The sequence below is a fragment of the Mizuhopecten yessoensis genome, unplaced genomic scaffold, assembly GCF_002113885.1.
Source record: "Mizuhopecten yessoensis strain PY_sf001 unplaced genomic scaffold, ASM211388v2 scaffold4999.3, whole genome shotgun sequence".
Classification (NCBI taxonomy): Eukaryota; Metazoa; Mollusca; class Bivalvia; order Pectinida; family Pectinidae; genus Mizuhopecten; species Mizuhopecten yessoensis.
Window position 1 is genome coordinate 190373 of NW_018405829.1, and position 144179 is coordinate 334551.

At 35.9% G+C, this 144179-nt stretch overlaps 5 protein-coding genes across 6 annotated transcripts in view; 2 read left to right on the forward strand and 3 right to left on the reverse strand.

Moving 5' to 3' along the window:
• The window catches only part of LOC110450120, an 11908-nt gene extending 537 nt beyond the window's left edge, over nt 1–11371 (reverse strand). The window contains exons 1-3 of one of the 2 annotated variants that reach the window (XM_021497387.1): nt 11189–11371; nt 6900–7724; nt 1–976 (exon numbers count right to left, since the gene is read on the reverse strand). The exon at nt 1–976 is cut by the window's left edge and continues 537 nt beyond it. In XM_021497387.1, coding sequence (XP_021353062.1) covers nt 518–976; nt 6900–7718 — 1278 coding nt within the window. In that variant the 5' untranslated portion in view covers nt 7719–7724; nt 11189–11371 and the 3' untranslated portion in view covers nt 1–517. Of the gene's footprint in view, nt 977–6899; nt 7725–10852; nt 11060–11188 lie in introns of those variants that run through there. The other variant, XM_021497388.1, reaches the window with a different exon arrangement.
• Nucleotides 11372–19552: 8181 nt separating this feature from the next.
• Nucleotides 19553–34158, forward strand: LOC110450121 (Parkinson disease 7 domain-containing protein 1-like). Its single transcript, XM_021497390.1, has 8 exons — nt 19553–19617; nt 19976–20052; nt 20998–21103; nt 23145–23252; nt 23703–23800; nt 24182–24275; nt 25182–25293; nt 31920–34158. The coding sequence occupies exons 1-8, from the start codon at nt 19566–19568 to the stop codon at nt 31945–31947; spliced, it is 675 nt and encodes a 224-aa protein (XP_021353065.1). The 5' UTR covers nt 19553–19565; the 3' UTR covers nt 31948–34158.
• A 2298-nt stretch (nt 34159–36456) lies between these two features.
• Nucleotides 36457–41632, forward strand: LOC110450159. The gene is made up of 6 exons (XM_021497444.1): nt 36457–36757; nt 37558–37749; nt 38714–38890; nt 39283–39503; nt 39997–40214; nt 40818–41632. The coding sequence occupies exons 1-6, from the start codon at nt 36647–36649 to the stop codon at nt 40904–40906; spliced, it is 1008 nt and encodes a 335-aa protein (XP_021353119.1). The 5' UTR covers nt 36457–36646; the 3' UTR covers nt 40907–41632.
• A 3645-nt stretch (nt 41633–45277) lies between these two features.
• On the reverse strand, nt 45278–46820 carry LOC110450116 (protein piccolo-like). The gene is made up of 2 exons (XM_021497381.1): nt 46746–46820; nt 45278–46089 (listed from the first exon to the last, which is right to left on the reverse strand). The coding sequence occupies exons 1-2, from the start codon at nt 46777–46779 to the stop codon at nt 45458–45460; spliced, it is 666 nt and encodes a 221-aa protein (XP_021353056.1). The 5' UTR covers nt 46780–46820; the 3' UTR covers nt 45278–45457.
• A 1639-nt stretch (nt 46821–48459) lies between these two features.
• LOC110450149 (multiple epidermal growth factor-like domains protein 11) lies at nt 48460–82984 on the reverse strand. The gene is made up of 18 exons (XM_021497433.1): nt 82860–82984; nt 82148–82233; nt 80828–80986; nt 80394–80408; nt 79581–79697; nt 73329–73346; nt 71397–71510; nt 71008–71031; nt 65872–65976; nt 63594–63686; nt 62619–62762; nt 56423–56557; nt 53233–53367; nt 52470–52604; nt 51955–52089; nt 49794–49928; nt 49137–49271; nt 48460–48590 (listed from the first exon to the last, which is right to left on the reverse strand). Exons 1-18 carry the CDS (start codon nt 82946–82948, stop codon nt 48460–48462), a joined length of 1905 nt encoding a protein of 634 aa, XP_021353108.1. The 5' UTR covers nt 82949–82984.
• Between the last annotated feature and the right edge of the window lie 61195 nt (nt 82985–144179).

Genomic DNA, 144179 nt, shown 5'->3' on the forward strand with positions numbered 1-144179 from the left:
ACCTATAGTCATCGTGCTTCGTCCGTCGTCGTCCGCCGTCCGTAAACTTTCAACATTTTAAACTTCTTCTCAAGTTCCATCATTTTTCAGCCCCGTCAAAACATGGCAGCCATGGTGGCCATTTTGTAACATGATTGCGCAATCATGGTTTTCCTAAAGAACACCTATTTTAAACTTCTTCCCAAGTTCCGCCAGTGGGATTGAGCTGAAACTTGCCTGAAATGATCCTGATATGGTCCTGACCAAGTGTTGTTATTTTTCGGGTCGGTTCAAAATCCAAGATGGCCGCCATGTATACAAGTCAGTGGTGATTAATAACATATTGGTTAGAGAAAACGGAATGTTGGAACACACTTATATGTTACTTGGTAGGTCTCGCAAGAAATGGGATTAAAGTATTATGTTTGTTGAGTCAGGATTAATGGAACCACTGTACAAGTAAAGTCAGAGTTTAACGTATAATCGGTTTTTTTCGTTCAAACACGTGCATTTTTCAATTCGGTTTTTCCACAATCGTTTAGTCATTCTGTGTATGTCGAAGATCCTGCAGCAACTGAGTGACATTGCGTCGTTCCTCACAGTGATAGAGCTGATCCGATAGTGCCTGCGCGTGTTCAGCCTGAGTGAGGGCACATCTGTTGTTTCCCTCCGACATCTGCAGTCTCGCCTGTGCAACGTGGTACATCATCTTCCACTTTTTGTCCATTTTATCCCAGTCACTGAATACTCGCTGAAGGGCATCTTTTGCTGATGCTAAATCGCTCCTGGGTACAAGACCAGAAATAAGTCTTCCACAAGATGTCATATTTAGGCATAGAAGTGCCTTTACCACAAGGCTTCTTCTTATGAACCCTAATCGAAATCGCTTCTCAGCTTCATTAGCACTAGTCACGTTGACAAACCTGTCCATGATTTGGTCGAGAGAACTACATATCTTGTCCTTGAGTTCATGCTTCGCAGTCAGTTCATACGACATGTATGGCAAGCTAAGTTGTCATTTATTCATGGAGCAATGTTGATCCAGTACTTAACCAAATTATATAAGATATCTCATATATTATATAAGATATCTTATATATTATATAAGATATCTTATAAACATATGAGATATCTTATAAACATATAAGATATCTTATATTAAGTTTATGAGATATCTTATATCTTTTATAAGATATCTTATATACTTTATAAGATATCTTGTAAAAGATATAAGATATCTTATAAAAGATATAAGATATCTCATAAACTTTTCTTTATAAGATATCTTATATCTTTTATAAGATATCTTATATAATATATAAGATATCTTATATCTTTTATAAGATATCTCAATTAATTTTCTTTATAAGATATCTTATATATTATATAAGATATCTCATAAAAGATATAAGATATCTTATAAAGAAAAGTTTATGAGATATCTTATAAAGAACGAGACTCTCGCGAGACCGACAAAGAAGAAATGTTTGAAAATGACTGCTCCCGTTGTACTTAGATCACGAGTCCGATAAACGGGAGCTGTGTAAAACTAGCTTATTTTTCAACAGGAAGTATAACTAACACCAATATAGAATTTTAGTTGATATATTCAAATATTAATTATTATATTTACGCATACATTTTAAAATATTAGTGTTAGGAATCACACATTAATATATTCTAAAATGGCTGGAATAATCCAGAGTTATAAACTTTTCCGAAAGAAACTCGAGTGTTCTAAAGAGCCATTGAGAACTTAGAAAATGTCTGTGAAGTTGCTACATGTTTATTTATTCAAATGACAATTTAGTTTCGTTGGCCTAAAATCCAAAGGTTTAGATATAGTTCTTATTAGTGAGAATCACTGTCATTTATTAATCTGTTGTACGTCATTTTCAACCAGAATGAGACAAATGAAAGTAGTTTGCTGAGGATTTATATTGTGAAGGTGTAATGATGCCAAACTCGGTAAGAGCGCAGAAATATTGTCATAATCAGTCACCACATACTCAAATATAAAGTGAGATTTTAAAATTCATCTTGATTTATGTTATTTTTCGTACACAGCCTCGTTGAAGAATTCTAGTTTGGTTTGATTTGGGGAGGGGGGAGGGGTTTGGTTTATATTATTAATGAGGTCTTGTCTTATAGTTGATGTCAGAAAGCTAAGCTGAGTTAGTTGATTCAACATTTATCATTCACATCACTTGTCTTCTTTGTTGTAAGCAAAATTTATTGATTTCTGCTGATTTTCCTGTGTTATAAATTCATGGTTTAAAGTTTGTGTTCATGTATTTTGTGAGTTAACAGGTAAAGGACATGTACATCTGTTCAGTGTTCTTCCAAACCAATCAAATTAGTTAACCTACCCTCAGTGAGTCGCCCACCCCAAGTAGCTTGTTTAGATTTTGTCCCATTTTTCAAAGACTGTCCTATATGTTAATTTAGACCTGGTGGTATAGAATCTTGCAATCTACCAGATATAAGCAAATCTAAAATACACGAAGAATATTTATAATGAAATACAATTTATTATACCCAGGACATTAACTGCTTATTTTTACATTTGATCTAACTTGACCTCTCTAGGTTAATTTTAAGTCCAAGAAAAAATTCATAATAAAATATATTTATACTATATATGTGTACATATCACTATAGCAAGGTTATTTTATTATATTAAATTAATCTCATCATCTTTATTTATGAAAAGTGACTGGCACTAGATCATAAACTTAGGGAACTTAGATATAATTTCAAAAATGAAGAATGTCTTGTATTTCAGTTCCTTTTCCAAATTAATTTTATCACTCAGGGGAGCATATGGTACAAATAGGACTTTTCCCCCAAAGTTTGAAGCAGATTCCAAGAGAAATATTCAGTTTACTGATACATGTGCTTAACATTTGGGTTCAAGACTCAAAAACTTGTGGATAAGTATTGTATAACTCTTTTTAATAATAACATCTAGGATAGATATTTCAGCCCAAAAACATTTTTTTTTTTGATACAGAACAAATTCTGTTTGAGAATCAACTGTTTTGAACAGTTTTTTTTTTAAATATATAGCACCGACACTCAATCCATATTGATATGAAATATTTGAAATTTGAATATTTCTATAGTGCATAATTCCATAACCTTAAGTCTATAGGGACATGTCAAATACTACCAGGTACTCGTTTATATATACAATGGAAGATATTATATATAATGAATGGGCATCACAGTATATATATATATTTTGCAGCACACTTAATAAGCATGTGACATGTCCCTGTAACCCACATCTAATTATAGGTAAGTAGTGGGATTATTAGTGGAAGCCAATATCAACACATCCAACTAATACAGTACTTTAAAACAAGAGCCCCATGGGCCTAACAGGTCACCTGAGTTGTAATGCAATTGTTATTTGTTGTTGTGATATGTCAAAAATAAAAATTACATATATATATATGTATAGCAGGGAATTTTGCCCCTCACCAGGGAGGAATTAGTACCCAAGGGGTTGTGAAATTCACATTTTGATTAAGCACATCAGGATATTTCCATCCATGAGAAGGTTTTTTAACATATCTGGATCTGGAAGTAGACAATTATTGTTTGAGCTATTTTGGCCCCTTTTGGCTCCGCCCCTCAGGCCCTTAGCGTCCACATGATCACATCATGTAAATGTATCCCCTCCCCAAGAGTAAAAGGGCGACAATTGATAAAAAAAACCTTAAGATATACACCTCATATACATCAGATATACACCTTCTAAACATCAGGTATATACCTTCTATACATCATGTATACACCTCCTATAGGTCAGGTATACACCTTCCATGCATCAGGTATATATACCTTCTATACATCATGTATACACCTCCTATAGGTCAGGTATACACCTTCCATGCATCAGGTATATATACCTTCTATACATCAGGTATACACCTCCTATAGGTCAGGTATATATATACACCTTCCATGCATCAGGTATATATATACCTTCTATACATCAGATTACACCTATACATCAAGTACATCTTGTATGCATGCACATATACATGAGGTATATGTAAGGTCCATATTCTCTGTAGGTAAGGTACCTCATCTTTATAATAGTTGTCTGATATTGGTTCATATTGATTGCATGCACAGGAAATATAACATGTTTGCTTGTGCTGGAGTTTCCCATTTATGTTCCCTTATTGTGGCCTCTCAAGAACAAGAAGCACAGGCACATTATTAATAGCTCACCTGGAATAATATTTTTCATTAAAAGTTGTTGATTACCTCTTACCATACAGGAAATATCAGCTTGGGGATCTCAACAATTTCCATGTTATGACTGAAGGAGTAAGTCCTCAGGGATGGGGTGGGCTCCATTAGGGACTATCTTGGTATCATGAGTGTTTTTCCTCTGCATGCCCAGCAGCATTTGGATGGGATCTTTACTGATTTCATGTAAAATTTGGGGACTATAAGCCCCTTGTGGCAGGGCAGGACCCTGGCGCCAATCATGTAAGCATGGATGTATTCAGATGGTTACATGGTGGGGGATCTTAATTATCTTTACACCCAAACTTCCTCTATTGGCACCCAAATGCTCTGGCCCAGTGACTGATTTGCCTCTGTTTTTTTCAGACCTGAGATATGCTACAATTACAGGTTTTTGAAGATGAAATGTCTTATTTTCCTCTTTACCGGAAATATACCATGTATATACTTTGTATCATGTACATTGTATCTTCTGGAAAATGAGTCAATACACTATATATAATAGAGATGATAAATACAGGTACCTTATGCAATGAGGCTGTATTATAGAGGATACCCTTACTAAATAAATAAGGACTTTTTATGTACCCTGTATACCACTCTCTATATACCATTCTTTATATACTCTGTAAACCACTTCTTATTTACCCTGTTTACTAGTTTGTATAATCTGTATACAAATCATTATATAACCTTCTCAATATTTCTTTATAAAGATATCTTTGTTGTGTTTTATAATAAACAAGAGGCACTGAGTTAGGACAAGTCTTTCTAACAAAAGTGTATCCAAGTTTTGATGCTCAGCAATATATTATATATATATATATTACTACATCCAGGTATAACACATGTAGTTACTACTACTGACAGGTATTACACATGTATATATTATCACAGATAGGTATTACACATGTAGTTACTACTACAGACAGGTATTACACATGTATATATTATCACAGATAGGTATTACACATGTAATTACAACTACAGACAGGTACTACACATGCATATACTATCACAGATAGGTATTACACATAAATACTACTACAGACAGGTATTAAACATGTACTACTACATACATGTATTACACATGAATATACTATCACAGACAGGTATTGCACATGTATTTACTACCACAGACAGATCATACACATGCATTTACTATCACAGACAGGTATTACACATGTATATACTATCACAGACAGGTAATACACATGTAATTACTACTATAGACAGTTATTACACATGCATATATTATCACAGACAGGTATTACACATGTATATACTATCACAGACAGGTATTACACATGTAATTACTACTACAGACATGCTGTAAGTGTTACCATGTATCTGGCTTGTGTGAAATGCCTTTTAGGTCACAAAATACAATTGTATCTCTACAAAATATATCTTATAAGTGATCAATATCTCAAAGACTTTAAAGAACATGCACCTGATGATGAAATATCACTTATCTGTATACATATGTATCAAATAATGAAATATTACTTCTTGTCTGTAATAGTATAAGTAAATACAAGTTTATAACCAGTTTGAAACAATGAATTAATGTTCCTTACATTACAGTATATTGATAGAACATAGAATTACAAATACATAAGTATGTTCTTTAATGTCTGTGATAGTTAAAACAATTTTATCTGAAACAATATAATTAAAGATACATAGCCTGTCTGTGATAATAAATACAGGTGTATGACCAGTCTGAAACAGTAAATAAAAAAAAATGTCCCCATGTCTATCTATATGTTATACTCCACAGAGACCAAAATGGCTTTAATGCGGTCTGTGATAAGCAGCCGAAACAATTAATAAATGTTCCTAATATGTTTAATGTCAATTACCTGTCTGTGAATTTGTACGGGTAATATTACAATTTTATCAAATTTCTTTAAAAACATTTAGAGGAAATCCGTGAAGAAAATCAAGATAAAACATTTTAATGAATAAATTGTAAGTAATACATGCAGTAGGATCGTTTTCCTTCAGTTATGAAATACATAGGAACATCCATTTCTCCACCACTTACCCCCCATCTACTTTATAAAGCTTAACCTTTTAAAATAATGTTAATACCGCTATAACCAGACCTATTTGGTGGCATTAAACTCCTACTTTCACTTTCACATACTTCATTTCCGGTTAAGAGATACGTACGAAACTAAGGCTTTCGATTTAATGCTTTACCGAGCGCTGTGGAGGAGGGTTTATTATCTCAAATTCAAATCTCGTTCTTTATAAGATATCTTATAACCGAATTATATAAGATATCTCATTTAATTTTGTTTATAAGATATCTTATATATTATATAAGATATCTTCTAAAAGATATAAGATATCTCATTTAATTTTCTTTATAAGATATCTTATATCTTTTATGAGATATCTTATATAATATATAAGATATCTTATATCTTTTATGAGATATCTTATAAAGAAAGGTATATAAGATATCTTATAAAATATATAAGATATCTCATTTATTATATAAGATATCTTATAAAGTATATAAGATATCTCATAAAGTATATAAGATATCTTATATAATTAAATAAGATATCTTATATAATTTGGTTAAGTACTGGATCAACATTGCTCCATGCATAAATGACAACTTGGCTTGCCATAGACATGCAATCAATGAAAAATTCTGCGACGTATACATTCACCAAATGTATCGCATTCAATGGTAAAGATGCTGACAGGAGTTTGATGCCATTGTATTTGTCTAGGGTGTCTTCCATGTATCCCTTGGGGTATACCAGTAACTGTGTCTGAACAGCCAAAATCATGACCGTTGATAATATTGGGTTCACGGTATGAATGATAAAACTTCCTATATCGTGAACATGTGCAAGCACATCGCATGGTCTGCCTGCCTCAATCAGGAAACGAAACCAGGCCAACTTGGCCTCGATGGCAAGTTGTGCAATACAAGACTTCTCTGCGGATGGCTGCCTGGCTTTGTAATCAGACTCCCACTTCCATACTATACTGCTCACTCGTCTTTCAAGTGTATCAATATCGCCATTGTCCCTATATGATCTGAGTTCTTCGTACACATATACATATTCCTCGTTTTGGATAGAAAGACCGTTTTGCTGCGCAAGGTCACTTGATTTTCGAGTATCTATTTGTTGGGTTGTATTTTGTGAAGAATTTCTTTCCAGTATTATCGGTTGATACGCTTTCAGCAGTTTCTGAGCTACAAACCTATGTTTCGTGTATCTCAGAGAGTTTATGAGCACATGGAACGGACACGTATCTACGACTTCCATAAAGAATACTTCCGCTCTGTGTATCCGCCCTTCATCATTGTGAATACGTTGCATCAACTGTCGTGACATTCCCTTCCGTCTGAAGATATCCGCAATGATATGTCGGGGATCCACATGGTCAACAAGAAAAGAGAAATTCCTCTGGATAACGTCCTTTTGGTGTCTGTCCATCATGAATCCCTGCAAAATATAGAGTACCTATTATAAACGAAACTGTATTCCGATCTCACAACCGAAGTTACTACAACAAGATATGAGCAAAAAAAAAGACCAGGCGTTCCTGAATAGTAAGCGTCTTGTACTTCATCAATGACGTCCATAATCTAAAAAACAAATATGTCATACGAAAGTAATATCACATTCTCAAAGAAAACTCTGGGGTAGTGACCATGAAATCACAAGGTGCGCCAGTGAATGTAATAAGAATATGTCTTTTAAATGTCGCATAAGAAAGTATAGCGATTCCCAAAGAGATCACAATACCGACCATTAAATACCTTGGACACACAAGCCATTCTTGTTTCGTGGACACGCCATTTGTTATTTGAGAGGGTTCTAATAGCTTGCATCTATTAACACTATGAAGCTGTTCGGATAACAGTGAGGATTACACACAAGGATAATTTTACTCATCCACATTAGTATTAGTACTCCTTTAAAAAGTGCATAAGGGGTTTAAATAGTAAATAATTCTTCTTTTATTCAAGGAACTAAAATTTTAAATTTTAAATAAACGCTAATGACCACAATAATTATTTTTGTGTTACTGTATTACTCTATATTTTCTCTATTGGTCAGTTATTTCGGTGTTATTAGATAGCGATCATTTTGATATTATAAAATGGTAATGACGATGATATTTCTTATTTTTGCGTTATTTTACAAGTGTCGTGATATTCCCTTCCGTCTGAAGATATCCGCAATGATATATCAGGGATCCATGTTTATACATGGCGCTTACAATCTCCGACAAAAAAGGTGTAACAGGCTATAGTATAAATACATTTAAATGTGAAAAAAGATATCTTGGCACTTCCCACCTACCATCGTACCATGTTCATTTATTCTTTATTGGTTCTATGTAATATTAATCTTTTCTATTTTGTTCTCTGATCTGTTTGATTGAGTTATATAAACAGTAAATGCACATTTGGATACATGTAACTTTTTTTATCAAACATCATACTGACGTTGTTGGGAATTGTATTCATCAGCTTGGTATGAATAATAAATGAAAAGTTTGTTTTGGATACAAATAGTAATTCAAAAGTTCAACACAAAAGTTGCATTTAATACTGACATTGTTCTTTCAAAGTTACGTTGTCGTGCAAATTACCAAGGTGATCCTAAATTCGAAATTTGAGTAAGATCTTAACGGGAAACTGTGATAACAAGTTTTAACTGTCGAAATCCAAGATGGCTGGCCGGCGGCCATTTTGTTTTTCTGATCAGCTTCGGAATGATAAATCCCCAACCAAAGACCATTTGATATCAATATATGAAAAATGATGAAGATTTGTACATTAATACGTTTTCCTGGATAACGAAACAACCATGGATTTTTCCCTTTCCTATTACATATAATACGTTTTCAAAATATTGGCGATGTCTCTTAGCAACACCATCCCTGATTAGGTCTTTTCTTTATGCTCCCATGAATTGGGGTGGGTTTCAAACATTAACCTCAATTTCCCTTTTGGGCCCGCCACTCTCGCCCCCTAAAAGCAACCCTCCATTTATACAAAAACAGTCCCATTTGCCCAAGGTTACTCTTCACACAATTTAGTTAAAATCCCTCAAATTATACTAAAGGATCGGATGGATTTTGATAATGTATTACTACGCCCCGTACGTGGCCTCATTCTCTGCCCCAGGAGGTCAACATTATCCCTTTAAACAAAATTGGGTTCCACTTGCCAAAGGATGCTCTGGGCCAAATTTGGTTGTAACGCCTCCAATAATACAGAAGCAGCGGAAGGATTTGAAATATTAAAACCTCACATTTCCCTATTGGGCCCCGCCCATCTGTCTCAAAGGGGACACACCCTCCGTTTATACAAAATTAAGTCTACTTGCCAAGGTTGCTCAAGGCCAAATTTGTTTTAATAACTACAATGGCTCAGAAGTAGACCTTCAAAAAAAAAAAAGAAACTCAAATTCCCCATTTTGGCCCCGCCTCTTTTCATCCTGAGAGGCCCCACCCTCCATTTATGTAAAATTGACTCCCCTTGGCCCAGGGATGTTCTAGGCCAAATTTGAATAAAATCCATTGAATGGTACAGAAGAAGAAGGATTTCAAAGATTGAAACCTTAAATTCCCCTATTAGGCCCCGTCACTCTGCACCAAGAGTAGTCACGCCTTCCATTTATACACAGTTGAGTCCCCTATGCCCAATGATGCTCCAGGCCGAATACAATCCGTCCAATGATAAATAAGAAGACCATTTTAAGGTTTAAACCTCAAATTCCCATTTTGGGCCCATCCTCTGCACCAAAAGGGGCCACAACCTCCGTTTATAACAAACTTGAGATCCTTTGCTCGAGAATGATCCAGGTCAAATTTGGATAAAATTTCCCCAATGGTACTGAATACGAAGGTTTTTAAAGATTTAAACCTCAAATTTCCCTATTGGATCCTGTCCTTCTGCACAAAGAGGGGCCACGACCTGTGTTTATGTAAACTTGGGTCCCTTTTGTCCAAGAATGATCCAAGCCAAATTTGGATGAAATCCATTCAATTATACAGAAGAAGAAGGATTTTAAAGATTTAAACTTCAATTTCCCCTAATGGGCCTCGCCCCTCTGCGCCCAAAGGGCCCACAACCTCCTTTTATACAAAATGACTCCCCATTGCTCAAGGTTGCTTCTGGCTAAATTAAGATAAAATCCTTCAAATGGTACAGAAGAATTAAGCAGGATTTTAAATATTTAAACTCAAAATTCCCCATATCGGCCCCGCCCCTCTGCACCGTTTATACAAACTTTAGTCTCCTTTGCCTAAGCATGCTCCAGACTAAATTTAGTCTAAATCCAGCAAGCTATTCAGGACTAGTAGCGTTTGAAAGGAAACGTCGACAGATGGACAACGGACGCCGCGGTACGGCATTAGCTCGCCATATGGTCCTTCGGACCAGGTAAGCTTGAAATAGTGTTCATAATCTTTCATTCTCATATTTCAAGATGGCAACCCGTCGGTGACCAAGGCCAGTACATCCCGAGGAATAGCGCTAGCAAATTCTAACTCTCAAAACTAAAGCAGTCTGTCTGCCATCTATGTTTCTCGATCAGTCCCAAAATCCCTCCAGTACCTTTTGAGAAATAACAAAGGGCGACTTGAATAGCCCATCTGATGTTTAAATGTTGTTCAATCCCCTAATTCAACGCAAAGTATTATATGTTCTTCTCAAGTCTCAAGAGAGCATTCCAATTTCCCACTTGATACCAATTCACTAAGAGTGGCATTTGACAGTGTTGAACTGCTTACACACACCAGGACATGTCCATGTATGTTGATATCAATTTTGTATTCAATTGTTCATGTCCCTGTTCATTGATGCGAAAAGGAATGTTGGTGAAGACTGCGCGGTGAACCTTCAATGTATAGTGAGAATACGTATACCTCTTACCGCGGGATGTTGTCTTACCTGAAGAATGGATGACCTCAAATCACAGCTTGCACATGTACAACGGCCATGGCAACACCATACTCATTATTCAAGTCTATTTGATATTACGTGTACCTTGATCGAGGTAGACCAGGAAGATTAACGTATGCTTCCTCATAACATACATAACACAATTTCCATTAGCTGAAAACTGTTCGTTCATGCGTGAATGAATTTCCCTAAACAAGCATGACTCAAGAGATATATATAGAGTAAACTCGACGTAAAATCATGTAATGTAAGTAGAACAAGTTTTTAACTACGTACATACCGTCATCCTCTGTCATACTCGCCAGCGCACGTCACTTTCAACATTAAGCTCATCGGGTCAATAGTAGGAGTTAATTGATCCCACATTATGTATGTAAAGTGCAATTCAATTATTGGATACCATTATTTCTCAAATAAACAACAAATACCATCAAAATTGTAATTGCCTACTGATATAACACGTGAAATCGAAACTAAGAATTATGATTTTATTGTAACCGTAATTTTTAGAGTGACATTGTTTTTTATTCTATTTCTGTGTTTATAATATTAGATGTTGACCCCAAGAAGAAGCCTGCTGTCTAATCCATTTGTTCAATTGTTTTTGTCCAATAATATTTGTTGAAATGAAATGAAATGTCGACTCCTAAACACGTTGTGTTGTGACGTGACTGCAATTGAGTTAAAAAGCAAGGGATTTGCACCCAAGGGTGCAGTGATATGGTGACCTTGACAAGATCTAAGATAACAACCTGTGACCACAATGGTGTTTACGAAAGTGTTGAAGCAAGTCAGAGCAACACAGACAGTAGGAACGGAGAAAAAAACACAAGGCAAACTAACCAGTGGCTTAATTTGGGAGGAAACCGGAGTACCTGGAGCAAACTCACGTACATGGTCGGGCAGGTGACTCAATACCATTTTATGGCCGATCGGAGCATGGAAACTCGACCAACTAAGTAAAAGGCGAGTGCGTTACGCCACCCGGCCACCCAAAGAACATACATTTGGTGGGGCATATAGCAGAAATATATACTATAGTTTAAAGCATGGGAGTACCATGAAGGTTGGAAAGTCCTCGCTTATCAGGATTTTAAAGGATTTTACCATGACACGGAGCGATGTTTTTGAGCACTAGTAAGGCCTAGTCGGATATATCATCACATAAAGTAATGGACTAGGCTATAACAGGAGATGTAGGAGCAGTAGCCATAAGACGACGGCCCGAAAAGAAATTCAATCATGAGGAGATAGGTAACAGAAAACCAAAATAAGGTTAATTTGGTTTAAAGGGGGATAAAATAGATGGGGGACTGGCCAGACAAACATCTGAACGTACCACCAATTTCTTGTTCGGTACCTTCTCTAACTAGCACGGATGAGTCCTCGCAGAGATATCTGATTGTGGGAATAAAATAACTTTAAGACACTTCATATCCTCATATCATGGCGGTTCAATCATGGCAAGGTACATTGTACTACAGAAACAATCGATAGGCAAATGAAGAACAAACCAAAACGACCGACGCAGAAGTCACCACAAATTGAATTCATGATGGAGGGCGCGAGATCCTACTCCAAACACTGAATCTGAAGCTTACAGTGGACATAAACTAGAAACTGACAGTACCAGTAGGAGATAGTACCTACCAATGTCTGGCAAGTCATGGTACTGTGCTCATTTTTTTATAAACCTTATTTATTTTACAACAATTATGAAACAAGTTATATCAACTTGTATCAACCACCCTTGCTGGTCCCGATGTTAGCGGCCGGGGTATTAATGTGGGAGGAAACCGGAGTACCCAGAGAAAATTCCACATGGTCAGGTACATTTGCAGGTGACGACTCCATAACCTTTTCACGGCCGATCAGGGAATCGAACCCCTGTCGTCTTGGTGAAATTCGAGTGCGCTATTAACTGCACCACCCAATAACCATGTTCGACAGGAACGATTAGTTTGGTTTAGTATTGTTTAACGTCCTATCAACAGTTATATGGTCATTTAAGGACGGCTGACAGGAACCAAGGATGTGTAGTGGACACATCCCTGCACGAACGAAGAAAATTATACTTAACAAGAGGCCCAGAAGGGCATGTATCGCTCATCTGTTTGTTTTGATACACGGAGTTGTTGGCCAAATATTGTGAAGTTCGGTTGATTGGATATTCAGAAGCGTTGGAAGGTTTACAGTTATTTGACCTCTGTGGCCTTGAAAGTATACGTAAGGTCGAATACGATGGAATTCTTGTAGATTGCAGAGATAGTGGTTCAAACATGGAGCTTTCTAGTGAAGATTGGCTGCAGAAGTATTCATGTATATTGATGAAGCTACCAAACAAGACATTTTCTGCACATCTGAAAGAAAGTTGCAGTGTGTTGTAGTATGAGTACCATGTAGAAATGTTCACTACTCAGCTTTGTTGTTTGGTCCTCTTTCTCGACGAGAACTTTAGGTTTGATATATATATGTGCGTGTCAAGTTGCCATATGAGTTCTAATGATGAATACATTGAGTCCAAATTTGTTTTTGTTTTCATTATGAAAATATTTTACAAACAAGTTGATTTTTATAAGTGTGAATTGAAAAAATAAATAAATTATTTCCCAAATAGATATATGTCAAAAAAATATCAGATTTAACCGAGGCCTAGCTAATTACAGTGGCTTATCCATCAGGATTCCAATTGATTTCAGGACGTAAAAAATCTCGAAGCATATTGAGTTTCTTTAAACAAGAGGTCTTATGGGCCTGCGTCGCTCACCTGTTATTAATCTTACAGTTGTAACCTTAAAAGTGATCTAAAATAAAGCTACAGGCAAATTATCAGTATTTATGACTATAAATAATTTAAAACAACCCGTTGAACGATTTTAAAACATTTGTTCTCTGTGACCTTGAAAGTCGAACAAGGTCATTATGTTGAACAAACTTATAGCCCTTCATCTCAGCATATGCAACTTGCCAAATAACACCACCCTAGACCTTTTGTTTAATGAGATTAGGTAATTTAAAGGTTTATCCATATCTGATCAAATGTGACCTTGAAAGTGGGTCAAGGTCATTCAAATGACTTGATAGCCCTTGATCCAATTATCAACATTCTAGGCCTCATGGTTATTCAACCCCTGTGTCCTTGAATATGAGTGAAGGTCATTAATTTTTACAAACTTTGTAGCCCTTCGTCCCAGCATGCAACTGGCCAAATATCAGAACCCTAGGCATTTTGATTATTCAGAAGAATTCGTTTAAAGTTTTTAACATATTTGACCCCTGTGACCTTCAATATGGGTGAAGGTCATTTATTTGAACAAACTTGGTAGCACTTTATCCCAGTTTGCTTCTGGCCAAAATTAAGAAGAAGTTGTTTAAAAGTAAAATAGTAACGCCGGATGGACGGAAGGACGACGCTGCCGCACCACGGCATAAGCTCCCTTGGTCCTTCGGGCCTATGCAATTGTAAGCTATGTTAGATATATAACACTATAAAATCACTTGATGATGTAGAATGTTTTTTATTATAAATTCATACAATAACAGATATACAATTTACTAAAATAATACAAGTCCCTCTTTCTTACACTCATGTTTTGTATGCAGCATGCGTCTACCTTTCTTTATACAAACTAGCACTTGATCTCAGACTTCATATAAAGTAATATCTGCTGTTACATGTATGACATACTTTATAAATTAAGAATAAAACACTTTAGGATCCCTGTAATACTGCAGGCAAAACACTAGAGAGTTCCACTGTGGATTTCCGCATATACATTAACCGCTCCTTCATTTCTGTTTGTAACTGTAGTGCGATTGGGCTAGGAGTCTTCTGTTGAATAGGTAGTTCAGTTAGAGTGACAGTAAAACAATTTCAAGTCCATGTTTTTTTTAAAATGCAAAACACTCATTAATTCTGAATTTTACACTCCAAACACTAAGTTATTCTTTTGCAATCCCAATACAGTTTACATCAGAATTAGAAGGCATCCTGATGAAGACATATACTTCATCATGAAGCCTTCTAATTCCAATTTGAACTTGAAAATTAAAAAATGTTTAAAAATGGCTTCATAGAATATACTTGATCATTCTTACTAGAACATCCAGTACTTCCAGTATCCAATAAAGGTTCTCAATATTAAATTGAAATTGATATTTGTCACATGACTACTGTATCCTTCAGTGATAAAACCAGGTCATATATTTTGAATGCACTGATGTAATATGACAGAAATGAGGTCACCTGACCCATGAAATGGCAAATGAAATGTTATGTACATGTATGTACCTCCATATTATACTGTGACATCACAATGTAGACAATAAATAAAAGAATCATGAAGGCGGTATTCTGGACATCAGAAATTACCTTAAAATGTGTTTTACACAATAATTGCAAAAATACTGATCATGTGATAAAAAAATTCTCAGATGAGCTTTCATTTCTTTTCACATTTATGAAACGTAATGCCATTGTTTCAATTTGGCTCAACAGAGACTGGCTTACAAAGTGAAAAACTCTTATACATTATAATATATCTCATAAGAAATGACAAATTATCTGAATTCCTGTATATATTAGTTATAAATCTTAAACAATTTATGCTAATATGTTTTAGTAAAACTCTATTTTTTTCAAAACAATATAATCTATTCTTTTATCATCGATCAAACAAAATTCTGCATGGTGTTTTAATTTCTAATACAATTTCTTGTATATGTCCAAATTTTAAACAAACTCTGGTAAACATTTTTTTTTTCACTTCAAGAACTTAACACACATATACATCAATACTAGAAATGCTAGATTTTATCAAAACATTCAATCATATTTTATATTAAATATTGGTGTGTACAGTTTTAATTCAGACAATGTGGTTTTCTATCTACATCATCATAACAGAGTCTTAGAGTATAAAACACCTTAATTATTTGACTAGATCCACCTCTGTATCATCACCATTCACGCACAGTATCTATCATCTGTATATGTACCAATTTTCAGGCAATTTAGCTGTCATTTAATTATCATAAACCAGTCACAGATACAGTTTTACACATTTTTGCTTTGTACTTTCACAGACTCGTCCTGATTCCATCTATAGCAAAGTTAAAGTGGATAAGATAGTCATCTTCTTTCTCTTCCTCACTCATACTTAGTTGTAGTCCCAGCTATCAAACGTTTTAGTCCTAATGATGTGGTCGCTTGACGGTCTAAGTCAGAAACAGCACACTGACTGCCATCCCAATACAGCAGAATGCCACGTACGGACTCAGTCTTTCACCTGTTAACAGGTCAATAAAGACAGTTGCTCGCCAGATTTACAAAAAAATAAAAAACACAAAAACAATCAAACAATGAATTAAACTTGTTGTTAATATATTCTGTACATACCTATTCTTGCGCACTTCCAGAAGGTTCCTAAAAGTCTGGGGAAAAAACAGAGAAAAAACGTCATTGTAACTTAGCAACACATCTGACAAGGAATATATATATATATATATATATACATTTTGTATATTGTGTAACCAATGATTTTCACAACACTTTTACTTTTAAACCTCTAAAACTGTTTTTTTTTTTTATCATTAGTATGTTAAGAAAGGATTGTTATAAAAAAACTTCTGTTAAAATGTCAATCTAGGTAATATATATTATATGAAAGTATTTTTCATATTTTCATTAATGAAAATAATCTTTTTATTAACATAATTGATAATTACCTGACAAGTGAAATCTAGACTGACATTGGATTTTTTTCTTACCCCAAAAAGACTACAAGACAAATCCTTCCCCATTATTGTATTACTCTCCCTATCAACACATCAACATTATCTTGTCTATCTTATTTACCCAAATTGTTTATCCAATGCTTCTTGTGTAGAGAAATATACAGTGGCTTATAGAGAAATGTATTTCACACTCACCCTGTTTTGTTTCTGTCTATAAAACTAGGAAATATGGATCGAATATAGGCACAGGTACAGATCAGCAATAAAACTACAGTCAGCAGGCTTTGGAAATTAAATAGTGCCGACTGAAAATCAAAAATGGAGAAAACATTTGCAATTATAGATCTAGACCAAAACATACATGTGTCGTATAAATTAGTGTAAGTGGGTTAACTCTGTAGTTTATGAAAGTAAATTGTCTCCCCTAGAACAATTATTTTTTGTGTTATATATATATATATAATAGTAATAACAATCTGAATCTGCATATTTTGATATTTGTTACAATAAAGTTACTCATATATAAAGATACCAAATTTATGACAAAATTGAATAGTGTTGATGGGCATCTAGTATACACCATCAGATCCTCATCATGTAGAGATGTATATAGCTATACATGTACATATTTTTTCACTACAATGTAGATATGTATACTTGCAATCTTAGATTGTCATTAAAATATATAAAAAATATATCATAATCTTATCTTTATTAATCATTATGGCAGCTTGTACATATTACTTCAAACTTCATACAAGTTTAAAATTGATAAACTGAATATTTTTTTAATTTACACTTATTGCATCTGCGTGTATATATGATATATTATAAATATGTAAAAGAAAATGACATTGCCATTTATAGCAACAATTATTTAAAGACATATGCTCATATATGTGCTGTGCAGATATCTTCCAAACTCTATTCTTCATCTATAAGCAGTTATATGTAAACATTAATAATATATGTTGATAATTTGCCTCAGGAGTATATATCAGCACTTCACATAAGTACATGTAGCATTGATTGGTTGAGTGTTGATCGGACATTGTTAAACAAATAGAATGATATTAATATAAACATCAACTTTATTTGTTTAACAACTCATAATAATCACTCTTGTTGACCCGGATGTTAGCACCCGGGGGAGTCTTATTGTGGGAGGAAACCAAAGTACCCAGAGAAAACCCACTTGGTCGGGAAGGTGCCCCCAACCTTTTCACGTCCGATCTGGGAATCAAACCCTGGTCACCTTGGTGAAAGGCAAGTGCACTATCCACTGCACCACCCGATGATATTAATGTCACTAAACAGAATGTATATATGTGCATATGCTACAATCGTAAGTTTATTATTATGAATAGAACCAAACTTAAAGGGATGGTGGCCATAGAACAATTCTCTGTTTATTCTTTGTATGCATTTCTCAAAACTGGATATAACTACCCTAATTATTAAAATGGCTGGCCTGCATCCTCTTATGTTACAGAACATATTGCTCCCTCGAAGATGTAGCACTTTTTTGTTTCCTTTTAAGTATAGAGTCTTTGCCCAGTTTGGGCACATAAGTTTATAATGTTGCATTTAGGTAACAATTTCAATGGAGAACAAAGTCAGTGATATGGTTTGTCATATCACAAAAAGTTAGACATCAGAATTGATATTTTTTTTGTATACAAATGTACTTCATTGTGTTATCTTTTTCATTCTCAACTTCAGTAATAAAATTGTTTCTCCCATTGGTATAACTACCGTACGTGTTACCCAAATGCAGGATTATTACCCTTATGCGCCGTGGTGCCCAACCTGTTGTAAAGCGCCTCTCATATTGTTGGAGTACTCTCATATATTGTCACTAACTTATACATGAATAGAATCGAGAGACTGTTTGGTGTCGAACCGGATTCGGTGCCAGAGGCCAGTATCAATTAAGACAGTACCAGCGGACGGACGTGTGCTGGATACACTAATAGTAATATGATGTGTATATGCTAGCATATGTCCGGGACCTGTGATCATGTGTGTACGTAAATACTAAAGTAAAGTCAGTTACGTTACTGCAACCCCGCGCCGTGGTGCAAAGAAGTAGAAGGGCTATATTGTGTGTATCAGCTATACTAGCAGTAAGTGACACAACACTTGATTTGTATATATTGATGATAAAGTGACACAATCCTGTTCAATTGTCTCATTGGATACATTGTTTGTCATTTTCAACGGGAACACAAAATTATACCTACCATGTTGACGTGTAGTCCAGACTGATGACGTATCAAGCAACTTGATTGGTTGAGTGGATAACAGATGTCTAATCAAATGCACTCTCTTATTTCTGCAAGCGGTAGCCTACCCTTAGGAGTGGCATGGGTGTATATTACGTTCAGTGATGTCTGTGGATTGTTGTCTTATAATATCAAAAGATGATTTTATGTTGACTACATACATTAATTCCAGATACACTTTATTATCACTTTATTTCTACTTCTTTTAAACCGTTTTAATCGCAACTACTGGTTTCACTGGACATTTGCAACAGAAATAAATTAGGACAACCTGCAAATTGTAAGCAATCAACACAAGAAAAGGTAACTCTAATGATAAAAAACCCAGACATTTTCCAATAAAGATGGCTGCGCCCAGACCAAATTGCCTTCTTGTACTAAGTGCAGGAAATGAAGGTACATTTACACCAGATTCATACTTATTACAAACACCATCTACTTGAATGTGAAAACAGTAGATCTAAATACTATTATTTTTATTTTACATACACAATAGAGGGATAGTTATTACTTTAAAAGATGGAGGGGGCGTGTCAGTTGTTACAGTAAATTAAAATTGTACAGTTTGAAAGTGAACAGTAGATTCTAGGGAGCAGGAAAACATTGAGATGTGTTACTGTGTTGACAAACATCTCTGTTAACATGGTAAATAACTAAATGTAAATGTACATGATGTGTCTGTGCTGGCATGCGTTTCCTGTTCTGTTTGTTTACATACATGTACGTGTGTTTATTTGTTTTCCTATGTTGACAGGTGTTTCTGCACAATCGTTTATACAGGCATACAATCTAGCGAGCTCCAACTTCAACATCCAATTGGCGTCGCCAGGGGTAGGTGAAAACGGGGTACAGTCGTTTCGGTACCCGGTCGTTTCGGTACTTCATGAAAACTGCCCTACACTTAAATCAATGTGCAACTTAACTATTTGAGCATGATACATACACTGTATATGCACATGTAGCCTGAATTACACATGTACCCATTTCTGTATAGTGAATCAATTGATACAACAAGACGCATGACAACACTTAAAAAAAACCTGCAAGTGTATTTATTCATGCAGTAACACACACACATTCTATACATAGGCATAAAGTGAAAGTATAGATAATGTGACAACAAGAATGACATGGCTATCAAATTCAAATTTGAAATAAGCTTAGGATAAGGTCAAATCTATAAAACAAAGTGAATGTGTAAGTTCTCAAGTATTAAGCATTTATAATTAAAAAACAAGGGTTAGTACATTTGTACAGAGACAATTTTTGCATTTTAAAGAATCTGATAATTTCCTCAAAAATAAATACAAAAATAAGAAAGAAAAAAAATCAAATACCTGGTACACTGTATTTCAATAGACGATCTATTTTTTTCAATTTTCAAAATGCCAATGTAAATCACAGGTAAACCATTTGAGTGATTCAAAGCTTCAAACACTTCACCTGTTCTTTGCAATCGTGTAAGTGTCAGCGGTGACTTACAATCATTTAGCTGCTATTTGTAACTTAAAAATATTGGCAGCATAGCATGTTCTACATATATGTAAAACTGTAGCCATGCCTGTGCACACAAGTTTACAAAACAGATTTGCAGTTATATACCGTAAAAACCCATGTAATTTGCGCAGGTACTTTTTGAGGCTGAAAATCGGTATATATATTGATACTCTCATAAATAAATCTCTTCATTGAATAAAAAGAGAAGAGTATTGCCACAAATGAAAGTATGAATGAATAAAATAATGTAATTATGAATGATTTGATTTTGTGTGATAGGGTCGGAATGTGGAGTACACACAACAGGATGAGAGTAACCGGCGTTGGTTCAATGAGTTCCGAAGCAAGGCCTCCTCTACACCTATTGCCTTGGACACAGTTGATGGTAACACTTCTATATTGCAATCAGATGTGACTTAAATGTTTATTTTGTTGCTTGCAATATTGTTTGTATAAGAGACTGCAAAGCAACTGGATATATATTCAGTTCTAAAATCTTATACAGTTATGTGTTTCTACATGTATATGTCTTTGCTTTCATCTATGTACTATTTGTTTTGTTGTGCAAATTTATTGATTTTTATACGACTGTCACATTTGACGGAAGTATTATGGTATGGGGTTGTCTGTCCGTCCGGTATAAACTTTTGGTTGTCCGGCAATCTCCTCCTACATTTTTCGACCGATCTCTTTGAAACTTGGTATACATCATATATAATCATGATATGAAGTTGTGTCTCTCTTAAATGAATTTGATTCGACAATTTTTTCCAAAAGTTATTGCCCTTCGTTCATTTCAGTATTTTATTTTTTGTCCGGAGATCTCCTCCTACATTTTTTGACGGATTTCTTTGAAACTTAGTAGGCTAACTAATCATGATATGTTGTTTTGTTTTTTTCTTGAAAAGAATTTTGATTCAACAATTTTTGTAAAAGTAATTGCCCTTTGTTTATTTCAGTATTTGATTTTTGTCCAGCAATCTCCTCCTACATTTTTCAACGGATCTCTTTGAAACTTGTTATACATTATAATCATGATCTGAAGTTGTGTCTCCTTTAAAAGAATTTTGATTCGACAAGTTTTGCAAAAGTTATTGCCTTTTGTTCATTCCAGTATTTGATTTTTTGTCCAGAGATTTTCTCCTACATTTTTTACAGCATGTCAGCTAACCACTCTTAGAATGATGCAGAGATATCTTATTTCAATGTAAGAAAGTATATAACATTATATGGCATTCGACGGGCGTAATCGAGGTTCTCTTGTTGTAAGTTAAACTTTCAAATTTTTTATAAATCATTAAATTAAACAAATTGAAAAAAGGAAATAGGGCAGCTAGGCAATTCTCTTGGAATCAGCCTTCCTTAAATATAAAATATTACATAATTATTCATGACATCACAAAAGTGATAGTATCAAGTTACAATCAAAGTGGTTCAAATCAACACCTTTCCAAACATTTCAGATAATATACCCGGTATTATGAAAAGTTCTTTTTACACAACCAATAACAGTTTCTATGTGACATTCACGTTTGATGCTCTATGTGACTGTCACCTTCACTGATGAAGGTGACAGTGTACATACCGTACTAGTCATCGAAACTTCACATAGAAACACTTATTGGTTGTGTAAAAAGAACTTTTCATAATCCATACTTACCAACCTGAAGAAAATGTTTAGAAATATACCCGGTTCATGTGAACAACCCAATACATTTATGACTACATGATCAAAACCATTTAATTTGTTACAACAATTATTTTTATACCAAACTTACCTTTTGATTGAAAATTACAAGAAGCATTTTTAAAACATTTAAAGAAATAATTAAGTAGAGCAGAATATAGGATTTAGAATCACAGCTGTAGCAAATGGTCAAAGTTTACTACACATGGATGGTAACAGATTCTGAACGAAGCCTAATAACTTCCCTGGCCACTACTCGATATCAGAATGATAGCAGAACCTTTAAAAACACTAAAAATAGCCATATTAGACACTTTTTTTTATGTTAATCAGTAACTTATAGTAAAAAGACATTTGGACCAGAAAATGGTAGGTGTGCTTGTTAGGAATGGGGGTAATGTTCAAACCTCATTAAAAAAACATCAAGTACCAAATACAAATATTTCATTTTTTCACTTTAAAATATATTGAAAATATTCAGAATTAAACCTGCTTGCACAAGGATCTGTCTTTACACATAAATGATGAAAATAGTAGTAGGTTTTCAGAATTCTTTCCAAACAAAAACCATTTTGAAAACTTGTGTTGATGACTTGTTTAACCTAATCTTGCTTTGAATATCCCTGTGTATTATATATTCATTTAGTTATCATCATAAAATCATTTGATCAAAATATTTTTTCAGAAACAATTTAATGGAATTTTTGTATACTGTATGTTGTCATTATGAATGTTTAAGCTGCGCGGTACAGTGCCCTATTATTGCCCTCTGCCCCCGGAGCTCTACAAGACCTGGCCACTGATAAACACCTAGGACAGATTCTCTCACATTTTGTCAATGAGAAAAGTAAGTTAGATAACCTAACACAGTAACAAATCAATACTAACCTAGGTTATATACATATTACATGTAACATCACAGTGGTTTCCCCAGCAATTGTTAATCATTGAGGAAAGTTCCTTATGAGCATATATATATCTCCAAATAGGTAGGTTATTTTTGTCAAATTGCACCTATCAGTAGCATTTATCAACTCTAGAACACTGCAATTATTTCAATTTGTAAGACAAAATAAAGCATGTCATTCTGTCTTTTTATCAATATCTCAATGTCAGTAGGTCTAGAATTAGAATTTGATAGAACAACCATTCTCAAACAAAAAAATAACTGAATGGTTATATAAATGGAGTATTGTATTACATAATGATAAATGAAGAGTGAGAATACTGAATTTATATATTTATGTAACATGCTAGTTTACTTTACATTTATCAAGTTATTGTATTGGTCATACAGAAGGCATCTGTGCTGTTGGACTTGGTGTAGCGGGCCTCTGTGCTGCGCGGAAAGGTGATGGACGTACTTGGTGTTTTGACAGCTACAGTCTTACAGGTGTAAGTTGAGGACACCTAAATGCTACATTTTGTATGTGATGTTTATCCCCTCCCTCAACCCAACCCAGCCCTGCATCCCCTCATCAAGTTTAAAGATGGTTATAGTTAAAGTCAAACTTTGTAAATCAGTCTGGTATCTTGTGCATGTAGACCAAAAATACATGGGATTGCATTTGAGCTCACATAATCAAAGGTCAAGGTCACTCATAAATAAACTTTCAGTTTCAAAACTATGATTTGAATTTACTCAAGTCAAAGAGTCCTTAACCTTCCGTTCATGCCCTACTGTAACATTATGTACCACACAGAACAATAGTAAATGCTTTGGTTTAGTGAGATATTTGATTTCACAAATTCAGATGTTTTTCATATCATTTGTAGCCCTCAGTGTTTGAGCTCGCTAGATCTGCAGACTTCCCTTCCCTTTCCATCATCATAGAGGATTTCATCAAAGATAATGGTGGAAATTATAATTGTGAGTAATAACAGAAATTAAACTGAATCTGCAGACTGTAGATGTTGAAACAACTTTTATATGAAATTTTCACAAGTGGCATGTTGCAAATCATGCAACAGAATGAGGAATAAAGAGGAGTTGACAATTTTATTGGTTGTAGACTACAAAATAAATGCCTAAATTCTATAGCTTTTAAGGGACGTGCAGTAATCATTCAAACACAAACATTCTACCCCAAAATTTAACATATTAACATATTGCAGATATATGCATATACTTTTCTATTTAATTGAAACTAAACAGGTTTCATTTGTTGCAATGTCATTTTCATGATTGCTTTAAATTGAAGTTCAAATCATGTGCAGTTTTTGCTTTCGGTTTCAATCTTGTAGGGAGAGTAAGTGTTTGCTAATATTTATTGAAGTATCAGAATCATTAGACCAGAAATGCTAGAATTTTACACATGGATTAATTCATGTGCTAATGCTTGAAATTGAAAAGCCATATTATAAATATTATATTTTATCGTGGTATGTATTATTTTGATATTGTAAGATTTTGTAGATAAGATATAACCTAGACTGTGAAATACACTTCCTTTATTGTAATGACAGACTACATTGTTTATGCGGAAACTTTTTTTGAAGCACCAGACGGGATATTTAAATTTTGTAGACTACAGTGAAATTGAACAGTTTTCCTAATTTAAAGGCATGAGAAAAAGTCAATGACCTGTATCTGAGCAAGGTCAGTTTATCTCTAAATTCTGTAACTTTCTAAACTCGGCTTTTGGCTTGGTTGGGATTATGTTACAGAATTTTAGCTCTCGACTAAATTATAAGATAGCCCAATCTCGCTCTGTAACAGGAAATACATTTTTTTAAATTGTCTCAACTAATGAATTGTCTTTTTTATCTTATACAGCCAGTGAACCTGACGCTGTTCATATCATCATTGACCGCCACTTGATCACTGGTCAGAATGTCCAGTCAACACTGACCGCAGTACAGAATCTAACCCTCATGTGTGCCCCAAAGTAGGTTTACCAGAGAACCTTTAATTAGCCGCATGTGTATTACATAAGTGTGTAACACCCAATGTACTGTAGACTCACTGCCATATACTGTAGATTCCATGCCCTTTGCTGTAGATTTTAAGGCGTATACGTACTGTTGATAACAGGCCCTATACTGTAGATTCCATGCCCTTTGCTGTAGATTTCATGCACTATACTTTAGATTCCATTCCCTATACTGTAGATTCCATTCCCTATACTGTAGATTCCATGCCCTATACTATTGATTCCATGCCCTTTGCTGTAGATTTCATGCCGTATACGTACTGTTGATAACAGGCACTATACTGTATATTCCATTACCTTTGCTGTACATTCCATGCACTATACTGTATATTCCATTCCCTATACTGTAGATTTTATGCCCTTTGCTGTAGATTTCATGCTGTATACGTACTGTTGATAACAGGCCCTATACTGTAGATTCTATTGCCTATACTGTAGATTCCATTCCCTTTACTGTAGATTCCATGCCCTTTGCTGCACATTCCATGCACTATACTGTAATATTCCATTCCCTATACTGTAGATTCAACAACCTATACTGTTGATTCCATACCCTATACTGTAGATTCCATGCCCTTTGCTGTAGATTTCATGCCGTATACGTACTGTTGATAACAGGCACTATACTGTATATTCCATTACCTTTGCTGTACATTCCATGCCCTTTGCTGTAGATTTCCTGCCCTATACTGTAGATTCCATGCCTGTAGATTTCATGCTGTATACGTACTGTTGATAACAGGCCCTATACTGTAGATTCCAATCCCTATGCTGTAGATTCCACGCCCTTTGCTGTAGATTTCATGCACTATACTGTAGATTCAACACCCTATTCTGTAGAAACCATGCCCTTTGCTGTAGATTCCATTCACTATACTGTAACAACCTATACTGTTGATTCCATACCCTATACGGTAGATTCCATGCCCTATACTATAAATTTCCTGCCCTTTGCTGTAGATTTCATGCCATATACGTACTGTTGATTCCATACCCTATACGGTAGATTCCATGCCCTATACTATAAATTTCCTGCCCTTTGCTGTACATTCCATGCACTATACTGTAGATTCCATTCCCTATACTGTAGATTACATTCCCTATACTGTAGATTCCATTCCCTATACTGTTGATTCCATTCCCTATACTGTAGATTCCATGCCCTATACTATTGATTCCATGCCCTTTGCTGTAGATTTCATGCCGTATACGTACTGTTGATAACAGGCACTATACTGTATATTCCATTACCTTTGCTGTACATTCCATGCCCTTTGCTGTAGATTTCCTGCCCTTTGCTGTAGATTCCATGCCCTTTGCTGTAGATTCCATGCCCTTTGCTGTAGATGCCATGCCCTTTGCTGTAGATTTCATGCCCTAAACTGTAGATTTCCTGCCCTTTTGCTATAGATTCCATGTGCACTATACTGTAATATTCCATTCCCTATACTGTAGAGCCCTTTGCTGTAGATTTCATGCTGTATACGTACTGTTGATAACAGGCCCTATACTGTAGATTCCAATCCCTATGCTGTAGATTCCACGCCCTTTGCTGTAGATTTCATGCACTATACTGTAGATTCAACACCCTATACTGTAGAAACCATGCCCTTTATTCCATGCACTATACTGTATATTCCATTCCCTATACTGTAGATTCCATGCCCTATACTATTGATTCCATGCCCTTTGCTGTAGATTTCATGCCGTATACGTACTGTTGATAACAGGCACTATACTGTATATTCCATTACCTTTGCTGTACATTCCATGCCCTTTGCTGTAGATTTCCTGCCCTATACTGTAGATTCCATGCCTGTAGATTTCATGCTGTATACGTACTGTTGATAACAGGCCCTATACTGTAGATTCCATGCCCTATACTGTAGATTCCATGCCCTTTCCTGCAGATTCCATGCCCTTTTCTGCAGATTCCATGCCCTTTGCTGTAGATGCCATGCCCTTTGCTGTAGATTTCATGCCCTAAACTGTAGATTTCCTGCCCTTTTGCTATAGATTCCATGTGCACTATACTGTAATATTCCATTCCCTATACTGTAGATTGAACAACCTATACTGTTGATTCCATACCCTATACGGTAGATTCCATGCCCTATACTATAAATTTCCTGCCCTTTGCTGTAGATTTCATGCCATATACGTACTGTTGATTCAATACCCTATACTGTAGATTCCATGCCCTTTCCTGCAGATTCCATGCCCTTTTCTGCAGATTCCATGCCCTTTGCTGTACATTCCATGCACTATACTGTATATTCCATTACCTTTGCTGTACATTCCATGCACTATACTGTATATTCCATTCCCTATACTGTAGATTCCATGCCCTATACTATTGATTCCATGCCCTTTGCTGTAGATTTAATGCCGTATACGTACTGTTGATAACAGGCCCTATACTGTAGATTCTATTGCCTATACTGTAGATTCCATTCCCTATACTGTAGATTCCATTCCCTATACTGTTGATTCCATTCCCTATACTGTAGATTCCATGCCCTATACTGTAGATTCCATGCCCTATACTATACATTTCCTGCCCTTTGCTGTGGATTCCATGACCTATACTGCTTATTCCATGCCATTTGCTGTAGATGCCATGCCTTTTGCTGTAGATTCCATGCACTATACTGTAGATTCAATTCCCTATACTGTAGATTCAACACCCTATACTGTTGATTCCATTCCCCATACTGTAGATTCCATGCCCTATCCTGTAGATTCCATGCCCTATACTATTGAGTCCATGCCCTTTGCTGTAGATGCACTGCCATTTGCTGTAGATTTCATGCCCTAACTGGAGATTTCCTGCCCTTTTGCTATAGATTCCACGTCCTTTGCTGTAGATGCCATTCCCTTTTCTGTAGATTTTATTCACTATACTGTAGATGCCATGCCCTTTTCTGTACATTTTATTCACTATACTGTAGATGCCATGCCTTTTGCTGTAGATTCCATGCACTATACTATAAATTTCCTGCCCTTTGCTGTTGATTCCATGGCCTTTGCTGTAGATACCATGCCCTTTGATGTAGATTCCATGCCCTTTCCTGCAGATTCCATGCCCTTTGCTGAAGATTTTCTGCCCTTCGCTGTAGATTTCCGTGCATATTGTGTTTTCTTGACTACAAGCTTATCTTGTAGATTCCATTCCCTATGCTGAAGATACCACGCCCTTTGCTGTAGATTTCCTGCCCTATACTGTAGATTTTGTAGATTTCATGCCGTATACGTGCTGTTGATAACAGGCCCTATACTGTAGATTCCCTGCCCTTTGCTGTAGATTTTATTCTCTTTGCTGTAGATTCAATGCCCTTTTCTGTAGATTTTATTCACTATCCTGTAGATGCAATGCCTTTTGCTGTAAATGCAATGCCCTTCGCTGTAGATTCCATGCCCTTTCCTGTAGATGCCATGCCCTTTTCTGTACATTTTATTCACTATACTGTAGATGCCATGCCCTTTTCTGTACATTTTATTCACTATACTGTAGATGCCATGCCTTTTGCTGTAGATTTCATGCTCTTTGCTGTAGATTTCATGCCCTAACTGGAGATTTCCTGCCCTTTTGCTATAGATTCCCTGTCCTTTGCTGTAGATGCCATTCCCTTTTCTGTAGATTTTATTCACTATACTGTAGATGCCATGCCTTTTGCTGTACATTCCATGCCCTTTGCTTTTGAGTAGATTCTATTGCCTATACTGTAGTTTCCATTCCCTATTCTGTAGATTCCATTCCCTACACTGTAGATTCCATTCCCTATGCTGTAGATTCCACGCCCTTTGCTGTACATTTCATGCACTATACTGTAGATTCAACACCCTATACTGGAAAAACCATGCCCTTTGCTGTAGATGCCGTGCCCTTTTCTGTAGATTTCCTTCCCTTTGCTGTAGATTCCATGCCCTTTGCTGTAGATGCCATGCCCTTTTCTGTAGATTTTATTCACTATACTGTAGATGCAATGCCTTTTGCTGTAAATGCAATGCCCTTCGCTGTAGATTCCATGCCCTTTGCTGTTGATTCCATGGCCTTTGCTGTAGATACCATGCTCTTTGCTGTAGATTTCATGTCATTTGCTGTAGATACCATGCCCTTTGATGAAGATTCCATGCCCTTTGCTGTAGCTTCCATGCCCTTTGCTGTAGATTGCATGCCCTATACTGTAGATGCCATGCCCTTTGCTCTAGATTGCATGCACTTTGCTGTAGATTCCATGCCCTATACTATACATTTCCTGCCCTTTGCTGTATATTCCATGCACTATACTGTATATTCCATTACCTTTGCTGTAGATTCCATGCCCTTTGCTGTAGATTTCCTGCCCTTCGCTGTAGATTTCCTGCCCTTTGCTGTAGATTTTCTGCCCTTTTCTGTAGATTTCCCGCCCTTTGCTGTAGATGCCATGCCCTTTGCTGTAGATTTCATGCACATTACTGTAGATGCCATGCCTTTTGCTGTAGATTCCATGCCCTTTGCTGTTGATTCCATGCCCTTTGCTGTTGATTCCATGCTCTTTGCTGTAGTTTTCCTGCCCCTTGCTGTAGATTCCATGCCCTTTGCTGTTGATTCCATGCCTTTTACTGAAGATTTCCTGCCCTTTGCTGTTGATTCCATACCCTTTGCTGTTGATTCCATGGCCTTTGCTGTAAATACCATGCCCTTTACTGTAGATTCCATGTCCTTGAATGTAGATCCCATGCCCTTTGCTGTAGAAACCATGCCCTTTGATGTAGATTCCGTGCCCTTTGCCCTAGATTCCATGCCCTTCGCTGTAGCTTACATGCCCTATACTGTAGATTTCCTGCCCTTTGCTGTAGATTCCATGACCTATACTGTTTATTCCATGCCATTTGCTGTATATTCCACGGCCTAACTATGGAGCTCATTTTCTGTACTGAAGATTTCCTTTTTCAAGTCACCTGAGTCACTCTGTTGACCTGTTGTGATTGCCTTTTGTCCGTCGTCGTATCTCGACCGTTATCCTTCATGTGTAAACAATCACAATTTCAACTTCTCAGAAACAATCAAATAGATTTTGATGAAACTTAAAGTTAAAGTTACACACCCCTTTGAGGTGATATTGGGAATCTCTACCCTGAGGGGAAAGATTTTGAAGTTGCCAAACATACAGCAAAATGAGGCTGTTCATGACCTCCTAGAAGCTGAGAGGTCGGGCCATAAGGGGTCACAGAGTGCAAAACCTTCACAAACTTCTGTGGAACTTACAAGTGGATTTTCACCAAAGTCACATGTACATATAATAATAAATAATGAGGTTCAGAATTTATACTCAAGGAGAGTCAAGAAGGGGTCCATAGGGGGTCACTTATTGCATAACCAGAAACAATCATATTTCTGACTTCTCCTCAGACACTACATGCACGTTATGTATCTCTCAGATTTTGATGAAACTTGGTTGTAATCAACCTGATATCGGGATCAGAATTAATACTCAATATGGGTTTGATCCTCCAGGTACCTGAATAGCAGTGTCAAAAGGGGTCAAATTGGCTAAACCTTCAACAATCTTCTTCCGGAGACCCACATATGCTAGAATAAATTCCTTTTTATATGCCCGTCGAATGATTGGACGTATTATGTTTTCACTCGTTCGGGCGGGCACATATTAGTTTCCGCTCAATACCTTGGGTAATTTTGAATGGATTCATTTCAAACTAGGTAGGAAGGTTCATTGCCATGAAAGCTGAGACAAGTTCGATAACCAATATTATTTGCCCCTTGTTTACGGAATAATGGCCCTTTGTAGAATTGCCGAAACAGTTTCCGCTCAATAGTTTCAGTAATTTTTAATAGATTAATTTCAAACTTCATTGGAAGGTTTATTTTTGTGGAAGCTTGCACAAGTTTGATAACCATTATCCGCCTGTTATTAAGGGAGTTATGGCCCTTTATAGAATTGACTTAACAGTTTCCGCTCAATAACTTGAACAATTTTGAATGGATTCATTTCAAACTTCAGTAATTTACGGACTTACGACCTTATGTAGAATTGTCGGAACACAATTTCTACGCAATGGCTCTTTCTGGCAAACTGCTCATTCGACATCTGACGGGCGTATCATGTACCGCTTCGCGGAACTCTTGTTTTGGATGGAAAGGTGCAAAACGTGCTTTGTCAAAATTGTTAATTTCATTACCCTCAGGTCACCCATTCTTCCCCCTTTCCCCTTGGGCAAGGTGTATTGTTAGCTATGGCTTATATAGGGAATATTTTCCTATCATATGATTGCAGGTTATCTCATTCCCTTTTATTGGGCACTTCATTGCAGTATGATTTTATCATTTAACTGATATATACTAGCTAGCTCTATATAAATGTTGTTAAAAACCAATCCAGTGTCTCAAGAACGACTTTGGTCATATGTACTTTTATTCTTTGTCACATCACAAGTAACAATTGTATTCATACTCATTTGACAGTTAAGGCCATTGGGCCTCTTGTTTACATTGTACGTGCCATCCTTATTACTACATGTATATGATATATGTTTAATTCAGCTTTCAAAGTAAGTTAGTCATTTTGCTTTTTTAATAGGCATGCCAAGGTGATGAGTCCACGATGAACTACCCAGTCGGTGTTGAAGGAGACAGATTGGTCAGTTTTTCCGGCCAGTGTTTCTGGGGATAGATTGGCCAACTATCTAGCCATTTGTCCAGGGGACTAATGGGTCCACTTTCTAGCCAATTAGTATGATTAAGAGGAAAGAAAGGCAATTTTTCTAAACAACATCATCACAGTTACCAGTACTATTCACTCTACAGGCACTTTTGCTGGGAACAAAGGTGGCTGACTAAGTTACATAGTAATTGATTATCTACAGGGTACAAAGGTGACTTGGTTATCTACTGGAACAAAGCTGTTCAATTGTCTACTGTGAACAAACGTGATTTGATAGTCTGCTTCGAAAAAAATGTGACAAAGGATTATCTACTGAAAACGAAGGTGTCTGAATTATCTTTTTAAAATTAAGTGGCTGCATCATCTACTGTGAATGAAGGTGGTTTCATTATCTACTTGAAACAAAAAAAGGTTGCATAATGATCTACTTAAAAATTAAAGTGGATAATTATCATCTGGAAATGAAGGTGTCTGCATTATCCACTGAGAACAAAGGTGGTTAAGATTGAGGTTCTACTTTACCCAATATTCCACCAACACTGTTTCCAAAATTTCATCTCTTGAGTATGACAGCATTTGAAATATATTTTGTGATGTTGTACCTTCCAGTAGGCTGTCGTAAGTTATATTATTAGTTTGCTCAGATAGCATTTTAAATTGTACATGAAGATTTATTTTTAATTTTATTTTGTTTCATACGTTCAGCCTCGTATGAAAACAAAAACAAGTTGGCAAGCTAAGGTGCAAAGCATGTTCCCATAGGAATGCTTAAAGACTGCTGGGAAATCTCGCCACTGATGATGAACTCACCAAAAATATTGTCAACAAGCTTAAGGAACTCAGCAAGTTTATTGTGGCTTTTGAAGGAAAGCTCTCATAATAGCATATGTTTTCTTTCAGTTTGATATGAGGTGTGGCAGTGTAAACAGACGAACTTTTGAGGAAAGAGTGTTCAAGATTGACCTAAAGATCTTTTGTATTTGCAAAATCCACATTCCATTAATTTCACTTCCGGAGTATGCAGTGTCACAATGCGACTGTAACCCTAAAGAGTCCTCGGTAAAATACTGTTAATGGGGATTCATGTGAAGTTTTTGGAATCAAGTAAAAACGAGGAAAGTAAATTGTAGTTGTAATAGTAAATACAGAAGCATGATTAGCTAGTTTGTCGTATTTCGAATACTTGGAAAATGTATAGGTGATGTTTTCTTGGCTATCAAGCAATCCTAATCCTTTTTCCAAGTAGGTAATGTAATAGTGTCTGCAGTCAAAGATTAAATTATTAGTAGCCCGAGTTTCCTCTGGTCCTGACACCAGACTTGGACATTTTGACAGATAGATGTCTGCGCTAAATTATTAGATGCTTTGTCCGCAGGAACAACTACATACTTCTCTGCAGGTCGTTGAGTGTGGTTTGGACATCGGGTTCAAGAAATACAAACTATTTTGTTTTCATTATTGATTTCATGCAGCTTATTTTTGAATGACTTTGACCCACTCTGAATGTGAATCCAATATTATGCAGCGTGCTTTAAATAGTTTTTATGAATGACTGGCGTGATCTTCCACGATACCCATCAGAATGTTAAAGTTTACTTTCCAGTTGATAGTACTTAGTAGGAGTCTATGGATACTTAGACTCCTCATAGATTTGCAGCTCTTCATGTCCTAGTGGACTATAAATGTATGCAGAAAATTTGGCCCTAGTAATTTGCTGTAAGACATCGGCATGTATTGCTAACCCATGGTTGATGGCTAGTCACAAATGATGTACTAGCTAGTCACATATGGGTTGCAGCTAGCTGTTTGTGGGTTGAAAACTACAATCGGGTTACTCATGGGTTTCTGACATGTCCATAGTTGCTACACGTATAAGCATATGTCAACGCAGCCATGGCATTCAACAACAATACAATAATGTTTTACAATAGTTGTTGAATTAACCATGGAAAGATTGTGGGCGATTTCATCTGTTCTCATGTTATATCAATCGTGTTTGTGTCATACGTAATGTCCGATGTATTGTGTAAGAGTGCATGTGTACGAAAAATGATGTATTGTGCAATATTCCAATTTGTGATCAACTTCATTTTAAATTTACAACTGGTAATGAGATAATTATCATAATAAAAAGAAGTAAACATTTTAAGCTAAGTGCATTATATATGTGTTGTTTCTTTTCACTTTCATTTGATATAACTGTGTCAGTCTTTCGACCCACACAGATTTTGTTCCACTTTGTCACTCAGCCATTCGACGTACGCCGATTGTACAGTCAAACTGCACTGAAATGTTACTTATGATTGTACGTACAGTGACAAAATCGGCAGATATATTGCAATGATATGGTAAAGGAAGGTGTTTTTTTAACAAACACAGAAAAAACTGTCACGTGCCCACATGGGGGAGGGGGGGGGGGGAGGGGGCTTAAAAATTGTAGACAGGTAACTAATTAATCCCGTGCATCAGAGTTAATAATCACGGTATCCATATAGCCGTCTGTACTTATTATGTTGTCGGAGGTTATATCAGAATCCAGAGATCTAAATTGTCTGAAATTTTACGTGACAATTTTCTGTCAATGTTCTGTTATATGTAGATGTTCGACATAAGGTTTGAATAGTTCCTTAAGTCAAAGTGATTGATGCTTTATGTCAGAGACATTTACATGTAGAACCCACATACACTGGTGCGCAAGTCTCAATTATATTTAAATACATGGACGGAACCTAAAACAGAAAGCGCCAGTTCAATCTGTTCCACTGTTCCTATCCATTTCTGTGTAAACATGACTGCAACAGTTCTAGACTCGTGTTTTTTCTAGTGAGTGTGTTTTCATGGCCCACTAACGTATAACTCCTAGTATTGGACTCGTCAAAATTTTGAAGAAGAAAAAATGTTTGGGACTCGCCTGCATTTTTTTTTTTACGAAAATCACTATTGACCAACCTGAATCGGTTTATTAGGTTTGGGTGACAGCTGCGTATACTGCCTTTACGATCGAAACAGCGTGGTCTTGTTTATAACAGGTTGTGGTGCAGTAACTGATTTAAGAACAAATGATAATTGCAACAATATAATATAAAACAAATTAAATGTAAAACGTAAAATAATTCCTCTGACTCGGATACATTTTTATTGATTTTGCATCAATTTACCACAGCTTCTACATTTAAAGTTTTCTGACTCGCTATCATCACGGACTTAGAATTCCGTGCTATCATTAGCAACAGTTCATACTTGATATATGATTTATGTCATTGTCACGCAGAACTCTAACAATGGCACGTACATTCTTACAAATAAGAAGTCGATATTTTCACTTAGAATCTAGAACTTACCAGATCTACAAGTACGATGATAAGAAATCATTAACCCACCACGAGCAATAATCGTTCAAACATATTCCAGATAATAATTGTAATATATTTGAAAAACGCATAAAGGTCTACTTTGTTTTTAAATTTCTGTAGCGGAGATAACGCATGCCCTAAACTAAAAGCATAAATTAAATGTTTGTATATACACCCTAGAAGGAAAATGTCACTTGTAAAGGCATCTTTTGAGTTTCTCTTTCAGATGAATTTATCAGAAATTAGAAATAAGAAATAGTTTAGCATATATTCACTGGTTGAAAATGCTCACTGTTAGGGTCCAAATCGCGATCGGGGGTCTCCCTGTAAAGGAGAGTTGGCAAGTATGCAATCACGCACATCATTGCCCTTTTATAAAATCAAAATCGGTATTTTGATTATGAATCCAAGCTCAGGAAAACATTTTAGCACGGAATTAGAATAAGACCGTGATTTTAGCAGGTAAATAAACGCAAGTGCGATTTCCCCCTGGAACCGAGCTGTACTAGGCGGTACATATTAAAGTCTTGTTTTACTCAACCAATAATCATTGCATGAGCATGAGGTGACTTAATAGTCACAAGCGTGTTTAAAGTACACCACGAATTGTTGAAAAATGTTTACCGAGTCCTTTACTAAGAAGAATAATGCGCTTTGACACGGAGTACTAGCCACGGTCCGTTTGTTAGTAATAACAAATTAAATATCCGGCATTATTAATGTATGCAAAATCAAATCAAGCACACCTTGGAATTCCAGGTAAGGAAAATGTTAACGGACAATAATTGTCGTTGTGTGTTATGTTTTTATCATAAGTTGTTTGAACACTGTTTTTTCTTTGCTTGCCATCTTTTAAAAATAAATAACAAACATCAGTCGGGTCTTCATGCCATTGGTTATTGGTAGAATTTTGGATGCTATCTGAATAGTTTTACTTCTACTTTTGCATTGATGTAAATCCTACATGTCACAAAGAAGACTGAAGGTTTAGAAAGACACAGATTCAAGTAAAATCCTGGTAAAATGTTTGTGACGTGCCACCTGTATAATTTAACAATTGATTTACAGGGGTTGTCTCCCGTTCCTTTTTCCCATAACACACTGCGGTTTACATGGTTACATGTACACAGTGGGAAGCTATGTCGGACTGCTGAGCATGTAAGAAGAGTGGTTTTTATGTTTTCATGTCTTTCATGTGGCGGGTTTATAGGGGATTAGCCCTTTTATAGTTCGTACATAATCTTAAAATCGTAAAATATATCCATAAAAAGTAATAAACGTGAAAAAAACATGAGTTTTAAAGAAGTAAACGGTGAACATCGCCAGGATTGGCAGATGACATCAACTGGTGTTGGACATCATTACAGACCGGGATACTACTTTCCGAGCTCGGATTTCCAGGTAAAGAAAATGTTAAACTAACCATACTTGTCGTTAAGTGTAATATTTTTATTGTTTGAACACCTTTTTTTTTGCTTGACATCATTCGACTGACTAATATCCTGTACCTTTAAAAATAAATAACAAACATTAGTCGGGTCTTCATGACATTGGTTATTGGTATAATTTTGGATGTTATCTTGATAGTTCTACGTCTACAGGGTAATATTAATGTCAGATGAGGGTTTAGATGAAAAGAGAAAAGCTTTTCGACAGATACAATTTAAGTACAGGGGCTCCATCGATATACTATAATGATTATGGCCTTAAGTCAATGCCAATGGTTGATTTAAAGGATAGCCGTTCCGAGATACCGTTATTCATTGTTTTAAAAGCAATAATAATAATAATAATAATAATCTTTATTTAATGTCGTGTACAATTGTCAACAACAAACATAAGCTCTGTGAGCTTTTATTACGACGCCGCTAAGGGAACAAATGGTGTTTTCTGAGGGGTGTAAAGTGTAAATTATCCCTGTATTTCATATTTACTGGGCAGTATTTTCTGGTTACTCGTTATTCAATAAATCAATCTCCTTGTGCATATATATGCATTATAAATGACTGATTCTCCTTGTGCATAATTATGCAAATATAAATGACTGATTCTCCTTGTGCATATATATGCATTATAAATGACTGATTATAGTTATTACAGGTATTATTAGATGTTTATCATTTCACATGTGACATATCTGCAGAATGCATTTGACTTCGTATATTGATACATATTTATCTTACCCATGTTTATGATTTCAGACAGAATTGTATCAACCACTGCCCCCTGGTCTGGCCAAGCAGGACGAGTTAACACGTGACCAGCACTTTGAAACCACAACAGGAAAAACACATGATAGTAAATACATTAAGGGCAGCCCTTACCAGAACCCTTTATACAAGAAACCACCTGGTCACTGGAAAGTTGATTATGTTAAGGACTTAGCAGAAAAGGTAATTTTTAAACAATTTTATTTATAACCCAATATCCTACATTGTAACTATCACACAACACATCACCAGGGGTGTACAATTTCTAGCTAGCTTGCAGACAAAGTTTGAAAAATTCTACTACCCGGCCCAACCTATATCTTCTTGGAACATATTACAATATCTTCACTAGCCTCAACATAACTAGGTTTGGATGTCTGGCTAGTGGAATTGTACACCCCTCAGAACCCACAATATAGTACACTCTCCAATACTATCCTTTATAACCCATACACTATGATATTACCATATAATCTTATACTACTCGGTATCACATACATCAACCCACACTACCCTACACCATTCTGTAATTTCAAACATCTCTGTCCAACAGTACCCAGAACTTTTAATATTATGTGATTACACGTTACTCTTAATGCATTCTCACTGTCCCCATATCATCAAACTATACAAAAAGACAAAACAGTCAGTGGACTTTTCCAGGTGAAAGATACACAGTTTAATTATACCCAAATATAATATCAAGAATAATGCATGTTTGGGACCAGTTTAAACATGTGTATTATTTTAGCTTCTTTTGGTCTAAGTTTATAATTTAACAGCTTAAAGGTTTTATAAATTAACTTAATATCAGGAAAAGTAAGTAGTCAATAGTTGTGTTCAAGTTGAAATGAGTTCTAAGATATTGATGTACATAGTACACTTATTATCATGTTATTTTATAACATTTTTCACTAAATATTTTCACTTAATTATTCTAATTTATATAGTGTGATTTTGGTAATGTCACTTGCTTTGAGATGACCCCACTTCGTTTTGATTCATATGAATCTTCGCTATATAAGAACAATTAAAAGATAAACTATTTTTGAAATACACAACCAATGTAATTGTCACTTAGCATCACAGCTAGATTTGACTTGTATTTTTTTCTGTATTGTAACTATTGATGTTTATGTTTTGGTAGCTTGGCAAAGGAGGATGGAGAAAACCTCTGACTATGGGAAATCAGAGATCAGAAACAAAGGAATGTTACTCTGCTCCCCCCGGCATCAGAGACAAGTACCACTTTGATGACACGGCTGGGTTGAACCTTCCACAATCATACAGCCTCAATGATCATCACCGGGAGGGCCCCTCAAAGGTGTGTATAACACAAATTTATAAAAATACGGTATTTGGAACATAAAAGCTATAACAAGCCATACAAGTTGTTTGTTTCCCTTCTTTTTATCACTAATCAGTAGCCAAATTATCTTAAATACATGCAATTTAATTGATAAATAAATTTGTATATCATCATAAAGAGCAAATTGTCATTTTCTAGTTTTTTAATCAGAAGGGAATTCAATTTGACTTAAAGATATATGTTAGCTTACCTGTCAAAGGGATGTTATTCTAACATTTATATTAACCATTGTAATTTGTGTTTATAATCTAGACTAAGACTAAGACTGTTTCATGATCACGAGACTAGGTCTGTGTCATTATAATCACTAAACCTGATTAAATGGAGTGTGTGTTACTCTTTCTCAGTATGGCCAAGCTACAACACAGAATCCCAAACTACAGGGAAATCCATTCTATGTGAGAGACAAAGGTATACTCCGACAACTGGACCCTTACCTGTCCACAACACAAAAAGACCACCGGTCATTTACTGGCAACGAGCTCAAACAATACCCTAAAAAGGACATTGCTACTTACTGGGAGTGTGAGGAATACCCTAAGGCCTGGGGTCACGGCCAGAAACACAAGTAAGGACTTTGTAGAGTTATAAAACAAACTTGTAATGAAAACTGAACATGTCATATTTGCTAGATGGGTACAGAATATATGTACTCCGTTTATTTGATCAGATGGACTTAAGCAACGCTAATATCCTTTAATAAAGTAATGGTGTAAAATATCATAATTATATCACTATTATAGAACTGTTAGATGTAGGTAATTTTCTCAGGTCATCCTTGACTATTAGATTCTGTCCTCCCACCTTTTTTATGGTCTCTATTGTGACAGCCATAATAAAACATGTAAATCTTTGACATTATATTGTTATCATTTTACGTTATCACATTTGTTTCGAAATGTATTTCATAAGATTATGCTTAAAACTTGATGAACATATTCCCTAAAAAAAACAAGATGATGAAATAAAACATTATCATTACATACGGTTTATGTAATACAAATGTGCATAGATGCTATGTTTGTTTATTAATTTTTCATTCTTCTTTCCTTCCTTTCCAGTCCCATCCCAAAAGACACAGTCCCAAGAGAACCATTGCCCATGGTAGACCCCATCTGGTTTAAAAGCAGGACTAAGGTTCCCCGTGCCCCAAAGCCAATGATTCCAGTACCTCATGCTGGACTCAAAACTCTTTACACCGAATCATTCATGCAGCCCTCAGATGTGAAGGCTAAAGAAAATCAATTTTGCCCAGTGGACACCCCATGGACGCTACCTCGTAAGTTTATTACGAACATTGTTTATGATAAAGAATAGGATATATCAAATTAAAATGGTTCCCTAGCAGGAAACCAGGAATCCTCATTAGAAAATTGATCATTCAATGATCTGTGAATGATTCAGTTTGTATGTTAACTCCATGTTATGACTGAATGTTAGAAATTGAGTCTGCTGTCATAAAACATACTTTGTAAACATGACATAAATGATGGTGAATGTTTTGAGATTATGTATATACAATGTTTTGATTCATTCGTTTAGTTATTTTTTGAGTATTTTTCCTAATAATGATCAGGACAATATTTTGGTTTGCATTTGATCATGTTGGTTTACATATTCTATTGACCATACGGAAAAATTACACAATATATAAATATATATATATTTTTTTATTTTTTTTAATTGTCTTTTTTAAGATGTTTGTATTTATTTCATATAGTCAGTCCTAATATTTAATAATTTTAGACCTATTCAGCTGAGTTGCTATGATAATTTGATGTGGAAATTCAAAACTGAGAGGAAATATGATGTGGAATAAAATGTGCCTGACTGTTTGAACTATTTATACATGTATGTAGAACTTCTGTTATTTTGTTTGCAGCTCCTGGATCTAAGTCTGCTATGACAGCTCCTAAGATGTACAACACAGAGTACCAACATGTAGGCAGTAACAAACCCATAATGGTGTAATGTGTGAGGACAACAGTGTTCCAGACTGTGAACTAGACATAAAGCAAGTCAATTTAACACTGAATTGTAATAGAAAAAAGTAAAACTATTGGATAGGAGTCACAGGAAATGTTGAGGAACGATTTCTGCTAGTGACTAGGATTTTTTCCTCATAGATGCTCAAGGACATCCAGATATACAATTCACCATACTGCTTTTTATCGAGCAAAGTATGATAATGAAGTATTTCTAATATGATTTATGCATGATATGAAAAATTGATAAGTAAAATTTTAATAATCTTTGATTTCATTCAATACTAGGTTTGTTTTTTTATAAATAACAAAAACTAAAATATGAGTTTTTACAACTGTCACTTTTTACGATTATTTTTTTCAAAACAAGCTGTCACATCAAAGTTTTCTTGAATTCTATATATATATTCTACCCGTACAGTAGCAGTTTATTTTATAAATCGATTTACACTTATACATTCACAAAAGTTGAACATTTTTCAACAAATTTTCTCAAAGAATTTTTTTTTTCTAAAATTTTAAAACATTTGAAAGACTGTTATAGAATATTTGTTAGAGAATACCCTGTGGAACTGCTTAAAGGAAAGGTGTACAAATATAGACATGTTTCCGTTGTATGTTTTAATTGTGGAGAATATTAAGTTATATATGATTATACATGGGTATACCTGTTTTATGTACCTTTCTCTGCTTCAATAAATTCTTTAATGTACCTGACAAGTTTGTTTTCCTTTTAAACCTCACTCAGTTGACCTGCTTAACGTTTCACACCTTACATGTTAGCATGGCTACTCCAAGATCTTGGAAAATGACTGACCTTAATGTTTCATCCCTGTTTTATATAGTTATCGCAAGGCTATCTCCCTATATTGATAACCTCATCATTTACTATTACGACACAGAAATTGATTTTAGAAAACAGGCCTGATCTGTTACAGAATAAACAGAGGTTCCCCAACGAGTGATGATTGGTGATCATGTTTATCTAACTCGAGTTAGTAAATCTTCAAATTGTATAAAGATTATGATTCTCATTCTCATTCTTTATTATGATTCTCCCCCACCGACTGTAATAGCAAACTAAGGTAATCGTTACTTTCATGTGATCAACGTAGGATATCGAGTTGTCTTTTTCTATTTGATGAATACATTATTTGTAAGTCGCTCTTATCACGATTTAGGCCTTCTACATAAGTTACTCGAGTTCTTCTTCATCTCATAGTTCAATCACATGGTTCCAATCCTCAAATTAAAGAGAAAACTGTTATTGTATGTGTATGAAACGAATAGTTATAATGTTGGTGATCGTAACCAAATGTGATATGAAGGTCGATGTGCCTTGTGGTTTTTAGTTCAGCTGACCCGAATTGTTTTTTTTTTCGGGTCTGTCCAAAATCCAAGATGGCAGCCATCTTAAAAAAAACCATTTTAAACTTCTTCTCCAGTTCCACTGGTGCGTTTGAGCTAAACATTGGTGGGGATGTTTAGGAAAGGAAGCCGACAAAGTGATGTTATTTTTTAGCCCCGTCAAAACTTCAACATGGCAGTCATTTTGTAACATGATTGCGCAATCATGGTTTTCCTAATCAACACCTATTTTAAACTTCTTCTCAAGTTCCACCAGTGGGATTGAGCTGAAACTTGTATGAAATGATCCTGAGATGGTCCTGACCAAGTGTTGTTATTTTTCGGGTCGGTCCAAAATCCAAGATGGCCGCCATCTTAAAAAACACGTTTTAAACTTCTCCTGTTCCACTGGTGCCATTGAGCTAAAAATTGGCGGGGATGTTTCGGGGCCTTGAAAGTGGAACTTGGAACTTAGCTATACATTTGCTTTAAAACATCATTTAGAAACAAAATTCTTATATAAATGAGGCAGGTTTAACCACCGTTGACAGCGGGACGGGGCCTTAAAATGAGAAATCTATTCAGATTTACGTTTAAATGCTTCACTGACATATAGTTACCCACTGCTGACCAAAACTACCATCATGGAAAACAAATTCTTAGAATATTTCATTGAAAGTTGAAAAGTTACCATTCTCCCTGTTCAGTCTTTGTAGTCAGATGACCGTTTAGGCCCATGGGTCTCTTGTTTGTCATTACAAGGGTTCTCGCTGCTGCGGATTCAACTTATATTTACATGGCGGGTGTCATCGATGAGATGGTGCAGAAGACGCTTACCCTTCATGAACACCTGGTTTTAATATCCTTGTGTTTTTCAAAGGTATCAAAGGTAACGATGTAAATCTTTCCTTTGTTCATATTTTGCCCTGGCTTTGTCGATTTAAAGTTCGAACTCCGGTATTCTCTTGTTGTTTTATTCATCGGTGCTTATCATCAGCGACCGGAGGGGATCCAAAAGTCATTTTGTTTTAAAAACATAGTATCGTTGAGTAGCTGAAACTTTAAATTCTTCTACCAGAAAACTTTATCTCTTTTGTCAACATCTGTGTTTTGTAAGCTACGAGAATATGTTCAGCTATGAATGCCGATGATGATGCCATGTAATCTTTGGAGATGCCAATGTTTTCATCATTTCAGATTCGGGATTCATTCCAAAGAATTTTGAACAATAGATAATGTCCTGACTGTTGGACGAACGATTCGGTTGTAGTACATGACTGTCTATATTACTATGTATATGTTGTAGAGTGGAATATATATCTTTCCCCGTTTGTATTGGCAATAACTGCTGATCCATTGTAATCACAATTTCGTGAATTACACAACCCTCCTTAAATATGCCCTCCTTAATCTCGGCCTCATCGGCCTCCATGATTGTGTATTCATAATTGCAGATTGATTCGTTGTCAATGCAGCTCCAAAATAACACAAAGAAAACTGAAAAATGTCTGTTAAAACGAAATAATGTCTCCTCACAGAAACGCTTGGTTCAGTCCTGATATGAAGCTAACTGAACTTTGTCCTGGATTATTTATAAAAACGTCCATGTTAGAACAAAAACCGCGAAGTTCGTGCATACCATTAGTTTACAGAAGTTTCACGCTAAGCAGCGGTGAAACTGTATGTATTTATGCAGATCCTATATTTCATCCTTTCAGAAGTCAAATACAGATGTTATGTTAGCTGTGTAATGATATATACATGTATCAAAAATTGAAATAATTACAGACCCTTATGATGTCACCGTCTTCTTGTACTGGTTTACATTGTACTCGACACTTTGAAAGACAACCACTGCGAAACAAAGAAGCATTCTTCATATATCTCTATGCTCGTCAATTTGTAAGTTATTTTGATTTAAATAGTCGCAATGGTACCCTTGTACTGTCATACATAAAAACAGTGGTGAAGATACCGCTTGTATTGTCATACATGAAAAGCAGTCGTGTAGATATCGCTTGTATTGTCATATATGCAAAGCAGACGTGAAGGTACCGCTTGTATTGTCATACATGGAAATAGTTATGAAGGTACCGCTTGTATTGTCATACATGAAAAGCAGTCGTGAAGGTACCGCTTGTATTGTAATACATGAAAAGCAGTCGTGAAGGTATCGGTTGAATTGTCATTCATGAAAATAGTCATGAAGGTACCCTTTGTTGTGTCATACATGAAAAGCAGTCGTGAGGGTACCGCTTGTATTGTCATACATGAAAAGCGGTCGTGAAGGTACCGCTTGAATTTTCATACATGAAAATAGACATGAATAGCAATCATGAAGGTACGGCTTGTATTGTCATACACGTAAGCAGTCGTGAAGGTACCGCTTGTACTGTCATACATGAAAAGCAATCGTGAATGTACTGCTTGAACTGTCATACATGAAAACAGTCGTGAAGGTATCGCTTGTATTGTCATAATGAAAAGCAGTCGTGAAGGTATCGCTTGTATTGTCATACATGAACATAGTCATGAAGGTATTGCTTGTAGTGTCGTACATGAAAAGCAGGCATGAAGGTATCGCTTGTATTGTCATACATGAAAAGCAGGCGTAAAGGTACTGCTTGTATTGTTATACATGAAACGCATTCATGAAGGTACCGTTTGTAGTGTCATACATGAAAAGCAGGCGTAAAGGTATTGCTTGTATTGTCATACATGAACATAGTCATGAAGGTATTGCTTGTAGTGTTATACATGAAAAGCAGGCATGAAGGTATCGCTTGTATTGTCATACATGAAAAGCAGGCGTAAAGGTACCGCTTGTAGTGTCATACATGAAACGCATTCATGAAGGTACCCCTTGCATTGTCATACATGAAAAGCAGTCACGGAGTGCTTAAGCTTTTAGACATCCTGGCATGCAAAATAATCGGACAGAACGTGACCCACAACATATATTTTTTTATAGTTAAATAGTTTACTTTATTTATATTAAAACATTATACTCTACATGTCGTTACACGCAAGGAACAAACTAAAACAATGAAGAATTTCTATTGTGTACATTGAAAATGTAATAATAGGGGATTAAGAAAAGTGTGCATCAATCGATACTACATTAAGCTGGCCTCGCACACCAACATTTTCGCCAATGCCTATTTATTGGTCCCTGTTGATATAATTCCTCTTAAGTTAATTCCGCGTACACACCGGAGGTGTCTCTGGTATCATTATCTAGGGATTCGTAATTAGTATCGGGGTTTTGCGATGGCAAGTGTCTCCCAGTGTTGCCGTAGGTCGGCATCGACCCGAACGACGTCTCGGCTTCGTCTTTTCTTTGACCTTTCGCAGTGGATTTAGGAATGTTTTGAACGGGCGTAGCTTTTGGAAGGACCGCTCGAGGTGGCATCGGTACAGGAGGCACCGGGGGGACAGGCAAGGGCGGGTGACTGGTCTTCGGGGCAGGTGTGTTAAAAGTACTCTTTGCTGCCAATGACGAAACGTTCTGATAGGCACCAGTTTTTGACGGCGATGGTCTTATGTCTGACCTAGCTGCGTCTATAGTAACAGCTGCTCCAACTTCGCCATCATCGTAGTAAGTATCATTTTCCGAAGTTTTCGGAGGATTTTTTTCTGCATTAGAAGGAGGAGGCGCACCTTGTAGACCGCCATAATAATATGTATCTTCATCCTTCGTGCTTTTAAGACTATCTGGGGCGACATTGGATTGATCGGTAGCTTTATTAAGGTCTGCACTATAATAGTATATCCCGTCATGCTTTAGCTGGGTCGTAGCTGCAGCCATGGCTGATATGGCGGCTGCAATAACACAATATTTTAAGTCAGATCGTAATTATCTTTTAAAACGATAAATTAGTAAGGGCTAGGTAATAATACCACAGGAGGGTTCCGCATTTTCAAATAAAACTATAGATGCTATATGAAATCTATAAAATCATTTTACTATATAACAAATTGTGTCATTCAATTTATTTTTTAATTTCTGTATGTAATTGTTACCTTAATAAACAAGTGGGTGTTCTCAAAGAGTGAAGCACTCAACGTTTTGACTTATTACAACACGTTTAGAACGTATATATCCTATGCACAAAGCTGTAATCAGACTGACCTTTTTAGAGTGTATTTGACACGTGATCGATGTTACCTGCTTTTACATTCTACTATAGTAAAACTAGGGGTCGTTAAAAGGTTAAAACAAATTCTTCATTAACTAAAATATGTTCATAGTTGCAACAGCTAGACAAATATGGTTTAATTTGGTATAGATATATAGAGCCAGAGTTTGATCATGACCAAGATAAACTTGTCTCCATCGTCATGATTGTCCCATGCTTCTGGTCTGTATATACGATTTAGACCTGGCCATTTATGGACCAAAATGTGAATTATCGCTTTTAAGTGATAAAACAATATAAATGACACGCATATCCAGTTATTGTGCGCAGTTTTCTTACCATTGTTAGATCCGGGTACTATTGGTGAATTCATCAATATGACGGCTCCTTTGTCCCTGTGTGATCGGTGTTTTATCTCAGTACAGGAGCACCTATCACATGAGACAAAACATTGTACTCTGTATCATTAATGTGTTATTATTTTATTCATACTCAATACATATGTACTTAAATGCAACCAGCTAACTGTAATATCCTCAGTTAGAAATACAGATATGAATCCTGGAATGAACTATAGTTAAACCTGTATCTCTTGGCTGTAATCATTTCCGTAGTTAGAAATACAAATATAAATCCTGGAATGATCTATAGGCAAACCTGTATCTCTTGACTGTAATTATAACCTCAACAAGAAATACAAATATAAATCCTGGAATGAACTACAGGCAAACCTGTATATCTTGGCTGTAATCATTTCCTAAGTTAGAAATACAAATATAAATCCTGGAACTACAGGCAAACCTGTATATCTTGGCTGTAATCATTTCCTAAGTGAGAAATACAAATGTAAATCCTGGAATGAACTATAGTTAAACCTAGCTGTATCTCTTGACTGTAATTATAACCTCAGCAAGGAATACAAATATAAATCCTGGAATGAACTACATGCAAAACTGTATATCTTGGCTGTAATCATTTCCTAAGTTAAAAATACAAATATAAATCCTGGAATGAACTACAGGCAAATCTATATCTCTTGGCTGTAATCATTTCCTAAGTTAGAAATACAAATATAAATCCTGGAATGAACTACAGGAAAACCTATATCTCTTGGCTGTAATCATTTCCTAAGTTAGAAAGACAAATATAAATCCTGGAATGAACTACAGGCAAATCTATATCTCTTGGCTGTAATCATTTCCTAAGTTAGAAATACAAATATAAATCCTGGAATGAACTACAGGCAAACCTATATCTCGTGGCTGTAATCATTTACTAAGTTAGAAAGACAAATATAAATCCTGGAATGAACTACAGGCAAACCTATATCTCTTAGCTGTAATCATTTCCTAAGTTAGAAATACAAATATAAATCCTGGATTGAACTACAGGCAAACCTATATATCTCTTGGCTGTAATCATTTCCTAAGTTAGAAATAGTACCTCTGGCATGTGATTATATCCCAATTAGAAATACACAAATTGACAATGGTATAAACTACAGTAAAATCTATATAAAGAGAACATCCTATGGAAGCCAGGAAAATGTTCTCTCAATGGAAATGGTCTCTTAATGCAGGTTCAATTTTCATAATAATCACTACAACTTGGAATATTCAAAATGGCCTTTAAACACAGGTTATTTTTTAATGGAGATGGTTGCTTGAGCAGGTTTGAAAGCAGTAGTTTTCTGCGCAATAAAATCTTATTACCAGGCATTAACTGCAGCCTGTTTATAACTAATATAACTTTTATACTAAAATAACGTTACTATTACTAAAATGTTTAAAAAGATTTACCGACGTCTGTTGATATAACCACTTGTCAGATAAGACCGTGTTTACTGTCTTCCATTTGTAACTTGTAGTTTGTATTTTTAGTTTGTAAACTCTTGTTTGTTTACGTTTAAATTAAATCAATTTTAATTGGACATTTTACAAGGTGTATAGGTGTGAGCGTGGAATTACTCAGATTGCCACAAATAACGTTAATAAGAAAATGCAAAATCTAAGGTATTTGTGAAAGACAGAGTTATATGTAGATGGATGTTTAGTCATACTTGCCTACATATTTTCCACAGTACAAACAGAATGATCAGCACCAGCAGAAGTGTAACTACTACAGCGATCAGACTCGCAATGATGGGCGAATTTATCAGAGGGTCCGCAGCCGCAACAGCAGCAGCTTTAAAGGAATCAAAAACAGAAATGTTAAATACTTCCCTATGATATAAGTATGTATAAACGCCGGGACTACCTATCGTTTGACAAATTGAATGTTATTTTTATCGAGATGAACTCTTCGTAAAAGCCATCTTCAGGTATTGTTTGAAATCATGTTGTATGGTTTTCAGCTGCAAATCACATGGGTTAGACAAAACCCTATGTCGTGCAATTGTAAAAAAAATATTATGATAGTCCATCTGATTCAAACCAAACCCTACATGCCATTTCACTACGATATACTACGGTGTATGATTTGTCAATTCTTTTCAAACATCCTAGCAAGAATGCGAAGACTGGCCCTTAGCAGCGAGCGTCATGCGCTGCTTGAACGGTTAGAAAGGGTTGTTATTGACTACCTGACCCCTGTTAATTTAAACCAGTTGTTGTTGGATGTCAAAAGCAGAAGTTGCTTTATCATTCTCAAATTTTGTCTGCTTGAGACTGGTTACTTTATAAATACGATGTAATCTATTAGAATGATTGAGCGGTTCAAAACCAGACGTACCTGTATCACACCTGACGCCCTCCCAACCACTGTCACACACACATACACCTGTCCCCTTGTCACAGTAAGACGTATGAACCGCCAGACAGTCACATTCACCTAAGCAGTCTACTCCATATGTATTCTCCGCACATTCTAAAATTAAAAAAGAATAAAAGAACGCATCTATAAGGAATACAATTATCATCAGAGGAATGCGATACATTTTGTTAAAATTTATTTAAATATTAATAATGACATCAATAAGGTCATTTTATTTACTGCATTCTCGTTCATTATCTTTGCATCAGCGTCAAATTGACATAACCTATATATAGGATCGTCACCTTGTACATTTAAACCGTATACAACTAGCTCATTCCTAATGGTGACAGAATACCAATGTAGTCATGGAAACACATCAAACATAAACATATCTCTAATTAGACAATATGAACTTGCCCGTTTCCAATATACATTGTATAGTACATGTAATCGCTCAAACCTTTGACATTGCAAATCAAGCTAATCTGTCCACATTTCCTTGTTATTTATGTATGAGTGGGACCTCCAGTACCATTACGTTGCCGAAGTATAAGACATACACATTATACGTATTGAATTTTGCCATAGCAATACTTAATATAATTTATTCTAAATCCATTTCGTGTATTTCACCTGTTTGACACGTGTCTCCAATATATCCCGGTTTACACGTGCAGGCGCCCGTGATATGATGACAGGTAGAGTAGGCGGAAGTTGGACAGGCACATAGGCTGGCGCATTGATCACCGTACAGCCCACTTGGACATGCTAGGGAAGAATATATAAAAACAGTAAAGTTATACATTACAATCTTTCCGAACACCCACTAACGATAAGGATATGGACCTGCCTCGTTTGTATTGGATTTCGAAACTTCACAAGAGTTCTTATAAGCAACGTTTTATTGCTGGTCCTGCTAGTTGCTCAACCATGCCGTCTTCCAAACTTTGTCTACCATTTCCGGTACCATTAAATCAGGGTTGCAGTTGTATTGTGATACTGTATACTCAAGAAGTGAATTAAAGGGTATATGGATCTTGAAGAATCAAATAATCGTTTGATCAATCCGGAACGTCCACTACTCAAAAATGTTTCTTCTATCAAAACGTTTGACTTTTCGACCCTTTTCACTACTACACCTCATACAAAATTGAAGGAACGCATTCGTTCTCTTGTTATAAGAGCTTTCTTTTCAAAGAAATGCGAACAGCGATAAGATATATGGTTGTTAATTACTTTTGAACATCTTTTGTACAAAAGTCCAAAACTAAATAAACTGAGGACGGTATTGTGAAAATGTTGGATTGCAGGATTTTCCAGTAGACTGTAGACACGCATATGGGAACAAACTGTGTCAGTCTTCTAGTTGATATGTTTTGTCTTTATATGAGGCTGAATTTATTGATTTGCTAATCAAGATCGGTAACAAAAACATAGCCAATCCTTCAATTTCACATTCCAATATATCAACGATGTGGTGTCTTAACGAGATAACAAGAAATGCGTACACAACTTCGATCGTATATACTCTCCAAGCTTGTAATCAATATTTGTTTACTTACAAAATGACCAAACGGGACGGCTTACTACTAATCTGTACGATAAGCGGGACGACTTCGACTTTCCGATCGTGAACGTTCTCTTTCTAAAAAGTAGTATCCCTGATTCTCCTTCCTACCGTGTTTACATTTCGCAGTTGATTCGGTTCTCACGAGCTTGCTCCAAATACAATGACTTCTGTGATAGATGTCGACTACTGACGGGCAACACACAACACATGATTTCTGAAGATGCAGGTCGATGAAGAATATTGACAAGTTTTTTGGTTGCCGTCAGGATAAAAATATGCTACTTCTTTGTGTGATATCAAGGTGGCTGCTGCCATTACCTCTTTAGAGTGCATTTTGATTTTGTTGTCGCTACCAGAGTTTTCGATCTGAAGACATGCCATTACTTGGATTTGACCCAGATTAACAAGGCGAGTGTCATCGATGAAGCAGAAGACGCGTTCCCTTCCGGAACATCTGGTCCTATTCACAATTTCGATAGATGATTTATTTCAGTCAAAAAGTGTTTACCAAACCGGGAATATGGGGAGTAGCGACTTTTGACTTTTTTAAACAAATATAGGCAAATCTTTCTATACAAATGTAATTATTTCGATATTCAACGAGAAATAACAATTGAATCCACTTTTTTATTATTATTGTTTATCATTAACATTTTAAACATGATGTTGCGAGGGCCACTCCAAAATGGTGTATCCAGATAACGTTTCATGTACTCGCTCTGTGGATCATTACATCACCATTTCTTTTTAATAATTACATAAGAACGGAGACGTTGATCAATACTCTCCTCATATCCTAAACCAATTTTTATATGACACAATAGAAAAAAGACAAAGCTGTACGTAATGCCTATCATTTTTACGCAAATAGGAATAGTTTCTGCTTTTGTTAAAAGGAATAGAAACTCACAAAATACACACCACTGAGCTTTTGATTTTGAAAAATAATGTAGCATATGACATAGTTTGCATCCAAGCCAGTTGGTGTAGCCATGAACTTGACTGCATCTTTACATACGCAACATGCTTTTACGTCACGAGGACATTTACATATATGTAGTTGCTCTGCAGTTCACTTACATTGAACGATACCCTGTTCCCTTCACCATGTCATGTATGCAATTATATACGAGTACACATTTACTTATTGAATGATTGATATATGCTGATATGGATCAAAACTCTTTAATTTAGTACCACGAGGTTTTAACGACGTTGACTTACTGGTATTGCAGTTTGGTTGATCGTAGCCTGTAATACAAAGACATTGCCCGGTCACGTGGTCACAGGAAATAGACTTGTTTTTGTCACACGCGCATTCATTCTTGCAGTCTTTACCGTAGAAATCTACCAGGCAAACTGGAACGGAATGATTGATATTATTAGCCAGTTTTACAGTAAGACAATGATTTTCATCTTTTCTAGTACCTTGTTAAGTAATGAAATGAGTTCACGAGTTTCATTGATATACTATGACTTTGATGTCTGTCGATCGGAAATCATGCCAACGCAGTTTGTACGCGATTCTTTTTATCGCTTATTTTTCGTGTTTCAAAATGGAATAGATGAAAACGAAACCGTGTCACATACCGTCATAATAGCTGAAATATATGGAGAACGGAAAGACGGTAACATGTTATATTTTTTTATACACATCTAGTTGATGCCGCTTCGTGAATAAGCAACGAAACAATGCATGCTTGAAGTGCTTTTTCATGTCGATATCTATCAAAACTCACCATTGTTACAAATGATTCCGTCATAGCCTGGATTACATGCGCACTGGCCGTTGACGTTATCACAACTCTGCGTGGTGGTCTGATTACATTCACAGCCGCTGTCACAGCTGTAGCCGTACGACCAGGCCGGACACGCTACAATGAACAGTGGTTTATAAGTGGTATATGTGATTATACTAACAATGCATGCATCAGAATACACATGCTTTAACTTGAACGCTAACTTTTAAAGATATTTAAGCAGTAAACTGCCTTCTTTCGAAAGTGATTGTCCTATAATTCTCACAGGATTGCAGACAAATTGAATAACGCGCGTTAGCGTGTTATGGTTAATGTGGTGTGCTATGGAACACAGACTTTGTACTGGTTGATTGTTATGAACATCGACTACAGTTGGCTCTTACTGTAATCATTAACATCATCCGTTGTTCAGGAGGTGTTACTAACCATTTAGTGGTATGTATATACTTTCCCAGATATAGGTCTCATAAGTAATAATGACAGTGTGATCCAATAATAATTTACATGAACTTTAAGTCATCGTAATGCTTTATCAAGAGAAATTTATCAAATGATAAATGAAAGACAGTGCTGCAATATTGTTACAGACAAAAATATTCACAGACAGGCTTTTGAGATTCCACGAACTACTTCCTAATGATTGCTGTTTTCTTGATGCATGTTCAATTGACATGGAAACATTCGCAATAAAGAGTTTAAAAAAATGTCTCTCGACATAGTTGGTCCCAGCAGAACTACTTACTTTCATTACAGGTGTCCCCAATAATGCCTGGTTTACACAAACATCCCCCGTGAACGTTGTTACAGTCTTCGGCATTTGTTGTGTTACAGGAACAGTTGAAAGAGCAGCCCTGGCCGTACGTAAACTGACCGCATCCTACAACCATATCAATGTATCATTAATCCAGTAAAGTAGAGTCCTTTAGTTCAGCCACTATCAATCTACGCGTCCTATTAGCCAGTCAGTGAATGTTGAGACAGGGAAATGGTTCACTATAAAAATATGCAGTTTTCTAATGGTTATACAATTCAGACACTTTTGGCGGTGGTAAAGGTGGCAGGATAATCGACGATTAAATGTAAACTAAGCAAGCTTAACGGTAACTTCATGGGACAAAAAAAATAGGGCAAATGTCATAAGAGTATTTAAATCTATATTTGTTTATGACTAACCTAAGCAAAATACATTTCCAAACCACGAATACAAAAAAAGAGTTCAGTTAATACACCTTAAAACGGTAAAAAGGAAGAGAAAGTGTTACACCAAAAACAAGAAAGTAGAACTAAACATTTCGGATATTTAAGTGTGTCCTGTACCACACATTAACACATTGAAGTGTACATCCGATACAAAGGTACAGGTGGTAGGTGACATTGAAGTGTACATCCGACACTAAGTAACGGGTGGTTAGTGACATTGAAGTGTACATCAGGCATTAAGTAACGGATGGTTAGTGACATTGAAGTGTACATCCGACACTGTACCACACATTAACACATTGAAGTGTACATCCGATACAAAGGTACAGGTGGTTGGTGACATTGAAGTGTACATCCGACACAAATGTACAGGTGGTAAGTGACAGTGAAGTGTACATCCGACACAAATGTACAGGTGGTAAGTGACAGTGAAGTGTACATCCGACACAAATGTACAGGTGGTAAGTGACAGTGAAGTGTACATCCGACACAAATGTACAGGTGGTAAGTGACGTTGAAGTGTACATCAGACACTAAGTACGGGTGGTTAGTGACATTGAAGGGTACATCAGACACTAAGTAACGGGTGGTAAGTGACATTGAAGTGTACATCCGGCACTAAGTAACGGGTGGTTAGTGACATTGAAGTGTACATCCAACACAAATGTACAGGTGGTTAGTGACATTGAAGTGTGCATGAGACACAAAGTAACGGGTGGTTAGTGACATTGAAGTGTACATCCGACACTGTACCACACATTAACACATTGAAGTGTACATCCGATACAAAGGTACAGGTGGTAGGTGACATTGAAGTGTACATCAGACACAAAGTAACGTGTGGTTAGCGACATTGAAGTGTACATCAGACCCTAAGTAACGGGTGGTTAGTGACATTGAAGTGTACTTAGTGACATTGAAGTGTACATCAGACACTAAGTACGGGTGGTTAGTGACATTGAAGTGTACATCAGACACTAAGTAACGGGTGGTAAGTGACATTGAGTTGTACATCAGACACAAAGTAACGTGTGGTTAGCGACATTGAAGTGTACATCAGACACTAAGTAACGGGTGGTTAGTGACATTGAAGTGTACATCCAACACAAATGTACAGGTGGTTAGTGACATTGAAGTGTGCATCAGACACAAAGTAACGGGTGGTTAGTGACATTGAAGTGTACATCAGACACTAAGTAACGGGTGGTAAGTGACATTGAGTTGTACATCAGACACAAAGTAACGTGTGGTTAGAGACATTGAAGTGTACATCCGACACTAAGTAACGGGTGGTTAGTGACAATGTAGTGTACATCCGACACAAAGGTACAGGTGGTAGGTGACATTGAAGTGTACATCAGACACAAAGTAACGGGGGGTAAGGGACATTAAAGTTTACATCAGACACAAAGTAACGTGTGCTTAGTGACATTGAAGTGTACATCGGACACAAAGTAACGTTTGGTTAGTGACATTGAAGGGTACATCAGACACAAAGTAACGTGTGGGTAGCGACATTGAAGTGTACATCGGACACTAAGTAACGGGGGGTAAGTGAAATTGAAGTGTACATCCGACACTAATTAACGAGTGGTTAGTGACATTGAAGTGTAGGTCAGACACAAAGTAACGTGTGGTTAGTGACATTGAAGTTTACATCAGACACAAAGTAACGGGTGCTTAGTGACATTGAAGTGTGCATCAGACCCAAAGTAACGGGTGGTTAGTGACAATGAAGTGTACATCCGACACAAAGTAACGGGTGGTTAGAGACATTGAAGTGTACATCAGACACAAAGTAACGTGTGCTTAGTGACATTGAAGTGTACATCGGACACTAAGTAACGGGTGGTCAGTGACATTGACGTGTACATCCGACACTAAGTAACGGGTGGTTAGGGACATTGAAGTGTACATCCGACACAAAGTAACGCGTGGTTAGTGACATTGAAGTGTGCATCAGACACAAAGTAACGGGTGGTAAGTGACATTGAGTTGTACATCAGACACAAAGTAACGGGGGGTTAGTGACATTGAAGTGTACATCGGACACTAAGTAACGGGAGGTAAGTGACATTAAAGTTTACATCAGACACAAAGGAACGGTTGGTTAGTCATTTGTACATCCGACACAAATATACAGGTGGTAAGTGACATTGAAGTGTACATTAGACACTAAGTAACGGGTGTGCATCCGACACAAAGGTACAGGTGGTAGGTAACATTGAAGTGTACATCAGACACTAAGGAACGGGTGGTAAGTGACATTGAGTTGTACATCAGACACAAAGTAACGTGTGCTTAGTGACATTGAAGTGTACATCCAACACAAATGTACAGGTGGTTAGTGACATTGAAGTGTAGATCAGACACAAAGTGACGTGTGGTTAGTGACATTAAAGGGGACATCAGACACAAAGTAACGGGGGGTTAGTGACATTGAAGTGTTCATCCGACACTAAGTAACGGGTGGTTAGCGACATTGAAGTGTACATCAGACAAAAAGTAACGTGTGGTTAGTGACATTGAAGTGTCCATCAGACACTAAGTAACGGGTGGTTAGTGACATTAAAGTGTACCTCAGACACAAAGTAACGGGTGGTTAGAGACATTGAAGTGTACATCAGACACAAAGTAACGGGTGGTAAGTGACATTAAAGTTTACATCAGACACAAAGTAACGGTTGGTTAGTCATTTTTATAAGTGTACAACACACTACATAGACACATACTTTCGTCACAGTTGATGCCAGTGTAACCAGGTAGACAGTTACACTCGCCGGTCACGTGATCACAGGATAGTGTGTATCTTGTATTGCATGGACAAGTTGAAGAGCAGTTATTTCCAAAGGAGAATGCAGGACAAGCTGGAATAGACACATCAGTGTATTTTTAAAACAATACCCTTATCGTAACAAATTTACTACCTTCGAGTAAATTATATAACAAAATTTATTTGTGATTGTTTGTTAAATCAAAGTTTACTAATTCAAACATCGATGCTCATAGGTTTTCCATGTACTGATGTTTTAAAAAGATTTATAAAATAATATCTTATATATATATATAAGTCTGAAGAATCTCCTAGAAGAGATGAAAGTACTAAAGACTCGTTGTTGAGAATTTTTCTTTTTATAATATTTCTTCGTCCGTAAGGATAACTTTTCTGATTTATAATATATATATATATATATATGGGGCAAAGAAGTAATTCCAACAGTGTAGACAAGTTTAGGTTGTCAAATTTTCGGAGCGATCCGCTCCTTTTTTCAAGACACAATGAAACAGAACAGTTACATGTACATATACATCATATTACAAGAAGATAGAATTGATATACTATAACTGAATATATATATATATATATATATGGGACATTAGGATCCAGTATTATATGGGATTTTACCGTCTATATTACTTCTTTGACCCATATATATATATATATATATATATATATATATATCTACTTTTCCAAGTTTAAATTATATTTGAAAATCACAGCTGTTAAAAACTTATTATTTTTACCTTCGACATAAAACGATCAGTATTTATTACGTTGGATAAAATTCCAAGTATAACAACCCTTTTAGACAGAGAATCACGCTGTTATCATTTTCTATAATGACGCAGTACGGAACATAAAACAAACAGGTCCAGCACCTCGACACATGTGCGACACGAGTCAGTTTTCATCGTTAATGTTTCTGACTATACATTGATACATTTTTGATGGAGTGAGAACAAAAGAAACAAAACCATGAACACCATCACCTTTCAGCATATTCGTCATGGTATATTTGTAATGTAAACATATAATGTGTTAAGAAACAGACGGTACTACTCAGTGTGTTCTGTGTATGTATGTGCACACATGTGTATGACGTCACGACTGCATGGTTGGACTGTTTGAACAATAAAATCGCGGTTACACAGCAATCTGTGTGTGTTGTTTATTCATGTCAATAACTAACATAAAATGGTATCAGAAGACGGCAACGGCAGTTAAAACCGGACTATGACCTCTTTTCAATTCACACCCCTAGAGAAGTTGAACTTTAAAGCATCCGAGGAATGGTTACGATGGGAGAAACGTTTCCAGAGATTCCGGGTAGTATCCGGCCTCGCAGAGAAGGACGAGGCGTTACAGGTCAACACCTTCATATAAGCAACGGACAAAGAGACCGAAGAGATACTTAGTGCGTTCGAGTTGTCGGAGGAGGACTCAAAAGGGTAAGATGTAGTGAAGGAACGGTTTGATGGTTACTTTATCGTACGTCGTAATGTTATTTTTGAACGAGAAAAAATTAAACAGCGTAAACCCATGTTGAAACATTCGTGCACTATCCGAACATTGCGGATACGGACCATTGAGGGAAGAAAAGATAAGGGACAGACAAGAATTCGGTTTGAAAAACATAAATCCGTCCAAGAAATTACAACTAGATGCAAATTTAACGTTAGAAAAGACGGTCACACAGGCACGCCAGAGTGAAGCGGTCAGGAAACAACAGTCGGTTGTACGGCACGCTGATCAGACAGCAGCAAATGTTGACAGACTTTACAATAAAGATAGATATCGTCGACAACGTCCCCCAAAACTAAACAAAGCCATGCACACTCAGCTCAATGGTAACCAAGCACACTGCAGTCGGTGTGGTCATAAATCACGACATTAGCACAGTGTCCCGCGAAAGATGAAAAATGTTATGTGGCTGTCAAGGAACCGGACACTTCAGAAAAAAGTGCCGGAATAAACGCACCGTAAAGAAATAATACGGACAGCGTAATGTTAAAATCCACGAGGTCATCGCTGGAAGTGACTATGAAGAACACGACCATGAGGACACGTTTCTAGGATCAATAACTACAGATCAGAAGGATTCCTTGAATTGGTCAATAAACACGGTGCTCGAGAAAAGAAAGGTGACTTCTAAAATAGACACCGGTGCAGACGTTATTGTAATTCCACAAAAACTGTACATTACCTACAGACTCTGTTACAAAATCAACAAATTTACGTGTTGGTCCCGGTTGACAGAAACTTGATGTTTTGGGAAAATTCCAAGGGAAAATACACGGAAAATCGTGTACTGTACTACAGGACATATATGTTGTCAAAAACTCTCAATTCCCATTGCTAGAGAGTCTAGTCATTAAGGCATTGGATTTGATTAAAATCGTTGGATCAGTGACAGTCAAATCCAAGTTGTTTTGTGGTCTAGGGAAATGAGACGGAGCTTACAAAATCACTCTGAAATCACATGCGACACCACATGCAATTACAGCCCCAAGGCGCATACCAATGCCATACTTGGGTAGGGTCAAGGACGAATTAAAACGCATCGTTAATTTTGGTGTAATCTCGCAAGTTGACGGGCTTTCTGATTGGTGCGCTGGAATGGTCGTGGTTCCCAAACCAAACGGCAAAATACGTATTTGTACGAATCGTACCAGGCTGAATGAAGCAGTGAAACGTGAAATTCACCAAATGAACTTAGTAGTGCTAAATTCTTCAACAAATTGGATGCTAATTCTGGTTTCTGGCAGACACCGCTTAATAAAGAATCATCATTGCTCACAACATTCATCACATCATTCGGTAGGTTCAAGTACCACTGTCTACCGTTTGCAATAACTTCCAGAGGAAAATGACTGAAATTTTAGACTGGATGGAGTGATATGTCAAATGGACGACACGCTTGTGTTCGGCTCTACACAGGCAGGCTCAAAGAGGCGCTTGCAAGGATCAAACAAAACGGGCGAACTCTCAACAAAGAGAAATGTCAATGCTATCGGTCTACTGTTACTTTCCGGGGGCATGTGATAGATGAAGATTGTTTGAGACCTGATCCGAAAAGAATCAAGGCACTAGAGGACATGCCTACACCGAGCAATATGACTGAGCGTCGCAGATTTCTGGGAATGGCAAATCAGCTTGGGAAGTTTTCGGCAGAGTTGGCAGAGTTGACAAAACCTCTTAGGGATCTACTAAATCTCAGTAACGAGTGGTGCTGGGGTAAAGCCCAGAAAATGGCCTGTAGCTGTAAAACTTGAACCTAGCTCTACTCCTACATTAGCACTGCATGACCCTGCAGCGGAAACGAAGCTGTCGGCCGATGCTTCGTCGTATTGCGCAGGTGCTATACTACTTCAAAAACCAGCGAACAGTGGAACTTGGCAAGCGTTACGCGCAATGTGTCCAACACAATCTAACTACGCACAGGTGGTAAAGAGGCTCTTGCAATAACCTGTTTTTTTTTTTAAATAAGTGACCTGGTCACTGGTATGGACATAGTTATAGAGACTGACCATAAATCATTACTTTCATTACTTAGTTATAAACCCCTCTGTGATCTTCCACCCAGTATCCAAAGATTTCGGATGAAAATGAAGAGGTAGTCATACACTAGGGGGTAAACTCCTGGACAATGATCATCCATTCGTGTCGCGGATGCGTTATCTCGTGCGCCTATCAATAATGTGGAAGATATGGATGAGGAACTTAGTGTAGAAGATGCTGCTCACGTCAATTACGTCATGGCTCAAATACCCGCCACTACAGGGAAAGTTGCCACTATATTGCTGGAACAGCAAAACGACGCGACATGCGGTAAACTTGTTGCCAGAACGGATGACCAGAAAAGGGCAGCTTATCGACACGTGCTATTCCATATTGGACGGAACGCGAAGAACTTAAAGTGGAAAACGGTCTATTGATGCGAAATAGTCGTCTTGTGATTCCGGGCTCTCTCAGAAAGGATATACAGTCAAAGATTCGCGAAGGACATCAGTGCATTGTCAAATGTAGGCGGCGCGCAAGATAATCTGTTTGGTGGCCTAACATGAGTCGCGACAAAGGTGACATGGTTCACGATTGTAGAGAATGTGCAAAACACAGGAAAGCTCGGGCAGAGCCAATGATTTCCACAACTTCCCCAGATAGGCCTTGGCAAAATGTCGGTTCAGACTTATTTCACTGGCGCCAAAAGGAATATGTATTTGTGATAGAGTATTTATCGCGAAACATAGAAATCGCACGATTAGAGGATGGTACTACCGCCCAGTTGGTTGTGAATCATCTGAAGTCCATCTTTGCCCGACTCGGTATACCAAAGCAGTTGATATCGGATAATGAACCACAGTACATTTCGGAGACATTCCGTAAATTCTTCAACGAGTACGGCTTCCGACATATGACCTGCAGTCCAAGATACCCTAAAAGTAATGGGGAGGCTGAAAGTGCCGTACAGACTGTCCATAGACTCCTTAACGAGTCAAAGGACCCATACTATGCATTACTTTCCTATCAGAGCACTCCGTTGGAACAGGGGAAAAGTCCGGCAGAACTACTTATTGAGAGGAAACAGCAAACTACCCTCCCATTCCACCCGTCCATTCTTATTCAAACAGGAAAGGGATTGGAGGTGTTCAAGAAAGAGGACAAGAAGTGTAAGGCTGTCCAGAAAAAGAATTATGACAAAACCCTCAGATCTCAAACTCAACCAGAGCTTTCATTTGGTGACAATGTGTGTATAAAAACCCAGGACACCCGTATTCCAGGTACAAAAGATCAGGTCAGACACCCCAAGATCCTTCCTGGTCGAGACTACTAAAGAAACACTTTAGAGGAGGAATAGGGAACATTTGACCAAGGTCTCGGGTCAACTCCAACAACCAGAGAGTAGATGGATCTCAAAACAAGGTTCAAACTACCAATGGTGGATCTCCCAAATATTGTCAAGCGACTGTGCTAGTTACTGTGTCGAATATCTAAACCAGCTCCAAAACTTAACCTTTAAAACTGTGGTATTTGTGAATCGTGCCACGTTAGATGTAAACCCTGAAAAAGGAAACTGTGCCTCATTCTTATTTTTATTCTTTCATTTCAATCTTATTTTCTCAACCGCTTTGAGACGACCTGCGAACTCTGTTGTGATAAAGCGGTATATGAGAACCTCGAATTATTATTATTAATTATAGTTTTGGTCGAGAAAAGTGACTATTTGTAGTAAGTTGTAGTTTAATACCTAATACTGGGCTAAAATACATTTGTTTTAGTTATAATATTATTATTTTGATCTAGTCCCAGGTTGAGATTAGTCCTAGTCAATTTAGAGTCAAGCGTTGTGTTTAAAAGTTCTTGCTATAATGATATTGTTTTACTTATAAACATCAGTTTAATATAAAAGCCCAACAAAGGGGGATGTAATGTAAACATATCATGTATTATGAAACAGACTTTACTAGTCTGTGTATTCTGTGTATGTATGTGCACACATATGTATGACGTCACGACCGCATGGTCGGACTGAGTTTGAACAATCCAGGGGTTACGCTCACTTTCGCTCTCTGCACTCCTGGAATATGTCATAGAAAAATTGAAGGCACGAAGATAGCTGTTTGATTGGTCTCAGGTAAAAAATCTTATCAATCGCTAGGCTGATACATTACAAAGGAGAGACGCCCGACTTCAAAGCCTGTCAATTTTTACCGCTACGTGACCGCAAGATTCTTTTGGTGTACATCAAAGGATCGAACTAGTCTTCTTGCCTCATTAACAAGATGGCGCACACCGGGCTTTCAATTTTGCTATGACATATTCCAGGGGTAACCCCTGGATATCGAGGATGCACATCATTATGTGTGTGATGTTTATTCATGTCAATAACTGACATAACAATATTTATGATTTTAGTCACATTATGCGGTTCAAAGTAAATAAACCCAAATATAGGACTATGCTTTAATTCAAACGCACATCCTCATTCAGGGAAGTATATTCGTATGTGAAATTCGACTTTTTGCCATTCTGTGTTCTGATATCAAACTTGTGAATTATTTAAATATCGACGATATCTCGTTAATAAAAAGAAACTTTTAATTTGAATTATATCGCCCTTAGGTCCCTTGTCAGCAAACAAGACATACTTTCTATACACGTAGTCCCCGTGTATCCTGTGGTACACACACAGCGCCCTGTAGCATCATCACAGGAAACGGATGTGAGTGAGTTGGCAGAACAATCGGGACACTTATTTATGCAGGTGCTACCCCAGTAGTACGGCTCACAGGCTAGGTAAATAAAAGAGAACAAATCAGGGCTGACTGAAAGCATTATACAATGCTGTGTCAAAACCCATTAAAACATCATAAATGTACCACAGAGTGTTTGGGTTACTGTAGCAAATTGCGATCCTTAAAACAGTAATCCGGAGGCCGTAGAAATGCAATCTAATTAAAAATATTCTTTGATTATTTCTTGTGGAATTAAATAAACTTTGAAAAGAAAATAATGGTTTTGTCCAAATATTGTTACAAAATGTTGGGTACCAGGACAGTACAGATGTAATAAGAATATAATGACTTTTAATCTATACGAACATTAACTCATTGATTACTATAGTATCTTTTCATGTGTACAAGTTATGTTCTCTTTACCAAGTCATTCATATAGAATATCGTATAAGATTAATATCTTCGGAGTCGGAGTCATGGTAATGCCAGGGGCGGTTCCAATATGTTAAAAGCCGGAGGCAAAATTATTATTAGCATTTTCACATATATACGTATTTGCAGGATGGATTTATTCTGTGAAATCTTGCTATTTTGATAACATTTATATAGTGTTTCACAAATACAGTAGATGGCAGATGATATATTTACACTTACAATAAAATATAGTTCAGAGCTAAAATGACGTCATCGTAACTTTGGAAATTAATAATGGTATGTTACAACACATATTTACTAAATACATGTATCGAATTATGTTATAACTGAAATGGTATCTAATTGTGTATCTTTATAATTGTGTTATGGTCCGATATTTGGTCGAAATTATTATGGCGATAAAATAGAAATGCTTGACACAGTACGACTCGACTTATTAGATGTGCTACTCACTACAGCCACCGGTGATGACGTCACATGTGGTGCTAGTTGTCCTGTCACAGTCACAGGCCATGCATCCAGATCCGTAAGTCCATTCGACACAGGCTATGAAAATCGATCAATAATGGACGTTAGTGGTGCACATAGTCTGCACCAAATCTACGTAAACTGGAACGGGTCATTTTACATTAATAATACTGAAATATGACGTACACCAACTAACGTTTACCCACACTGCAACATGACGCACACCACATAACATATAACCATACTGAAATATGACGTACATCACATAACATATACCCATACTGAAACATGACGTACACCACATAACATACACCCATACTAAAAAATATGACACACGCCACATAACATATACCCATACGGAAATATGACACACGCCACATAACATATACCCATACGGAAATATGACACACGCCACATAACATATACCCATACGGAAATATGACACACGCCACATAACATATACCCATACGGAAATATGACACACGCCACATAACATATACCCATACGGAAATATGACACACGCCACATAACATATACCCATACGGAAATATGACACACGCCACATAACATATACCCATACGGAAATATGACACACGCCACATAACATATACCCATACGGAAATATGACACACGCCACATAACATATACCCATACGGAAATATGACACACGCCACATAACATATACCCATACGGAAATATGACACACGCCACATAACATATACCCATACGGAAATATGACACACGCCACATAACATATACCCATACGGAAATATGACACACGCCACATAACATATACCCATACGGAAATATGACACACGCCACGTAACATATACCCATACGGAAATATGACGTACACCACATAACATATACCCATACTGAAATATATGACACACGCGACATAACATATACCCATACGGAAATATATGACGTACACGACATAACATATACCCATACTGAAATATATGACACACGCCACATAACATATACCCATACTGAAATATATAGTATGGCATTGTCACTATATAACCCTACCAAATTCAGTTGGCATTCATGTAGGCTATGAATGCCATGGACCGATTGTTGACGTCATCATTATTATGACGTCATAATTGTTACGTTGGATACCACTGACCCTCCCTGGGCGATGGCTGTTCTATTCATTGAACAAGCATAAACGATACATACATTTTTTAAACAAAATGTTGAATAATAGTAACGGTAATTATCCAACATGGCGCGCTTGCGCTCTTCATTGAATTTTCCTTTGTCCATTTGACATTCATATTGCCTATGAATGCCAACTGAAAGCAGTTCAATGCTTAAATGACTCACACCACATAACATGTACCCATATTGAAACAAGACCTTCACCACTTTACGTCTTCCCACACTAAAACATAATCTGCACAACTTACCGTCTACCCATATCGACACATAATCTGCACCACTTACCGTCTACCCATATCGAAACAGAATCTGCACCACTTACCGTCTACCCATATCGAAACATAATGTGCACCACTTACCGTCTACCCATATCGAAACATAATCTACACCACTTACCGTCTACCCATATCGAAACATAATCTGCACCACTTAACTAACGTGTACCCATTCTAAAACATTATCTACACATAGTTTCTACCCATAACAAAACAGTATTTACCATATACCAAATACTAATAATGAAACATTATTTACCATATACCATATACTAATACTGAAACATTATCTGCACCATATAAAATCTTTCCATAACAAAACATTATCCACACCACATAACATCTACCCATAATGAAACATTACCTGCACTATATAAAATCTTTCCATAATAAAACATTATGCATACCACATAACATCTACCCATAATGAATCATTATCTGCACCATATAACATTACCATAATAAAACATTATCCACACCACATAACATCTACCCATAATAAAACATTATTCATCCCACATAACATCTACCCCTAATAAAATATTATTCACATCACATAACAACTACCCATAATAAAACATGACGCACACCACATCTACTCCTAATGAAACACTATCCACTCCACAAAGTATCTACCTATAATGAAACATGATACAGTTCACACAACATAAATCGAAACATGATCCACACCATACTGAAATAACCCCCTTTTCACGTACACAAACATATTGCAACAAAATAATAAGCGATTAACTTTTAATAATCAATGGCTGTGTCTTAATTTTAATTATGTTTTATGATATATATTTGTATGTACCTACCATCTGCACAAACTTGTCCTCCCCAGCCGGCATTACACTTGCAACCTGTGCTTAAACTACAGCTCTCTGTGTTCTGGGTCACACACGCATCACATGTCAGGGGGCCTGAAATGACAGAATTTGAATTCATCATACAGGTTATTTTTACATGTGCATGGCATTGTCACCATATAGCCTATTTGAAAGCTGTGTCGTTGATGGGACTTTAACTGCCATGCAGCACGAGACACACTTCTTAGCGTATTAATACATCACTGACCGGAACTACAATATCCAATGTAAATAAACATGACGACTGATGAAATATCGCTGGGCATTGTGAGACTTGACAGTGTCATTGTAAATTTACGTAATTTTGTAAATACTTTTATTACAACTAAAACAAGACCAAGGTCTGCAATATCGTACAAAGTGCACATCGGTTGAAATCACCAATGCCGGCTAACGCTCATGCAATTTATCAGAAATATCGTCTGTTACACTGCACTGATCAACAGGGGTTCGTTACAAATGTCTGAAATACACACTATAGACCTACTGACACATATGTTACAGACCTACTGATATCAGTCACAGGACACATAAACATTTCAGACATATGTAACGAGCCCCTGTGCTCCGTCGCAAGATCAATCACTTCAAACGCTATCAGTTTCACGCGTCTCGCAGCCACGGTTTCCTCAGTTTCTGACGACATGTCAAATAACGAGACTGTTATAGAGTCTACAGACTGTAGTCAGATTCCCATTTAATCAACAAATAAATTCACGTGTCGTCTGGATTCTTCACAAAATGATCAAAGAGAAAGTTCAAGTTAACTTCCAAAAATAACTCCCTCGTGGAGGGCAAGGTCGGATTTACGGTGTTCACTGTATTTATCCATGCGCGAAAGTTTGTTCCTGGGGAAAATCGAAACAATTTCAAATCTAACTAAACCTAAATCACCCTATAGACATATCATACCCAATTGAATTGATACCGAATTGTGGAATAAAATTGAAGTGTTTGTTAAAATTTCAAAGAACTACTTTGTTTGCCAATCAGCACGCGACAATACGCTGTTCAAACTATTGAACGAAATTGTGAGGACTGTCGATAAGGCGGGCATTTCTAATTTTAAATATAAAGTATAAGTTAAAAAAGAACATAAGAGGCAGAGAAAACGTAAATACAAAATATATTAGTATTGAACTGTTTTTCTATGGTATTTGTGATCTATTTGAATGACACAGCTTTGCAAGCAAACACATCATAATACGCTAGCACGCATTATGATTTGGTTGCTTGCAAAGCTTTGTCATTCAAATAGATCATAAATACCATACAAAAACAGTTCAATGCTTAAATAAATTTGGCATTGATGCATAACTGGATTATATAAGAATGGTCAATTATGATTTCTTCAACATATCTTGATGATGAAAAATAAGTTTGTTTTGAATGCATAGAATGATTTTTTAACGTTTGTCTGATTTTGTTTTCGATACATTATAATTTTGTTGTCATCAATAAATCTGTAATGTTACATGAAAGTGATGTTCCTATTAGATTATATCAGTGAGATAAAAAGGGACGTTGCTTTTTCGTAATTAAACAATAATCAAAGCTGTTCTGGCCACTGTGTTCATATTGCATTTGCTCATAGTTAAAAGGTTTCGATGGGCCGTAGCGATTTTATTTAAAAACAAAAACAAAAACAAACAAACAAACATATGAGTAGCGAAGATAAAAACAGATTAAAATGAATATTTGTAAAAGCATTCGCATAGTATGTGTAAATAATTGAAATATGAAAGGGATTCAAATAATAAAAGTTAAAGAGATAATGAATATTATATGGAATATGTCATAAATAGATAACATCAAAGAGGCTAAGGTGGGTTAAAAGACATCAGTGTCTTTAGCATAGGCTCGTACCGTCGCTGGTTACAGTCCAACAAAAGTAAAAAATAAAAAAAAATGGTTTCAGTACGAAAATAACCCAATATTGGATACGAAAAAATACCCATTATTGGATTTAAACTCGCTATCATTGGAATTTGCTTTTTTATATGTTTATGCAACGAAACATTAATGACATATGCAACATTATCAGTAATCGATGTTAACGATTTGATTGAGCTAGAACAATACCCTCACATTATCAGTAATCGATGTTAACGATTTGATTGAGCTAGAACAATACCCTCACATTATCAGTAATCGATGTTAACGATTTGATTGAGCTAGAACAATACCCTCACATTATCAGTAATCGATGTTAACGATTTGATTGAGCTAGAACAATACCCTCACATTATCAGTAATCGATGTTAACGATTTGATTGAGCTAGAACAATACCCTCACATTATCAGTAATCGATGTTAACGATTTGATTGAGCTAGAACAATACCCTCACATTATCAGTAATCGATGTTAACGATTTGATTGAGCTAGAACAATACCCTCACATTATCTGGAAATAAACTATCCCTTTTGTTGAATATTTTGCTATAGCACTGGCCTTAATGTACGCACAAGGACATGTTACACAGAACACCTTTTAACCCTAATACATACCTCTACTAAAATTTAGAAATTGATTTCTACATGTTTATGAAGTATAGCTTTGAATATCTCTTAGGCTTACCAAGTAAGCGTTACATCAATGTGATTGATTTCAGTGGCCCACGATTCAACGCTACTTTTCAATATTAATCACTGCAAATATGGATAAAGATACAAAAGTATACTGAAAAGGATTACAACATAATTCGTATTGAACAAAATTGAATTATCGACCTGTGTAACACTTTTATTGTGGTTGATAAGTCTTAATCACACTACACGAACTATTGACATGCCTTCATCTTTAATCAAATTGAGAATCATTTATATAGCGGTATTCTAACAAATTGGAATTGACAGAAAACTATAATTTGTATAAAAATAAACATACTGAATTGATGATATAATAGGGGCTTATACTACTTGTATTGGTAATCTAATTTCCAGCTATTGACATGAACATAACAGGTACAACTGATATGAAGGGTAAGGCAAATAGTGGGTGCCTGGGAGGCAAAGTCATGGATATACACGGAGGAGGGAACTACCCTCATCCAAATCCCTTCCCCCTATACCGATCCCAAATAGACCTACGCACCAAGAATATCCATCAACTAAACTACACTTTATGTTTCTACTAAGAGTTCGTCGGATATATTATCCATATATATGGTTCCTTCTGTAAATAATGATTTTCATGTTGACATATGAAAGACAAAGATATTATTTCCAAACATGTTTTCCTGACATTGAAAAGGGCTGGTGACAAATAAGATACTATCCTACACACATATATATATGTCTGATAAATTAGGTCCGATCGGTATATTGTTAAAAGTAGTTGCATGGTACGTGCACAGGCAATGCATAATATCGAACAGCAATTCTGTTCAATAAAAAACAACAGAAAAGTATGAAGCTACCACCATCTAATTAAGGAATATTCTTAGTAAAATACTGATACAAGTACCGACTGTTTACGATTGTATGTAAATTCTCATTACCCTATTGGACTAGTTGTAAGTTTAACCATCATGCAAATCAAAGTAAAAATAAGATATAAGTATGTATGCTGAGGCTGCCAGGGAAATTGATACGTAATGATGCGAGATATCAGTGATTATTACGTAATGTGAATGATGATCTCAAGCCATAATGATGGTTATGGGCTATTACTGAATTTGGCATGATATCAATGGTGATGACGGGTTATCGATGATATTAACAGGATATCAATGACGACTATCAATTATGATGACAGGGTATAAGTGATGACACGTTGTCAATGATAACGATGAGATATCCCTCGTGGTGACGGGATATCACTTATTGCTGCTAGATATTGAACCTGACGTGATAAACAGGGATGATGAGATATCACTGGTAATGACGGGATATCAATTATTGCTGCTAGATATTGAACATGACATGATAAAGAGGGGAATGATGAGATATCACTGGTGGTGATGGGATATCACTTATTGCTGCTAGATATTGAACATGACGTGATAAACAGGGATGATGAGATATCACTGGTAATGATGGGATATCACTTATTGCTGCTAGATATTGAACCTGACGTGATAAACAGGGATGATGAGATATCACTGGTAATGACGGGATATCACATATTGCTGCTAGATATTGAACATGACATGATAAATAGGGATGATGAGATATCACTGGTGATGACGGGGTATCACTTATTGCTGCTAGATATTGAACATGACGTGATAAACAGGGCTGATGAGATATCACTGGTAATGACGGGATATCACATATTGCTGCTAGATATTGAACATGACATGATAAAGAGGGATGACGAGATATCACTGGTGGTGACGGGATATCACTTATTGCCGCTAGATATTGAACATGACATGATAAACAGGGATGATGAGATATCACTGGTAATGATGGGATATCACTTATTGCTGCTAGATATTGAACCTGACGTGATAAACAGGGATGATGAGATATCACTGGTAATGATGGGATATCACTTATTGCTGCTAGATATTGAAGATGACATGATAAAGAGGGATGATGAAATATCACTGGTGGTGACGGGATATCACTTATTGCTGCTAGATATTGGACATGACATGATAAAGAGGGGAATGAGATATCACTGGTGGTGACGGGATATCACTTATTGCTGCTAGATATTGAACATGACATGATAAAGAGGGATGATGAGATATCACTGGTGGTGACGGGATATCACTTATTGCTGCTAGATATTGAACATGACATGATAAAGAGGGATGATGAGATATCACTGGTGGTGACGGGATATCGCTTATTGCTGCTAGATATTGAACATGACATGATAAACAGGGATGATGAGATATCACTGGTGGTGACTGGATATCACTTATTGCTGCTAGATATTTAAAATGACATGATAAAGAGGGATGATGAGATATCACTGGTGGTGACGGGATATCACTTATTGCTGCTAGATATTGAACATGACATGATTAACAGGGATACGGATATCGATGATGCTTACAATATTTCAGTAGCGGTTATTATGAAGAGTGGAAAAGCCACAATACTGTTGAACTTTGCTAACAATCACTTACCCGAAGTCGTTGTTATTGTTGCTTCTGTAAAATCGCCAGACGTGTAAATTACATATGAGTCAATAAGTGATAAAACTACCGATTAAAATATACAAAGATCACTAATATATAACGGATAGATCGCTAGACATCACGGAAGTCCAAACGTCCTGTCTTCCCGTGATAGAATATTGTCTCTGAAATGTCTACCTATGCGGACACATAGTAAACACCTATTACTGTCTTCCAAAATAAAGCATAGAAGCTTTTAGTATATAGTCATATCTGTTAATCTTCACCCATATTGGAACGTTATCAGCATTTCTAAACACCTATCCAAACTGAAGTAAGACCCCATTCAAACAACGTCTAAGTATTCTGAAATATGACTATGCTTTTGGCCTACTTACTTTCGCTACAAATTGTTCCTGTCCAGCCGGGTTTACACACACACCCCGTTCTTGCTGTACAACTCTCTGTATTTTCAAAATGACACTCACAGACCATGATTATCGTCGTCGTGGCTGGAATAACATTGATAAAAAACACCTAATAAGAGTTCGCAGAATTTGCAACATAGGTCTCAAACATCGAAATCTGAGGGAATGTCAAAATGACGTTACAAAACACATTTAATTACAATTTTACACATTTATTTACATTCGAGAAGTATTTTCCATGCACATTACACTAGCTAATTTTATAACATCCTTGTCATCATCTTTTAAACAATATATAACATTGGCATAGTGTTATCATCAGGGATATAATGTACATCAGCATCTATTGACTTCAGTACTTTATACCGTCTACCGGTAGCCTGATGAATTCATTATCATAAGCTGTCAGTATGAAAATAGTTGAGAACAACTTAAGAACAACTTAAGACCTATTTGAGAATGGACTTTTCCCATATGGGAACGTATCTTATTCAAACACAAACATCTGCTTGCACCAGGTGACGTCATGAACAAGATAAAATATCCACACAAAGGTGATCCGCGTAAGTATGTACAAACATAGATATATTAAAATGCTGACATATCAATATTTTATGTGACAATTACAGCTCATCTGATCTATCAATTTAAACGCTTGGTTTCACCAATATAGTTATGAACATAAGTGAAGATGAGATCGGTTTTAACCAAAGGAAGTTTTTCATCACCGGAGGAACATGATCTCTCATTGAGTTGATACTGGTTTATTTGGGTCAATGTGTATCCCTGACATTATGGTAGATTTGACATCGCAACAGGAAATGAGCATTAGTTTCCCGTGGTAAGCCACATGCAAAAAGATCAATTGTGTTCTTGAAGTAAAGATAATAATTTAAAGCGATGCATTCCATTGTGAACCTCGTGTATTGAATCTGTTATATTCCTTGTACCACAGATCTGGTCAGATTCACTAGACCAGATTCACAATGAAGGATCACTTTTTAAATGAAACCAACAAATAACAAAACTAACCAATAACTTACACGAGTAACTATACAAACTAACAAATAAGTTTGTTAAATAAAGAAATCATTACTGGTGGGAGCCTATGGATTGCATCACAATACATTGCCTTGACAACTATGTCACGTCTTTACACTCAGTGATTGTATGCAACAATAGCAAATAAACCATTTTATCAAATGTGTACCACGAATTTATTCTAATAATCTAAAAAATGGCATTTACAAATAAGATAGAAAAAGGTATAAAACAACACCGACAACGATTGATAACCTCTATAACCAAACTTCAGCTCATTACAGTTCACACGAACCAGAAATACATGGTTACGTAGCTGATCCCATATGCTATATTTTGACCACTTACAGAAAGGCTACGTCACAGATAGTCAGCATTTCGTTTCACCGTAATTTGGGTCGCTAACGTTCTGATATTCCCCGAAGGGTTAATGGGAACTGCCGAAACAGTCTGAAATTTTTACTTTTCAACAACTTCGTATTACATGCGACAGGTTGCATGTGCCAATTAAGGAATCAATGTTAGGAGTAAATACGGTATGGTATTCACTTTTATCAAGCTCTGTGATTTGTTTATTGCAAAGGAAACAGTGTGACGTCATATATAGTTCTGACTTCAGATATAATTCAACGAGTTGCAGAATAGTTACGTGAAAAATTCGTTTTGATACTCGTATGAAAATAGAAGAGTTATTATTATATGATTTAAAGCTAGAAGTCTTTGACTACTTTCTAAAAGTAATGAAATATCAAATGTATGACACACATTTTTCCAGTTGAATAATAGAAAATAGAATCTAGGTCTGTATATAAAAAGTAAAAGGATCACATTACTATTGAAATATATCAGTAAAGCTCTTACGTGGTGTTGTTGTGACTCCTGTAACATTACAACATACATTTATAAGTCACTAAACGAAGTTATCGAAACGTACATATGTATACAGTATAGTGACCTCAATCACTAAACACCTACCTATAATGCAACATGATATACTCATCTTAGCATCTAGACATACTAAAACAAGATCTACTCCAATTAACATCTACAAATACTAAAACAAGATCTACTCCACTTAATATCTACCCATACTGAAACAAGATCTATTCCACTTAATAACTACCCTTTAAATCTTGCCATACTAAAACAAATTCCACTCCACTTAATATCTACCCATACTGAAACACTATCATCTCCACTTAATATCTATCGATAATGAAACATGATATACAATACTTATCCCCTACCGATACTGAAACCTAATGCAAACCACTAATTTACTTCATGAATCAAGATATGAACGTTACATACAGTGGGTAACAACAAGTGAACTCTTTTCCCGATCCCCCACCTGTAGGGGTGCTGAAACAAGATTTACTCCACTTATTATCTACCACTATTGAAACAAGATCTACTTCACTCAATATCTATTCATACTGAAACAAGATCTACTTCACTTAATATCTACCCATACTTAAACAAGATCTTCTCCACTTAATATCTACCCATACTAAAACAAGATCTACTCCACTTACTATCTTCCCATACTGAAACAAGATCTTCTCCACATAATATCTACCCATACTGAAACGAGATCTACTCCACTTAATATCTCCCCATACTGAAACAAGATCTACTCCACTTAATATCTACCCATACTAAAACAAGATCTACTCCACTTAATATCTGCCCATACTGAAACAAGATCTACTCTACTTAATATCTACCCATACTGAAACAAGATCTACTCCACTTAATATCTACCCATACTTAAACAAGATCTTCTCCACTTAATATCTACCCATCTGAAACAAGATCTTCTCCACTTATTATCTACCCATACTGAAACAATATCTACATCACTAAATATCTACCCAAACTGAAACAAGATCTACTCTATTTAATATCTACCCATACTGAAACAAGATCTACTCCACTTAATATCTAACAATACGGAAACAAGATCTACTCTACTTAATATCTACCCATACTGAAACAAGATCTACTCTACTTAATATCTACCCATACTGAAACAAGATCTACTCCACTTAATATCTACCCATACAGAAACAAGATCTAATCCACTTTATATCTTCCCATACTGAAACAAGATCTACTCCACTTAATATCTTCCCATACTGAAACAATATCTACTCCACTTAATATCTTCCCATACTGAAACAAGATCTACTCTACTTAATATCTACCCATACTGAAACAAGATCTACTTCACTTTACATCAACCTATACTGAAACAAGATCTACTTCACTAAATATCTACCCATACTGAAACAAAATTAACCGCACTTAATATCTACCCATACTGAAACAAGATCTACTCCACTTAATATCTAACAATACGGAAACAAGATCTACTCCACTTAATATCTACCCATACTGAAACAAGATCTACTCTACTTAATATCTACCCATACTGAAACAAGATCTACTCCACTTAATATCTACCCATACAGAAACAAGATCTAATCCACTTTATATCTTCCCATACTGAAACAAGATCTACTCCACTTAATATCTTCCCATACTGAAACAATATCTACTCCACTTAATATCTTCCCATACTGAAACAAGATCTACTCTACTTAATATCTACCCATACTGAAACAAGATCTACTTCACTTTACATCAACCTATACTGAAACAAGATCTACTTCACTAAATATCTACCCATACTGAAACAAAATTAACCGCACTTAATATTTACCCATACTGAAACATGATCTACTCCACTTAATATCTAACAATACGGAAACAAGATCTACTCCACTTAATATCTACCCATACTGAAACAAGATCTACTCTACTTAATATCTACCCATACTGAAACAAGATCTACTCCACTTAATATCTATCCATACTGAAACAAGATCTACCCCACTTAACATCTACCCATACTGAAACATGATCTACCCCACTTAACACCTACCCATACTAAAACAAGATATTCTCCACTTAACATCTACCCATACTAAAACAAGATCTACTCCACTTAATATCTACCCATACTGAAACAAGATCTACTCCACTAAATTTCTACCCATACTGAAACAAGATCCACTTCACTTAACATCAACCCATACTGAAACAAAATTAACCCCACTTAATATTTACCCATACTGAAACATGATCTACTCCACTTAATATCTATCCATACTGAAACAAGATCTACACCACTTAACATCTACCCATACTAAAACAAGATATATTCCAATTAACATCTATCCTTAATATCTACCCATACTAAAACAAGATCTACTCCACTTAATATCTAACAATACTGAAACAAGATCTACTCCACTTACTATTTTCCCATACTGAAACAAGATCTACATCACTTAAAATCTTCCAATACTGAAACAAGATCTACTCCACTTACTATCTTCCCATACCGAAACAAGATCTACTCCACTTTCTATCTTCCCATACTGAAACAAAATTAACCCCGATTAATATCTAACCATACTGAACAATGATCTACCCCACTTAACATCTACCCATACTGAAACAAGATCTTCTCCACTTAACATCTACCCAAACCTAAACAAGATCTACCCCACTTAACATCTAACCATACTAAAACAAGATATATTCCACTTAACATCTACCCTTTATATCTATCCATACTAAAACAAGATCTACTCCACTTACTATTTTCCCATACTGAAACAAGATCTACACCACTTAATATCTTCCAATACTGAAACAAGATCTACTCCACTTACTATCTTCTCATTCTGAAACTAGATCTTCCCCACTTACTATCTACCCATACTGAAACATGATCTACTTCACTTAATATCTACCCATACTGAAACATGATCTACCCCACTTAACATCTACCCAAACCTAAACAAGATCTACCACACTCAACATCTACCCATACTTAAACAATATAAATTCCACTTAACATCAACCCTTAATATCTACCCATACTAAAACAAGATCTACTCCACTTAACATCTACCCATACTAAAACAAGATAAATTCCACTTTACATCTACCCTTAATATCTACCCATACTAAAACAAGATCTACTCCACTTAATATCTAACAATACTGAAACAAGATCTACTCCACTTACTATCTTCCCATACTGAAACAATATCTACTCCACTTACTATCTTCCTATACTGAAACAAGATCTACCCCACTTAATATCTATTCATACTGAAACAAGATCTACCCCACTTAACATCTACCCATACTAAAACAAGTTATTCTCCACTTAACATCTACCCATACTAAAATAAGATCTACTCAACTTAATATCTAATCATTCTGAAACAAGTTCTACTCCACATAACACCTACCCATACTGAAACAAGATCTACCCCACTTAACATCTACCCATACTAAAACAAGATCTACTCCACTTAAAATCTACCCATACTGAAACAAGATCTACTCAACTTAATATCTAATCATTCTGAAACAAGTTCTACTCCACATAACACCTACCCATACTGAAACAGGATCTACTCAACTTAATATCTACTCATACTGAAACAAGATCTACTCCACTTAACATCTACCCATACTGAAACAAGATCTACTGCACTTAATATCTACCAATACCAAAACAAGAATGTCTCCATTTAACATCTACCCATACTTAATTAATATATACTCCACTTACTATCTACCCATACTAAAACAAGATCTACTCCAAATAACATCTACCCATACTAAAACAAGACCTAACCAACTTAACACCTACCCATACTAAAACAAGATCTACTCCAAATAACATATACCCATACTAAAACAAGACCTAACCAACTTAACACCTACCCATACTAAACAAGATCCACCCCACTTAACACCTACCTATACTAAACAAGATCTACCCCACCTAACACCTACCCATACTAAACAAGATCTACCCCGCTTATCATCATCCCATACTGAAACAAGATCTTCTCCACATAATATCAACCCATACTGAAACAAGATCTACTCCACTTGATTTCTACCCATACTGAAACAGGATCTACTCAATTTAATATCTACTCATACTGAAATAAGATCTACCCCACTTAACACCTACCCATACTGAAACAAGATCTACTCAACTTGATATCTACCCATACTGAAACAAAATCTACTCAACTTAATATCAACCCATACTGAAACAAGATCTACTCCAAATTTATCATTAACTCATACTAAAACAAGATCTACCCCACTTAACACCAACCCATACGGAAACAAGATCTACTCCACTTAATATCTTCCCATACTGAAACAATATCTACTCAACTTAATATCAACCCATACTGAAACAAGATCTACTCCACTTAATTTCTACCCATACAGAAAAAAGATCTATTCCACTTGAATTCTACCCATACTGAAACAAGATCTACACTACTTAATATCTACCCATACTGAAACAAGATCTTCTACATTTAACATCTACCAAAATTGAAACAAGATCTACCCTGCTTAACATCTTCCCATACTGAAACAAGATCTACTCCACTTAATTTCTACCAATACTGAAACAAGATCTACTTCACTTAATATCTACCCGTTCTGAAAAAAGATCTTCTCCACCTAATATCTACCCATACTGAAACAAGATATTTTCCATTTAACAACTACCCAAATGTAAACAAGATCTACTCCATTTAACATCTACCCATACTGAAACAAGATCTTCTCCACTTAATATCTACCACTACTGAAACAAGATCTTCTCCACTTGATATCCACCACTACTGAAACAGGATCTTCTACATTTAACATCTACCAAAATTGAACAAGATCTACCCCGCTTTACATCTTCCCATACTTAAATAATATATACTCCACTTACTATCTACCCATACTGAAACAAGATCTACTCCAAATAACATCTACCCATACTAAAACAAGATCCACCCAACTTAACACCTACCCATACTAAACAAGATCTACCCCACTTAACACCTACCCATACTAAACAAGAACTACCCCACTTAACACCTACCCATACTAAACAAGATCTACTCCGTTTGATATCTTCCACTACCAAAACAAGAATTTCTCCTCTTAATCTCTACCCATACAAAAACAATACCTACTCCACTTAACATCTAACAATACCGAAACAAGATGTACTCCACTTATTATCTACCCATACTAAAACAAGATCTACCCTTCTTAACACACACCTTACTGAAACAAGATCTACTCAACTTAAAATCTACCCATACTGAAACAAGATCTACTCAACTTTATATCTACCCATACTGAAACAAGTTCTACTCCACTTAACACATACCCATACTGAAACAAGATCTACTTAACTTAATATCTACCCATACTGAAACAAGATCTCCTCCACTAAATATCTACCCATACTGAAACAAGATCTACTGCACTTAATATCTAACAATACGGAAACAATATCTACTCCACTTAATATCTACCCATACTGAAACAGGATCTACTCCACTTAATATCTACCCATACAGAAATAAAATCTACTCCACTTAATATCTACCCATACTGAAACAGGATCTACTCCACTTATTTGCTAACAATACCGAAACAAGATCTACTCCATTTATTATCTACCAATACAGAAATAATATCTACTCCACTTAATATCTACCCATACTGAAACAAGATCTACTCCACTTAAAATCTAACAATACCGAAACAAGATCTACTCCACTTTATATCTACCCATATAGAAATAACTTTTACTCAACTTAATACAATGTATCTACCCATACTGAAATAAGATCTACTCCACACATTATCTAACAATACCGAAACAAGATCTACTCCACACATTATCTAACAATACCGAAACAAGATCTACTCCACTTAATATCTACCCATACAGAAGTAATATCTACTCCACTTTACATCTAACGTTTATGAAACATGATATACTCCATTGATCATCTCCCAATGCTGAAACCCTATCATCTCCACTTAATATTGATCGATAGTGAAACATGTATACAATACTTATCCCCTACCGATACTGAAATATGATGCAAACCACTAATGTACTTAATGAAACATTATATGAACGGCAGTTCGAAGCTTAGGTTAGTTATTGACTACATACTAAAAAATACGGTTCTATATACTTACTATTTTGGCATAGTGCTCCTGACCAGTTCTCATTACACACGCAGCCTGTGTTCGAGGAACAGGTAGCGGTCCCTTCCTGACATAAACCACAGATAGTCGTCGTCGGAGCCGGCGGTGCTGATATCATAATATTAAGAGATAAAATAACGTTGAGGTATTGTATTTATCAGAAGGTGGTTATAACATAACATTTGTGTGTAAAGCTACAAACAATTCAGGATACTGTTTTATACGTTCGTTATTCAAATCAATGGCTTCAAAGCGGTGTATAACAATACAAAATTGCATAAATTTGAACGTTATTATAAATTTGAATAACACAAATTACATGATTTATATCAAGAAATAACCTATATTTCCCTGGCCCCTCACAAAACCACTGTTCAATGATTTTGTAATAAACCCGAAAGAAAACGGATTGCAAAAAAATATATAATTTTTGATAATTATATACATGGTTATATGAAGATTTCTGAGCAATAACAACAGTTCAGGCCCAGGATCCTAAACAAGCCTATGGTTGTTGGATGGCTATTATAAACAACGACAATAGACAAATACATTTGGAAAAATATTTAACGAAAAATAGCAACACAATAAGTAACTAATTCCGTAAAGAAAATAGTGTAATTGCCCTTCTCGCAACCTTCCCAATTCAGCGGGGATTGTTTGCTCACCTAGACTACCGTTATTAATATCAAACGGAAAGTTCTAACTTCTTTTATATATATTTCTTTTGTCGCATTTTGCCAGAATAGTTTTTGGAGTTAACAGAGGAATGTCATAATAATTGTGAAATGTATTAACACTTACTGTTGGGAATTTGTCCTGTGAAATAGAAAGATGTGTCAATTATTTAGGTGCATCAAATCGATAGAGTACAGTATATCAATCACATTTATATATTAAACCATTTGTCATACATTTTATTGATATTACTGAAGGGAAGTAACTTCAATGTTATAACCGTTAACATTAACATCCTTGATGTAATAATATAATATCATCAATCGAAACGATATAAACGTACGCGACTATTGGTTAGCATTTTACTATCTATCAATCATATTATGTAGTAAATGTTATACAGTTGTTCTTTATAAGCCCTAAAACATGACAAGGACGGTTATAAACGTAATGCATTTTATTTGTATATAAATATTGCATAATAATATTAATAGCTCCTGGAAATATGTTATCAGTTTACATTTATGTTAATTCATGTGTGTAGTGATTCAGAGGCATACTTTTCTCCCTAAATAGGTAAGACGGTATGGCGCATGTCTGTCCTGTCCAGTTCCATCGGCAAGTACAACTTCCGGTGATATGATCACATTGTATAGTATTGTCCTTCACACAGCGGCATCTTTGCGTGCATGATATGCCATACTCCCAGCTTGGACATCCTGCGAAAAAAACCAAGACAGGACATACTTATTATATGCTTCTTAGTGTGTTATCGCCCTAATTTGATATCTATATTTAGATTAATATTGTTCGAAGGAAGGCCGCTAAATAATTGAGGGGTACTATGTCGGGGTTTAAATACATAATCATTATGATAAACCATTGGCATTTTATCAATTTAAAATATCTAGTGATGAATCAGGGTATCATTTCGAGTTTTGAAGGAATAGCAATAAAACAATGGACATTATCTCGAGTGTAAAATAATTATTAACAAATCAAAGGTATTTATTCTGTTTTACGGTATAGCGGTAAAATATTAATATAATATCGAGTTTATATCTAAAGTTAAAAAAGGAGAAGCATTATATCTAAGTTTTAATGAATAGTGATAAAGAAAGAATCATTCTATCGGCTATATAGTAAATAACCTAGAACATTATATCGAGGTTTTACTGAAAAGTGATAAAGAAAGAATCATTCTATCGGCTATATAGTGAATAACCAAGAACATTATATCGAGGTTTTACTGTTGAGTGATACAACACAATAATTCCGTCGACTGTATAGTGAAAAACAAGGACCTTTATATTTATGTTTGACTGTTAAATGATAAAATAGAATCATTCTATCGGCTAACAGTGAATAACGAAGAACATTATACCGAAGTTCTAATGTATAGTGATAATACTGAAGCATGCAATCATCGAAATAGCTATCTGTGATGGTGTAAATCTCAGTCCAGTAAATTGGTTATAACACCTAATAACATCGAAATTATCTCGAGAGACAGAATTGTACAGACAGGTGTTCGCTAACCTAGATTTGACTAGTAAAATGTTTGACTACGTTCATATAACGTAGTAGACATCGGGAGGAGGTATTTGTTGCCGGTTTGGCTGTATATGACAAATCGTATCTAAGGTTTTGCTGGCAATGGTAACTATAGAAAGGTCTTATATAATATCAGTTTAAATGAAGTTCAATATGGCATAATGATTTTTAGGCAGACTTAATTAGTCATTCTATTGCTTGTTGGTATATAAGGCAGGTTTGAATGCAATTATATAGACATGAAGTTATCCTAGACAGATTGCAGAAGCACGTGCAAGTAAAAATAGATAATGGCCAATACACGACAGCAGGAGAATTTTACTTACTCTTACAAAGCAGATCCGGTCCTTCTTTGTATCCTGCGCAGCATCCCCACTCTTCCCTGTATGTTACTACCGACCCTTTCTTATGCCTTAATTAAAACACGAGTGTATTGCAAAGGCAAACCAATCCAGTCTCTTGCAAGCTATGTGCTTAAATCATTCTTATTTCAAACAATACATATACAAATGTTATAACTTGCAAAATCCCAGAGTGATTTTGAAAATAATAAACAGATGGTTTTCGTGTAGATTGAACAAAGGGACATCACTCTTTGCTATTATATACGTTTCCGCCAATAATCTAAAATCCTTTTGAATTATATTAGAGTTTGAAATCCATAAATCACATACATAAATGGTGCAAATGTAAACCATATGCAGTTTTAAATCGTGATAGAATCAGATGAATTTATAGGATTTTCAGAGATACCTTAAGAAGGTCTGTATCATAGAAAATGTTTCCAAAGTCATCCTTTTGAAGCGTTATCAGAGTTATTTATTCTTTTCATCTAAGGTTTTGTATTTCTTGTTTAACGTGAATTAATTTGATCGAAGCACTTGCTAAATAAGTGTTAATTTAGTTACATGGAGACATACAGGTAATTCAAAAATAAGAATGCAAACAAATGTTATTTTTTCTATATTTAAAGTTGATTTCCTTGATATTTAGTAAATGATATATAATTCTCTCACATATTTGTTATTATTTACATACCTGATCCTCTTTGTACATAACGTGTTTTCATCACCAATCACACCTATTACTAAACACACCAACACAAGATACAAGGGGTTAGCAATCATGCTAAAGTATCGTTATCATTCGGGTCCATTCCTTTGTACTTTATAATGGTCCATAGCCACGATATGAAAATGTGTGTGTGCCAACAACAAGCCGGAAGTGGGCCGTGTCCGGTATACTTCTGCCCTATGATTATGTTTCCTGTAGAACTACGGATGTCATCACAGAGACGTTTCCTCAATATTGATGAACCAACATCGGCAGCTTATTTTGCACAAATAATAAAACTAATTCTTTACTCCAGATTCCTATACAAATTATCAAGATAAAGTAAACAAATTTGTTTCTTTACGTTGAATTATATTTCGTTCAATATCATTAATTCTACAAAATGCAAACAATTACATATATAAACAATTATCGAGATACAAATACAGAGTAGTTTTATACATTTTTTTTTATATATATGTGTGGCGTTAATTAGTTATAACATAAATGTTCACATCAATGAACGGGTTAAGAACTAGTTACATGTACTCACCAAATTGGGTGTTATTCAATATCAAGCATAACGTCGTTACTCTAAAGCATCGATATACTATCACCATGTGTCAATCGAAATCTTGGCGATGTTTTGACGGCTATATAGGGACCTAGAATATGTTACTGTAACCAAGGCGGCAGAAAAAACTCGGGGAATCATATAGACGTTTCACTGACATCCTTTAGTTTTACAGTTATCATACTTCAACTAGCCGCCTAGATTTAATCATCAATTGATGTATACAATGGACATTTTTCTCGTGCCGGCCAGCAAGTGTGTAATGTCTATGGTTATTAGGAGAGTGGTAATATATTTCATTTTCATCGAACTCCATCTTGGAATAAAGTGTATTTTTACTTACTGCAGTGTTTCAGAAAGTGTTCGTTTGTTTCAGAGACCACGAGACATGACAGAGTATGAGTAGACGCACTTGTTCAGTTAAAGAGATCGTAAAAACTTCATTGCGTTTGCAACGATAGAAAAAATACATACAATATGGCATCAATAAGAATGAACATCAGACAGATACAGACTGCTCTTATAAAATTAGGTTATTGATACAGTCTGTTAACAAGGTATTTCATTACATGAAGCAGCTGGTTGGTCCTTTAAGAACTCCCCAGTGATGCTAGAGGCCAAAAGGTGATAATTCCAACTGGTCTAACCGAAAGTTCTGCTGAAACGTAGGCGAGGTGCATGAAAAAACAACTGATGAACGTAATGGCCCAATGATGCAGTACTATATCTCATGTGTTTGGTTTATGGCATCTACAATTATTTTGTTGTTCATATGTGCTTCATTTCATCATATTTGTGGTTATTTATTTGCTTTACACCATGTGTTTTTGATGATACATTGAACTGTGATCCTGGTCGCCATGTTGAGAATGGTAACACGTGACTTACCTATGTTTTGGTTATGTCGTACATCGTTTTATTAATCTGTTTTGTTTAATCGTTGTCAGTAATGATTACTGCAGTTCTAATATTACATTCTTATACCATTTGATACTGGACAATTGTTACACTGCCAAATACCACATCCCCTTGTTCGAAAAGTGTCCCGATAAAGTATGGATAGTCTACTGATTTGTAGTTGAGATTTACGAAGTATTTTAATTTAACTGATACTTTTGTATTCATATAAGTTGTGTACAACATTTATTTTCAGAAAAATTAATGCCTAAATGTTCCTGATTTTAAATTTCATTCATTTTAAAGAACGGAAAACAATGTTATTTATTCTTTTACTGAAAGCAATCGTCCCACATTTCCATCGGTTTGATTTTGTGAGGTATGTTTTAGATTGTAGATTAATTCATGCTTAATGTATAGAATTTCAGATCCGGTTGCCATACCAACTAGAACATATTAAGACTATGATCATTACAGTTAACAGGTATATTGCAATTTATTTATTTCCTTATTTCGTTTTTAGTCATAACTTGTCATTCAGAAGTTTCACCATGAAAAAAGTATCTACTAAATTGACTTTCGTAAAAATGTATAAGCCTGGATAATAAGTACATGTACATATTTTTTTATCCTTAACCTGAGATTGACACATATCCGTTTGACCACAACACTACAGTTTCTTTTTCTTTGATAGAAATGTCAGTTTTTGTGAGAGGTATATTACGAATGTCATCATGTCTGGATTTTCGACCTCCCCATGATGAAATATTAATGAATAGATAATATTTTATTAACATTATGACCAGTTTTCTCCCTTTTTTCTGATGTTTAGATATAAAAGTAAACTGAAAGTTAAGGTCGGTATCATGACATGAATTCTAATTCTTCTTAACTTTGATTAGAAACTTATATCGAAGGAGTGCTAAGGCTGTCATTCAGATCTCTAAATTTTGTATTTTACTTCCGTAGTTCCTACGAAACATTTTCTGATCGGCTATTTTATCAGGATTTACTGGTTACAGTAATGAATTGTCACATCTGAGTTGTACTATCCTTGTCGGTTTGCTTGTCATCGAAGCAGATTCCTACAAAAAGGTTTTACACAAGCTTGCATTATAATAATAATAATAATTCGAGGTTCTTATACACCATTTATCACAATATAGGTCGTAGGTCGTCTCAAAGCGGTTCACAAATTATTATCCATGGTTATAGGGCCTTATCAACCAGCCAATATCTTTCTCAACTCCATTGGGCGCATTCATCCGGTGTTGCCATTGAGGCGCGCACAGCTACATTATGTAGCATTCAACAATTCCAGCAATGCCTAACCACGTACGTATACGCATTTACAGTTGAGTAGACTGAACAGGCGGAGTTCAGTTTCTGGTTCAAGAATACAACATAGTGACGCGACGTGACTCGAACCCACAACCCTTACGAGACCGGCGTTCTACTACTAGACTACTGTGTCTCCTAGGAAGTTTGGCAGTCTTTGTATTCATGCTCCTTCATCACGAAGATTCAATCACAATATATGCTTTTTGTAATATGTTCTTACATTTATGTAAAGGTCGCAGTTGTCTACATTGAAGAAAATCATGCTTAGATTAAATTCTGACCATACCAAAACGTCACATAACTTATACATATTTGATGCTGTACAGTTATAATTCCTACATGGCATTTTAGGTAAAGAGTATATCTGCAATGTTAAGTTCATGAGTTCGACCCGTGCAAGTTTTTCCTTTTTTCTTTTCTCTTATTTTTGTTAACAATCATTCAAATTCTGAATAACTATTAAATAAATTGATTGTCTGGTACCCTTTACCCTCACTGTTTCCTGCCTTCATGTATATGTCATGTTTCAAGTGTTTAACTTTGTCGTTACTCCTTCTCATGTAACAACTTTTACTGACTTTTCTGTATGAAATCGTTATGGTCCGAAATGTAATGATATTGTCCATTCTGTTCTATCACTTTGTAAGTATGAATGTTTAGCGTGACACTGTTATCATTAGGATATACCATTAGGAGAAGCTATCAGACCTCCAGTGGACCTCGCGTACAGAAATTTATTCTGAAATATTTTAAAGGTCATGCGTTTCACAACATTACTTCTTGTTGCCTTATTAAATCACATTTGCTCACTTGTTCAATGCGGAAAGAGCCAAAATATAACACGGGCAACAATTTAAATTTTATGATTTTCAAGTACATGTACATAACGTTGTGGGCACTATATGTAGTGTTTCTGCTTGTGTATTGATAACAAAAACATGATATTCCCTCACTCTGAAAATAATTCTAACCACAAAATAATCTACCATTTATTCTGAACACTTATGATGAAACAAATTTTATAAATGGCTAGACATATCAGTTATAAGTTGATAGGTAATACTACTTTCGTAGGCCTTCAGTTATAAACATACCAAACATATACTACGTTTATTTTGTATAATAAAAACAAAAAAGAGAATGGGTTAAAAATGACTATGGCTAAGACTATCTAGGTCAAAACCAAAACATTTCCTGTCCACAAAAATAGAAACGAGGAAGTGCGATGACACCAGAAGGAACACTCATGAGCATAGTCCAAATCGTCGATCGATATTCATATCGCACAACCAAATAGAACATTTCTGCATATGGCAAATGTGAAACTTGCTCACCGTCACACGCATCGCTCAAAACCCTGTATTGTAAAATTAAACTGGAAAACAATTCCGTAAATATTCGAACCCCTGTGACATGAAACAATGTGGCAGCGAGAAACAAGGCTGTTTATTTGATTGTTTTGTGCTGTGTTTCCTTTTTGTTATCCAAGGACATATTGACAGGGAATAGTTCTTAATGCATCATTCGTAATAGACGATGGTCCTAGCTAATAACCTTCTTAAAGAATGGCAAAAACTATGCAATAGATAATGTGGAAGTGAAGCCTTGTGGAGTTGTCGTGTCAGACGTTATGTGGGTTGAGATGAGGGTATTTTAATGGGAGTACTGAACGTCTGGAATTGTGACCACTCCGTACGATTCCCATACGTCGCATTTATATACATTGTACAAATGTATGTACGTCAATGCTCCAGACAAAAACAGTCAGACTAATAATGACAAGAGTATCGTATTATGCAGCTATTGTACCAAACACATTTTTAGTGTTGAAGTCATACAACTATCCCCTATTAGGTACATCATCAAGGTAATTGCAAGTGAAACATTATTTGGTGAATTGAAAATCATAGTCATGTAACAAAAGGTAGTTGAAAGGACCGCTATGGGTAAACAAATTATATTTTTCTTATAATTATCTTGTAGCTTTCTCGGAATTTCATTTCAAAATAAATTTATTGTTGCAATTAACAATAGGATTGGGCACAGGCATTGCCTATAAAAGCCCTTTCCCTATAGAAGGACAGAGATTTCAAACACATACTGCATGTACACTGAATATGTAATATATTAACTTTAGGAAGATACAATGTAGCATAGGCCGAACCAATAAGCCAGTTTTATATATATGTACATAGAGATTAGCAGTCTAATTTGAATATCAGAGATTTTAACAGGGTAGATCTAGTGTTTGGTTAGGGCACTTAAAAGTCACTGTCACTACACACAGTGCCATGCTAACTAGTAACACTAGAATTACTTTAACACATTACTGGAGTTCTATGTTACGTGTATGTTCATGTCCTGTAACGACGGATACTGTTCTGGATGCTGGACCTTAATTTGATTCAGCATAAACGCCAGATGCAAATCGGTCTTGTCTCGAAATTCCAGGCCCCTGGTCTATATTATCGTAAACAGATTCGGATGGCTGTCTAGGTAACGATTTAACTGCTGTATCATCGTAATGCTGCTTAACATTGTCACTCAAGGCTGCCACTTCCCTTACATCAGACGGGCGCTGCTTAGGAATGTTGGCAATAGGTGGCGCTACTGGTGTGTTTCGTTCATCATTATTGGAGGCTGAATGAATAATAATAGGATAACCACTGGGCAGGTCATTGCCGTACATATGGGTAAATGTCGGAATATTTGATATGGAAGGAACCGGTGGATGTTCAGACAAAATGTTTGATGTAAAAGACGTACCGCCGTTTTTAACATCATTGCCATATGCAGGTTTTGTCATTTGTTTAGTATCTGACACTGGAAGAGGAGGTAATTGGTGATGTGGGATGGTTATAACTGGGAGCGCAACTGGTAAAGGGACAATTCGCGCGGCTTTCCTCCCACCGATGAACCTCGGTTTATTTGCAGCTACGTTAGCGTCAGGTGTTGTGGTGGTTTGAGTCGCGGTATCGTCATAAATACTGCCGGCACTTCCCTGCTGATTTTGTTTTGTGTCTAGATCAGACTTGTAATTATTGTACAGACGGGGTGTTGCAAATGAATTAAGGCTAGCTGCATCTAAATGTCCACGATCAATATTAGGCAGAGATCGAGAATTCATTTTTTTCAAATTAGTTTTTCCATGTTTAAACACTTTTTTCTTTGACATATCTGCAATAACATCATCAAAGGTGACGTCGTTGGAACTGGGATACTTTGCAATGTTTGGTTGCGAGGATCTGAATGGCATTACACTGACATTATTGTAATATATATTTCCACTAGGTTTAATGGAAATAGACACATCTGTCTGGGAATTCTCACTCCTGTCTTCATTTAACATGAATGTGGACACAGACGACGCCTTGGCGTTTTTGTAATACGGGTTAGCATCCAACGAAGGTTCGATCAAATTCACCTGTGATGATGTTGACTCCAAAAGAGGTGTAGTGCTTGGGAAGGATTGTTGAAGGGATTCCAACAGAGGTGTAGTGCTTGGGAAGGATTGCTGGAGGGTATTTCTATAGTAATAATTACCCTGATCAGCAACAGGAGGCTTACCCGTGACATCCAGGGTAGCCCCATAAACCGCAGAGGTAGGAACATCAAGTTCTGCTTCATGTTTGATTGATTTCGTCGTAATATTGGCCAAAGCAGCAATTGCATCTGCGAATAAAAGAAACAGTAAAAGCACGTTAATATGAGTCTGGTTTTTAATTTCGACGTTAAAGCCGGTTGTTCTAAAAGAGGAAAGAGATGTTAGTACAAATTTTCGTTTTTTCCATTTTTTTTCTTTTTTTTTCTTTTTCAATTGGTTTTCAGTCTATGGACGACTATTTTGGACTCTAACATTTACATATTGAATTTCATCATTTAAAATAAATATAAACAAGATAAATGATAGATTCCTATGTGCGTTTAATCTTATCTGGCATCGAGTAACTGTTCACAGTTGTAAAATGTTTTTATTGAAAATAGATTTAGGATTAATAATACATAAAAGATAACGCATGATATGAAACAACTTAACAACGAATTTTATAGTTGATTAATTTTTAGTTTAAAATTAAATAATAATAAAAAGACAACCTTTAGTTCCTGGCTCAATAGGGGTATTGACTAACGGCTTCGGGTCCTTTAGTCGGTGTTTCCGGTTTCGGACCTCGTCGCATGAGCATCTGCAGAAAAAAATATGTTACCAACAGACTGTGTTCAAAGATTTAAACAAAGTAGTCCACTAATACGTTGTTCATAAACCATGAACAGAATTTATTCAAATTTACGAACGCGAAACAATACTGCACTGACATACAAACATCAATATTGATCAGTATTTGTTATTATTACCTTACGCTTATTTTTAATAATAAGAAATGAAACTGTTTGACTGCCTCTGGCAAATGTACCTGCAGATTCGCCACGTGATACACAAGACGACGGCCACCAAGAGAAGGGTGCAAACAGCGGTGATGATACAAACGTAGACTGGATTCTCAAATACAGCAAGGAACACAGACAGTGAGGAGGACACAGTCGTTGTTACTACAAAAATAATAATTGTATATTTAACTAAACAACAGAAAGTAAATGTTCCTTGTTAACCGAACATTTCTCATTTGTGTACTGAAAATTATGTTTCACTTTAATTGATAATTAGTCATTCTTACCCTGAAGTCACTCCATTAGAATATGTTAGTAGTCTTACCTTGTGAGCAAACTATTGTAATAGTCGTATTTCCTACAGTCAAAGTCAAAATCCTTGTAGGCAGACTTTGATCATATTGTCATATCATATACTATTAGTAGCCTTATCTTGTGAGCACACTGTTATCCTAGTATCATTCAATAAACCATTCGTAGCCTCACCTTATGGGCTCACTCATATCATATACTACGAGTAGCCTTACCTTGTGAACACACTATTATCATAGTTTCATTTCCTACAGTGTAAGTAGTCTTTCCTATCATCATAGTATCATACCATAAACCATTTCTAGCCTCACCTTATGGACTTACTATTATAATGCATCCTAGTATCATGTCATATACTATTAGTAGCCTTGACTGGTTGGCAAACTATCATCATGGTATCATAATCTACTAGTAGCCTAACATTTAGGGCACACTACTCTCATAGTATCATATCATAACATAATACAGTGTAAGTAGCCTTACCCTGGAAACACAATATTATCATAGTATTATACCCTTCAGTATTAGTACGCTTACCTTGTCGGAAATATATTTTCATAGTATCAATTAACAGTACAGTAGCACATTTCCATGCTTAAATTCAATGGTAAATATTTTAGAGTTATTGCCGAACAGCCGAGGATGAACAACGGTCGTAACAGGTAAGCAAGTTACTCAAACGCCATCTAGTTTAAATGTCATATCACAGGTAGCGTGTACACAGTAGCACGTCACTCCTCCCAGTAACATTGTTCTGAAAAGCCTAGGACTGCCTCCATCTAGCCTGTTAATACAGGACTATTGCCTCTGTAAATTACTTGAAACGGATAATACCTTGACTAGTAGCTATTTAAAAAAATCAACTTAACGGACTTACGTGTATCCACTATAAGACAAACATTTCCGCTCATAACATAACCCGTAATACATGAGCACGATCCATTTACAGGGTTGCAGGCTGGGGAAGCATTGGTCGGACAGGTACAATTACTCCCGCACAGATGACCATACGTTCCCTCTCTGCAGGCTTAACGAAACAAATATCATACTGTAAAATCTAGTTCGAGACCAGTGTCATACATATGTATCATCACTGCAGGCGTAAAACAATCACACAACACGTTTAACCTGAGACAGTGTTAACTGAAATCCATTGTTGACATCAATGCAGACTAATCATAATAAGAATATTGTCTGAGTACAGTACAATTTATGTGTCGTTACTACAGATAAAACACAGAAAAAAACATACTAGACATTTAAAGGCTGATCAAAGTCCAGTAAATACAATACATGGCTTTTGCATGCTAGTCACACAAATATTTAACTGTAGTCAAAGCACATTAAAATACTACAGGCCAATTAGTGAATTTCCACGTGCTATTCATCAAACATGCCTGACAAATCGCTGAGTTTAAGTATTTTAAATAGTTTGCTATAAAGTACATTATTCTGACTTATTATATTTGTATTTTATAGTATATGACAGTACTTTGAGGTCTACTATGTTCAAAAAAATGTAATGAACAGTTTTTATATGGACTGAATTACAAATCGTTTCCTTGTTTAGAATTGTGTACGCTATACCTGTTGTAATTTTGTATGCCCAATCTCTATATGTTATCAAGGTTTAAATACATGCTATCGATTTACTTTCATTGCAGTAGATCCCTGTCCACCCAGCTGAGCAATCACATGATCCATCAACGCGACTACAGGCGAGACTGTTGATTGGATCACACCTACAAGGTTCGTTGCAGTTCTCACCAAACGTGGTATTATCACATTCTATTGAATAAATAACAAATATACTTTTAATTTGCTTTTTTAAAGTCAAAGCAGAATAGGTGCATTTAATCACATTTTTGTTGCACAAGATATCAGACAATATGCATACATGTATTAAATTTGTGGGAAAAGCACATTTTTGCTTACAGTCTCATGTAAATGAAACGAAATTGTATACATTGTACGAATACGCATACATTATAACCGAAGTTGGTTTTTCTATCAAATATACAAACACAAACCATACTAGCGAAATAATAAATTTATCATACGTAATGAAAAACAAAATGTTATACAATTGTATTTATACATATGTATATACATAGCAGATACTGTACCAAATTGCATTGATAAAAGATTCATTATACTGATGACACGTAAAACATCCGTTATCTTGAGATTATTGCAAAAACATCTCGGTCAAAGGGATAAGTATATTGTATATCCGAATCCGAGGTCTTACCCTGGTTACACTGGTCACCCGTATATCTTGGTCCACAGTTGCAGCCCCCACTTGTGGAGTTACAGGTTAAAGCTGTAGTCTGGTTACAGGAACACATGTCTGAACAGTTTGTTCCGAAAAACCAGGCCGGGCATACTGTTAAAAAACGCAATGATATACACCACCGTACAAAGTATGATATTGGTCGCTGAAAAATTAAATAAGAGTGAAATATGAGACTCGCCATAATAATATGAATATCTTCTTAGACGGATGTGAAGGAAAAACTGTTTTTAAGAACTTCAAGATAGTTAACTCTGTTGGTGAACTACAAGGCCAATCGATTCCTAATAAGTAACTTAACATGTATGACATGGAAACATGATTCCTTATCCGGTCACATTATTATAGCAACCGGTTAATGATGTTTGCCTAGGGAAACACTGATATCGAACCAAAACGTTGTTTTAATTGTACGAAAAAGGCTTACTTGTAATATTGTCTGGTGCAAGGGTGTCCTCCTCTGTTTCCGTCGATCCTTAAATAAAAGAAATTACAAATTTAATGTCAATAAGGACACTGTTTTACTTTACTTACGTGTATACAGATGTGTTGGTCTCATTAGTGGGAAACATCCATAATTGGTATAATCCGTTTATGTTGGAGGTTAAAGGTTTATTGAGTAGTCGAATTATTGCATCATACTAAAATCATTTCAAAATTTTTTGATAATGATTCAATGTAACGGCATTTGACTTGAAGTCTACATTCTACTGTACGATAGTTACGATTAAATCATAGGTAAAACTGGAAAATTAAAAAAAAAATCGAAATGGCACGATTATATCTAGAGGATTGTAAACTCGAAATCCGTAGCAGCAGCACATATTGTCAAATCAACAAAAAATCTTCATGAACATGTCAACAACTCCGATACTGGATCGGCTTTGATACAGGTCATACATGTATCTATAAAGGGATGCGATTTCACAACAAACATTGATTTATACATATACTCATTATTATAATATTTAAATTTGGTGTTAGTGATCAGAAATTACCCTGGAGCAGGTATTAACTTATCATTTCATGTGAAGTGCAGCCGCGTTGATACAGTTATTATTTTCTGTTCCAACTTAAAAGCCTGAATTGATTAATTACTGGATTACTGGGGAAATACTTTGTTACGTAAGTGCTATAACGATAGGATAATGGCATGCCTACTTTCTTTCCGTTTTATTTCAACAGGATGACTGCACGTTGTTCCTGTCCACTGGGGATGGCAAAGGCAGGCTCCAGTTACATGTTCACAAGCCTGTGTGTTGTTGCGGACACACTCACATCTTTCATTGCACGAGTCCCCATAGGTCCAGTCCGAACACACTGTAAACAATGAATATTCCTATTGTGAATGTGACGAAAGGATGATATAAGATAAGAGCTTTATTAGCCTATTGAAGGTTATCTTTAATTTTCATATCGATAATCATTAAACTTATCCTTTCGAGGACAAGTTACAGGTTTGCCCGTTAGGAATTCTTTTGGTATTAACTTGTTGTTTTTATATTTATATTTTTACAAAGAAGGGCAATAACATGGAATGACATACTATGTTATCTCATGTTTATTGGATTTCAGTGCCAATGGTGCATTAAGCCTTAATAACCATTCCGAAAAATATATTTATCCGAATCGTAATTTGATTCTTGCAAAATTGTTTTCCATACACAAAAATGAGTGTCAAAATGGATGAATTTGTGTATTTGGGTAAAAAAATAATTCGAATTATTTTTTTTCAATCTCTCCATGATTAACCAGTAATAAATGGTCATCAACACATGACAGCACTGAAACAGAATATTAAATGTTTACCTATTAAATGATTGTGGTATATTGAGTAAAAGTTATATATTGCATTCAATTTATATACTGTGAAGTACAAAGACTTACCTTCACATTGCCTTCCCTCTCCGTCACGTCTGTATCCTGTACAACATTTATCTGCACCTACACTCTTTATATCAGAGCCAGTGTCAGAGCTGAAATGAAAATATATTTTTAATCAAAAGCTCTGACTTTGTACTATCAATTTAATAATATTCATGAGGTAAAGATGTTTGGTACATGTACAATTTAGGTCACCTATATCAGTTTCACGTAGCTATTGTATTGGTATAGATGTTATGGTAAAGCCTCTTTAACTATATGATCATTTATGTGTCGTCACAATGACATTTCCTTCATAGGATTTTGTCGTCTTAGTTCTTGTGTATGAGATATATAAACTTGTCACAAACTTTGTCATTAAATAAAATACCATATAAAAGCTGTGTTACTGATAATGAGTGTCGCACTGTGACAACAAACATGTAAGACTCTTCTTTTAGGTTCGCCTTTCACACCATCGACTTGAAACCGATTTTCGTTTGTTTGATAAAATGAGTAAATAATAAAATACAAAAACACTTCTAAAAAAGAGGATAAGTATGCTGAAATAAAGCGACTGATATATCACAATATGATTATATTTAGTGGCGACTCATCAAGGTTGATCTTGACCAAACAATCTTATGAGCAAGATACATTGTTTTCATATTTATACACATATTATAAAAAGTGTAACAAAAAAAGGTATGTTTGAGTGAAAGTTTGAAAATTACATATTTCAAGAGGCTCGTTTTGAGATGTATGCTAGGGCTACATTATTTACTTGAATAGTTAAAAACACAAACCTATTCTTCTGGTTATGGAGTACACATCCTCTGCAGCAAGAAATCAACAGCAACAAAACTCCAAATAAAGTGCATATCAGTCTGCACATCGCCATTATGTAACAGTTTCTGTCATAACTCTTCAAGATAAGACGCGATACGGATATTTTATTTTAATATTTCCAGCGAAGTTAGGAAACGGAAACTCGCCCCGATATTTCCGGAGTGTGATCAATACACATTTGAATCATCCTTTTCTTCTATAGACTTAGTTCTAGATTACATATATCATACAATTAGAATACATTCCATTCTATATAATACGACCGACAGTTTGTCTAGTAATTAACACACACTTTGGACCGTTTGATAACAACAACTTTCACTGTCATTGTAGGAAAGTGCTTAATATATTACATTGTATATACAAACTTTCGCTGTTGATGATTTATAGTGATACACTCTATTATTATTTTATATACAATAAATACCAATGAAAAAGGATCACATTGACAACACACAAGAAAAAACCCGCCCTATACAAGACAAGATCCGAACCCGAAATCTATAAAACAAGACGACATCAATAAGAACTGAGGTGACACCAACGCAAAACAAAAAGTGGACTTTGTATGGCAGTGTTAGCTTCCAATGTACAACAGGAAGTATATTATGATGTGTATAGGTTACAAATAATGAGAGAATGCATTCTGCAAGTGTGGTTATGAGTTTTATAATTATCGTTCAACAAACCAATGTGCTAGTAAACCATCCACCAATCATACAAACACCCAGGAAAACATACAAATGGATTGTGAAATTGCTTTTTGATTATGTCGCTAATGTATTATTATAATTGTTTACTTTGTTTTGGCGTTTACATGGCTGTATTCCTTCTATAAATGGGTGGTTCCTTACTTTGTATCTATAGGGATTATTTGGTCCCATACGTAAATAGTTTTCAATATATACACGATATGTAAAAGATGCATGGAAATAGCTGCTTTCATAATAGCTTTAAAGACAAAAAATGTCCATCACTCTTTCAAACTGTTGGACCGATTGTTTCTTTAAGTGTTGCCGTGTAGGCGGAAAGGTATACTAAACATTTGATCGTCATATTGGCGGACGTTTTGTAGTAATAGGTATCCAGCAATGAGTCAATTATCAAATTGAGAGAAATCCTCTGAAACCAGTCACAATCAAACTTAACGATTTCAACTTACTAAATTATCTGAATTCACTTCACGTCTTTCATACGAGTATACGGAAACAATCTTCGAACTCAAGCAGCAGTTGAAGCTTACGTTCCAAACATACATCTGCTGATTTCAGCAATAGTCACCAGCAACTGTCTTTGGATAAACACGCAGTGCCATTTGGACCCTAACCCATAGGATATTCAAAATAAGATATACTGTTTTATAGTATAACCTGTCCTGATGCTAGTCTTGTGGTATCCCATAACTGTTTCCTTTCCGCTTATTCAATACTTTGCGGATGTGAAAAAAGCAAGCAATTCGCCTGATTGATTATCTTTACAGGTTAATCTCGAGTAAAACCTGCTTTTTTCCTAAATCTAGAATTGTTACAAATAATAATTTACTGTGGCTTTTACCATTTTCATTTAACATATGCATGTAAACTGTCGTACATGTACAGTACGTATTACAGAGAAAACATGGTAGTGCGCCAATACCAGAGGATACAGGTAGGCGTTACTCTCTATATCAACGGAAATAACATCCCGATGTTTTTTCTGTGTATTTATCAGGTTAATGAATCTGTTCTTCTCCTTCTGGTGGGAAAGCATGTTAATTGCTAAAACTATGCTCGTTTTATTTGGATTGTTGGTCCTATTGGTTCCAGGATTTCGCTGTTTTACATCATATATACTGGAGGAGAGGTACTGTTACGATAAACAGTTTAGCTGTACACGTATTTAAGATATTTTCTCCCGTGCCTACACTGAGGTTATCACTAGAAAACAGTACTAATACTTGCCGCATTTTGCTGTGTTAAGGCCTGTTGTTTGTGTACGACACCTGCAGGTATTTAATAGCACGCTTACAACACAACATATTCTATTGTTTTGCAAATGGGGAACACACCTCTGATAGAGTTACAGTTAACAGGTGTTTCACCTTTCTGGTTAAAAATAAATAAAAAATAGCACATTTTTGATATATTATGTTATGTTGATATGTTTTTCAGACAGAGAGGTCCTTTTATTTAAATGCAATTAAAGTAGCCATGCCGTTTCATCTTCATGAGTTTGTAATTTGGCAGTGTTCGGATATTTGGACATGATGTCATAAAATGTAAGCTCTTACTAATGTTACAATGGTTATCGCGAGTAAGGCAGTCTATTCTGTTCAGCAATATATGTGTCGGTGTTTTAATTTTAGCATTGACATCAAGACTGTGAAGTTGGAAAAATTCAAGTGTCCCGTCGGATATTGGTGGACAGGTGACGAAAGAAGATGTAAAGGTAAATATGAACATTGTTTCTATCTGTAATCGAGACAATGAACCAAACAAGTGTGACAATGTTGTGCCTATGTCATTGCTGATGAAAGATTACTATTTGAAACATGAATATACAATTAGTGTTCTGTTTAATTTGGTATTTCTACTATTCATACAAGCTCGCTGTGTTAAATCTTACAAACGCATGCAGCACGAATATAAAACATGTATATAAAGACTTCAATATTTCTACATTGATATGATAACCTTATATATGTTAAAACATTCACGATTTCAATAGACACAATATGATTTTATATTATTAGTTTGTTCCAAATGGACGTATGGTTTTTTGTGTGAACGCCAATGTAATTGCATCCGTGCAAACTCAAAGTTATGTGATCATGTGACCGGAAGTTGTCGATGTAAATCAAGATGGAGGGGAACCACGTGTTCAAAAAGACGTAAAACCCATCTCGGGAAACGTAAGTTAAATATTTTATCTTAACTTAATATCATGTGTTCGAATTAAGAACATTAGCGATATGTTAAAATATAGTGTATGCTGTAGGTGGATTGAAGCCCTGGTTAAAATCTATTCCTGCGTTATGTCATGTCTCAGGTTGTGTATACCGTGTTGATAATTTATCTAAATTTTGTTTTTCAGAAACCACGTTGAATATTGTTTAAAACAATCGACATCATAACTTTGATAAAACATGTATTTGTGGCTTTTCTAGGAGCGGCGTCCAACGACGATCTGATTGGAATTGGTAAATCAATTTATCTTTTTATATATATATATATATATAGACCTTCTCTGCTATTTACTTTTTTCAGAAAAAAACAACATTTGAGTCAATGGGATAGACTGGTACAAATATAGCGTCAGGTTATTCATAATGCAAATTACAACACAAGATGGTAATCAAAAATAACATGATCTTGGATATAAAATACATAAAATGTTATAAAAACAAACCACAAGGCTGATAAGCATATATGGTTTGGGATATGGATCACAAGGGTTTGAATATATTTTGTCAGAGTTAATAAGAGTAGGGGGAATTAAAACAGACAAGAAATGTAATTTCATTGAGTCCAACTTGAGTTGAAATTGATATATAGCATCAATGTAAAGATGATCAAATACATTGTATGGCAACGCAATAGATAAACTTAGCATTTTTACCTATTTATTACTTGTATAACACTGTAATAACTTTATCATGTGCTTTTTTTCTTTGTTTAAACATAGTAACAGGATATAATTAACAATTAATAATGACAAATATTTGGCTGAATTCGAAAGAAAAATATCACACCTGGAATCTCAAATCACAAAAAACAAATCGTCAATATATTTGTAAACGTTATATATGCCAACAGGTCACTTTCTTTTGTCTTCTAACAAGGGAGGCCTGTTATAATTAATACATGTTTGAGGCAATAATCTGCATTGAATCAGGAATAATTAGCAATAAACATAGCAGATGTTTAAAACTTCCTATTGACAATAAGCGTTGAAAATCAAAATTGAAATTTTTCATTAAGAGTATAATATTGCGCAAATATACAAACTAAATATTATTTAAATTTTGTTGCATATATGTGGTGATGATGATTATTGTCATTATTAATATGTGGTGGTGATGATGATGATTGTCATGTGTATATGTGGCGATGATGATGATTGTCATGTGTATATGTGATGATAATGATGATGTTAATTGTCATTGTGTATATGTGATAAAGAGGAGGAGGAGGAGAAGGAGGAGGAGGAGGAGGAGGACGATGATGATGATGATGATGATGATGATGATGGTGATGATGATGATTATAATGATGATGGTATTGGTGATGATGATGATGATGATCATGATGATGATGATGATGATGATGATGATGATGATGATTATTGTGTATATGTGATGATGATGATTATAATGATGATGGTAATGGTGATGATGATGATGATGATGATGATGATGATGATGATGATGATGATTGTGTATATTTTGGTTTTATTCGATTAGGTCAGTTATGCTAATATACGTTGTTGTTTTACAGCCCCTGCGCAAATTCTGGACGGTGGAATAGGTGGAATAGGTACGTAAGATGTGAGAAACAATTAACTAACTATAACTGATGCATTCTACATGCATTTGGCACTAATACTTAAACGTAATATAAAAGAATTGGAATAAATTAAATAAATGCGAACGTGATAGTCAACCAGTAGTGATAGCGCCATGTTATTTCAAATTGAAAATGGTACAAACCAGGGAATTCAAATATCATACTGAAATTTGAGTTTTAATTTGGCGTTTTGTGTTTTTATTGAGGTTACTGAGGTTTTCAGAGAACCTGATATATCAATGCGTATACAGACTTTATGTGAATTATGTTTTCGTTTGTTAGTTTGTATAGTAGATTGCGGTTTCGCGACGTCTGGTCCGGTTGATCCATGTCGCCTTTGCTACACCCCCAACACCGACACATGTGGCCAGAACACCGGGTTACTTTGTTTATGTAACCCTGGCTTTACTGGAATTACTTGTGAAAATAGTAAGTTATTTTTTTCAATATTTCTTTAATTCCTTATTTCAAAACCATCACTGCGTTGGAGCCATAATTGCATATGTTGCCAATATAATGTAGTACTATACATGTTGATTGCATAATAATCAACGGTGTTGGCGTTATAACAACACTTTTCATTGGTTAATAAGCATGTTCTATTGGGCAATATCTGTATCTGTAGGCGTGTAGCATTGTTGTGTTATGCCTAAAACAGACCATGCATGGTCGTGTACGAGTATGTTATTTCAGGTAAGGCTAAGCGCGTGCATGTATTTATCCAATAGCTTCAGATACATCATCGCTTAGCTAATAAAAGAGTTGCAACGTGCAGAAAAAATAAAATGAGTTCGATCGCGGTTACATGGCAAAGAGCCATAAGGTGATAGACGAACAGCCTTATTTGAATAATTGGAGTATCTAGGCCACGTTTTCTGATAGGAACAGGATAAGCCCACCAGTTCCAGTTTGACGTAGCTGACATTGTTTGTAAAAATACGATAGATAAAGTCAAGCATCAAGCAACAAATGAATACAGCTGCATAAGAACCACCTTATTCAAATAGTTAGATTATCAATCTAGGCAAGAGAATAAGTGTATAGTACGAACCCAGATTATGTGTACGTTGTACATGTAGTAACCGCACACGTTATACACGTTTTCGTACTTCTGTTTACTATTTCTATTTCTTGCAGCATGTGGCGCTTGGAAATATGGCTCTGGTTGCGCAAGCGACTGTACGTGTGTTCAGTCTAACACAGGAGAATGTAATAGCCAAGTCGGTGCCTGTACGTGTAATCCGGGTTACATTGGGTCGAACTGTGAAAATGGTAAGTATACACACACCACGTACTTTGATATACACGGAAGCTACATAAGTAAAATATGGGCTCAACTGGTAAAAAGAACTGTTGTCACAAGGTTTCCACTAGGAGTGGAAATTTACTGATCTATTCATTTCAGCGAAATTTGAAATGTTATTTTTTTGTCTTTGTTTGGTGCGTAAATAGATAAAACAATGAAAGGTCCGCTGAGGGCGGTTGTTTTTAATGTATAACTGGAGGAATAATATTTATTAATTGTGTAGTTAATTTGCGCTTTATATTCAGGTCAGGTGGTATGAATTTAATTCACTTATACACGGTTGTATCTCCAAAATCTGTTTATACTCATTGCAGCATGCAGCAACTGGAAATACGGGCCCGATTGTGTAAGTGATTGTACGTGTGTTCAGGATAACACCGAAACCTGTAACAACGTAGATGGTACCTGTACATGTAATCCAGGCTATTACACGTCTAACTGCCAAGATGGTTAGTATACACACACCAGGTATTGATAAACATACACGATTTGGGTGTCGTATTGAACATGTGGAACACATCATTCTTTTCTCCCATTTCCTGCTAGTGTCCTTTTCATTTAGTGCTAAACTAAAATCTCCATTGGTTTCTTCACGGGAAATAACAGAACTATTGTAATCTGTACTTCCTCGTGATGTTTGCAGTGATCCTTTCAAAACAAGCTGCCTGTCCGTTAGAGGATGAGGTAGTCATTAAGTAGTACAACGTAGTAGACTTGGGTATAAATCAGGGTCCTGTTCGTTTATTCGGAACAACCGGTACGTCCGTTTTTAAAAATAACATTTTTGGGTATAAATCCTGGCGAACCTGCAAAAGTTAATGCAGGCCTTGCAAGGTTTGGTCAACATTTGCCTGTAAGCACCTTCAGATTACTGGGTCCGAGCTTATTTCATAAACGGACAACTCTGGTCGTTGCGGTTTGTCCGTTTGAACCGCGATAAACGAAAAACGGCCAAGTAAATACATGTGTATGTTATGTCGTTACGTTCACCAGTGATTGCATCCGTATGATTGGACTAAATAACAGATTTCAGTTTAAGCTCATTGGGGGCATGTAAACGCTGCCGAGGCTCAAAAGACATTGTAATACTAAAGCAATCTAATAAGCCTGAATACTTCAGACGTGTAGATAATGATTTATATATGTACTACGTTACTATTCTCATAATATGGTGTGCACTATGTAGTTACAAAAACTTACATAGCCACTGACATATTGGATATTTCATTTTCTTTTAGCTTGCATCACATGGAAATACGGGATAGGTTGCGGAAACGACTGTACCTGTATTCAGTCTAACACGGATTCCTGTAGCAATGTAGACGGTACCTGTACATGTAACCCCGGGTACTCTGGGACCAACTGTGAAGCTAGTAAGTAAACACACGACTCGTTCACAGAAGTACGTATACGCGCACATTCAAAATTAAACTTATTTATTCTACAACAATTTTAAAACAAGATCTGTAAACTAATATTGATAACTATTGTTGGCCTAATACCTTTTCGTGGTCCAAACACTTAAGGAGCCCTGTCCCACTGCACGGTGATGTTTTTTCATAAACGGTAACTTCCTTCTAAAGTCCGTTTGGATAATGAAACATAGACGGGACGGGACACTCCCGCTGACCATTCAGCTCAGTCGGTAAGAGAGATATAATAACAATCTGCTTGTTTTCAGAAACGATTTATCAAAGCTCAAAGCTATAGTCAGTCCGGAATAAGCAATTTTTCAAGCGCTTAATTACAGTTTTCGGTGGTTGTACGGGTCCTAAAAAACCCAGAAACGAAGTCGGTGTTACGACCCACATCAAACAGTTTTAATAGTAACATGCTTTAATAAACGTATGACGGCATTGCTGTAAAACGAAGGGGAATGCACAATGTTCACATATATATTTTCTTTGGTGAATTGTACAAAGTAATAATCGTAACAAACGCATAGACTTATAAATGTATTCAACTTTTCTTTTCCACATATCGCAGTTTGCAGTGCATGGAAACATGGATCGGGCTGTGGAAGTGACTGTACGTGTGTACAGTCTAATACAGAGACGTGTAGCAGTATAAACGGTGACTGTACGTGTAACCCGGGTTTCTACGGAACAAACTGTGAAAACTGTAAGTATAAACACACGCTGAGCATTGCTTTATACGGTAGCGGTACATACACTCATTTTGTTACGAGCTTTAAGATATAATGCAACGCAACATCATGTAGTTCATGTACGACGAAATTCTATCAAACTTCAGCAAATAATGCTTAATTGTTTAAATATAAAACTATGAAGGATAGCGGGCAGCTTTATGTTCTTTGATGTATACATGTACCCTTACCTTGAACTTCGAAGGAGATTATTATGTCACCACACATTGCATTTACTTATTTCTATATTTATTGTAGCATGCAGCGCTTGGAAGTACGGCGCTGGTTGCGGAAGCGATTGTTCATGTGTTCAGTCTAACACGGCCACCTGTAACAACGTAGATGGTACCTGTACATGTAAACCGGGTTACATTGGGATTACCTGTGAGACTGGTAACTAAACACATACATGTAGCACGTTTACTAGTAAATTCAGATGCTTCTTCACGATATTTACTTTCGCTGTGCTTGTATTAGATGCAAAACCGTTTCGCTTTCTATTCTCAGTATTGCTGTTTTGATTGGGTTCAATTGTATGTAGATATATGGTGATACAATGGTAAAATAATGCCTTTAGAACCCGTGGTTAATGGATAAATACTACATTTGCGTCGTACTACACTGAGGTACAGACAAAAATACAGGCATACATCAGTAGATACACACAGCTGGAGTCTAGGCTCACTAGACGCTTGTAAACACTTCTCGGGCTTCAAACGACACTGTTATACTAAATCCACCAAATATATAACTGAATATATAGATGTTAACGCTTTGTAATTAGATAAAGGTTTTGAGATGTGTACTATGCTAATATTCTCATGATAGGGTGTATACTTTGCAGTTACAAAAACCTATATATGCATTGACATTTGACATCGACTGTTTCATTTTCGTTTAGCTTGTAGCGCTTGGAAGTACGGGGCTGGTTGCGGCAGTGATTGTCCATGTACTCAGTCTAACACGGCCACCTGTAACAACGTGGACGGTACCTGTACATGTGGCCTAGGTTTCTCTGGGACTAACTGTGAGAATGGTAACTAAACACGCACGACATGTTCACAAAGCTACCCGCTCATTTCAAAAAATAAATAGTTTACAGCAATTATAAAGCATGTTATATCAACTGATATTGAAAACCCGTATTGACCCCTTTCTTTTCCTCAGTCGACACTCTTAAGGATCCCTGTCCCCCCTGCTCAGTCGGTTTTTTCTATACGGTTACCTCCCCTGAACGTCAGTTTGGGGCAAGGGTTCGAATCCCTGTATACCGTCTCCGAATTTGTATACTCAGAAATACTATTATTGATTTTAAAATTGTGTATTTCATCTTTATCATTTCTAGTTAAAGTCCCCCTAGGAATGATTTTTCTTTTCAGAAAGAATTTATCAAATCTATAGTAAGACCCGAAAAAACAGTCCATAACATACACATAGATTATTTTCTATGTTTTTCATTTTATTTTTCAAATATCGCAGTTTGCAGTGCATGGAAACATGGATCGGGTTGTGGAAGTGATTGTACATGTGTACAGTCTAATACAGAGACGTGTAGCAGTATAAACGGTGACTGTACGTGTAACCCGGGTTTCTACGGAACAAACTGTGAAAATTGTAAGTATACACACAAAATTGCTTTACACTGTGGCGGTACATAAAACCATTTTGTTACGAATTTGAGATAGTATGCGACGAAACCTCATCAAACAGACGAACTTCTATATAATTTTAGAAAATAAAACTAGACTGTTTAGAAATTAAACTATGCAAAAAAGTGGAAGGATTCACATTTGTACATACCTTCAATTCACACGGTGTTTGCTATGAAGCTACCGCAAATTGCTTATTTTTATTTATTGCAGCATGCATCAATTGGAAATACGGGGCTGGTTGTGGAAATGATTGTTCATGTGTTCAATCTAACACAGAAACCTGTAATAACGTAGATGGTACCTGTACATGTAAACCAGGTTACATGGGGATTACCTGTGAGACTGGTAACTAAACACACACCATTCACACTTACATACTTCAAATGTTTTACTCTTTCCATATCCTTCTCCGTTTCAGCCCGAGGGACTGAGACCCTCGGGCATACAATAAGGGTCTAGGACTTATACGGAGTAGGATATAGAAATAGTCATATGGTTACCTTTATATGTTACATTGTATACTGATATAAAACATCAATATTATTAATGATAACAAATAACACACATAGACAATTTATATTTCTACCTTATATAAAATACAATGAACAGAATAGCAAATACAGATATGCAGCGTGTACACGACCAGTTTGAGGTGTGAGCAGGTATTGATTGTTAGGTCATTTGTTTGTGAGAGTAATGTTATATATTTTGAGAAAACAACGTAATTTTCTTAAAAAAACTGATGACGTAACACCCAATACCTGCTCACAAGAGCAGATAACTCTGAAATACGAAAAGACCCAATATATGATGCAAAACAGTTTCGCTTTTTACTCTAACTGCTAATAGTTTGATATGGTTTCATTGTAAGTATTTATGAAATTTTGTGAAATGTGAAATGACGATGTCGCTTTAAATATACATAACCTTTAGTCAGCTGGAACCCATGATAAATGGATACTATCTTGATTTCTTTGCAGCTTGTTCTAATTTCACCTACGGCACGGGATGTACCCAGACCTGTCTATGTGTGCAAAACAACACTCTCTCGTGCAATAACGTGGACGGAGGTTGTATGTGCGGGACAAACTACACTGGAACTATATGTAATGAAAGTAAGATGTGATTGAGTAAGGTTAATTAGGGAATATGCCGAAGTAAGTTCGGACACTCTATGTTAAAGATAATTTGTGCCATTATTGTCAAAGTCAATTCGGCAACCTTTTGTTAAAGTCAGTCGACCAATTTTTGTTTAAATCAGTCGGCCAAATTTTGTTATAATCAGTTTCGGCCACCTTTTGATAGTGTCAATCCTTTTTAAAGTCAATTCGACCAGTTTTTGTTAAAGTTAGTTTGGCCATCTTTTGTAAAAGTCAATTCAGACACCTTTTGTTAAAGTCAGTTCGGCCACCTTTTCTTAATACCTATTTGGAAACTTTGCATAACAACAAATGTTACATGGTTACGAATCGGATAACTCTGGTGTTTCCAAATTTAGTCTTTTAGAAAAACGTTTTCTTATTAGCATAATCACTTTCGTAAATTGTATAGGTCAACTCGAAGCCTAGTTCTACTTAGTTATAGATAGGACTGATTGGTATTTAATTCAAGACATATCGTAACCTGGTTCTACTTTGGTAAAGTTGCACAGAACAAATAGTTTGGATTTTTTAACGACAAAGAGGAACACATGTACATGTTTATGTTACAAAAACGTTATTAGGGTTTGATGTATCTTCTATTGTCTCTCGAAACCCGAACAACTTGTTTCGTGATTGACATTTACATTACTGTTCCTAACGCGAAACATTGAATTAGAATAACGTGACGTATTACCAATATTTCTATCGTCCACTCAGCTTGTCCGGTGTGGACTTATGGAAATGGGTGTGCCTCAACCTGCACGTGTAACAGGAACACTACCGACAGATGTGACTTCAACGGCACGTGTGTGTGCAAATCCGGATACACAGGAGATAACTGTAATGAAGGTAAAACGCAATGGGCTCTTTCGGTTTCATCCATTTAATACATTGCTTCTTCTTCTTCTCAGGACCACAACTTAATGATCCGTAATATAAAAAGGTTTTAGCGAGATGGTACCAGATAGTACATCTTTTTATATCTAACAGATTGTTCCGAATAAAATGGTGCCGGTCTTTTACAGATAAGATTGTGTTGAAGAAGGCTGCGTATCACGTACGTTGTATACAGCTTTGTATGTTTACTTTTTAACCTCTTAAAGCGTTTCAATGTCATAATTTATGGTTATCAATAATGTTTTGCATGGATTCGTCATTGCTGTCAGTAGCATGCTAGTTGTTTAAGCATTTTCACTCATTTTTGTTTATCCAAGTGTGCGTCAACGGATTGTATGGACCCGGATGTACATCTGAATGCGCCTGTCATGCAAATAATTCCATTTCCTGTGACCGCATGACCGGATACTGCACATGTGTCGTAGGATACAATCAACCCGATTGTGCAAAAGGTAAGATGAAACGTCTTTATGGTATTATAATGTTATTGTTTTGGCTGGATGATTGCTATGAAGGCAATGAAATCCAAAATATTTGAATTAAAATATATTTTATTTACTTTAGATATCTATCTTTTGAGGATATACATATATATGCTATACGTCACCTCTTTTGTAAAACGACTCTCTTTATTACACATACTTGCAATTATCATTGACGTCAGATTTATTGATATAAACACGATTTCCTATCGTTGATAGTAAGTTTTGTATTTCCAGTGTGTAATTCTTTGACATACGGTGATCAGTGTGCACAGTTATGTTCTTGTCCGCCAAACGCTTACCCAGAATGTCACCACATCACGGGAGCATGCACGTGCGAGCCAGGATATATTGGTGACACGTGTGATACCGGTAAGATAAATGTAAATGAGTGAATGAAACTACCTGGAATATCTTAAACATTCGTACATTAATATGTTACTTTTACGAGGTCATTCTGAAATGTTGGTCAGTAAGAACAGCAATATTGTTACTTATTGAAAGTTAAATTCAATTATGAGCATCAATTGATATTGAAAGCGACCATTAAGAGGTATAAAATGCATTGTGTAGAAACAAATGCCAGCGATATACTTTGTTTGAGTTTATGCCGTACTGGGGCGTCTATCGTCTGTCGTCCGGTGTCTGCCGGCAACTTTTTATTGTTGAACGACTTCATCTGAAGAACTGGAGGACCAATGGTCATGATACTTGGCCAGTTGGTACCTGGGATTGAGTGCTATAAAGTTTCTCATTAAAATTACCTTGACCTACTTTCAAGGTCACAAGGGTCAAATATGTTAAAAAATCAAACATTTCAAACAACAATATCCAAAGAACCATTCATACTAAATTCGTGATACTTAGGTATATTATGAAGACCAGCAGTGCAAATATTTACAGTAAAGAGGTCAAAGGTCAACTTAAGTACTAGTCAAGGATCAAAGGTCAGCATTTGTTAAAAGCTTTAACAATCTTCTTCTCAAGTTTCATGAGGCCTAGGGTCTTGCTACATGGCCATTAGGTACCTGGGATGGAGTGCTATACAGTTTCTTCAATAAAATAACCTTGACCTACTTTCAAAGTCACATGGGACAAACATGTTAAAATCATCAGACAACAATATCCTTAGAACCATTTGGACTAGGTTCATGATACTTGGGTATGTTATAAAGATCAGCAGTGCGATTTTTCCCCTGAATTAGAGTAATGAGGTCAAAGGGCAACTTAAGTGCAAGTCAGACGTCAAAGGTCAACATGGGCTAAAAGCTTTAGCTATCTTCTTCGCAAGTTTCATAAGGCCCAGGGCCATGATATTTGGCCAGTAGGTACCTGGGATGGTATTCTATAAAGTTGCCTCATTAAAATGACCTTGACCTAATTTCAAGGTCACAGGGGTCAAAAATTTAAAAACAAACTTAAACAAAAATATCTTAAGAACCATTTTGTCTAGAGTCATTATGCTTGGGTATCTTATGTAGACCAGCTGTGTGAATCGTTTTCTTTATTACAGTAATGAGGTCAAAGTTTAAAGTGCTAGCCGGAGTCAAAGGTCAACGTGGGTTAAAAGTTTTCAAATCTAAATTATAAATTTCCAACAATATCTTAGGAACCTTTTAAGAGATGTAAAAATGTCTTGTGTTCTAATTACCAGATTTGGTCTGAAGTTACCTATATGTCAGTTTCATGTATACCAAAAAGAAACAGGTGAGCGATACAGGCCCTCTTGGCCTCTTGTTTGAAGTTATTCCAATAAGGTACTGATTAAGTCGTCCGCCGGAATTTGAATTATTGATCATATGAATAAATCAAAATGCACCAGATAATTCTCTAGAAGTACAAAGCTCTCAAAATTACACACAATCGAAAGTAATCTAATTACGTTGAATAATAACTTGTGTTTCATTTAAAAAAAAAAGTGATATAGCTATAGCTAGATTAATTTTATTGAATGTAATGCTACTTTAATGTTTTTGACAGCTTGTGCAGATAACAATTTTGGAGTATTTTGCCTCGGAATTTGTGACTGTGACGCCGAACACACATCCTCATGTGACAAGGCGACAGGTGCGTGTGTGTGTGACAGTAGCTGGACAGGAACAAGGTGTGATACAGGTAAGTGTTTGTAATAAAGGGGGACATATATTATACACTGAAATTAAAATTATTTACGTAAACATACGACTTTAATTTGGCCATGCTTCAGGATCGTTTTTGCTTCCTCCAGACCCACACAGCCACACCCAATTATCATGTCTCAGCTGATTTCATTGTAATGTAAATCTCAATGTGTCACTGTTGCTATTTATTGATGCCCTGAGACTACCGAACAGATGAGATTTAAGTTACTACCAAGGTCAGGTAAAAGAGTACCTCGAACGAATTCATTCGTATTTCGGGATCACAGTGTCCACGCCAATGTCAATGTTGCTATTTACAGTGTATAAGTCAATTATTGATATTTTGATTTTGAACAAGGGTTTAATCCTGTGTTGCAAAAAATATCTTGTATACAGGCAAGAACTTTTCCTATTTAGACATTACAATCGTAGCAACGTAATATGTTTGTGACACGTAATTTCTTGTTCTGATTGTTCATGATAATGTTGTCTTCATCTATCAAAAACGGTTGCCTTTTGTCCTTTATTACTGGATGTTAATGTCTCGCTTACAAAATATAAACTATATCCTTCTGAGTCAGTTTTCTATAACATTCCAACAGCGATTGCTAGTGCCGATGTATCCCTTTTTCTAGACCAACGAAATCAAGTTGCATGTCTTAATATATGTGTTTGATTTTATCCAAAACTACTGTCAATGTACGGTCACATTTAAATGTTTCCATTCCTAGTTGGTGCCTTCTCCCTCGTCGATAACCCTGGCCTGATTGGAGGACTGGGGTTTGTGGCTGCACTGGTCATTGTGGCTATCCTAGCACTCATCTTGTATTGCGCCTGCAAGAGGTAAACACATCTGTCTATTGCCTTATTTCTTACACTGAAAGATGATTTTAAGAATTAATACTTTTTCTATGTCTTATTCAGTTGATGATGATTTCATGAAATGGTTATATAACAATTTAGCCCTGTAATAAATGTCAGGAGTAAAGTGTACAACTATCATAAACAATAAATGCAAAAGCATAAATTTTGTTGGAATTAAATCGCGTGTTTTCGGCAAGGTTGTTGAGACTTGCATGGTTCTGGAAGGGAACAATTCTGTTGAGATCATATTTAGTAGAATTTCTATATTTAGATTTTATAAATCAATCGTAAAATGTTTTCAAAATAATACATCGAAGATAAATGCAGAAAGGCTCCGAAGAATTTTCGTGTAAAGGTTAAGAAGTGTATTGTACACATGCAGGTTTAGGCAAAGAATATACCTGCTGTATCCTAATGAATGTTATCATTGATGGTGACGGGCCCTTGTAGGATGAGAGGGTAGAGATGGTGATGGTGTGGATGGGTGGGGGTTCTAGTGTTGTGGCTTTATTTGCAAGGGGGAATTTAGTCAGTTTGGAGTGATCTATCCTTTGAGTTCACCACCTCAGATTTAGTCAGTTTGGAGTTATCTATACTTTGAGTTCACCACCTCAGATTTAATCAGTTCGGATTGATCTATACCATGAGTTCACCACCTCAGATTTAGTCAGTTTGGAGTGATCTATGTTATGAGGTCACCAACTCTGATTTAGTCAGTTTAGAGTGATCTATACTATGAGTTACTACCGCTGATTTAATCAGTTCGGATTGATCTATACCATGAGCTCACCACCTCTGATTTAGTCAGTTTGGAGGTATCTATACCATGAGTTCACCACCTCTGATTTAGTCAGTTTAAAGTGATCTATACTATGAGTTCACCACCTCTGATTTAGTCAGTTAAGAGTTATCTATACTATGAGTTCCCCACCTCTGATTTAGTCAGTTAAGAGTGATCTATACTATGAGTTACCCACCTCTGATTTAGTCATTTAAGAGTTATTTATACTATGAGTTCCCCACCTCTGATTTAGTTAGTTAAGAGTGATCTATATTATGAGTTCATCACCTCTTATTTAGTCAGTTAAGAGTGATCTATACTATGACTTTACCACCTCTGATTTAGTCAGTTAAGAGTGATCTATACTATTACTTTACCACTTCTGATTTAGTCAGTTTAGAGTGATCTATACTATGAGTTCATCACCTCTGATTTAGTCAGTTAAGGGTGATCTATACTATAACTTTTCCACCTCTGATTTAGTCGGTTTAGAGTGATCTGTACTATGAGTTCCCGACCTCTGATTTAGTCAGTTTAGAGTGATCTATATTATGAGTTCACCACCTCTGATTTAGTAAGTTAAGAGTGATCTATACTACGACTTTATCACCTCTGATTTAGTCAGTTTAGAGTGATCTATACTATGACTTTACCATTTCTGATTTAGTCAGTTTAGAGTGATCTATACTATGAGTTCACCACCTCTGATTTAGTCGGTTTAGAGTGATCTGTACTATGAGTTCACCTCCTCTGATTTAGTCGGTTTAGAGGGATCTGTACTATGAGTTCCCGACCTCTGATTTAGTCAGTGTAGAGTGATCTATATTATGAGTTCACCACCTCTGATCTAGTAAGTTAAGAGTGATCTATACTACGACTTTATCTCCTCTGATCTAGTCAGTTTAGAGTGATCTATATTATGAGCTCACCACCTCTGATTTAGTAAGTTAAGAGTGATCTATATTATGAGTTCACCACCTCTGATCTAGTAAGTTAAGAGTGATCTATACTACGACTTTACCACCTCTGATTTAGTCGGTTTAGAGTGATCTGTACTATGAGTTCACCACCTCTGATTTAGTCGGTTTAGAGTGATCTGTACTTTGAGTGCCCGACCTCTGATTTAGTTGGTTTAGAGTGATCTATACTATGAGTTCACCACCTCTGATTTAGTAAGTTAAGAGTGATCTATATTATGACTTTACCTCCTCTGATTTAGTCAGTTTTGAGTGATCTATACTTTGAGTTCACCACCTCTGATTTAGTCAGTTTAGAGTGATCTATACTATGAGTTAATTAATGTTGAAAGTATTATTTACCAGACAATTGGTTTTTCTATTATAAAACATATTATTTATCAACAAAGTGAACAAAATCCAATCCCCTACGGAACTTTAAACTGTTCCATAAGATTTGACATTTAAGTGTTTTAACACTCTACAGAATTTATAAATATCTAAATTTACTCATCCATTGTAAAATGTCTATTAAGATGTTCCTGCTGCAAGGCGAATAATTGGTGTCGTAAAAAGAAGGACTTTATTGAACTTGACGAAGGACCAATAACTTCTGCATATCCCATTCGTAAGTATTTCACAACCAATCGAGCTGATTGCAATTCAGGATTTGTCTCCAGCGTTTGTTGTGTTTGCCCTGACTTTTGTATCGATGTCCCATTTCGTCGGTGTTTGTTAACAACAAAGTCTTTTTAGTCCTTTTGTGTTGTCGCTTTGGTATGTTTGTCCCCATGTGCTGAATCGTTTTATGAAGTCCTTATTTGTTGATGCTTTCATTTATTCAGTCGTTTTGTATCAGTGGTTTAGTCTTTATAACATTTTCCTGTTAACGTTTGACACTGTGGTTTATTTAGTCCGTGTGTATTGGCGCTGTAGTATTGTACATTGTATGTATGTCATTGTGTGTTGACAATCAGGTATCGTGTAATGCCTATATGGTGTATATTTAATGTTCGAGCGTTGAAACTCTGGTTTCATATATATATTTGTTTTTTAAGTTTTAGTGTATTTCATCCGGGTACTCTAGATCTGACTATTTTGTCCTGGTGTGTTGACATCCCTATCTGTTTAATCATTTCTGTTGACCCCGTTGTGTATAGAGTCTCTTTCCATGTGGGTTGACGTTGTGGTCTTGTCTTATATAGTTGACGCTGTTGTATTCTTTTACGTTTGTGTTAAAGCTTTGTCTCTATCTTATCCTCGCATGTTGACGCTGTGATATAACGCTATCTAACGTTTGTTTCAATATAACCGTAATTGATTCGAGTTGACATCTTTTGTGAACCTGAATATGTTAACACTCTAACTTTACAACTGGCTAAAGGACATATCGCATTCCTATATCTAAATCTAAAGACAGGCTCTTGATCGTCCGCTCCATGCTTTGAATAATGCTAAATGTCCAACAGTATTAAGAAAAGTCGGAAAATTCTCTTTCTTTCGTCCTCAACTTCTTCTTAGGCATTCCAAGTATGATACTGTATACTAACAACTGTTGACGATGATATATTGCCTCTCATGATAGAAATATTGTTAAGGTGGTTTGATACCGTTGCTGAGTTATACACTTCCAATGGTTTGATGGAGACATCTGGCGTTTACCATACGCGGTGTACCCTAGAGCATTAATATGAGAAATGCTGTTGAACACATTTCAACCAGTGTTCGTATGCTACATCATTTACAGTATAAAAGATAGCTTATTCACGTTTTATTATTCCGCAGTACTCAGTTAAAACATTGAACTGTTTTCAGTAGGAATGCTCCTGGAAGCTGTTGAATACTTATGTTTACCTTTTTAAAACTATTTCCATATCATGGATGAGTAGTAAAATGAAACGAAAAGTCATTTTCACGGGTTTTCCAGTTGATCAGTCATCTAAACATGGTATGGTTAAATAATGGTAGTCTAGGATCATTCCTTAAATACTTCAATATAAATAATAGAAATAGCAAATAAATCATATAAAAAAGCGTATTTCCAATTATTTTATGCAGGTGGAGTCACGTCAGCTACAGCTGCAGAGCTAACCAATAACCCCAAGGCTAACGCGTTTCCTAAAGATAACGACGGAGTTTACTATGGCCGAGATGTTTTGGACAACTCCTCTCCACAAGCAGGGCTTAGTTCGAAGGTAGCGCCACCTGTAAGTTCGGGTGGTGATGAGTATTATTACACTGACGGTGTGTCTTCTGCAGCGGCTGCGACGGGTGGTAAAAATCTGACAGATGCTGTGAAATCTGGGAATTTATATCAAAATTACAACTCAAAGTCTGCTACATCAAGTCCAAGATCAAATCAGCGAGTTATCAAAACGCCCTTGCCTCTTCCACCGGTAGCTCAGTCTACCAAACAGCCAGTATACGGCAATCTCCATGTTGGACCACAAACCGATTACGAGAAATTGGGAGGAAGAGGTGTGTCGGAAACCTATGCCGAATTGGAGTAAATTAAATCAACAAAAATGAAAAGTTTATAAAAGTCATGACGTCATCAAGACGTTGTCTGGCATAATGACAAACATTGATTGATTGCTTGATTGATAGGTTTTACGTCCGCTTCAATACCGCGTATTTTGGTTATCCAGTAGACGAATAATGACAAACACGCATTTTGGTATTTTTATACTTGTAGCTTGGGTCATGACGTCATTAAGACGTTGTCTGACATAATGACAAACACGGATTTTGGTATTTTTATACTTGTAGCTTTGGTGTATTGTCCTGTAAATTCAAATTCCTATCTGTATAAGGTCTGATTCAATTGTACATGTATAAAATCATCTATGAAAAGAAGAAGAAAAACCTTATACCTTAAAATACACCTTCAAATGAAGCGTTGTTACATGCAACACCCATTTATGTGTTAACATGACTATTATTATACGGATTGGTTCATTTCGCTCAGGGTTATGATGTATTTTTGCTACATTTAGATTCGGGTGTACTATATTTAAACATGTATAGACTTAATGTAATGCTTTTGGATTATTAGGTAATTTGATGTAACATTTGTTTTTGACAAATGCGATATATTTATATTTCTTGCAACATCTTGGTATATAAAATGATTTGTTTTGATTGGTCATGGTTTAAGTGTTTTTTCCTTGCATGATTTTTGTGTATTGAAGAAGAATCTCACTTCCCATCCCTCTTAGGTTCGGCAATTTTGAGGTCTGAGAATGCGTGGTACCCTTCTTCTAATCACGATTTCCGCTCACCTGTCTTTAATTATATATGAATTAATGTCATTGCACGCCATAATGTTCGTCAGTTCTTGGCCACATATTTAAGGAATAATCATCATAAATCAATATCACGTATGGATGTAAGCTTCTGCTTTTCATTTTGACAATATAATTATAATAAAGCATAAAGCTTTGAAAAAGACTAGATAATACATTGAAAATACTTTTTTGACACAAGTTGTCGACCCTGAGTTAAATACCAGAACTTTGAAGCTTATAGTCAACGATAATATAGATTTCCCATGAGGAGCTATAACTTTATTATACGTATGGTCGACAATTAACGGACAATGCCTTCAATCAGAAAATTCGAGTATTTTTCAGCTTAAACAATATAAAACAACAAGTCACCCTTACCACATGTAAACCACACCTTCGTGATAATAAGTTGATACACGTGGACATTTTGTACAATCAAGCATGATTCATACAATAACGTCTCATGGAAATATATACAAGTTATAAGTATATCTCTAGTGAAAATCCTGTGATCTGATTGGTCGAAACAAATTGTTCATTTCACACTGTCACTCACTTTTACATTGAGTCAATGGAAGAGTGCTTCCCAACGCCCTAGCAACGGGCGACAGTGTGGTTTGACAGTGCAAAAACCTTTACACAGTTTCAAGAAGTGGATCGATTGACTTTGATAATAACTCGACAAATTCTCGGTCATCAGATTCGCGACGATTACATTTTATCTAGGCCGACGTATACATTACAATTGTACCCCGTGTATAGAGCCATCTGTGTTTTAGTTGTACCTGGTTTGGTAGAACTGCAGACAGAACACTACTAACACCGTCTCCTTATAACGCTTTATAACATCGACCATAAAACCTGGAGTAGCCGAAACATCACTGACACCCTTATCTGTGTTTACCAAGCTAGCAAAGTTGAAAAATCGTTTCTTAAAGTTTTGTACTATGGAAACCAGGCCACAAGAAAAGGATTATAATGTAATTTACATCGTAGGAGATAACATGCACAATGTAATTTCTTTCTTTGATCAAAAGCAACCAAACCCTAAAAATAAAGAGTGAAAACCATAATCATGTAAAAACATCTTGGTTGGGATAAAACAATCAAAGGAGATTTTTGAAAACAGTTCATGAAAGTTTTTTAAGACATGTGCGGTTTTTCAAATATATGTGTATCTCATTGCCTCTGAAAAAGTAGTTTTACCACCTGATTGGTATAATCTATCTGACCAATCAGAGACGTTAGCACTGTCCTTTATTAGCACCTCAAAGGCTATTGTCTCCAAATATAACGCTTACCTTTCCGAAACACCGTGTTTTACTCTTGTATTTGTCCGAGGGTTTCCGTGTAAATCTTTCCTTTCGTCATATTGTCTGCTAGTTTCATTGACTCTGCTTGGTTACTTATGTGTCCTTAAATGTGCATGCATCAAATCATTATGTGTACTAGATACCGGAAGAATTAAATATGATCTAGACTATGCCTATATTGACCATCTGCATATGTACGAGTGTGTGATAAGTCATGTACAACTTAAAATAACAACAAATATGCGAGGTTTTCAATATAATTATGTAGGCAAATTATTAGAATATTGCATAAAAATCATACAAAAAATGCATAACTACGGACGATGGGGAACCTATATGTAAAATTTGAGAAATATTTTGCCACTTAACGGAGCAGACGGCCGATTGTTTATTAATGAAGCGCTTGGAAATCTCACTCATCTCAGCGTTACATCGTAGTGGTAATTACCGGCGAGTAATACACGGTGTGGCCCTACAAGTGCGACGAATCGCAATACAAAACAAGAAAATGCAGCAAAGCTCCTGGACACCATTTTATTTTATTGAAATGACTTACTGACAGTCCAACAACCACGAGGGAACGGATCCTGCATACTCGAATTTATTTAATTATAATTATATATATGCATAAATTTAGTCGTTCAGAATATCCTGCCACGATCAATATCCTGCTATTTTGCACTATTGTCACTCATCGAACGATCTGTTCTTTATGCACAAAATGAACATAAATAACATGCCTCAAACAACCAATACAATCACTAAAAACATATTTTTTCAAACTTACTCTGTTTTACTCTAGTTTTTTGATAGCCCCGCCTTCTTATGCAACGTGACTAAAATCTCGCCGGCCTACGTCATAACGTTGGGAAATACCTTCGGTAACGCGAGATCTCGTCAAGTCATGTGACATTGCTCATGGCCTGATTTCCATTAAAAACATGGGTTGGTATAGAAAACGTTAGAAAATACTTTTCGTAATGATCTGTGAAACATGTTATTGATACCACCTAGTGCATAAAGAACAGATCGTTCGATCCATGTGCGACATGTGTGTGAAAGTGACGATTTGTTTCTAAAATATCAGTTTGAAGTGCGCTCCGGGCCCGGGTCGCATATTTCCCGCATATTATAGAGGGCCGGGAAGTTCTGACGTTAATCGACGACAGACCGATATGAAAAAGTTGATAAAACGTCAGAATAATTCGGACTACAATTATGTATGCTGCAAAGGTAGACCACACAACCACTTATCATACCGTCACTTCATCTAAACTTGAAATTGAAAATCTACGCAGAGAATATAATGTATCGTTCAGACTGGACAATACTCAGAGTGACGTCTTCACTTGTGAAGATATACTATTTCGTTTATCTTCACTGCATTGAAGATACGTTTTTATCAAATGGAGAATTCGTGATATTTCACTAGTAAACTGTAATAAAAACCGATACCGTAGGGTTTACCATCATATTTTTGTAGACAGTATTCGGCCTCAATTTCACAGAGCGCTTTTTACGCATGGGGAACACCGGAAGTGGACAAAGTGTTTACATATCAAACCCCGGCGATGCTTTGCGCCGCTTGTGGGTTTGAAGAAAACACGGCAGCTTAAACGAACCGTACGCGCATCTTCTTTGCGCAGTCACTATTTTGCACTGTCAAACCACACTGTCGCCCGTTACTAGGGCGTTGGGAAGCACTCTTCCATTGACTCAATGTAAATGTGAGCGACAGTGTGTAACGAACAATTTGTTTCGACTAATCAGATCACAGGATTTTCACTAGAGATATACTAATAACTTGTATATATTTCCATGAGACGTTATTGTATGAATCATGCTTGATTGTACAAAATATCTACGTGTATCAACTTATTGTCACGAAGGTGTAGTTTACATGTGATATCGCTTTAAACATTTCCAATGATAGTGTCTGCATTGCTATAATATATAGAAATACTATATAACAATAAGTTCATTTGAACGTTAACGCCTTCTATGAGATGTCGTACTACCCCGATAGTTGCTGATTAGTTCAGTATTTGAAGGAACTGACTTAATAGAGTAAACAAGGGTTATTTGTCTGAAACAGGATACAGGTCGGTATTACTCATGATATCAACGGAAGTAACGCGTTTCTTTTTATATGTGCATTGATGATCACAGTCAATACTTTTTTTCATTCTAATGGATATTCGTGTTTAAGAATATAGCCATGATTGTTGTATTTGGAGTTTTGATTCTTTTGGTTCCTGGATTTCGATGTATTACGCAATATTCGCTGGAGGAGAGGTATGCGCTTTATACTTTTAGTTTTAATAAAAATAACGTGAAGATTGTTATTGAATAAAAATTGATAAAATCATATTATAGAGTTTTCATTTAGTTAACAAATATATATTAACGTGACCGAAGTTAACATCTTTTCAAAATCTGAGGTAATTCGTTATCCATATGTACATGTACCGATCATTTTCGTCAAAAAAAGCATTTTGGAACACTGTATAGTTCGAGACCAATGATAACAAAAATAGGCAATTTGGGTTCAATTATTTGGTTATGAAATGGGAACCAATTTTATATCAAAATTTGTTTTCATGGAAATATAAGACGAATATTTCCGATTGTTGTAATTTAAATTTGTATAACATTTACAACCGAAGTCACATTTCAAAATTAAGGAGGTATATCTCCCTTGATGTATGATTTGGTTGCCAGTGTAAATTGTGGTTAGGAGTTAAAACGTTATAGTTTATGTTACGTAGTTACATATTGTTATTGGTTGTAAGTGCAGACTAGACATCCGTATATATCTTATTTATTTTAGCATTGACATTAAAACTGTGAATGCGGAGGAATTCAAGTGTCCTACCGGATATAGGTGGAAACCAGAGGAAAGGCGATGTGAAGGTAAATATGTGTGTAATTTCTCTCTAAACAATCATATTACGCATATGTATAAATAAGTGTATCAAAACGACTTTTATTCTACAGTCGTACATATATTACGGTCCTAGTGGACCATTAGTCAGCGACAAAATCCGTCTTAATCTCTAGCTGTGCTTTACACACTCATATTTTGATACCGTTTTGGTATGACAGTTCCAAATTTGAAACACCATTGTTACTGTACCTCCCGGTATCATCATTATTGTTCTGACATAATTCAAATATCGCATGTAATTAAGCTGCAAATAATGCGAGATGGGGGTCATAATTGTGACGTAAACATGAAATCGTATTAACGGATTACATATAAAGTCATATAAGGTAATACAACAGCTGAGTGTTGAAAGATATGCACTTATGATGATACGAAAACCAAAGAAAAAGACGGTTAAGAACGGACAATACTTAGTTATCACATCTACCCGGTAATTATACAACGACGCTTGCTTTCTTGATTGTTATATATCAGTTTAGTTTGAAGCAGTGTGAGAAATATCGCATTTTGAATTATACTTTTTTTCGTTACGACATTAGGGAAAATCAGAAGGGAAATGGGAAAAATACTGCAAAAAACCCAGAACTAAACAAAATAATGCAACTTATCATTTATATGATAGTTCTATATTGTATAATACGAGAGTTGGTGGTTAAACTATGGCTACTAAGTGAATTTCTCTGAACGCAACAAAGCACATATCACGATATATTGTAGGTACACAGAAAAAAATTAAAAAATTTTGAATGCTGACAGGTAGTATGAGTAGTATAGTCAATCAAATAAACAGTAAATAAATCATAATACGAACAGTTGTCCAGCTCAGTATAAAGAAAGCACCAATCAGTTTGGTGTGAAATAATATGTCAAAGTTCAATATGCTATTATCTATTTATTTAGGCAGTTCTTACAAAACTTATCAATATTCTCACAAAAACTATTGTATTATGTGTCAAAAATGACTAGAGATACTAAAACGACGATCGTATTAAAACGATAGAAGTATTGGGCGATGCCAATGCATTTCAAATAAAGGTTATACTTAAATGCACTATATGGCCACTTCCGACACATATGGAGTATTAATGGTGAGAAGAATAAAAGAACATTTTTGCAGCGTTCTTAGACACACGACGAAATACAGTGACAAGGGAAAGGTGTCTAAGACCCCTTATAACGGTACACATTAACCTTTCTGTTAGTCATTAGATAAAAGTAGTTCATTCGAGGGCAGCATTTTTAAAAAAGAGTACTAGAATAATTACAAACTATAATGTACACTGTTACGTCCAAACTCGGGGACAGATATTCCAACAGCAGACACACAACTTTAAAATGGTCACTTCGATCAAAACTTAAACTGTGATTGAAGACTGTAATGGATTGCTCACATCTAATTTGATGCCATAAATACATTGATTCATTTGATGTCTTCCGTCTGTTGTTACTTAAATGTTATGTATTACAATTTCATCGTAACAGAATGACACATTTATAAACTCTTATATTCTTAATTGTGAACAAATTTAAATCACATTGTTCTCTTTTGTGTTATTTAGCGTGTCCCAAATGGACGTACGGTTCCTTATGTGAGCGCCAATGTAATTGCGTCCTTGAAAACTCCCAATTCTGTGATCATGTGACCGGAAGTTGTCGATGCAAACCAAGATGGAGAGGAAGTACATGTTCAAAAGGACGTAAAACATATCTTAGAAAAAGTATGTTAACGATTTTACCCTAACTTATATACTGTATATAATATATATATATGAGAATCTACAGTTTGTGCTGCCTATTTCACTACTGTGAAGTTTTTCATTAACGATAACTCTTACATGCAATTACTATGTGTATTTGGTTTTATTATTAAATGTCAATTTTTAATTGTTAATAGATAATTAATTTAACACAATTTCAGCATTTATGAATTTTGATATAAATTAATGCAATACTCATCTATGTCAGTATCATTTTTATTGACATTTTTTTGCAAAACATTGTGTGTTTCATTTTTTTTCAAAATTCACTCCTTTTTACATAAATTTCCATTGAAAATCCTTAAAATTCTGACAACCTATTTTTTTTTGTGTCAGAAAATGTTCTTTACTTCAAAGCAATATAACTACAAAATGTGAAGAAATGGCGGCACAATCCTATTACCTTTAGGAGCTAGGCAGTTAGGTTATGTATACTGTTGTAGATATAATATCGTAGTTTTGTTTTTTCAGATACTGCAATGACAACTACTCCAAACATTTTTATTTATCATATATATTATATTTTTTGATAAAATTTTATTTTATTTGTAGGAGCGGTTCATGAAGGCAATCTCACTGGAATCGGTAACACTATATATCGTGTTATTAAGTATATATAAGTGATAAAACTATTCTCACTTTGTAATGTTTGTTAATTGGAGTATCGATCTTGATTTAGCTCCAATTAATTTGAACATCCTTCTTACATTCAGTATCATACTCATGAAGCATTAAATTAAATAAAACAGCTTTACAGTTCGGTGTTTATTGTTGCCTTATCCTACTCATCTCAGTAAGAAGCTCAAATTTAGAAATTTCATGTTGTTAACACCATTTGCTTACGTCAGCAATAAAAATATATCTGATTATTTTACAGCCCCAGCGCCAATAGTAGGTAACGGTGGTATAGGTAAGTATGACATAGTCTATTGATATATGTGTTTTGACTCATTATAATAACTGTTGAAATGCAATTAAACCAGGTTCTACTCATCAATATACTTCAGAATATTTCACAGGTAGTATAAAAGAATTGAAAGGTGTTTCAGACTAAGAGGTCATCGTAGACATCACGTGATTGCTATGTATATATACATATATTTGAAAACAATGTAAAAGATGGGCTAGATGTGTTAAACAAGTACAAATCATCGATGTTTAATTTGTAATTATCAGTATGAAATTTATTTTCTAAGTTGGTAATAATATAATGTAGGTGTGTTTGTACTTTACCAGTTAAATACCAGAAGTTAATGAAAATAAAACACTAACAAATTAATGAGTTAATATAAATTTTGTTTTGTTTCTATAGTTTGCATAATAAATTGTGGTCCCGTAACGAGTATTCCGGATCTCTGTGGCATATGTCACTCCACAAACACCCAATCGTGTGACCTAAGCCAGGGACTTATATGTAATTGCAAGGCTGGCTATACTGGTATCGCGTGTGAAAGTGGTAAGTTCGATACTTTTTTCCCTTTTCGGTACTGTAGTGGAACGCATCGCTCATTTGAGACGGTGATTGTAGGAACAATACACTATACAGTGGTTCCCCTTTAACACGGTAAGCAACTGTTCCTGTAAACAAAGGTAGGATAGAAAATGAAGTCATACCTATGCAGTAGCAGGTTTAGAAGACGAATCTGAGGTGGTTTCCAGTTTGGAAATCTAGATAAATGGAAAATTAGTAAAAAATGTATGAGCAGTTGATACCCGACTGACTGTTGAAAATAAATCAATAGCTAGGACATCAGCTATATGGCATACCATCAGTCGTAGATTGAGCAATTCTATACAAATGAATTATGTATATTTACATCTATCCCTTTTATTTTTCATTCAAAATGTGTTTATTTTATCAAATCTAAAAACGAACTCACAGCACCATTCTAAATGTTAGTATTCGTTTGTATTCTGATTCCTTTCATTCCCCTAGCAACGAGCACGATGATGTATCAAAGGGAAACGAAAACCGAGTTTCTGCTTCGTTCTTTGTGATGAAATTCTCCTTTTAATTCCAAAATGCAATTGGAAATCGTTTTCAGGATATAGAGATGAAGTGTATGTGTTTTAGTATGTATCGTGGTTGAAGGGTATACTTCCTGTTTCCCAATGGCACTTCTGCTTCCGAAAGAAAGGAAAAAGTCAGGTGTAATGTATAGCAAGAAAAGTAGTTTTTCACCTTTAAAGAGCTACGCACTTACTAACATTTATTGCAGCATGTGGCTCTTGGAAGTACGGGGCTGGTTGCGCAAGTGACTGTTCATGTGTTCAGTCTAACACGGCCACCTGTAACAACATAGATGGAACCTGTACATGTAACCCGGGTTACATTGGGACTAACTGTGAGACTGGTAAGTACCGGTAAACATACATACTGTACATTATTATACACCAGTATCAAATGATGGTCTGTTTTACTTGTCCCACCTTCAAAACATTGAGTTAACGTCCAGTGTTTAAAAAAAGATATACCAGCATGTGCAACGTCCAAGTTTGATTGCTTCGGTAGCCAGGTAGCAGTATCGAAAGGCTAGTTTCCGGCGCTTTGAAATATCTGATACGTCTTGTTAAACGAAGAAAACCTTAACAGAAAATCGCCCAACCACAGTGTCTTAAGGGCAGCGTTTGGAGTCACAAACCAAGCACTCAAAAAACAGCACTACCGAAACATCAAAAAGGAATTATGATTTAAATCATGAAAACAGTTAGAAAGTCTTATTCAATGGCAGCGTATGACAAGGAGTGACAGACACTTCGAAAAACTCAATACTGTCCAAAGCACAAAAGTGTTATAGGATATTTAAATACCGTACTATCTACAAGACTGGAAAATTATGTTATACATATTCATAGATATGTTATTCAGTATGCCATGTCGGAGACCAATAATAAGGTGTGACCGTGTTTTAGGGTATTTCCTCCGGATGGAATGAGGGATTTAATGTAAGATGTGAATGGTACGTCTTTAATAACATATTTAGGCGGCGTGCACTCTTAAGTTATATTGCTATTTATTTCAGCATGTACTGCATGGAAATACGGGGCTGGTTGCGGAAGCGACTGTACCTGTATTCAGTCTAACACGGATTCCTGTAGCAATGTAGACGGTACCTGTACATGTAACCCCGGGTACTCTGGGACTAACTGTGAATCTCGTAAGTATCAATATACCCTGTTCTTTTACATAAATGGTAGTTTTACACGAAACTCGTCTAGGTTACTCTGGACCTCTGTAAAACTGGAACGTACACTGATGTTCAAGTAGTTTACATGTGATCCAGGTTTCTACGGAACTAACGTCTAATCTAAAAATAACTTAATATTCAACAACAAAGAGTTGTGATTTTTAAAATGTATATTCAGTCATGTACATTGTAAGGTAATTCTTGTATAACTGCGAGATTCCGAGAGTAGAAAATATTAAAGAATCAGCTCACTTAACGATAATCGTAAGAAATTATCTTGAGTTGGTATGTGATAAATCTCGAAACATATGTTTGGAAGAAAAACGATTTTGTATTGCAATACAATTATATGCGGCACTCGAGCAATACATTTTGAATAATATGCTCAGAATATGTGTCCATATTTTCAGACTGGTGCCATGCTATGCACTCAATTGGCGTATTACGTTACATATATAAAATGTACAACTTATAAATGTCAAGATCTCCAGGTTTCGCGTATAGCATGATTCGATGCTTCCTTTGCCACCGACGGAGTTCACCCTCTTCTCCACTATTCTACACCATGTGATCCTTTTGCCTTCCTACTCTCGCGGTCCCCGGGCTGATATCTTGAAACGCAAATCAGCTAATGATTCCATTTTAGGAACTTACCAATCCATTTTTGTTTTATCTGAGACTTGCTCCGAGCAAGTTATGCATATAATTCAAGATATTTGTCCTTTTTCAAAGCTGGTATAAGCTCTTCCTTGCCTTCGTGATATAAAGAATGCTGTTTTCTTTCATTTAGAATCTTAATAACATCATTCTGGATTTCCACTAGTTGAGCGATAGTTGCGTTACCTGTAATTACCTTGTGTTGATTTTTTTATTCTTATATTAAAACCATCTATAACTTAAATGACCCATTTTACTAAGTCAAACAGCCATGACAAAAATATGGTATTGCGCAAGAGTAATAAAACCTTAGTTGCAAAACCAAAATCCGGATATTTTTTTTTTTGTGCTGAGCGGAACGACAATACTATGATCGTAGTGCTTTAGTACTCGCTTAAAAGATTTGAATTCCATATGATTTGGACACTCATGAAAGATCCTCCTTTTACACACATTGTCGTCCTTTGAATGTTCTGGTCAGTTGACGACAGTACAATTTAGGTCATCTGCAAAATCTAGATGTTTTTTGAGGCACGGTAGTCTAGTGGTAAGACGCCGAGCTCGTGACCGAATGGTTGTGAGTTCGAGTCACGGCACGGCACTGTGTTGTATCTTTGAGCAAGATACTTCACTCCGCTTGTTCCAGTCTACTCAGCTGTAAATGAGTACTTGGTTGGGCAGTGTTAGAATTGTTGAATGCTAGCTGTTAGCGCCGAAATGATAGCTCCGGCTGTAAGCTCCCCATGGAGTTGAGAAAGCTATTGGCTGGTTGCAAAGGGCCTATAACCACGGATTATACTTTATAAACCGCTTTGAGACGACCTACGAACTAGGTTGTGATGTAGCGGTATATAAGAACCTCGAATTATTATTTTATTATTATAAAGGGATTCTAGCTTCACAACGGTAATGCCTCTTCGTCTCCTCCTAGAAAGTTATATTGACCTGACCATTACCAGCAGGAATAGGGAACCAGACAAAATTAATCAATTGAATATTTTTCTTAATGCTCCATCACGCACAGAAGGTTGTCTTAGAAAGCGTCTACGATTTAGACAGCCTAGAAATGATTATCGTTGACCACCAAAGACCCTTCAGTTAGATACTCTCAAATGTCCTTCGAAAGTCAAGGAAGTTGATCAACAACGGAAGGTTTCGTTCCTTGCATTTTCCGATAGTTTTATGAAGTGTTATTATCTAGGAATTGGTTTATGCTACTGCATGCTCACATCTCGTTCTGAGGCATTTGTATCCATGATCGCCTTTCACTTAAGGATTTTCTATTTTACGCAGCATGCAGCGTATGGAGATACGGGCCTGGATGCATAAGCGATTGTACATGTATACAGTCTAATACTGAAACCTGTGACAGGATCAGCGGCACCTGTGCGTGTGGTCCAGGATACTCTGGGACTAATTGTGAAACAGGTAAGTAGACACGTAACCTTGTTGGGTAGGAACATCGAGAGTTTATGCGTCACATGATAGAGCCATTCTACGCACTTCTACCTAGCTTCAGGAAAGGTATGATACAATTTAGTTAGGAGCCGAAATCTAAGAAATGATGTGACGAAAGCAAATATCAAAAACGGTACTTATCGGGCGTGTAAGATACACTTAGGGTATGTATACATACATCTTTATGTACTTTGTTCGAAGGTAGTGTACGTTGTTGTTACTGCAGATAGAATATACACGGTAACTTTTGTCTATCTGTTACAGCATGCAGCGTTTGGAAGTTCGGTTTGGGCTGTGGGTTCGATTGTAGTTGTCTACAGTCGAACACGAACGCCTGTAGCAACATAGATGGTACCTGTTCATGTATACCGGGCTATACTGGTACTAACTGTGAATCTAGTAAGTATTCAACTCGTAGACCGCTATACATGGTAGTCGTGGATAAAAACGTGAGGAACGAATCTTAAGATATAACGAGAATCGGCATGTAGTCATGATCCGTACTTTTGTCAATGTTTATGATATTTCTTACATAAGGGCAAATGCTATCAAACGTTTGGTGTGGGCTTATAATAAAAGCATCTACAATGACATGTGCCCGGAATAAATGTCTTAAGTTTTGTCTGTATGGTTCAAATGCTAACGAGGTTAAGTGATGATGACAGACTATTTTCCTGAATGTATGTACTCAGATGGTGTGTACTTTATACTCGCATGACTACTTTTTCCGTTTATGTTTTCCATTATTTCAGCATGCAACGCTTGGAAGTACGGGGCTGGTTGCGGAAGCGATTGTTCATGTGTTCAGTCTAACACGGCCACCTGTAACAACGTAGATGGTACCTGTACATGTAACCCGGGTTACCTTGGGACTAACTGTGAATCTGGTTAGTATACATAATAACATACACCGATATGCACGGTCGCTCCGGTGACACCGGAACTTATGAGAGACTTAATAGCACTGCATTTCACTTTGCGTGTTGTTGTTTTTTAAGTTCAAATTTTCTTCGAAACAGACAGAAGATCATCAGAACGGTTTGTATTTTTAGCGGAATCTCGTCCTTGATGATGTTTGTTTTCATTGCAGCTTGTTCTAATTTCGCCTTTGGTGAGGGATGTACCCAGGCCTGCCTGTGTGTCCAAAACAACACTCTCACGTGCAATAATGTAGACGGAAGTTGTACATGTGGAGTAGACCACACTGGAACTATCTGTAACGAAAGTAAGACGCGCTTGAGTAATGTCAATTTAAGAAAATGCTTCAAGTCAGTTCGGACATTCTTTCTTATTGTCTGTATACTCTTTGTTAAAGTCAATTTAGACAAGTTTTTGTTAAATGTTGTTTTGACATTCTTTGTATATAGCTCTTTTTACTATTCTCGAATTCATCCCTCACTGAGGTTTCACGTGGAGGTTTGTTCATTTTCGAACCCTAGTGGTACATGTACATTTGCACAGGTTAAGTTTCATTTATCTGATAAACTTTAACATAAAAGCGCTTGTTGTATATAGATCATATCACTTGGTATCGGACTAAATGCAAAACACTGACTTGTCGATACATGGAGTATTAAACTTTTCTGATCATCCACGCAGCTTGTCCGCTGTGGACATATGGAAACGGATGTACCTCTACTTGCACGTGTGACAGGAACAATACCGACAGGTGTGACTTCAACGGCACGTGCCTGTGCAAACCGGGGTATACTGGAACAAACTGTTCTCAAGGTAAAGGGTCACTCAACTATTTAAGAAACATCACTTTGCTCCTATAATGAACCACACTCTACATTATATTTTCATTTTTTTATTTTCTAAAACGTATTCCGTCCTGTCCACATACAGGGATACATCATTAGGTGAGTGGGTGTGTGGTCACTGAGCCGTTTGGTAATAGTCCATAGAAGTTATCCATAATGGGTACTTGTTGTACCATAATATATTCAAGTTATATACAATTCATCCACACATTTCTTTTGAATGTTTATTAACAGGTGTTTTTTTATATTAATTAGTATAATTTGTAAAACTTTCACAATTAAAAACTGGATGGATTAATAATTAATTCGTTTTATGTTGTCCCAATTTCACCATTGCTGGTAATATTTGCATACATGTATGCACCCGTTACCACTTTCACTCGCCTGTCATGAAGGCGGCCGATGTTCGATTCCCTGATCGGAAGTGAAAAGATATTTGGTCAACTGTCCTTCCACGTGGGTTGTCTCCGTGAACTCCACATTACTCCACGGCTCCTCTATCCGGGCCAACAAGAGTTATTTATACAGTGTATACGTTGGAAAAACATTGATAACTTTTGTGAAATATATTAATTTTATATAACACTGTTATCAGTTTATGTCAATTTACTTGCCTGTTTTCATATTTTACCTAGTATGCATAACCGGTTCCTATGGACCAGGATGTGCGTCTGTATGCGCCTGTCATGTGAATAATTCCATTTCCTGTGATCACGTGACCGGATACTGTACATGTAGTGCTGGATACGATCAGCCAGTCTGTACAAAAGGTGAGATTTTTAGCATTTTTTTTCTTGTTCAACCAGATGAAAACTATGCTAGTTATAGGATCTTACATACTTTTAATACGCTAATAAGTTCTAACTAACATATTTACATTTATGGCGACTCATTTATCGATCGCATAATGTAAAATAACAATATTAAATATATCACTTTTATCAATAACCCGACTAGTAATATTGACTTATAATTAAAATTATATTAAAAAAGCAAAACTGTTTGTTCTGGGTTTTTTCCCTGTTCTGTTCAAACATCTTACTGTGTCCGCCTCGCTTCTGCTCAATGTAAAATACTGGTTTAAATATGCATGAGGTCAAAAAGTCTTGGTCAATATTATGATGTGAAGAAACGATTTTCTATTTATTAGTATGTGATCCCTTGACATACGGTGATCAGTGTGCACAATCATGTTCCTGTCCGCCAAACGCTTACCCTGAATGTCACCACATCACGGGAGCATGCACGTGCGAGCCAGGATACATTGGGGACACGTGTGGTACCGGTGAGATAGATATACAAGAGTACATGAACCTACCTTGAATGTCTCAGATGAGCCCGTAACAGTTATGGCCATTTTACCTTATATCACAACATAACAGAACTTAATAATGTCAATTATGTTTATAGACATGCATAATTCCTACTAGATACAAAACTGTATAGAAAAATGTTTTTTTAAGTCAAACTTGTCAATATAAACCGCTTTGCTTGCTTAATGAACACGCACTCGTTTTGAAGTACTGTTACTGAAATGTTGTGAATCACTGGGGAAATATAATGTTTTGACAGTTTGTGTGGACAACACTTTTGGAATAGCTTGTATCGGAATCTGTGACTGTGTGGCCGAACACACATCCCAATGTGACAAGGCGACAGGTGCGTGTGTCTGTAACAGTGGCTGGCAGGGGACTAGGTGTGATACAGGTAAGTATGTGTACGAATACAGGTGTGATGCAGGTAAGCATGTGTCAAAAATAAGTGTTATACAGGTACGTGTAAAAAAAACAGGTGTGATATAAGTACACAGGAGTTTTTTGTATATGCGATACGACACAATTGCTCTAACCCATATCAGCCCCCGCCGTATCACACCCCGAAATCCGTATCAGCCCGCAAAACCCATATCACACCCCTTTTGGATTTCTTTTCGTTTTTCAATATTTCAAAAATAAAAATAAATCATAAGATAGTGGTTTTTATATGTAATAAACAGAATAAAACACGCCTTTTTCCATATCACACCAAGTATCAACCCTCAACCAATATCAGCCCTCGGGCCTTCGGCCATTGGGCCGATATTGCAGTCTCGGGTTGTTACTGGGTGTGATATGGAAAACGGCATGTATTATTCTCTATTTAATCTTGTTTTATTCATCTTAATACCTTTGGCTTACAATGGTATACAGAAATATGTAAATACAAAGATTTCATGTACAGTAATAAGGATGCGTTTCCATATAATACATACTTTTATGCAGGGGAACAGACAGGAGTAATTTTGATAAAGGTACATTTTTTTAGGAATGTTTTTCTTTTAGATGACATTATAATAATACACTATGACATCTAATTAACATAAAGGATAGGATTATTTGTCTTTCATTATCTAATACAGACGAGTTGAACATATGATACAAGTAAGTTTGATATGCTTGATGACAGGTGTGATACAGGTAGGTGAGACATGGAACGTTGTAGGTGCCAGTAGTGTGTTTAGCAAGTTGACAGGTATGATATATTGTACGGGTACGTTATTTGTAAGTGTGGTATGGTAGGTGACAGGTGTAATACATTGTACGTATGTTATTTCCTCAGATCCTGTTACATCCGATTCGGCTCTAGTGTGTTGACACTATGCTACATTTTTATGTATTGTTTTTAGTTTAGTTTCCTAGTTTTCTAAGTAGCTGTTGTCTTACACAGATACAAACCTATGCATCTGCATCCTTTTCCTAGATCGGCAGACGCAATAAAACAGATCGGCAGACGCAATAAAACAGATAGGCAGACGCGATAAAACAGATCGGCAGACGCGATAAAACAGATCGGCAGACGCAATAAAACAGATAGGCAGACGCGATAAAAGAATGCCGCCTACATGTTTATCTATCCCTTACTGCTGCCAATGTCTCCTTCCCTTCTAGCTGACACACTAAATAGTAACATTTTGATATCCTAATTATATTTTTAGTATCTCATAGACATACTAATGCCATGTATATGTATAATCTATGTTTCCACTCCCTAGTAAGTGCCTTCTCCCTCCTCGACAACCCTGGCCTGTTTGGCGGACTGATGTTCCTGGCTGCTCTGGTCCTGGTGGCTATCATAGTACTCATCCTGTGGTTCGCTTGCAGGTAAACATATTTAAGTGTTCATGGGTTCGAGTTTCCTTTAAGAATTGTATTACTTATTTACTTAATCAAAAGTGGATATAAATTACATAGGCCTTTTCTGCTTTTCAATCGTACATTTTTTATAATAAAATAAGGTTAGATGATATTCTATCGCAATTCAACCATGAAACCCACAATACCATGACTGTCTTGTGTACACTGTATACTCTAGTGTTACCATCAATGTCTGTGTAGCTTACATCTTATCCCAAATAATGCAGCTAAATACCCGTGGAGACATTTTCATCCGACTGAGATATGATTAATGGAGTAAAAACCAAGAACCACGTGTCTCTACCGCAAGGGCACCAAACAATTTATTATTTCGAAATAGAACAATAACACAACATAGGAGATTTCAATCAGGTTTCTGGGCTGATTCTATCGTCCGCTTCCGTCACTAGGAACTCTGGGCGTGGTGCCTCTTGTTATTATTATTTTGTTCTAGAGAGGCCTCGAATAATTGAAATTATTCGGGGAAACTCGAGCGGAAAAGGAGCATTTTATATTGCCCTGTCATGTGATCAAGTAGTACAATCAGACATATTGGTATATAGATGCGATTAAAAATATATTCTTTACCAATTTTTATACCTTATCATTTACTGCTACTCTTGTCGAGATGTTCCTGCCGGGAGATGAAAAATCGGTCTTACAGAAAGAAGGATTTCATCGAACTGAACGAAGTACCTGTAGCTCCAGCACTGCACAAAGGTTGGTAGCACACCATGTAGACTATTTATAAACTGATTATAATCACAGTCTAACTAGTATTATAAATCAAATTCAACTTCATTGATGAAGTTCATGTACGAGTGAAAAAACAAGTTGGTCGCATTTCGGAAAAAATAATCACGAGACTGGTGGTCAAATCGCTACTTTGTCTCTCGTTCTCACAAATCCTAATTACTTAGCTTCCTAATTCCGCGTGAATCTCATAGTTGTTTTGGTGTCTCCAAGGTTCTGTTGTCATTTCTTAATGGCGTCGACTTCTGACGTTGTCCTTTTCTGGTGACGTTGTGTTACTGTATACTATTTTCCTTCTTTGACTTACTTAACTTACGAAAGGAAGTAACTCTGCGTCAATTCCAGCTGTGTATTTCTTTTCTTCTGTATCTTTTGAAAAGTGAGCCAAATAATTTTCATGTCCTTAGAAATTATCATTCTTAGCGAGTTATCTTGATGATAGATGGTCCTTAAGTATTTACTTTTCCTACAGAACTTGAAATATTACTCAGGCTCTTCTCTACAAGCATTAACAACGCACTAACGTTGGTTATCCCGGAGCCTGTTTTGTGTATAACAAAATATAAAAGCCCTGTTGTTCACGAAATTTCTTAAATAGGGTGTTCCCCTGAAAAAGAACCGACGATCAACGTTGAAGTGATCGACAGCCTTCCATGATTTGACGGACATCAACATGGTTATTATATGGTGGGCAACCCAGGGCCGTGGTCCGGGAACTAGACTTGAATTCAGTTCTACCATTATCAGTATGCTACATCATGAACAGGCCATGGCATCTTGCACAATGATCATGGCTCATAATTACACTACTACTTAAATCAATGTGTATAGATTACAACTGAAACAAATAATCATCCGTACAATTTAATTTTAACTTTAATGTCACCGTAGGTGGAATCTCGTCAACTACAACTGCAGGACAAGCCAATGCTAACGCGTTACCGAATGATAACGACGGAGTTTACTATGGCCGAGATGTTTTGGACAAGTCGTCCGCACCAGCAGGACAAGGTTCTCAGAAGGAAACACCTGTATCTACTGATGCTGACGAGTTCTACTACACTGATGGTGTATCTACCGCCGCTGCTGCTAAAGGAGGTGAAACTACGTATCAAAATAGCAACTCAAAACCTGGTTCATCAAGTCCATATCAGGGAGTTATCAAAACGCCCCTTCCTCATCCACCGGCACCTCCGTCGACAACCCAACCAGCATACGGAAACACCGGTGCTGGAGCACAGGACGAATACGAAAGTCTAGCGGAGAGAGATGTATTGGGCACCTATGCTGAGTTTGAGTAAATCAAACGAATAGGAAACTTTCACGTCATTCAGACTTGTTTGACGTAATGATAAACACACAGAGTACCGTATAAAATATTTATTTAGTGCCCTAGCCCTTGAAATAGACTAACATGTACAACATGTATGCGTAGTAATCGTTTTAATGTAATTACATACATATGTTTGATAGACGTATAACAGATACTGTAAATATCTTAATATCAACATGTTCTTATTTCACGAACCCACTTCCAAATGAAGAATTTTTGTATCCATTGGTGCAAAGAATACCCCTCTTCCTTAGTCCATTGTTCAATACATCGATTGGATTTGCATGTTTAGACTAAATACCAGCAAACAATGTGAGAATACCGCTGTGTTAACAAAACAATGGTTCGAACTCATTATCGATAAAACTAGGACAAAAATAAAATAATCACATTGAGACCGTTGAAAAAGGAGTAGGTCCATGTGCGCAAGAAGGATGGGCGTCTTCAGCTTCATTTGCGAAACTCGCCATGTAAAACCAAGTCAAAATCAAGTAATGTCTTGTGCGTCCTCATATCTAATTCTTTGTAATGACAACAATGCACACTCATGAGCACAATGAAATATTCGACTTTCATATCAAACAAAAATAGTATATCTCACTTAGATATCATGATGGCGACCATAATACTAGTCTATAGTCTTCATCGACCTACATATATTTGGAAACCGTGTGTGTAAATTAATCCGTCAGCAGTCGACATCACGAACATTAGGTTAGGAAAGTAGGGATGTTACTATCAGGAAAGAGAAAACGTCACAATGAGAAAATCTCAATCGTTCCATTTAAGGTACAGTAGCATCGTACATGTAAGACGTCCCGTTTGGTCATGTTTAAAGTTATAATTGAAGAAAAAGGCATAAGAAGAAGAGTTTGTAACTGTAGTGTCCTCCAACTCAATTAAATAATTCCATAATGTATACATTTTTGAGATAAGGGGAACGACTGTTATATTTCAAATCAACTACGTATTAACAATTCTTTATTTTGCTGTATAATACATTGTATCCAAAGGTAAACATAGCATATGTACATAAGCTAATATTAGTTATATAGTCAGTTACTGACCCTCTACAGAACCATAGAGGGTCAGTAAGATGTATAGGAGGCTCGGGCGCCGCCCCCCCCCCCCCTAAATCTTACTGACCCTCTATGGTTCTGTAGAGGGTCAGTAACTGACTATATAACGAATTTATCGCATCGAGGACCCTTTTGCGTTTGGGCAGACTGACTGTTTAGTCGCTTCTTGTCTATTTTTTCCGTTGTCGTCTGCCCAAATCTCTCCATGTTGTTGTTGTGCTGTTGTCTCTCAATGTCACCGAAACGCTTAGATAAGGGGACGGCACCCACGCTAAAACAAAAGACGGTCGCTTGCGACAGCGTCTTACTAATTTTGCCTGGCGTAGGGGAAGCAACTCCTATCATTTTACGATACAATGTAGCGAATGGGAATTACGGTGAGCATTGTATCATTTTCAGAATATTCAGGTACCCGGTATCTGTTGTTTTAGTTTTGAAGCGGTGAGCAGTGGGCGCCCATATTGCCCTATAATGGAATCCTACTGACCCTATATAGAAAATTAGAGGGTCACCACGTGACAGCTGTAAACCAATGGATTTTGGACATTTTTGTCCGAGGTGCGATAAGTGTCTTTATCATGCTACATGTACGATATATGGAATATTATTTGAATGATATCAGTTTATACTTTATAATCAATTAGTTAACCAAATGCATTTATAATAGTATATTTGTTTCAATAACTTCTAAACAAGCTAGATGTTTCTGTATTAGAAAAAGTCATGCAATGTAAGTAAATAACTACTACATGGATTATTTTCAAAACATGACAGAAAAAAGCGATTGCAGCCATTGAAACAACGTTGTCCGTATCCATTGATATTATATCAGATGCTTTATATATATACTGTATATATACGTAAAATACCTTAACTTTATCTAAGTATGTAACCGAACATGTCATGCACTACTCGCCACATGGAATGGTGATAATTTTTTTAATTCTATTGTCTTTTCTTTTCTAGTATTCATAATATCAAGTTCTTTATGTAAGCATCTATTTCATACAAACACATTAAGATTACGAGTTCTAATTTTAGACACAGGGTCGTCGAATGCACGTACATACGTGGTCATTAATCTAATGTCCTGCATCGGGCTATAATAGGTTTTCAGCATACGTTACGCCACATACTTCTAAGTTGGTGCATAAACTGAAACACATGCGAGATTTGTAGAGAATTTGATGTGTAAAAAACCACATGTATCTATGGCAGATGAAATATTCATGTATTCAAATTTCTTTCAACACTGTTGATATAGATGTATTATTTCTTAATGAATGTGCATGGTCATATTTCAATATCTTATTTTTATGTATTAATATATTGTTTCAAAAATATGCTCTTTTGACTCAATGTTAATTCTCTGATTCGTTTCTATTTCGATGTTGCATTTTATTAAATAAAAAACAATTTTGACATGAATTTTCATTGTGTTGATCTCAGTATTACCAGGGGGGCATAAATAGAAAATATGGCGGCAATATGGTGTTTCTTTGTTTGGCTTTCTCCGTCAAGCCACTAAATGTTAAACAGTTGTTCCTTGTCTGGTATTTCTAGTGGTTATTAAGAGGTGATCAAGGTTCTCCGTATCAACCTTGGACTCCCATGTAGGCCCGAGGACTAATATGGGTCGTGGGATGATACGGAATAGGATATAAAAAGGGTCAATGGGAATTTTTGCTCTACATATAAGCAATAACACATAAAATGCGCAGAAAATTTACATTTCATGGTACCTGTAATCACATTCTTAAAACCAAATGCTTGACATATATTTTTTGGCCCGAGTTGTGGCATACGCACAGCTATAGAAGTATCACACATGCAAAAGAACCGATATCGCGGACTAGTATCATTTTAACTACGTAACATATTTACGTTTCCTTTCATATTTATGAATATGACTTTAAAACTTTAACAATGACTCGACAAAATAACCGATTCAAGACCATGCGCTATCTTTAGGCAACACAACACAAACACCTGTCATAAATGACAGAGCCCCGGACGGCTAACAAGCACGATTTTTACAAAAACAAACCTTTTGTATACAAACTGTTTAATACCTCGGTACATGTACTCTCAATTTCTATGTAAAAAGGTGTTAGAATGTGTATAAACATCGGATAAAAAGTGTTGCTAATATTTACTGATGTGTATACGTGTAACCGTGTTACAATTTACGACAGATACTTGTATTACTCAAAATTCCAAAACCGAGCCCCTGTGCTGTATGCTACTCGGAAAGTCCAATGGACCAGACCAAATGAAATTGCGCTACAGGAGCGCTTTACTGCAACGGGAGTTGATCCAATAGATCAGTTATAGCAGTACTAGTATTCGGCCCCTCTAGAGACCCGGATATAAGATACATGAATATATTCGTTTCATGCAAATACATGTTTTTGCAACACCATAATTTTCATAAGACATAAACACGCTGCCACTTCCGAGGTCTAACGAAGAAGAGGTGTTATAATTCTGAGCTCGCAGGTCCATATACTGCTCATGAGATATTTCCCCATTTAGAAATATATTCCATAAGCCGAACTTAAATTCAGTTATTGAAATAATCTCATGGAATATGCTAAATGTAATCGTAGCGATACAAATAACCAAATAAATAAAGTCCATTGTCGAAATCATATAACCCTCACTTCCGGTGTATTTAGTGTGAAAACAAACATTTCAGCCGAATCCCCATCCTCGATATCCAGGGGTTACGCTCACTTTCGCTCTCTGCACCCCTGGAATATATCATAGCAAAATTGAAGGCACGAAAAAGGCTGTTTGATTGGTCTCAGGTAAAAAAAAAACCACAACTCTTACTAATACGTGACGGCGAGATCCTTTTGATGTACATCAAAGGTAGAACTAGTCTTCTTGTCTCATCAACAAGGTGGCGCACACTGAGCTATGGAACGCCAGAGCTGCCTTAGACTACGGACAGTATACTACTTAGTTACTATTCAATGTCATAAAGACAGATACACATTCCATATGGTCCCTAACATATGTTATATTATCAAATTATTATGATATAGTGTCACCATATTATGTTATGTTGTCAAATTATTATGATATAGGGTCACCGTATTATGTTATGTTGTCAAATTATTATGATATAGGGTCCCCAACATATGTTAAACTATCAAATTATTATGATATAGTGTCACCAATTAATGTTATATTGTCAATTTATTATATCATATGGTCACCAATTAATGTTATATTGTCAATTTATTATAGCATATGGTCACCAGTTAATGTTATATTGTCAGTTTGTTATATCATATGGTCACCAATTAATGTTATATTGTCAATTTATTATAGCATATGGTCACTAATTAATGTTATATTGTCAATTTATCATAGCATAAGGTCACCAATTAATGTTATATTGTCAATTTATTATAGCATATGGTCACCAATTAATGTTATATTGTCAATTTATCACAGCATAAGGTCACCAATTAATGTTATATTGTCAATTTATTATATCATATGGTCACCAATTAATGTTATATTGTCAATTTATCACAGCATAAGGTCACCAATTAATGTTATATTGTCAATTTATTATATCATATGGTCACCAATTAATGTTATATTGTCAATTTATCACAGCATAAGGTCACCAATTAATGTTATATTGTCAATTTATTATATCATATGGTCACCAATTAATGTTATATTGTCAATTTATCACAGCATAAGGTCACCAATTAATGTTATATTGTCAATTTATTATATCATATGGTCACCAATTAATGTTATATTGTCAATTTATCACAGCATAAGGTCACCAATTAATGTTATATTGTCAATTTATTATATCATATGGTCACCAATTAATGTTATATTGTCAATTTATCACAGCATAAGGTCACCAATTAATGTTATATTGTCAATTTATTATATCATATGGTCACCAATTAATGTTATATTGTCAATTTATCACAGCATAAGGTCACCAATTAATGTTATATTGTCAATTTATTATATCATATGGTCACCAATTAATGTTATATTGTCAATTTATCACAGCATAAGGTCACCAATTAATGTTATATTGTCAATTTATTATATCATATGGTCACCAATTAATGTTATATTGTCAATTTATTATAGCATAAGGTCACCAATTAATGTTATATTGTCAGTTTATTATATCATATGGTCACCAATTAATGTTATATTGTCAATTTATTATATTATATGGTCACCAATTAATGTTATATTGTCAATTTATTATATTATATGGTAAGGAATTGATGTTTAATTGACAATTTAATATGTTATATGGTCACCAATTTACGTTATATTGTCAAGTTATTGAGTTTTATAGTCCCCGGTACAAGCTATTTGGTGTAAAATGTATGTTAAATGATCAGTTCAAGGTGTTATTTTATCACGGTTTTATGTCACATCGTCAATAAAATATTTCATATAGTCCACAATGACAGTTATATTATCAGTTAACTATGCTATTTGATTCCAAATATACGTTATGTGGTCCAATTTATATTTCACATTATCATTTTATACGATATATGGTCTCTATTGTATGCCATGTCATCAGTTAATTATGTTACATAGTCACGGTTTCGTGTTATTAAGAACTTTTGGAAGACGTGTCGTGGTTGTTCGTAATTCTCGCGCGTTTTTCAAATTTAAGCGCATCAGTGATCATGATTCAACAAAAAAATGGGGGAAAGACAAAGTGGTAAGATTCGCGAGGTTCTGGCAAAATGTGGATTGGAAGGGCTGTACGAACGATTTTTATCGGAACATATAGGTGCCGATGTGATTTGTCAGCTGTCTGATCCAGAATTAGTTAGGCTGGGCGTCGAGACAATTGGCCAACGAGCAAATTGTCCACGATTAATCACGTGAAACAACTTTTTCGAATTCTTCATTCACAAGCAGCAGTACCAGGAGTGCTCTTGAAATAGCCAACGAAAGGGCTACCCTTTTTAGTAGTTATACATGTAACCAAAGATCCCGATCTCAAGCACGGAACTCCAGAGGCTCAAGAGCGGCAAGAGGGAGAAGAAGTTTCAAGTTTACTTTAAAATGGCTGTGTTTAGCATCCAAAGATCAAACTCGTATTCCTACACCGTCTGAGAGGGAGATTTTAAACAATGCTGGACTTGGGAAAAAAACTATAAAATTATGTAAATCAGACAGTCCTGATGATGTCGAAAACAAACTTGTGTCTGAAATCCTGGATGAAAATGGTGAACCAAAAGGCTTTCCTAAACTAAAGGATGCAGGCGGCTTCGAACTTATGAGATCAACTCAAAGCTGTCGTGATTTAAAATATATCGAGTGCTTGTGGTCTGCAGAGAGCTTGCAAAGAAACGTCAACTGTCAGACCTGTATTTATATAAGGCCTGTGCAAAATGATTTAAATGTAGACCCAACAATGTGCCAAATAACGAAAGCAGTTATATGCTAACTCCCTGCAATATTTGTAAAAAAAACTTTCCAGTGAGAGTTCTTAGAGAGCATGTTAAACATTGTGGTATCACAGTTGTTGATCAGGATTCCTCGGGCTCTGAGTTTCTGCCTGAAGTACATGTAAGCCTATCAAACCCACCACAAGGTGCTGCTGACCACAATGCTAATGATGTCCATAGTGGTACTACATTGTAGTAACCCCCCTGCCTCTGAGTTTGGAGAAGCAGAAGAGTTTGATTCTATTCAGAGTGACACAGACATTTCATCTGAAGATATTCCAACACTTGGACCACCACCAAATTTAGATATCACGTCAGTTGAAGAAACACTCAGCACACTTAGCAACACTCGCATAAAAGATTCAGTAATATCGGATTTGGTGGAATCATCCAGTAACTACTGCATACAGAACAACATATCTAATCCTGTGGAAATAATCCGTTTAATTCAACAGAAAATAGTAACTGATCGTAAACTGGACATTGAAGAGAATTCAGTTCTTTTAGAAGGTGATACCAGCCACATATTGATAGACTGAGATAGAGTAATGGAGTCCGCTCTGGAAGAAATTGCAGCCATTGATGATTTAAGAATATGCCTTGAAGTTCAGTTCTATGGAGAAGTAAGTTGACTAAAAAATAACATGCAATTTATTGTTATACTTTAGCACACTTAACACAAGACTTTGAAGAAGTTGATCTTTTGTACTTATTTTTGAACATTCATTACTTTATCATTTTAACATTAAAATGTGTATTTATTAAGAAACTGCACACATGACGAACTCCTTGGTCCCTTGCTGGTCCTAAATGCAATTAACTTATTCTTTTTGGTGATTTCAACTGAGTTGATTTTATCTTCTAAAGAATAGGAAATTAATTTATATATATATATATTATAAAAGCAGAACAATTATCCTTACGGACGAAGAAATAATGTAAAATGAAATATTCTCAACAACGAGTCTTAAGTACCTTCATCTCTTCTATGAGATTCTTCAGACTGTTCATTTAAAGAAGATGTTGTGACGTCACATAATAGTTCGCTATAGTGACGTCCACTATTTATGTACCCGTCATAGTGATATCACAGAAATAGAAATACACAATTATGGTCTTAAGGCAGAGAGTACTATTTGTTAAGGATTTATAATTATATTATATAATATATATATATAGGATTTAGAATTACATTATACATATATATATGTGTGTGTATTATTGGTCAGGTACAGAGTCAACATGTCATCTAGGACTATTTACATAATCATAATTAATGTATTCATTAATTGTTGCAATATGTTTTAATGTATTGTAGGTGTCAGTTGACTAGGGAGGCCCCAGAAAGGAGTTTTTCGTTTTAGTCCTCAACGAATTAAAACAAAAGTATTTTGACCAAGTCAGGGAGTGCTCTGGAGAATACCAGACCATTGGAAAGATAATGGGTAGGTATATATTATAGTGTCACTTATGTGTAAAAAGCATGATGTATACAGTAAATATCAATTGATGTATATTATAGGTAGCACAGATAATAAAAAGCTTCTTTTGAATCCTGAATTTCAAAGTGACGTTTTACTGTTGAATGCAAAATGGTATATATATGGCCCCCACCTTTCCTAATCACTGCATTTCAGTGGACCAGAGAGGTCTGTAAAATTTAATGCAAATTTGCCGGATTTTAAAATATTTTTCCTTACTGCGATTAGTTTTATATTAAATTTATACGGCAAGAGTTCTGCACAGTACTGTACCTTTATTTATCTACTTAAAAATTCCAACCTAACTGATTTATGGAGAGTGGCTTTAACTTGATATAATTTATCTAGATGTTAACATTGATATGCCTGGAAGTTGACAAAACATATTTTTCAATTTGCTAATATTGACTTCCGACAAAATTTAAACAGATTAGAGCTTGTGCAAGTCTAGTTGAACATAAATATAACATCTTATTCGAACGCACCGCCCTTCGACTAAAATTATTTCAACTTCCGTTTTCAGGATGACAAATGATTACCTTTGTCGCTGTAAATGCTGAAAATATGGATACAAAATTTGTTTCCTTTACAGCCTTGAGTTTACTCCAAAATGGTAAGCTGCCACGCCTCTTGTCATCAGAGTTGGTCGAAGAAGTTTTCAGGGGAAAAGAAAACTGCAAACAATTTATACTCGACATCAGAAAGGGCCTTGATGCATTGGGTGTTTACACGGTTAGTACATGTACCATATTTTTCATCATTAACCCTTTCACCCCTATGTTACTTTAGTAAACCCTACCATGCATTGATCTAGATGAGTCCTTTATGGTCTACAGTTGTGAAAGGGTTAATTGAAAAATTATTTTAATTATGCAGAAATTAACCAAATGATTGGAATACACAATTCATTTCCAGGTACAAAATTTATGACTTTTGTGGGAGATAAAATGTGATCTTGAGGAAATTCCATTGATTATAGAATGGTATGAATCGGAACTAAAGATAAACATGAAAGGGCAATAACTTTTACAAAAATAGTTGCATCAAAATGCCACTCAAAAAACCCACTATCATGATTATGAAGCATAGTATGCTTGAAAAAATGTAGGAGGAGATCTCCTGACGAACAGAGGTGTATGCCAGACAATGCCATACAAATACAAATTTGATGGGCTTATAAAATTAAAAGGCATGTTGCGTTTCAATAGATAATATGTTGGAAGGTCCATTATTTTGTTATTATGTATATATATCATTATGTTCAATTTATGGAATTAGTCTATGTTCTAAATATATAGAATTGTAACAATCTATTTACAGCTTGCTTCAAAACTACCAACACTAGTTCATGTATTCACTCCTGGGCCTTCAACTCCTCTGTCAGTCAAGAAATTGACCAACATTTTGAGTCCAATATTAAGTGACAATGGATCAAACAAAAGGAGATTAGAAGCAGCTGTGTATGCTAAATTTGTGAAATACATACGTGAAGTAGCAAGTAAGCATCTTGACGGCAGTTTCTTTATATCACAAACCCCCTCCCTCCAACAAAAATAAGTATAACACTTGAATTGTGTACGCCATGACCTTGTCAGCAAAACACTTAATATAGGTTAATGTTTTGTTAATTTTGTGAAACACCATGGAAGACCCACTTAAGTTTGGCATGTGGGCCTAATTTTTGGATCTGCATATTTTTGATCCCTGAGACCTTGAAAATAGGCCAATATCATTTAGTCGAGGAAACTTTGTGGCACTTTGCCACTCCATCCTGACAGTACTGGCCAAATGTCATGACAGGACTCTGGTTTCTGGGTCTCCATTGATAAGCTTAAGGGATGCAATTATTAATAAGCGACAAAACTAGGCACAAGTTCCTAGAAGTATTTTTTGAAATTAAGTTATTTTAATAAATAATTTTATCGAAACTTATGGACAAAGCCAATTGATCATCATCTCTTGATGTACAGGTAACGAATTATCAACTGTCATAAATTTGAAGATCTTTGACAAACTGTCAATGTGTTATCTGATAATAAGCCTATATCCATTTCAAACAATTTTATTGTTGGAACAAAAGGATTAGGAAATAAATACTGTAGATTGCCCCAATTATAAACCATTTCTATTATTTTTAGGTCACCTGAGCTTTAGCTCAAGTGACCTATTGCTATCCGTTTTCGTCCGTCGTCGTCCGTTAACATTTTACATTTCAAACTTAAAGTCAAGTTCTGCTAGGCCGA

Coding starts and splice junctions, on each gene's coding strand:
- LOC110450121 (XM_021497390.1), top strand. CDS start 19,566: ATGGCTGCGCCCAGACCAAATTGCCTTCTTGTACTAAGTGCAGGAAAT. Junction 20,053..20,997: donor TCCAATTGGCGTCGCCAGGG/GTAGGTGAAAAC, acceptor TTTGTGTGATAG/GGTCGGAATGTGGAGTACAC. Junction 21,104..23,144: donor TGCCTTGGACACAGTTGATG/GTAACACTTCTA, acceptor TGAATGTTTAAG/CTGCGCGGTACAGTGCCCTA.
- LOC110450159 (XM_021497444.1), top strand. CDS start 36,647: ATGAGTTTTAAAGAAGTAAACGGTGAACATCGCCAGGATTGGCAGATG. Junction 36,758..37,557: donor TTCCGAGCTCGGATTTCCAG/GTAAAGAAAATG, acceptor TTATGATTTCAG/ACAGAATTGTATCAACCACT. Junction 39,504..39,996: donor GGTCACGGCCAGAAACACAA/GTAAGGACTTTG, acceptor CTTCCTTTCCAG/TCCCATCCCAAAAGACACAG.
- LOC110450149 (XM_021497433.1), bottom strand. CDS start 82,948: ATGATTGCTAACCCCTTGTATCTTGTGTTGGTGTGTTTAGTAATAGGT. Junction 56,558..62,618: donor GGGGACTACGTGTATAGAAA/GTATGTCTTGTT, acceptor TGTCTATTCCAG/CTTGTCCTGCATTCTCCTTT. Junction 49,929..51,954: donor TCAACCAAACTGCAATACCA/GTAAGTCAACGT, acceptor ATTCTTCCCTAG/CATGTCCAAGTGGGCTGTAC.
- LOC110450116 (XM_021497381.1), bottom strand. CDS start 46,779: ATGAATTCACCAATAGTACCCGGATCTAACAATG. Junction 46,090..46,745: donor AGTACCCGGATCTAACAATG/GTAAGAAAACTG, acceptor GTGTTATTGCAG/CCGCCATATCAGCCATGGCT.